The sequence below is a fragment of the Lynx rufus genome, unplaced genomic scaffold (assembly GCF_022079265.1).
Source record: "Lynx rufus isolate CCGP_SWC_20201006 ecotype Redwood Valley unplaced genomic scaffold, mLynRuf1.p SCAF_14, whole genome shotgun sequence".
NCBI lineage: Eukaryota > Metazoa > Chordata > Mammalia > Carnivora > Felidae > Lynx > Lynx rufus.
This window is the reverse complement of record NW_025814828.1, coordinates 32,453,198-32,597,376: the sequence shown is the minus strand read 5'-3', so window position 1 is coordinate 32,597,376 and position 144,179 is coordinate 32,453,198. Positions and strand designations below refer to the sequence as shown.

General features: G+C 38.0%; 3 protein-coding genes across 3 annotated transcripts; all 3 read right to left on the bottom strand.

Annotated features, from left to right (window-relative positions):
- Positions 1-4,348: 4,348 nt before the first annotated feature.
- On the bottom strand, positions 4,349-4,897 carry LOC124509677 (ferritin heavy chain-like). The gene has a single exon (XM_047076387.1). The coding sequence runs from the start codon at positions 4,895-4,897 to the stop codon at positions 4,349-4,351; it is 549 nt and encodes a 182-aa protein (XP_046932343.1).
- A 30,990-nt stretch (positions 4,898-35,887) lies between these two features.
- Positions 35,888-94,423, bottom strand: PRRG1 (proline rich and Gla domain 1; the record flags this gene model as incomplete). Its single annotated transcript, XM_047076386.1, has 2 exons — positions 35,888-36,373; positions 94,259-94,423. Coding segments are annotated over 2 exons (651 nt in total), but the record flags the coding sequence as incomplete, so codon positions are not given.
- Positions 68,145-68,693, bottom strand: LOC124509675 (ferritin heavy chain-like). Its single transcript, XM_047076385.1, has one exon. The coding sequence runs from the start codon at positions 68,691-68,693 to the stop codon at positions 68,145-68,147; it is 549 nt and encodes a 182-aa protein (XP_046932341.1).
- Positions 94,424-144,179: the final 49,756 nt, after the last annotated feature.

Sequence of the window (144,179 nt, the reverse complement as noted above, 5' to 3'; positions counted from 1 at the left end):
CCTGGGTGGCTCAGCTGGTTAAGTGTCTGACTCTTGATTTCGGCTGACGTGATCTCATGGTTTGTGGTATCTAGCCCTGCAGTGGGGCCTGTGCTGACAGTGAGAATCTGCCTGGGATCCTCTCTCTGTCTCTCTCTGCCCCTCTCAGCGCAAGCACTTTCTCTCTTTATCTCTCAAAAATAAATAAATAAAAAATTTAAAAAAAGAAATAACAACTGTTAGTGAAGATGTGGAGAAAAGGGAACCTCCGTGCATTTTTGGTGAGAATGTAAACTAATGCAAATTTCTTCAAAAAAAATAAAAATAGAACTACCATATGATCCAGCAATCCCATTTCTGGGTATTTATCCAAAGAAAAGGAAAGCAATAACTGGAAAAGATATTTATGCTCCCATGCTCATTGAAGAATTATTTATAATTGCAAGGACATGGAAGAAACCTAAGTGTCCGTTGATGGATGAATAAAGAAAATGTGATTTTATATGCACACACAACAGAATATTATTCAGCCATAAAAAGAAGGAAATCTTGGTATTTGTGACAAGATAGATGGACCTTGAGGGCATTTGGCTAAGTGAAATAAGTCAGGCAAAGACAAATACCATATGATTTCACTTATATGCAGAATCTAAAAACAAAACAAGCAAAAACACATCAAACTCATAGATACAGAGAACAGAGTGGTGATTGCCAAAGCAGAGGTGGAGATTAGGGGATGGGCAACATGGGGGAAGGCGTTCAAAAGGTCCAAACTTCCAGTTATAAATTAAATCAGTCAGAGACACAGTGAACAGCATGGTGACTGTAGTTAATAATGCAGTACTGTATATTTGAATGTTGCTAAAATTGTAAAATTTTAACGTTCTCGTCCCCCACCCAAAAATCTGTAACTGTGTGGTTTGGGATGTTAACCATACTTATCCTGGTGATTATTTCACAATGTATACAAATATTGAATCATTGTGTTGTACACCTGAAACTAATATAATGCTATGTCAATTATATCTGAATGAAAAAATATGGACACAGTAAAAATATTAGTGGCTGCCAGAGGTTTAGAGGGGAGAAGGAAAGAATAGATAGAACACAGAAGATCTTTATGGCAGTGAAAGTACTCTGTGATACTATAATACTGAATACGTGTCATTATACTTTTGTCCAGACCCACAGAATATACAACACCAAGGGTGAACCTGAATAGAAATTATGACCTTGGGTCAATATAATGTGTCAGTGTAGGTTCATCAATTGTAATAAATTCACCACTCTGGTATGGGATGGTATTAGTGGTGTAGGCTGTGTCTATGTAGGGGCAGGGCAAATCTCCGTGCCTTTCAATTTTGCTATGAACCTAAAACTGCTCCAAAATATGAAGTGTTTAAGAATATTAAAAAAAAAAATCCAGATGGTGGCTTGGATTTGTCTTGTAAGCCAGTTTGACAACTCATAGTCTAAGACAAACCGGTTTGTGATAAAACTAAATGGGTAAAATGGGGTGTGTGTGTGTGTGTGTGTGTGTGTGTGTGTGCGTGTGCGCGCGTGTGCACGCACGCATGTGCATGCACGCATACACGCAACAACAAAATGAGAGGTTTCCAATTCAATAATAGCTGTTGAAGATGCAGTAAGTTTTTATTATTTTTGGTTCAGTACTTAGGTGAGAGTATGATTGAGTTTAAAGCGAGGCATCAGGATTATTTTCTTGCTCCCCAGGTGATTTCAAGGCGCAGTCAGGTTTGACAACCAGGATGTTAAAAGTACCACTCAAAATTCAGTGTTCATATTGATCACCTGGGCTCTTGTTAAAGGGTAGATTCCAATTCATTTGCTCTGGGGTAGGGCTTAATACTGTTGCGGTTCTAATCAGCTCTCAGGTGAGGCTGATGCTGCTGGTTTACAACACATTTTGAGTAGCAAGGTGCTCATGCTGGTTTTAATTGCCTGGGATGTCTAGATCCTGTGCAAGAAATTGATGTATTTGGTCTGGGATGGGTCTGGGGCACTCAGATTTTTTAAAGCTCTGCAGGTGATACTTATGTACAGCAAAACTTGAGAATGTCCATGGCAACCTGCATGGAGATTTTATCAATTTTAATTATTTTATCAGTAGCCCCAAGGTGGTCTCCTCTTCCCATCCTGTCTCTCCCTGACACATTCCACTCCATTTCAGGTCCAAACATCCAGATCAGGAGTAGCACTTCGTCCTATCTTTTCCATCTCTGAAGAGTGGAATGTTAGTTAAGTTGGAAAGAGGAGGCTCAGGCAACCTGGGTTTGGGAAGAATACGCAAAAAATGTTCTAGGGGGCGATTTAAAGGGAAGGCTGATTGAAACAGCAACCCCCCCTCCAGGCTTGGGCCTGACTTTGGGGCCTGAAAACAGCAATCTACCCTCCTGACTCCTGGCGGCACCTGACAGCCAAGCAGCTACCAAGGATCTGTCCTTCTCGGTATTCAGAATGACACAGTTGGTTGAAATGCAAGAGCGACCCCCAGTGGCAAAGTACAGATGTGGAATCTTCTCCCCAAAGGAACACCACCAAGAACTTAGAGGTGGATGAAGGTGGTGGTGATAAATGATGGCTTATGTGTACTCTGTGTGCCAGCCACTGTTGGAAACATTTAAACATATTCACTCATTTAATCTCAGCAACCGATGGGGTTGATGCTTTTATTATCCCTCTTTTACATGGGAGGAAACGGAGGCACAGAAAAGTTAAATTACATGTCCACATTCACCCAATTTAGTAAGTGGCTAGGCCGGGATGTGAACCCAGGCAGTGTGAGGTTAAGAAACCACTATACCAACTGCTTCTCCAAAACCAGAAAGTAGAAAAGACCCCCAGTCAATTTCCAGTTTTGAAAACTCATATATTGATACTCACTCTATGCTTCCTCATATCTAGAGAACAGTCCCTTGACATCTATATCTATGATCTGAGATAAAGTCAGAAGAGTGTTCATCAAATCAGGCAGAGAAACAGTGAAAGGATCGAGTTTGACCAAGAAAAGGAAAGGGGCAAGAGCATTTTCTGGGAACTTACTCAGAGGGATACAATCCTCACTTTTAAGAAAGTATTAAAGTACAGTCCTGGTGAAATGTGAAAGGATATTATGATATAACTAAGCTTGTTCTTATTTTAGTAAATATTCAAAGCGATCTGCAAACTGTAACGAGACTCAAGCTAGCCATGTGTCCTTGATAAGGCATGACAATCTAAATTTTAACGTTTACCTTTGTAACCAACCTGGTACAGAAGAAACATGTTGTGAGTATTTTTCCTAGGCAGGGACAACCTTAGGGTTTACATGGATACAGATGTCATTTGGTCAAATTCCATGGACAGAGAGGCAGGCTGAATTTTTAAAGGGAAGCAGAAAAAAATCCATAGAGAAGTAGCATGGGGCTGGCTGTGCCACACTCTCTATACTCTGTTTCTGGTGAGCTTATCTGGTCCCATGACCTCAACACCATCTGTAGCTAATGTCACCTATGTGTGTATTTACAAACCTGACATCCCACCTGAGCTCCAGATTCATTCTTCTGACCCCCTGCATGGCAGTTCCACTTGCATATCTAATAGGCATCTCAGATTTTACGTGACATGCCTTCCCCACCCCTCATGTTCCCCAGCAAACATCCTCAGATTAATAAATAGCATTACCATCATCAAGTCAGGTGTTCAAGTACAAATAGCAGAACCTAGATAATTTCCCCCATTTCTCATTCATCACTTCTGATCCATGAGCAAATCTTTTTGTGTCATCCAGATGCAGCTAGAATTTGTCTCAGTCACCTTACCTTAAGCTTCCTCTCCTGTTCAATCACCAGTGTATCTCTCATCCGACCAGCTACAAATATCTCCGGACTGACTCTCCCCCACCCCCTACACATTCTTCAAAGCAGCCAGACTCACTGGCTTAACATTTAGGGGTATTTATTCTACCTCATATTCAGTATCACAAATTTGAGCTTCATCCATGATTTTGTATTTTATATGTTTCAACCCTTCTATTGAGGGGATTTTGGGATACCGTGTTGCTTTACTGCAAGATGATAAATTGCAGTAAAACTCTTATGTGGATATTTTGTACGGCCAGTGCTGCATGTGGCCTGGATACCTGGTTTAAAACTTAAAAGGTTAGGGGTTTTCACACATGAATCAACCATAAACCTTTATTTAGGAACCAAATAACTTTATTGAAACCAAATAACTTCATTTATTTATGGCAAAACTGGAAGAAAAAAACTGGAACGTTTTGCAAGTGCAATACTGCAAAATGCATGCTCGGCATGGTGACCAGGGGAAGTTACCATGCCCCCTGTGGCTATGGGAACGCAGTCCCAACTCAGTTCTTGTCACTGTTGCCCAGGGTGAGCTTGTCAAAGAGGTACTCTGCCAAGCCATCTTCCAGGGTCTCTACGTTGCGCAGGCTGGTGATGTAGCCCCCCAGCTCTTTGATGACCTTGACTTGCTCGGGTAGGTAGTTGGTCTCCAGGAAGCTGCACAGATGGGCATCGTTCTTGTCGGTGGCCAGCTGGTGCAGGTCGAGCAGGCTCTGGTTCAGGCTCTTCTCCAGGTGAAAGGCGCACTCCATGGCGTCGAGGCCGTTCTCCCAGTTGTCGCGGTCAGGCTTCATGATGTCGCGGAGGCGGATGCGGCCCCCACGCTGGTTCTGCAGCTGCATCAGCTTCTCGGCATGCTGGCTCTCCTCGTGGGACCGGCGCAGGAAGAACTTGGAGAAATTCTCCAGGGCCACGTCGGCGCGGTCGAAATAGAAGGCCATCGACAGGTACACGTAGGAGGCGTAGAGCTCCAGGTTGATCTGGCTGTTGATGGCGGCCTCGCACTGCGGGTGGTAGTTCTGGCGCACTTGAGAGAACGGCGGAGTGGCCATGGCTGGCGGCGCTGGCACCAAGGCGAAGATAGTGGTGGCAGGTCTTCCGCGAGTCTTCAGGGTTGGCACTGTCAGATTGGAAAGGTCGGCAATTCAGGGCGCTGTCAGAGTGGAAAGGAGGGTGCTCTCGAGTGGGTGCTGGGTTCAGACAGCAGCTCTGGATTGATATTGGAAATGGGGTCAGTTACGCAGGATGGGGACTAGTAGAGGGGGAGATCTGTTATGTTTCTGGCATGGGGGTGGTGGTACAAAGAGGGAAAGGCGGGCGGGGCATGAGCGCTGTGTTCCAGGTTCCATCAGAGTTTGGGTGGGGAGGGTGACTTTGCGTTGAGCACCTAACATCTATTAAGTTTTAATTTTGCAATGGTATTTCTATTTTCCAAGGACTGCCTCTTATTCTCTAATTACTCCCTTTTATAGCACCCTGTTGTCATTTTTTTTTTTAATTTTTTTTTCAACGTTTATTTATTTTTGGGACAGAGAGAGACAGAGCATGAACAGGGGAGGGGCAGAAAGAGAGGGAGACACAGAATCGGAAACAGGCTCCAGGCTCTGAGCCATCAGCCCAGAGCCTGACGCGGGGCTCGAACTCACGGACCGCGAGATCGTGACCTGGCTGAAGTCGGACGCTTAACCGACTGCGCCACCCAGGCGCCCCCCTGTTGTCATTTTAAAACCCCATTGTCCTCAAAATTCTGAAAACAAAAATTTGGATTTTTGGATAGAGTTCTCTCTTTCCTGTTTAAAATGTATGTATATATATATATATGTGTGTATATATATATATACATATTATATATATATATATATATATATATATATATATATATTGTATAGTTCATAATGATTTTCACTTTCCTGGAATACTTAAAACTTTGCGCATTTGTATTTAGTAATAAGGGGTTTGTTTGATTAGCCTAGGTAAGTACATAGATCTAACCTACAGTTGTGAAGTCCTTTTCATTAATAGGCTTCTTATCGAATGGGAGGGGAGAGTGTGTCGATTAAGGAGTGGTATTCTGTCTTTGGGATATATGCTTTGGGGCTTGCTTGTAGGTAGGCTAGGGGCTATCCCAAATGCCAAAAGCTTACCATTTTTCTTTTTTCTTTTTCTTTTTCAAGTTATTTAAATTCCAGTTAACATGCAGAGTAACATTACTTTCAGGTGTAGAATTTAGTGATTCATTGCTTACCGACAACACTCAGTGCTCATCACTAGTGCCCATCCCCCCACATCCCTTCTAGTAACCCTCAGTTTGTTCTCTATACTTTGTCCCTCTTTTTCCTTTTTTCCCCATGTTCATCTGTTTCTTAAATTCCACATATGAGTGAGATCATATGGTATTTGTCTTTATCTGACTGATTTTGCTTAGCATAATGTACTCTAGCTCCATCCAAGTAGTTGCAAATGGCAAGATTTCATTCCTTTTTATGGCTGAATAATATTCCATCGTGTGTGTGTGTGTGTGTGTGTGTGTGTGTGTGTGTGTATAAATATACATACATACATGCCACATCTTCTTTATCCACTCATCAGTCGATGGACATTTGGGTTGGTTCCATAATTTGGCCCTTGTTGATAATGATGCTATAACATCAGGATGCATGTATCCTTTGAATCAGTGTTTTTGTACCCTTTAGATAAATACCCAGTAGTGCACTTGATTGATTGTAGGATAGTTCTGTTTTTAACTTTTTGAGGAAACTCCATACTGTTTTCCAGAGTGGCTGCACCAGTTTGCATTCTCGCCAACAGCTGAAGAAGGTTCCTTTTCCTCACATCCTTGCCAATTCTTGTGTTTTCGATTTTAGCCATTCTGACACATGTGAAGTGATATCTCATTGTGGTTTTGATTTGCATTTCAGTAATGATTAGTGATGTTGAGCATCTTTCCATGTGTCTATTGGCCATCTGGATGTCTTTGGAGAAATGTCTATTCATGTCTTCTGCCCATTTTTTAATTGGCTTATTTTTTGGATGTTGAGTTGTATCAGTTCTTTATATATTTTGGATACTAACACTTTATTGTATCTGTCATTTGCAAATATCTTCTCCCATTGAGTAGGTTGTCTTTTCATTTTGTTGATTGTTTCCTTTGCTATGCAAAAGCTTTTTATCTTGATGAAGTCCCAATAGTTTATTTTTGCTTTTGTTTCCTTTGCCTCAGGACATGCATCTAGTAAGAAATTGCTAAGGGTAATGTCAAAGTGGTTACTGCCTGTGTTCTCCTCTAGGATTTTAATGGTTTCCTGTCTCACATTTAGGTGTTTAATCCATTTTGAATTTATTTTTGTGTATGGTGTAAGAAAGTGGTCCAGTTTCATTCTTCTACATGTTGCTGTCTAGTTTTCCCAACACCATTTGTTGACGAGAATGTCTTTTTTCCATTGGATATTCTCTACTGCTTTCTCAAAGATTAGTTGACCATATAGTTGTGGGTCCATTTCTGGGTTTTCTCTTTCATTAATCTATATGTCTGTTTTTGTGTCAGTACCATACTGTCTTGATCACTACAGCTTTGTAATATAACTTGAAGTCTGGAATTATGATGCCTACAGCTTTGCTTTGCTTTTTCAAGATTGCTTTGGCTATTCCAGGTCTTTTGTGGTTCCATACAAATTTTAGGGTTGTTTGTTCAAGCTCTGCAAAAAATGCTATTGGTATTTGGATAGGAATTGCATTAAATGTGTAGGTTGCTTTGGGTGATATAGACATTTTAACAATATTTGTTCTTCCAATCCATGAGCATGGAATGTCTTTCCATTTCTTTGTGTCATCTTCGATCTCTTTCATAAATGTTTTATAGTTTTAAGAGTACAGATCTTTTACCTGTTTTTTTTTAAAAGTTTAGTTATTTAGAGAGAGAGAGGGAGAAAGAGACAGAATCCCAGGCAAGCTCCACACCCTCAGCATGGAGCCCAATGTGGGACTCAAACTCATGGACCATGAGATCATGACCTGAGCAGAAACCAAGAGTTAGACGCTTAACTGAGCTGAAACCAAGAGTTAGATGCTTAACTGACTGAGCCACCCAGGTGCCCCAGATCTTTTACCTCTTTGGTTAGGTTTATTCCTAGGTGTCTTAGGATTTTTGGTACAGTTGTAAATGGGATTGATTCCTTGAATTCTCTTTCTGGAGCTTCATTGTTAGTGTATAGAAATGCAACAGATTTCTGTACATTGATTTTGTATCCTGTGACTTTACAGAGTTTGCGTATCTGTTCTACTAATTTTTGGTGGAGTTTTTTCATCTTTCTATGTAGAGTATCATATAATCTGCAAATAGTGAAAGTTTGACTTCTTCCTTGCTGATTAGATGCCTTTTATTTCTTTTTATTTATTGTCTGATTGCTGAGGCTAGGACTTCCAGTATTGTGTTAAATAACAATCATGAGAGTGGACATCCCTGACCATAGAGGAAAAGCTCTTTGTTTTTCCCCATTGATGGTGTTTTTAAATGTAGGGTTTTTTAATATAAGCTTGCCATTTTTCTGACACTGGGAGACTACAGTGGATTTCTCCTCCAGGTAAATGAGTCCTTCTGTTTGGTTTCCCTTCTGTTGTGTGGTCTGCCTTGTCTCAAAACTGCTCTAATATGCATTCCCTTCCTTAGTCTTTGAATGACAGAAGGAGAATATCCCCATATCACCTATACCACCAAGGTGCACTGATCTTGAACAAAAAATAAAAATTTCCTGTATTAAACCAGTGAGACTCAGAATGCTTGTTATACCAGTTAACCTACCCTAACTAATTACCCATTTATAGGAAGTTCTGGATAAACTATAGATTATACCTATTTGGACCCTGTAGACTTACAGCATTTCCTCTCAGTGGAAATGCAGATCCAAAAGAAGAAAAGTGTAGATAGCCAAAGCATCATGATCTATTTCTTTTGCTGAATTCACCAGATATATATATCAGCCCTGCTCCCTTTTTTCCTCATGGAGAATGGAAGGAAAAAAATCCTCCAAGGACACATGAAGATCAAGGAATAAGCTTTTTCTTCTCCTTCAATGCTGGGAAATAGAATCAGATTGGTCCGTAGGTGCCTGACCATAAGCCAACAACAGAAGGCACAAAAGGCAAGTACCGTGACTGGCTGACCCTTGAGCCTGTCACGCGTGGTGAGGGAGATGTGTGTCATGTAAGAACAGGGGGCACCACTGGAACCACATAGCTGGAATGTGTGTTTGTGTGGAGCAGTTCTCCAAAAGAGGAGGATGCTATTCTAGAACTGGAGGTAGGACTGAGAAGATCATTCAAGGGATAGTCCCATTTAGTCTTCCCTGCTGGACTGTGAGGTCCATAGAACTAGAGTGAGTCATGTATCTGTGTCCCCTACATCATACAGCATGCCAGGCACTTAGCACATAATTCCCTGAGCAATTTGCCATCTTTGGAAAAGAGTATAGAGGGAAAGGAGCAACAAAACTGGTCTTAGAAAACCCTGGAACAACCTGTTGGAGATATCTGTGGGAAATAGAAAAGGGCTTCAACTCCCAAATACAGGCATGAAATAACTTTGGGCAGAGTTGCCTGGCAGTGGCCTCCATGAAGCCCAGGGCTCAGGAGCCTGGCCCCAGTGAGCACTGGTTAATAAAGATGACCAGAGTGTCAGTCCTGCTGCTATGACCAGATAATAAATGGAAGATGTGATGAGTCCTTACCAGACTAGTTTATTTCCTGCATTATCACTAATCCTCACAATTCTGTGAGGTGGGAATTGCTTCTTTATGATTTTCCAGCATGAGGAAACTGAAACCTAGATTATAAATTACTTGCCCAAGATGACTTGGAAGCTGGATTAGAACCAGATCTGAGTTTCAACTGTACCCTTAGTGACCTGAGCCACCCCTTTCATAAATGGGGTATAAACAGGGCACTGGGCCATAGACTTCCGTGAGGCCTCTCCCAGCGTAAGTAATGTGAGAACAGACAGGTACAGACACAGGCAGGGAAAAGCTGCTGTGATTCCATAGAGTAGCGCAGGAACACCACACGCCCCCTGCCCCAGCTTTCTTGGGACTGTCCTAACCTTCAGCAGTGACACTACCCTTGAGATTCAGCACATCCTCCTTAGCTCCCCTTGGCCTCAAGGCATGAAGGACCCTCATGCACATTAATAGTCAATTAAGGCCTTTATAATTAATGGTCTGATTGTCTCATTAGACCATATGGCCTTGATCACGCTGCTCTGGGGAAGGTGTTGAATTATTACAGCAGCAGTAACATTTTAGGATGGATACCACAGGCAGCACATGGCAGAGGCAATATGTGAAAGCGCACAGCAGTGTGATAGACATCTAGGAAGCAGTGCTCCTTTTGCAGATGGTGTTACACACCTGGATTAGTCAGTAAGCCGCTTGTAGCTAAAGTGCTTTCCCTTCAGTTAATTGCAATAGCAAGCATGCAATTCTACCAATGACCCCAATTGTTTTGTGCCAGTCTCAGCCTATCAGCAGTGACGTTATTGGCTAGAAATGTCTAGGGGCACTTACCTGGGCTGGAGATGAACCCTCAGACGTTTCCCCTTTCTGAGCCAGTGTTGTAGCTGGACCAGCCCTTGTGGTTCTTCTTACGATTATAAGACATACGTAGGCAACGACCATCAGGGAACTTTGAGAAACAACACAGTTTATTACTCACAAATCCTGGAGAATACATGGTATAGCAGGGACCACACAATGGCATTGCAGTAGAGAGAGAGAGTGTGTGTATGAGTGAGAGAGCACACACATATGAAGATTTGGGGCTCTGCTTCTATTAGGGCCTAGGGTAGGGCGCCTAGAGTTTCTCAGGTTCTCTGTTTATTGGTGAATTTAAAATATAAGAGCAGCAATTAAAACGTGGGAAGGAAAAAAGCAAGTGTCAAATGGACTGTTAGGTAAGTCAACCAAAGACCTCTAAAACAAAGGAAACTTGAGGGGTGGGTGGCTTGGCTCTTCATCAGTGTGGCTGATAATGTGTTTATTCATGATAGTTGTCTTTGAAGCAGATGCCTCAGCAATCAAAAGCGTGATGTGAGGCACGTGCATTACAATAAGCAAAACTGGCTCTTACATTTTTTTCATTACATCTATATAAAGGTACTGCATCTTATTTTAATCCTCTAAGGCAAGGATTGGTCACAAAAATGGTTTGGTGTTGAGTTGTAGAAGTTCTTTATATATTCTAGGTATTAACCCCTTATTGGATATATATATGAAAGTGTCTTCTCCCATTCAGTCAGTTGCCTTTTAGTTTTGTTGATGGTTTCCACTGCTGTCCAGATGCTTTTTATTTTTATGTAGCCCCAGTAGTTCATTCTGCTTTGGCTTCCCTTGCCTTAAGAAACATATCTGGAAAAATGTTTCAAAGGCCAATGTCAAAGAAGTTACTGCCTGTATTCTAACAGTTTTATGGTTTCAGGTCTCACATTTAGATGGCTAATCCATTTTGAATTTGTGTGTATAGTTTTGGAAAGTGGTCTGGTTTCATTCTTTTGCATGTAGCTGTCTAGTTTTCCCAGCACCATTTATTAAAGAGACTGTCTTTTCCCCATTGTATATTCTTGCCTCCTTTGTCACAGACTATTTGGCCATAAAGGTGTGGGATTATTTCTGGAATCTCTATCCTGTCCTATTGATCTATGTGTCTGTTTTTGTGCCAGAACCATACTGTTTTGATTAGTACAGCTTGTACTGTATCTTGCAATCTGGGATTGTGTTACCTCCTGGTTTATTCTTGCTCAAGATTGCTTTGGCTATTTGGGGTCTTTTGTGGTTTCATATAAATTTTGGTATTATTTGTTCTAGTTCTGTGAAAAGTGCTGTTGGTATTTTGATAAGGATTGCATTGAATCTATAGATTTCTCTGGGTAGTATGGACATTTTAACAATGTTAATTCTTCCAGTCCATGACCATGGAATCTTTCCATTTGTGTCATCTTTAGTTTCTTTTTTTTTTTTAATGTTTATTTTATTTTTGAGAGAGAGAGAGTGAGCGAGCATGAGCAGGAGAGGGGTAGAGGGAGAGGGAAACACAGCATTGGAAGTAGGATCCAGGCTCTGAGCTTTCAGCACAGAGCCCAACACGGGGCTCGAACTCACGAACCATGAGCCAAAGTCAGCACTTAACTGACTGAGCCACCCAGGCCCCCTGTGTCATCTTCAATTTCTTTCATCAATGTTTTTTTAAAAAGTTTATTTTTGAGAGAGAGAGAGCAGGGGAGAGGCAGAGAGGGAGGGAAAGAGAGAATCCCAGGCAGGCTCTGCACTGTTAGCATGGAGCCCAATGCGGGGCTCAAACCCACAAACTGTGAGATTATGACCTGAGCCAAAACCAAGAGTTGGACACTTCACCAACTGAGCCACCCAGGCACCCCTTGTCAATGTTTTATAGTCATTAGAGTACAGGTCTTTCACCTCTTTGGTTAAGTTTTTTCCTAGGTATTTTACTATTTTGGGTGCAATTGTAAAGGGAATTGTTTTCTCAGGTTCTCTTCCTGCAACTTTGTAATTAGTATATAGAAATGCACTTGATTTCTCAGTGTTAATTTTGTATTCTTTACTTTACTGAACTAATATATTCTTACAGTTTTGGGCTGGGGTCTTCAGGGTTTTCTGTGTATGGTATCATATCATCTGCAAATAGTGACACTTTAACTTCTTCCTTTCCAGTATGGATGGCTTTTATTTCTTTTTCTTGTTTGATTGCTGTGGCTAGGACTTCCAGGACTGTGTGGAATAAATAATTGACATGCTTGTCATGTTCTTGATCTTAGAGGAAAAGTCTCAGTTTTTCAGCACTGAGTATGCCGTTAGCTGTGGGTTTTTCATATACGGCCTTCATTATGTTGCATTATGTTCCCTCTAAGCTCACTTTGTTGAGTTTTTATTATAAACAGATGTCGAATTCTGTCAAGTGTTTTTTTTTCTGCATCAATTGAGATGACTTTTATAATTGTTATTCTTTTATTTTTCTTAATTTTTATGTTTTTATTTTTGAGAGAGACAGAATGTGAGTGAGGGAGGGGTAGTGAGAGAGGGAGACAGGATCTGAAGTAGGCTCCAGGCTCTGAGCTGTCAGCGCAGAGCCTGACATGGGGCTTGAACTCACAGACTGTGAGATCATGACCTGAGCCAAAGGGACCCCAACCAGCTGAGCCATCCAGGCACCCCTCTTTGTTTTGTTAATGTGGTATATCATGTTGGTTGATTTAGGAATATTGAACCATTTTTACATCCCTGGAATAAATCCCACTTGACTGTGGTGAATGATCCTTATCTCATGTATTGTTGCATGCAGTTTACTAATACTTTGCTGAGGATTTTTGCACTTGTTTTCATCATGAATATTGGCCTATGGTTTTCTTTTGTGTGGTGTCTTTGTCTGCTTTTGTTAACAGGATAATGCTGCTCTTGTAGAATGTAGTTGGAAGCTTTCCTTGCTCTTCTATTTTTGGAATATTTTGAGGAATATAGATAACAACTCTTCTTTAAATGTTTGGTAGAATTACCTCTGAAGTCATCTGGTTCTGGACTTTTATTTTTTGGTAGATTTTGATTACCAATTCAATTGCATTACTAGTAATTGGTCTCTTCAGATTTTCTATGTCATCCTGATTCAGTTTTTTAAAATTTATGATCCTAAAATTTTATCTATTTCTTCTAGGCTGTTCACTTTGTTGGCATATACTTCATAAGATTTTCATATAATCCTTTGTATTTCTGTGGTGTCAGTTGTTACATCTCCTTTTTTGTTTCTGATTTTATTTAATGATGTCCTTTTTTGTTTTTTAATTAAGTTTTATATTTTAATTCTAGTATAGTTAACATACAGTGTTATTACTTTTAGGTGCACAGTATAGTGATTCAACTATAGTGCAATGTATAGTTCTATACATTACTCAGTGCTTATCATGAGAAGTGTAATCTTTATTCCCTATCACCTATTTCACCCATCCCCCCACTGTCCTACCCTCTGGTAACCATCAGTTTCTTGGTTTGTCTCTTTATTTTTCTTTTTTTCCTTTGCTTATTCTGTTTCTTAAATTCCACATATGAGTGAAATCATATGGTATTTCTCTTTCTCTGATGAATTTTGCTTAGCGTAGTGCACTCTAGTTCCATCCATGTTGTTGTGAATGGCAAGATTTCATTCTTTTTTATGGATGAATAATATTCTATTGTATATACATACCACTTCTTCTTTATCCATTCATCTACTGATAGACACTTGGGCTGCTTCCATAATTAGGCTATTGCAAATAATGTTGCAATAAAGATAGGGGCACATATAACCCTTTGAATTAGTGCTTTCTATTTTTCTAGTAAATACCCAGTTGTGTGATTAATGGATTGTAGGGTAATCCTATTTTTAACTTTTTGAGGAACCTCCATATTGTTTTCCACAGTGGCTGCACTTGTTTGCATACCCACCAGCAATGCAAGAAGGTTCCTTTTTCTCCACATCTTTGCCAACACTTGTTTCTTGTGTTTTTTATTTTAGCCATTTTGACACATGGGAGGTGATAGCTCATGGTAGTTTTGATTTGCATTTTCCTGATGACCAGTGATGCGGAACATGTTTTCATGTGTCTTTTCGCCATCTGTATGTCTTCTTTGGAGAGATGTCTGTTCATATCTTCTGCCCATTTTTTAATTGGCTTGTTTTTTCCATGCTGAGTTGTATTAGTTTTTTATATATTTTGGATACTAACCCTTTATCAGATATTTCCTTTGCAGATATCTTCTCCCATTCTGAATGTTGCCTTTTAGTTTTGCTGATACTTTCTTTCACTGTGCAGAAGCTTTTTATTTTGATATAGTTGAATGTTTATTTTGCTTTTGTTTCCCTGTCCCAGGAGAAATATCTAGAAAAATGTTTCTTTGGCCAATGTCAGAGAAATTACTGCCTGTGTTCTCTTCTAGGATTTTGATGGTTTCCTGTCTCACATTTAGGTATTTAATCCATCTTGTATTTATTTTTGTGTATGGTGTAAGAAAGTGATCCAGTTTCATTCTTTTACATGTAGCTGTCCAGTTTTCCCAACACTATTTATTGAAGAGACTGCATTTTTCCCATTGTATATTCTTTCCTCCTTTGTCAAAGATTAATTGACCATATGATTGGGGGTTTATTTCTGGGTTTTCTACTCTGTGTTTATTTTTCTGTCAGTACCATGCTGTTTTGATTAGTATAGAATTGTAATAAAGTCTGGAATTGTGATACATCCAGTTTTAGAATTGTTTGTTCTAGTTCTGTGGAAAATTCAGGTGGTATTTTGATAGGGATTGTAGTAAATCTGTAGATTGCTTTGGGTAGCGTAGACATTTTAACAATATTTATTCTTCCATTCCATGAGCATGAAATGTCTTTTCATTTGTTTCCTCCTCAGTTTTTTTCATCATTATTTTATGGTTCAGAGTGCAGGTCTTTAACCTCTTTTGTTACATTTGTTCCTAGGTACTTTATTATTTTTGGTGCATTGCAAGTGGGATTGTTTTCTTAATTTCTCTTTCTGCTGATTCATTACTAATATACAGATATGCAACAGATTTCTGTATATTGATTTTATATCCTGCCACATTACTGAATTCATTTATCAATTATAGTAGTTGTTTTGGTGGAGTCTTTCACCACCGAAAGTTTTCTATATATAGTATGGTGTCATCTGGAAATAGAGTTTTAATTCTTCCATGCCAATTTGGATGTCTTTTAAGTCTTTTTGTTGTCTGACTGCTGTGGCTAGGACTTCTAGTACTATGTTGAATAAAAGTGTGAGAGTGGACATCCTTGTCTTGTTCTTGACCTTAGGGGCAAGGCTCTTAGTTTTTCTCCATTGAGTATGATGTTGGCTGTGGGTTTCTCATATAAGTCCTTTATTATGTTGAGGTATATTCCCTTCAGACCTACCTTGTTGGGGGTTTTTATCATGAATGAATGTTGTACTTTGTCAAATGGTCTTACTGCATCTACTGACATAATCATATGTTATTTATCTTTTCTCTTATTGATGTGATATATCACGTTGATTGATCTGTGAGTATTAAACCACCCTTGCCTCCCAGGAATAGATCCCACTTGATCGTGGTGAATGAGTTTTTCTAATGTATTGTTGGACTCAGTTTGCTAATATTTTGTTGAAGATTTTTGCATCTATGTTCGTCAGAGATATTGGCCTGTAGTTCTCCTTTTTGTGGTATTTTATCTGCCTTTGGTATCAGGATAATACTGGTCTTATAGAGTGAATTTAGAAGTTGTCTTTCCTCTTCTATTATTTGGAATATTTTGGGAAGAATACATAATGACTTTTCTTTACATGTTTGATAGAATTCGCCTGTGAAGCCCTCTGATTCTGGACTTTTGTTTGTTGGAAGTTTTTTGATTACTGATTGAATTTCATTGCTGGTAATTAGTCTGTTAAGGTTTTCTATTTCTTTTGGATTCTGTTTTGGAAGGTTACATGTTTCTAGGAGTTTATCCACTTCTTCTAGGTTGTGTAATTTGTTGGCATATAATTTTTCATAATATTCTCTTTAAATCTTTTCTATTTCTGTGGTGTTGGTTGTTATTTCTCCTCTTTCATATCTTTTTTTTTCCACCTAAAATGTGATGCTCATCTTTTTAATTAATTTATTTATTTTGAGAGAGAGTGTGTGTGTGTGTAGCAGGGGAAGGGCGGGGGGGAAGAGAATCCCAAGCAGTCTGTATCCTGTCAGTGCAGAGCCCAATGTGGGGCTCAATCCCACAAACTGTGAAATCATGACCTGAGCCAAAATCAAGAGTCCGACATTCAACCAAGTGAGCTGCCTAGGCGCCCCTTCTCTTTCATTTCCAATTTTGTTTATTTGAGTTCTTTCTCATTCTCTCCTCTTTCTCTCAGTGAATCTGGTTAGAGGTTTATCAATTTTGTTGATAGAACCAGCTCCTGGTTTCATTGATCAGTTCTTTTTTTTTTTCTGTAAAATTTATTTTTGCTCTGATACTTATTATTTCCTTCCTTCTGCTCGTTTTGAGCTTTGTGGTTTTTTTTTTTTCCTACCTCCTTTAAGTATAAGGTTAGGTTGTTTCTTTGAGATTTTTCTTACTTCTTGAGGTAGGCCTGTATGCCTATGAACTTCCCTTTTAGACCCACCTTTGCTGCATCCCAAAGATTTTAGACCATTGTATTTTTATTTTCATTTGTTTTTATGTATTTTTTTTATTTCTTCTTTGATTTCTTGGGTGACCCATTCATTGTTTAGTAGCATGTTATTTAATCTCCATGTATTTGTGATCTTTCCAGATTTTGTCTTGTGGTTGATTTCTAGTTTCATAGCACCGTGATCAGAAAGGGTGCATGGTAGGACTTTGGTCTTTTTGAATTTGTTTAGACTTGTTTTGTGATCTAATTGTGGTCTGTTCTGGAGAATTTTCTGCATGCACTTGAAAAGAATGTGTATTCTGTTCTTTTAGGATGGAATGTTCTAAACATATTTGTTAATCCATCTGGTCCAGTGTGTCATTCCAAGCCACTGTTTCCTTGTTTATTTTCTGTTTGGATGGTCTGTCAGTTGATGTAAGTGGGATGTTAAAGTCCCCTACTATTACTGTATTATTGTCAATTAGTAACTTCATGTTTATTATTAACTCTTTTATGTATTTGGGTGCTTCCATGTTGGGTGCATGAATATTAACAATTTGTTTATATCTTCTTGTTGGATTGTCCCCTTTATTATTATATAATGTCTTTTTTTGTCTCTTGTTACACTCTTAGTTTAAAGTCTATTTTGTAATATATAAGTATTGCTAGTCTGGCTTTCTTTTGACATCCATTTACATGATGTCTCTTTTTTTTTTCTTTTTTTTAAATTTATTCTCAAGTTAGTTAACATACAGTGTAACCTTGGCTTTAGGAGTAGAATCCAGTTATTCATCCTCTTACATTTAACACCCAGTGCTCATCCCAAGTTCCCTCTGTAATGCCCATCACCCACTTTCAAAACCTCCCACTCCCATCAACCCTCAGTTTGTTCTCTGTATTTAAGACTTTGTTATGGTTTGCTCCCTCTCTGTTTTTATCTTATTTTTCCTTCCCTTCCCCTATGATCATCTGGTAAGTTTCTCACATTCCACGTATGAGTGAAATCATGTGATATCTTTCTCTTACTTATTTTGATTAGCATAATATCCTCCAGTTCCATCCACATTGTTACAAACGGCAACATTTCATTCTTTTTCATTGCTGAGTAGTAGTCCATGGTGTGTGTATGTGTGTGTATGTGTGTGTGTATATATGTGTATATGTGTTGGCTGTGTACATACCACATCTTCTTTATCCATTTATCAGTTGATGGACATTTGGGCTCTTTCCATAATTTGGCTATTGTTGAAAGCACTACTATAAACATTGGGGTACATATGCCCCTACAAATCATCACTCCTGTATCCTTTGGATAAATACCTAGTTGTGCAATTGCTGGGTCATAGGGTAGTTTTATTTTTAATTTTTTGAGGAACCTCCATGTTGTTTTCCAGAGTGGGTACACCAGTTTGCATTCCCACCAGCAATGCAAAAGTGTTCCTTTTTCTCAGGACATCCCTAGGAAATATTCTTTTTTTCTAAGTTTTTATTTAAATTCCAGTTAGTTAACATACAGTGTAATATTAGCTTCAGGTGTAGAACTTAGTGATTCATCACTCACATACAACACCCAGTGCTCATCACAAGTGCCCTCCTTAATACCCATCACCTATTTCACCCATACCCCCCCCACCTCCCCTCTAGCAACCTCAGTTTATTCTGTATAGATAGGAGGCTATTCTCTGGTTTGTCTCTCTCTTTTCCCCCACTATGTCCATCTGTTTTTTTTTTCTTAAATTCCACATATGAATGAAATCATATGGTATTTGTCTTTCTCTGACTTACTTTGTTTAGCATACTCTTTACCTCCATCCATGTCATTACAAATGACAAGATTTCATTCTTTTTATGGCTGAGTAATATGGAAATTTAAACCATTTTTGTTTAATTTTTTATTGTAGGGACTTACTTTTGCCTTATTATTAATTGCTTCTCTTTGGTAGATCAATTATTCCTTGTTTCTTACTCTGCTGCCTTTTTTGTGTATGTTTGATTTCTTTAGGTATCAGTATGCTTTGACTTTTTTTTATAATGTTTTTCTGTGTACCTCTATAGATTTTTCTTAGTGGTTACCATGAGGCTTAAACAAAGTATCTTAAAATTATAGCACTCTATTTTATACTGATAACTTCAGTTGAATACTTACTTACATTTTTATTTCTCCTTACCCTCACGTTTTAGGTTACTGATATTATAGTATGCATAACTTTTATATGGAGTAACTAGTAGCAGATTATGGTAGTTATTTTTATTATATTTGCTTTTTTTTTAAATATAGGAAATTTATTGTCAAATTGGTTTCCATACAACACCCAGTGCTCATCCCAAAAGGTGCCCTCCTCAATACCCATCACCCACCCTCCCCTCCCTCCCACCCCCCATCAACCCTCAGTTTGTTCTCAGTTTTTAACGGTCTCTTATGCTTTGGCTCTCTCCCACTCTAACCTCTTTTTTTTTTCCTTCCCCTCCCCCATGGGTTTCTGTTAAGTTTCTCAGGATCCACATAAGAGTGAAACCATATGGTATCTGTCTTTCTCTGTATGGCTTATTTCACTTAGCATCACACTCTCCAGTTCCATCCACGTTGCTACAAAGAGCCATATTTCATTCTTTCTCATTGCCACATAGTACTCCATTGTGTATATAAACCACAATTTCTTTATCCATTCATCAGTTGATGGACATTTAGGCTCTTTCCATCATTTGGCTATTGTTGAGAGTGCTGCTATAAACATTGGGGTACAAGTGCCCCTATGCATCAGTACTCCTGTATCCCTTGGGTAAATTCCTAGCAGTGCTATTGCTGGGTCATAGGGTAGGTCTATTTTTAATTTTCTGAGGAACCTCCACACTGCTTTCCAGAGCGGCTGCACCAATTTGCATTCCCACCAACAGTGCAAGAGGGTTCCCGTTTCTCCACATCCTCTCCGGCATCTATAGTCTCCTGATTTGTTCATTTTGGCCACTCTGACTGGCGTGAGGTGATATCTGAGTGTGGTTTTGTATTTCCCTGATGAGAAGCGACGTTGAACATCTTTTCATGTGCCTGTTGGCCATCCGGATGTCTTCTTTAGAGAAATGTCTATTCATGTTTTCTGCCCATTTCTTCACTGGGTTATTTGTTTTTTGGGTGTGGAGTTTGGTGAGCTCTTTATAGATTTTGGATACTAGCCCTTTGTCCGATATGTCATTTGCAAATATCTTTTCCCATTCCGTTGGTTGCCTTTTAGTTTTGTTGGTTGTTTCCTTTGCTGTGCAGAAGCTTTTTGTCTTCATAAGGTCCCAGTAATTCACTTTTGCTTTTAATTCCCTTGCCTTTGGGGATGTATATTTGCTTTTTAACTTTCAAGCTACAGTTTGTTGTTATAGATGGTCTTACTACCTTCATAAACCTATTCAAATTGTGAAGGGGGCAGGACTATAAGCTCTTTAAGGATAGGCACTACAACATTCATTTATTCATTTCTCTATTGTATAGTTGACACACAATGTTATATTAATTTCAGGTGTATAATTTATTGATTTAACAAATACATACATAATACTATGTTCACCACGACGATCTGTCCCATTACAGCACTACTAAAATATTTATTGTATTCTTTATGCTGTGCCCTTTATTCTCATGAATTGTTCATTTCATAATTGGAAGCACATATCTCCCTCTCCCCTTCACCCATTTTGTGCAAACTTCACCCCCTTCCCTGGCAACCATCAGTTTGTTTTCTGTATTTATAGGTCTGATTCTGCTTTTTGATTATTTATTCATTTTTTTAATACTACTCATGAGTAGAATTATATAGCATTTGTCTTTTTCAGTCTAATTTCACTTAGCGTAATACCTTCTAGGTCCACCCATGTTGTCTCAGATGATATAATCGCATCCTTTTTATGGCTACATAATATTCCACTGTGTGTGTGTGTGTGTGTGTGTGTGTGTGTGTGTGTATACACACCATGTTTTATTTGATGATTCATCTATTGGTGTACACTTATGTTGCTTCCATAATTTGGCTATTGTAAATAATGCTGCAATAAACATAGGGTTGCACATATCTCTTCAAATTACTGTTTTAGTTTTTTGGGGGTAAATAACCAATAGTGGAATTACTGGATCATGTTGTATTTTTTAAATTTTTTGAGGAACCTCCATGCTGTTTTCCACAGTTGCTATACCAGTTTGCATTTCCACCAACAGTGCACAAGGATTCCCTTACTCCACATCCTAGTCAACACTTATTTCTTGTCATTTTGATTTTAGCCATCCTAACTCATGTAACATGATACTTCATTGTGATTTTGATTTGCATTTCCCTAATTAGTGATGTTGAGCATCTTTTCATGTGTCTCTTAGTTATGTGTATATCTTCTTTAGAAAAATGTCTATTCAGATCTATTCATTTTTTTAATTGGATTGCTTGTTTTCTTGGTGTTGAGTTGTATAAATTCTTTTTTATTAATTTTTTTTAATGTTTATTTATTTTTGAGAGAGAGAGAGAGACAGAGCATGAGCGGGGGAGGGGCAGAGAGAGGGGGAGACACAGAATCTGAAGCAGGCTCCATGCTCTGAGCTGTCAGCACAGAGTCCAACTCGGGGCTTGAACCCACGAACCATGAGATCATGACCTGAGGCAAAGTCAGACGCTTAACCGGCTGAGCCACCCAGGTGCCCCTATAAATTATTTATATATTTGGATATTGACCCATTACCAGATATATTGCTGGCAAATATCTTCTCCCACTTAGTAGGTTAGGTTGCCTTTTTGTTATGTTGATTTGGTTTCCTTTGCTTTGCAGAAGCTTTTTATTTTGCTGTAATCCTAATGCTTTATTTTTGCATTTGTTTCCCTTGCCTTAGGAGACAGATGTAGAAGAATGTTGCTAAGGCTGATGTCAAATTACTGCCTGTGTTCTGTTCTAGGATTTTTATGGTTTCATGTCTCACATTTATGTCTTTAATCCATTTTGAGTTTGTTTTTGTGTATGGTGTTAGAAAGTGGTCCAGTGTCATTCTTTTACATGTACCTGTCCAGTTTCCCAGCAGTATTTGTTGAAAAGACTGTCTTTTCCCTTTGTATATTTTTGCCTTCTTTGTCATAGATCAATTGGCCATATAATTGTGGGTTTATTTCTGTGGTCTCTATTACTGTTCCATTGATCTATGTGTCTGTTTTTGTGCCAGTACCATACTGTTGTGATTAGTACAGCTTTGTAATATAACTTGAAGTATGGAATCTGGGATTGTAATACCAACAGCTTTGTTCTTCTTTTTCAGATTGCTTTGGCTATTTGGGGTCTTTTGTAGTTTCATACAAATTTTAGTATTATTCTAGTTTAGTTAAAAATGCTGTTGTATTTTGACAGGGATTGCATTGAATTTGTAGATTGCTTTGGATAATATGGACATTTTAACAGTATTAATTTGTCGGATCCATGAGCATGGGATTTCTTTCCCTTTGTTTGAGTCATTTTCAATTTCTCTCATCAGCATTTTATAGTTTTTGGAATACAAGTCTTTCACCTTTTTGGTTGTTTGTTCCTAGGTATTCTTTTTGGTGCATCTGTAAATTGTGTTGTTTTTAAAATTTCTCTTTATGTTATTTATTACTAGTATATAGAAATGGTACTGATTTGTGTGTATTAATTTTGTATCCTACCACTTTACCAAATTCATTACTTCTACTAGTTTCTGGTGGAGTCTTTAGGATTTCTATGTATATTATTATGTCTGTGAAGAGTGACAGTTAACTTCTTCTTTACCTATATAGATGCTCTTATTTTTCTCATCTGATTGCTGTGGCTAGGACCTCCACTAATATATAGAGTAACAATAGCAAGACTGGATACTATTCATGACCTTAAAGGGAAAATTACCTGTTTTTCACTATCAAGTATTATATTAGGTGTGGGTTTTTCATATATGGCCTTTATTATGTTGAGGTATGTTTCCTCTAAACCCACTTTTTTGAGAATTTTTATCATGAATGGATGCTATACTTTGTCAAATGCTTTTCCTGCATCTGTTGAGATGATCATGTGGTTTTATCCTTTGTTTTGTTGATGTGGTATATGACATTGATTTCTGAATGTTGAACAATCCTTGCATCCCTAGAATAAACCCCAGCTGATCATGGTGAAGAGTCTTTTTAAATGTATTGTTGAATGTGGTTTGCCACTATGTTGTTGAAGATTCTTCAATTTATGTTCATCAGAGATATTGGCCTGTAGTTTTCTTTTTTCTTTTCCTTTTTCTTTGCTTTGCTTGCTGTGTGTGTGTGTGTGTGTGTGTGTGTGTGTGTGTGTGTGTGTGTGTGTGGTGTCTTTGGTTTTGGTATCAGGATCATGCTGGCATCATAAAAAGAATTTGGAAGATTTCCTGATACTTCTACTTTTTGGAATAGTTTGAAGAGAATTGATTTTAACTCTTCTTTAAGTGTCTTTTAAAATTCACCTGTGAATCCATCTTGTCCTGGGCTTTTATTTTTGGTAGTTTTTGATTACCAATTCAATGTTGTTACTTGTAATCAGTTTGTGAGATTTTCTATTTCTTCCTGGTTCAGGTTTGGAATATTGTATGTTTCTAGGAACTTATCCATTTCTTTTAGATTGTCCAGTTTGTTGGCCTATAATATTTTGCAGTATTCTCTTATAAATTTCTGTGGTGTCAGTTGTTATTTTTCCTCTCACTTCTTATTTTATTTCTTTGGGTTCTTTATCTTTTTCTCTTGATGAGTCTGGTCAGGAGTGTCAATTCTGTTTTCCTTTTCCAAGAACCAGCTCTTGGTTTCATTGATTTTTTTTATATTGTTGTTTTAGTCTGTTATTTATTACTGCTCTGATCTTTATTATTTCTTTCCTTCTACCCACCTTGGGCTTTGTTTTTTTTTTTTTTTTCACCATATACTGCATTCTTATAACTGCTTTCACTGTGTTCCAAAGATTTTGGACTATTAATTTTCATTTGTCTCCATGTATTTTTTATTTTTCCTTTGATTGCTTTGTTGACTCACTAGTTGTTTAGTATCATGTTTGCCTCCACATATTTGATATTTTTAAAGTTTTTTTCTTCCAATTTATTTCTAGTTTCACACCATTGTGATCAGCAAAGATATATGGTGTGATTTCAGTATTCCTACATATATTGAGGCTTGCTTTATGGCCTAATATATGATCTGTTGTGGAGAATGTTCCATGTGCATTCTGTTGTTTTTGAAAGGAAAGTTCTTTATGTATCTGTTCATGTCCATCTGGTCCAATGTGTTCTTACATCCATTGATATAAGTGGAGTGTTAAAGTCCCCTACTATTATTACCATCACTTTCTCTCTTTATATCAACTAATATTTGCTTTATGTATTTAGGTGTTCCAGTGTTGAGTGCATAGATATTTACAATTGTTATATCCTGTTATTGGATTGATTCCTTTATCATTATGTAATCCCCCCCCTTTGTCTCTTATTACCATCTGTTTTAAAGTTTATTCTGTCTTATATAAGTATTGCTACCCAGCTTTTTTTTTCTCACTTCCATTTGTATGATAAATGTTTTTCTGTCCCTTTACTTTCAGTCTGTATGTGTCTTTAGGTATGCTCTTTTAGGCAGAATACAGATAGGTCTTGTTGTTTCTTTTTTTACCCATTCTGCCACTTTGTGTCTTTTGATTGGAGCATTTAAGCCATTTACATTTAAAGTAATTATCGATAAGTATGTACTTACTGCCTTTTTAAAATTTGTTTTCTTGTTTTCGTTTTTTGTTTTTTTAGTTCTCCCTTTCTTCTTTTCATGCTCTTTCTTTGTAATCAGTGAATTTCTATAGTGTTATGATTTGTTTTCTTTCTCTCTGTTTTTTGTTTATCTTTCATAGGTTTTGGGTTTGTGGTTATCATGAGATTCATATATATTCTAAATAAGTAGCTGTTTGTATTTATTTGGTGGTCATTTAAGTTCAAACACACTCTAAAAAAAAATCCCAAAAAACAAAACAACAAAAAAACAGAGAAAGAAGAAAACATACTTCTTTTTCTTCTTTGCCTTCTGTTCTTTTCTTTCTGCTCCATGTTTTATTAAATTCTGTCATATTTTATGTATTTGTACTCAGAATTTTCTTATATCTAATGTGGCCATTTCTTTTCCACATAAAGAGTGTCTTTGGCATTTCTTGTAAGGCTTATTTAATGATGATAAACTTATTTATCTTTTGTTTGCCTCACAACTCTATGTCTCCTTCAAATATGAATGATAACATTGCCGGGTAGAGTATTGTTGGTCATGGATTTTTTTTTTTCCTTTCAGCACTTTGAATATATCCTGCCATTCCCTTCTGGCCTGCAAAGTTTCTCCTAAAATATCATCTGTTGGCCTTACAGGTTTTCCCTTGTAGGTAACTTTTTGTTTCTCTCCTGCTGTTTTTAAGATCCTCTCTTTTTAATCTTTGACATTTTATTATGTGCCATGGTGTGGGCCTACTTGGGTTCATCTTGTTTGGAACTCTGTGATTCTTGGACCTAGATTCTATTTCCTTACTCAGGGTAGGGAGATTTTTAGTTATTATTTCTTCAAATAAGTTTTCTACACCTTTTTCTTTTTTTCTTCTGCACCTCCTATAATGTGAGTGTTCACTTGATGTTGTCCAAGAGACCTCTTAATCTATCCTCATTAAAAAAAAAAAAAAAGTTCTTTCCTCTTTTAGCTGTTCAGCTTCTGTGCTTTCTATTACCCTGTCTTCCAGATCATGGATACATTCTTCTGCATCCTCTAATCAACTGTTAATTCCTTCTAGTATGTTTTTTATTTCAGTTATTGTATTCTTCAACTCTGGTTCATTCTAATATTTACTTCCTCTTTATTAAAGGTCTCACTGAGTTCTTGAACTCCTCTCCAGCTTGGTGAGTATCTTTATTACTTTAAACTCTTTATCAGGCATATTGCTTATCTCTGTTTCATTTAGTTTTTTCCTAAGATTTTTTCCTTTTTTTTCCTTTTTGAATATATTCCTCTGTCTCCCCATTTTCCTTGATTTTGTTTCTATGGATGAGATGGCACAGCTACTTCTAAATTTGGAGGGGTGGTCTTGTGTATGGTTTTCCCTGTATAGACTGTATATGCTTAGTGACTTTTGCTGGCTGGCTGGAGCTGTGGCTGTATATGCTAGTTACTCTTTTAGATCATGGCTTTTTATAGAAAGAAGAAAATAATAACAAGTACAACAACATCAGAGAAAAAAACATGTTAAAAAAAAGACAAAATAATAAAGCCAAAAATATAAGGAAAAAAAAGAGGGAAAAGGAACCCAAATAGAACAAAAATAAAACAAGACACGTTTAAAATATGGCTTATTTTCTGTGCTCCAGCACCACAAGTGGTGGGTGTGGGCTTGCAGACACTGAGTGTGTGGAGGTTGCAAGCTTACTGTGATGACTGGATCCACTTGTTATGGCGTCAAGACCCTGCTTCAGTCCATGCTTTTAAGGTGGAGTAGGAATGTAAACCTATTGTTCTCCAGTCCCTTTGACCTAGTGTTCCTACAGTTCTTCTGCCTCTTTGCGGATTTCTGGTGTTGTCCCTTTTATATGCTAGTTGCTCTTCTATACTTTAGCTTTTTTTCTATGCCCAAGGACATAGGAAATTGTTCCTAGTCCTTCAGTACTATCCCCATTGCTATTTGCAGTGTTGGGGGTGGGGTTCCCTTTGTTACTGTGTCTCCATCTCTCTTGCTGTTCTCTCTTTCTTTGGTTGTTTAGAAGCTGTTCAGTCCTCAGTTTTTCTTCAGGAGGAATTATTCTGTTAATGGGTAGAATTTGGTGTTTTCTGTGGAGGAGGTGAGTTCAGGGTCTCCCTATGTTGCCATCTTGGACCTATACTAGAGTTTTAAGTGCCATTGGTTGTATATTTATCATAAGCAGTAAGTTTTACACTACCTTCTTATGTTTTTATGATGTTTATTACCATCCTTTTATTTCTACTCAAACAATTTTCTTTAGCATTTCTTGTAAGGCAGATCTAATGTTGATTAACTCTCTCAGCTTTTGTTTGAGAAAGTCTCTCTCTCTCCATTTCTGAAGGATAACCTTGCTGGGATAACTTGGTTGAAAGGTTTTTTTCTTCACATATTTTGAATATCTCATCTCATTTTCCATGGCCCAAAATGTTTCTTTTGAGAAATTCACCCATTGTCTTATATAGGATTCCCTTGTATGTGACTTCTCTCTTTGGCTGCTTTAGAAATTCTTTGACTTTTGACAATTTAATTATAATCTGTCTTGGTGTGGCCCCATTCATGTTGAACCTATTCAAGGATATTTAGGGCTTCATGGATCTGGATGTCCATTTCTGTCTCCAGGTTTGGGAAGATTGTAACCACTATTGCCTTAAATATCTTGTCTATTCCTTTCTCTTGTTTTTCTTGAATCCCCATAATACAGATACTGTTTCTTTTGATTGTGTTCCATAAGTCCCCTAGACTTTCTTCATTCTTTAATTTTCTTCTAATAAGTTGATAATTTCAAGTCTTCTAGGTCATTTGCTCTTCTTGGTTGAGCCTGCTTTTGAAGCTCTTTATTGAATAATCAGTTTCACTTATTATATTTTTTAGATGTAGGGTTTGTTTTTGATAGTTCCTATTTCTTTGAACTTCTGTTATCATGCATTGTTTTATTTCACTGAATTGTCTATGTGTACTTTTAGTTCACTAAACTTTAAAAAGATTATTCTGAATTCTTTGACAGTTCATAGATCTTCGTTTCTTTAGTCATTTGTTGGGGATTTATTAATTTCTTTTGGAGGTGTTCCATTTACCTTACTTTTATCCTTGATTCCTTAAGTTGGTGTCTGTGCATTTGAGTAAATGTTCTCCTTTTCCAGACTTGACAGGTTCAGTTTGACAGAGATCATTCTTCACTAGTCAGCTTAGTTTGGGTTTCTGGACATGTCCAGAAACCCATGTCTGCTGGTAACATCCTTGGGTAGGTGAGGCTTGCTGTTGGGTTCTGTTTTTGGGTGATGCCACTGCCCAAGCTCTGAGGTTGGCATGTAGGAATGGATGCCATGGGCTTAGAATAGTTGGACTGTCTTGGTTTCCTTCCTAAGCAAGGCTGTAGGATGGGCCCTGTGGTTTCCTAGGTTCTCTGGTCAGGCTTCCTAGATGTTCAGGGCTGGGTAGTATTCTCAGCAGTAATGGGACTAATGAATTAGTATTATAGAAGGGCAACTCTGGAAATCTGATTTTCCTCTGTCTTCAGGGTTTGTTTTGCCGTTTGTTCTAGTTGTTCGTTGGTTTAGTGATGTTTTTTAACTCATTTTGTAAAGTCTGTATTCCTTGTCACATGTGTTACTGTAGTCTTGTGTCTGTTATTATAGTGGTCAGCTAGTGATCTGAGAGTTTGTTAAACTCTCTCCCCAAAAGTATCCTGTTTTTAGCACATGGGCTCTCTTTGTGTGTTGGGGGAAACCTTCAACTTTTGGCCAGATGACATATAACTCTACCCTAACTTTCACTTTCTGCTTATGGAGAATCTGAGGTCAAAGTTGAGAGTTTAGAGCCTCTCAGATTTTTTTTTAGAGAATTCACTGAGCTCTTTATATGCATTTAGCCATCTAGATTCCTGTGTGGAAGTTTTTAAAAGTGCTTATTCTCGGGGCGCCTGGGTGGAGCAGTCGGTTAAGCGTCCGACTTCAGCCAGGTCATGATCTCGCGGTCCGTGAGTTCGAGCCCCGCGTCGGGCTCTGGGCTGATGGCTCAGAGCCTGGAGCCTGTTTCCGATTCTGTGTCTCCCTCTCTCTCTGCCCCTCCCCCGTTCATGCTCTGTCTCTCTCTGTCCCAAAAATAAATAAACGTTGAAAAAAAAAATTTTTTTTTTAAATTTTTTTTTTAAATTTTTTTTTTTTAAAATTTTTTTTTTAATTTTTTTTTAATTTTTCTTTTTTTAATTTTTTTTTTAATTTTTTTTTTAAATTTTTTTTTTAATTTTTTTTTTAATTTTTCTTTTTTTAATTTTTTTTTTAATTTTTTTTTTTAATTTTTTTTTTCAACGTTTATTTATTTTTGGAACAGAGAGAGACAGAGCATGAACGGGGGAGGGGCAGAGAGAGAGGGAGACACAGAATCAGAAACAGGCTCCAGGCTCCGAGCCATCAGCCCAGAGCCTGACGCGGGGCTCGAACTCACGGACCGCGAGATCATGACCTGGCTGAAGTCGGACGCTTAACCGACTGCGCCACCCAGGCGCCCCGAAAAAAAAAATTTTTTAAAAAGTGCTTATTCTCTTTATTCCCCAGCCTTTCTTCCCAAGGTTTTCAGTTTTCTGTTATTTTCCCCAAGTGTTATCCCTTGTCCAGGTGGTAGCACCTAATGCATTTACCTTTAAGTGTTTTTGAAAAATATCCCCCAGGTGGTTGCTTCCAATTTGGGAGAGTTCTAGGTTAGGCAAAATAAAGGCAAGCCTTTGAGCTGGTACTTCAGGAAGCCAAGATACAGGGCTGAACAATCAACCTCAGTTCTTTGAGAATAAGGTCCATTTTACTTCCTCTGGTACTAGGAACCTATACTTAGAATGTGGGCTATTGTCTTCCAAGATGCCACTGAGAAAGGAAGCAGGGGAAGGCCAAACGATTAAAGGTTTTTTCCTTTCCTGGTTGCTATAAATTATATACTTAGTTTCTAGAGTTCTGATGAAGTTGATGCCCAGAATTTTTGTCAGTTTATTTGATGCATTAAAAAAATTTGTTTATTTATTTATTTTGAGAGAGAGAGAGGCAGAGAGGGCAAATCCCAAGCAAGTTTTGCACTGTTAGCGCAGAGCCTGATACAGGGCTCAAACTCACAAAATGTGAGCTCATGACCTGAGCCGAAATCAAGAGTTGCACTCTCAACCGACTAAGCCACCTAGGTGCCCCTATTTGCTGCTTTTGTGGAAGAACATGCTTTTGGAATTCCCTACTCCATGCTATTTCATTGACATCACTGTATGCTTGTTTTGACTTATTTTTTTTATAACTTGTTTTATTTTTTATTTTTTAAAATTTACATCCAAATTAGCATATAGTGCAATGTTTGTTTTTAAATAGGATTTATGAATATATTCAAATCATTAACCACAAATGCAAAGGGACTTATTATTGAAAATGTAGCAAGAAATACGGTGATGTTGGAAGTGACATAAACACAGAATCAGAGCTATTAACATTCTTTGGCTCTCTCTTCAGTTTTTGTGGACAGTGTATGTTAGTGGTCAGTGCAGTTTGCTTAGGAGTTAGGAACTGGACTAAAAAGAGCATTTTAAACCCTAATCAGTCTGTTAGTGGAGGAGATTCTGTAAATTGTGTGTGAGGAGGTATGAAATCGGACATTGATAGATGTTATATTACAGTGGTTGTCTAATTATGTTCATGAAGTTCTAGTGTTTGCTGTGACTTGGACTGGAAGTAAGGTGAGGTTCCAAGCTTCCTATTTCTGTAGTGAACCACCAGCCTTATCAATTTAAATGCTTATTTATTTTTGAGACAGTGAGTGAGCGAGAAAGAGAGCACACAGGGGAGGGGCAGAGAGAGAGGGAGATACAGAATCTGAAGCAGGCTCAAGCCTCTGAGCTGTCAGCACAGAGCCCATTGTGGGGCTCGACCCCACAAACCATGAGATCATGACCTGAGCCAAAGTGGGATGCTCAACCGACTGAGCCACCCGGGTGCCCCCCCTTTTTTTAAATATTTATTTTTGAGAGAGTTATCAATTTAACATATTAGGGTTCTATGAATTTTTTTCAAAGTTAGCTGCCACTGCTAAAAACTTATAAAAATAACAACATAGACTAATATGCAGGACCATGATAAAAATGATTGATTATAAACACAGTGGGACTTTGTGGAAAAAGAATCTCTGTGAGCTGGAGTGGAATTAGGATTACACTAAATTAAATTATAAATTTATCCCAGACTTGGCCTGCTGCAAAATCCCAGAGATGACATCTTTAAGCACCATTATTTTCTTATGACCCTAGTTTCACACAAAGTAGGCACTTTGTAAATATCTATTACCTGAGCTATGGAAGGAAATAAAATCAGATAGGCCTGTGGGACCAGATCACAGATTTTGAAGTAAAAAAATATAGAGATATAGATATAGATTGGATATAGATATATAGATAAAATGAAAACAAAATGTCATCATACAAAGTTTAAGGAAATGGTAGGTGATAAGAACTACAGCAGAAACACAAGCATGAAGACAGAAAACTGATATTTTGATCAATACATAGGATTAAAAAAGCCCTCACTTTAAGGTATTTGATGTTTTGGAGGAAGAGAATTAAAGGGATTAAACATAATTCTTGCCCTCAAAGAGCTTCAGGTGTGTAGAAAAGGTTTAGAAGAGGAGTAGGTTCAAGGAGAAGGATGGAAGAGCAGCTCTGGAACTTCTACCTTGAAGTTTTCTGAAATAAGAATTTAAAAAAGGAAGAGAGCCAAGTCCATATGGCCACAGCCAAGTATGAAATTTAAAAACCTGATCTCTTATGATAGATGTGAGAATACTGTTATGTTTAAGGAGAGGTGTATGACGGAGCCTTCTAGGGTGCTAGAAATATCTTGATCTCGGTGTTGGGTTTCATGATGTATTATTAATCTGTAAGTTATATAATTTTTAGAAATTGCTATATAGTTTTTAAAAAGTACCCTGTTATGTTTTACACAACTCTTTGGGGATTTAGACTTACAAAATGGATACTCAGACTTACATTCAAGGAGAAATTGTAGGTATAGATGGTAAGTAAATCATTTTTATTTTTATACCATAAAGATCAAGTCATATTTACATTTGCTGGGTCAATGACCTATCACATCACCTTTTTAGTCTTTGAGGTAACTATACTTAGGAAGATGCCCTGTGGTCACAAATGTTTCCATCTTGTGCTTTCCTTTCTCATATTCTCAAATGTCAAATATAAGCTGTTAAAGAGGGAAAAAAAAACCCCAGCTCCTTGGTATCTGCAGACAACACAATACCCAAGACTTGACACACTACACTACAGCAGGGAGGGCCCTCTGGACCAAGTGTTCCCATTTTGCATCATGCCAACATCATTCAAAAGTTAGTATAGAAAGTTTTTTCTTCTGCTGAGAATACCCTGAGGTATTCTCCAATTTAGGATTACTGAACAATATTTCTTAAATATGTAAGAAAAAAGAAACAATAATCTTCCCTTGTTAAAAAGACCACAATTAATAAAAGCTTATGCAGCATGTTATCACCTTACCATAACAGAATTAATACACGGCAGAAAACAAATCTCTTGGGTTTAAAAATAGCTTTATTTAGCATACCAAAAACACAGAAACATAAGAAAAACCTTACCTAGTATAAACATAAAAATAGTTAAATATCATAATTTAATGTAAACCAAGTGTTTAAAAACGTGAATTATAATAAAACACATGCTATTTACACAGAACCAAGTTAAAGCTACCTCCACAGTTATTGTATCACATCATCAATCTTGAAGTCATCATTAACAATGAATCAAACACAACATTTGTATTTGTACTGGTCAATAAGAAAAAAAGAAATCCTTGAATTTACTTTAAACACATATAATTCATTGTGACATTCCAAGCAGAAAGGCAGAAAGTGCCAGTTCTGGGATCCCATACACAACCACTGCATCATGGAGGCCTGGAAATCATTCCATTGGAAGACTATGAAGCCCATTCTCTCGTTTAAATGCAAACTGGTTGATTCAACTTAATTACTGCTTAAGAAAGGTACTAAATATATCTGCAAAAATAAACCTTTATTAAAAACGACCAAAGGTGAATGTAATATCAATCATGTAAGAAAGGCAAAAGCATAAAAAATATTATTCCAGACAAGCCCCTTTAATTATAACAAATGTTAAGAAACTCAGTTTATAAAACCAGAAGGGGTAGCAAAAGGGTTTTGAAAAATGTAAAACCCAAATCAAAATCAAACAAAACGAACTAAGAAATGTTTCTTGAAGAAAGTGGTATTTTGTTATCCTGTCTTTATCACACAAATGCTGCCAGAGATCTGTGGCTGGTATCAGTATCACTACAGAGTAGTGTGCTGTCTTGGACCAACAGGCCAAAAAGCTGTATCAACTGATGAAGCGTTTGGCTTTTGCTTCAAGAATCAATATCCATTCTTATACTGCAATTCAGGTATCATTAAGAGGCAGCATTAAATCCAATATCAAGACTTTAAAATGTAAGATAAAGTTGCAAGTATATACATAGTAATAGAACATCCTGTTCCTTTGTCTGACCCTGTAATTCTAAAACTTTGGGTCTCCAGACCCCTTTATACTCGTTAAAATTTATTAGAGATCGGGATGCCAAAGAGCTTTTGTTTATAGAGTTTATATCCATCAATATTTGCCATATTAGAAAATAAAACTAAAAAAAACTGTAAGCATTTATTTAAAAATGAAAGTCTATTACATGCTAACATAAATAACATTTTTAAGAAAATACCTATATTTCCTAAAACAGAAAAAAGATTTGTGGGAAATAGCATTGTTTTGCATTTTCAACTTCTTTTTGAGAGAGTGAAAAGACAACTAATGCCTGTGTATTATTATGAAAATACTTTTGATCTCACAGATGTCCTAAAATTCTCTCAAGGGCTCCCAGGGGTTCATGGGCCAGCCACACTTTAAAAACTGCTGGTTTAATGTAAGGCCTAATGTTAATAATCAAAAAAAAAAAAGCCCATAAAAAAGGAACCTTAATTTTCCTTTAAAAAAGAGCCAAAATAGCCACACACACACACACACGTGTCACTGGATCAAACACTCCCACTTTCAGCTACAACTAGAAGCCAAAAGTTACCATGTGCTCATGGCCAAATTCAAATTAATATTGTCATTTCTACTGAGATGAGGGTCAAGACTTATGAAACCTATTAACTACATACATCTTAAACACATACATCTTAGTTTCCTTTCCAATATCTTCTTAATCCTGTTTGTGATAAGCTGGCTGTCGTCTCTTAAATTGGCACAGCACTGGGATAGACCAGAGTGACAGAAGTTTAATAGCAAGACACTCGGATCGGAACACGTTAGCCATTTATGGAGCAGTCTACTCTACTTCTCACTATGTGAAACCTCTGATAAATTTTAGGGCAACAGGGAGAAAATTCTCCCTTAAGCACAATAAGAGCAATGCTATGACCTTACACGCAGACAGCTCTTCACATCTAAAGAATTATTTTCATACACACCATCTCATTAGATCCTTTTAAAGCCCCTGGAGAAGGGCAGGATAAATGACATTATCCGTTTCAGAGTTCAAGAATCTGAGGTGTAGATATGAGTCTTTCCCACGGTACCAGGGCAAGTACCTTTTTTAGAGAACAGGATTAGAATTCGGGTCATCTGACTCCTGGTTCAGGGTTTCCCCCCAGCATTCCTCCTTCCTTGGGTTCCAGGGAAGGACTGGAGGGGGGCGGTCTGTAGGGATGGAGGCGGCAGGATATGACTGACACTTACAAAACCTATACTCCTTCTGCTTCATTAACCATTTTATCCAACACGAAGGAGGCTTGGGAGTGGCAGAGATATTTCCCTGACCAACAGAATGAATTTTCCATCAGTGCCTATATTAATGGAACAGCCCTCTTTTCCTTTCTGCGCCAGTTTCTGTTGGCAGTTCATTCATAGCCTGTTCCCTTTACTCCAAGAGCAAAGTAAATATCCTGTACTTTAAAAAATTTGATGAAAATACAAAATGAAATAGCAACAATGAAAATATGTGAAACTATGTGCACCTGGCACAACAGACTTTGCAATCTTCCTCCACCAATTGGAGAGCAATATAAAAATCATAGTTCTTAATTTAATGGAAAACGCCTCCTAATCATCTTGAAGCAAAGACTTCAGTCTATATAAAAACTAAGAAGATAATTTCAAGATTTTTACTAAATTCTTGGGTTCTTACAAATTCTGTGGTGGTAAGAGAAGGAGTAGACAGTAGAGTAAAAGGCACTGAAACAGCAAAAAGAAAATAATTATGGTCACAAATGAGCAAATGAGAAATCTGTATCTCTTCCCTGTCATTAATACATATAACTAGTTTAGAAACTATCCTGCTGCCAGGAGATCCTCTCTGTATTTAACCAAGATGTTAACACAAATAGCATGAGCTATTCAGACACTAAGCAAACAGTGTTTAATTTTAGGAGTTAAGGGGAAGGCAGTCAATAATAACAAAATCATTCCTCCAAACTACCCAAATGCCACTAATGACCAATGGTATTCTTGCTATATACTATAAGTAAATTATCATTTATTATGCCTTCCCTCTCTCCTTTTGAGATGTTTCTAAAATCAAGATGGATTACATGAATTTTTTAAGGTAGCTGAAGAAAAAGGAGGTTAACAAAAGCCAGTAAGAATTAGAAAACATACTTACTAAGTTCATCTTATTTTCAAAATTCAACAGCATGTGGCTGGCTATGGTACAAGTTGTTGCTGTTCCCCCCCCCCCCCTTATTTTGGTGAGTAATGTTCTCTTTATAGGTGATTTAGACAGAAGTTAATGGCTTTTTAAGACACTTGCACATATACTGGGCTGATGTGCATACACATATGTATGCATAGAAATACATACACACATATGTGTACCTCATCACATCACATAAAGACCTCCACTAATATGTTTTTCCCTCTTCACATATTTTGATTAGCAAAAATGAGCATGGATAATGATTTTATAGTCAGAAACAAATCTAATGAAAATCAAATCAGAAAATGTGAAGTGGTATGCTGTCAGAGTCCAATACAATAAGTCAATGCACATTTATGTAGTGGTAAAGTGCTAGAAAGTTCTTTCATTAGTATTTTAAAAATGATTATAGTAAAAAGGTTACAGTTTCATTTGATGGTGGTGACCACAGGCACCATGGCAATGGCACTGGCTGAGTTGGAATTGATGATGTCCTCATACTCTGGGGGTGGGTCTAAATGAGGTTCTGTTTCACTCCTCCGGAGGGTCACCTGGCCAGTGGCTTCCTCATAGGTGGGTGGAGGATCGCAGTTGGATAGGCGAGTGGAGACAGAATCTGAGCGCCCAACTACATATTCCAGGAAGCCTGGTGACAATCCACTGCTATCAAACACTTCATCTGGTGGGGGAGGCGGAGTGATAATATTAAGGTGCTGAGGGAAAGGAATGTGGCCTTCAGTTACTGTCTGTCTGCGAGTTTTGTTTCTGAGGAAGCATCTCCAAATTAGGAAAATGACAAGAAGGATAATGAAGAGGCCAAAGATTAATGGAAAGGTAAGGTAAAACTGAAACCAGTCACTTCCTCGGTTACTCTCTCCTTGTTGGGCTTTTGTGTAGGTGTTCCAAAACTCCTTCTGAAAATAAAAGACATATTAAAAATCAGTATGATCAAAAGATGGGAAATATCAAAAGAACCAATGTCTGGATGCTCTTAACATAATGACCCAAAAACCAAAACCAGATTTGTTGGTTCAAAGGACCTACAGCCTATATATTTCATGACAAGAAAATGAGAAATAAGTTACAGTGTTCATTCTGGATCCTCTGTAAAATGGTCAGTCAGAACCCAAGAATCTTTTCAAGCCTGGGGAGTTAGTTATGTTTTCAGCTATGACCTTTTCTTTTTTTTTTTTTCTAGCATTTATTTATTTTTGAGAGAGCAGGAGCAGGAGAGGGGCAGACAGAGAGGAAGACACTGAATCCGAAGCAGGCTCCAGGCTCTGAGCTGTCAGCACAGATCCCAATGTGGGGCTCAAACTCACAAACCGTGAGATCATGACCTGGGCTGAAGTCGAACACTTAACTGACTGAGCCACCCAGGAACCCCCAGCTATGACATTTTAGAAGGAAAAACAAAGCATGAGAGATTTCCTATTTCCCACTTAAACCAAATAATCTTCCCTTAAAAATGTCACATAACATTTTCCATGTCCAATTATGAAGTTTCTCAGTGAGATGTGAAACCCCATCATCATTAATGGTATGTGCTATGTTAGGCTATTATAGGCTTTCAGTAGTTAAACACTTTACAGATGAATGCTTTGTTTTCTCATGGTTGTGTTTGAGGTCTCTTTCCACCAGACCTTCAACTCCCTCTCCACCCCCAAAGTTTAGTACACAGATATTCACTGAATGTTGTAATTACACATTGCGCCTAGTAGAAAGCTCAGGCTAGTGAAGAAATTGTGTTAGGTTATTTCCTAACATAGACTATACTCCTGAAAGACACCAGGACTAGTAGTTCAAATCTTTACTATTTGTTTGGGGGAAAATACTGAAAACACAAAAAGGCAACCTGACCCAATTACTAGCTGTGAGACCTGGACAAGTTACTCTTTGTAAGCGTTAGGTTCCTCACCTGAAAAGCAGGATAATACTAACCTGTACTTTACAGGCTATCTAAGCATCATATGAGATAACATATATAACATGTCTAACTAAGTCCCAGACATATAAACAAATAGTAGTTATTACAATTTTTGTATATCAAATCTCCGCCTCAAATTCACTGGTTAATCTATCCCGTAAGGAGACTACCCCTAATCCTAATGCTATTGACTATTTTTTCAACGTTTACACTTAACCAGTAAGTGCTTTTCTCACAATCCTATTCATTTGCAGGCACTACAAGTCACTGATAGTAAATATATGACATCAAGGAAGGGAACCAGGCCATTATCCAAATAGGCAAATAGAGGGAGTTGGACTAGACTGGGGATTGTATTGCCAGATGTCCCATGATAGCATGGCATTAACATAAATCTATGAATCTGGTTAAAAATAAGACTCAGGGCACTAAAGCTGCTTGTTTTATAGTTATATACTTTACTTACTTACAAAGGCTTTTTAAAAAAAATTTAGCATTTACATTACCAATTCCTAGTCACTAGATCATCATCCACTCAGACTTAATTATACATACACTGCAAGATTCATTGCTCATTACTATTTTTTCTCCATCTTCCCTGATTTTGAAGTTGCTGTTCTGATTTATTTTGTAACTGAGTAGTCCTTTCTGAAAATTTTCCATACATGAGACACATGGGAAATAGTCTATAAAATTGTACAGCTCTGTGAATAGCTTTCCTTCACCCTGACTGGTAAATGTTACCATAATGATATTTCAGTCTCAGGTTGTAGCTATTTTTTTTCCACTTCATAAATCTAGGTAGTATTCCATGGTCCTACAGCTTCCAATGTGCAGCTAAGAAATCCCACACTTGTTCAGTGGACTTTATTAGTTCTTATTTGTGAGATTTTACTTTAATCCTTCACTTCATTTTACCAGGATATTTCTGACGCTTTTGGTTTTGTTTTCTATCACTCTTATTTTTTTTAGTAGATTATAATTGACATTAGTTTCAGGTGTACAATAGCGATTTGAAACTTTTGTACATTACAAAATGATCATGATAGGTCTAGTTACCGTCTTTCATGAAAGTCATTCTAATATTATTGACAATATTCCCTTATGCTATACACTACATCCTCATGGCTTATTTTATAACTGGAAGTTGTATCTATTAATCCCCTTCACCTGTTTCATCTGTCCTCCTGCCCTCTGGCAACTACCAGTTCTGTGTTTTTAGGAGTCTGTTTCTGTTGTCTTGTCTTGATTCCACATGTAAGTGAAATCATATGGCATTTGCCATTTGCTGTCTGACTTACTTCACTTAGCATAGTATCTTCTAGGTCCATCCATGTTGTCACAAATGGTGAAATTTCATTCTTTTCTATGATTAAAAGTCCACTGTGTATATATATACTACATCTTTATCCATTCACTTATGGATAGACACTTAGGTTGCTGTTGTAAAGCTGCAGTGAACATAGGGGTCCATATATCTTTTTGAATTCGTATTCTCATTTTCTTCAGATAAATACCCAGAAGTGGACTTGTTGGATGATATGGTAGTTCTATTTGTAATTTTTTTGAGGAACCTCCATATTGTTTTCTATAGTAGCTGCAACAATTTACATTCCCACCAACAGTGTACACCCTCACCAATACTTGTTATTCTTGTCTTTCTGATACTAGCCATCCAGGCAGGTGTGAAGTGGTATTGCATTTGTGGTTTTGATTTGCATTTCCCTGATGATAAGTGATGCTGAACATTTTTTCATGTATCTGTTGGCCATGTATAGGTCTTCTTTGGAAAAATGTCTACACAGGTCATCTGCCTATTTTTTAAATGGGTTTTTCTGTGTTGTTATTGAGTTGTATGAGTTGTTTATATATTTTAGATATCAACCCTTTATCAGATATATCATTTCCAGGGGTGCCTGGGTGGTTCAGTTCCTTGAGCATCCAACTTCTGCTCAGGTCATGATTGCACGGTTTGTGAGTTGGAGCCCTGTGTAGGGCTCTGTGCTGACAGCTCAGAGCCTATAGCCTGCTTCAGATTCTGTCTCTCCCTCTCCTTCTGCCCTTAGCCACTTACACACTCTCTCTCCCTCAAAAATAAAATGTTTTAATTAAAAAAAAAAAAAGATACATCATTTCCAAATATCTTCTCCCATTCAGTAGGTTGTCTTTTCGTTTTGTTGGGTTTATTTTGCTGTGCGAAAGCTTTTTAGCTTGATGTAGTCCCATTTGTTTATTTTGCTTTTTTTAAAGTAAGCTTCACACCCAGTGTGGAGTCCAATGAAGGGCCTGATACGGGGCTTGAATTCATGACTCTGAGATCAAGACATGAGCTGAGATCAAGAGTCAGATGCTTAACCAACTGAGGCACCCAGGTGCCCCTGTTAATTTTGCTTTCGTTGCCCTTGCCAGAGGAGACAGATCAAAAAAAAAAAATTGCTAAGACTGACATCACAGAGCTTACACTACCTAAGTTTTCTTGTAGTTTTATGGTTTTAGGTCTTACATTCTTTAATCCATTTTGAGTTTTTTGTATATGGTATAAGAATGTGCTCCAGCTTCTTTTGCATGTAGCTGTCCAGTATCCACAACACTATTTATTGAAGAGGCTGTCTTTTTGCCACTGTATGATCTTGTCTTCTTTGTCATAATTGACCATGTAGTGTGGGTTTATTTCTAGGCTATTCTGTTCTATTGATCTATGTGTCTTTGTGCCAATACCATACTGTTTTGATTACTATAGCTTTGTAGTATAGTTTGAAATCAGAGATCACGACACTCCAGCTTTGTTCTTCTTTCTTAAGGTTGATTTGGCTATCTGGGATCTTTTGTGGTTCATACAAATTTTAGGATTATTTGCGAACATTTCTTGAAAAATGCTATTGGTATTTTCGCTGTGGGTAGTATGGACATTTTAACAGTATTCTTCCACTCCATGAGCATAGTATATCTTTCTGTTTACTTTTGTTGTCTTCAATTTCTTTCAATGTCTTAAAGTTTTCAGAGTACAGGTCTTTTACTTCCTTGGTTAAGTTCATAGGTACAGTATTCTTTTTTGATTCAATTGTAAACGGGAATGTTTTCTTAATCCCTCTTTCTGCTTTCTTATTTAGTGTATAGAAATGTAATAGATTTCTGTATATTAATTTTGCATCCTGCAACTTTACTGAATTCATTTATTCTAATAGTTTTTTTGGTGGAGTCTTTATATATAGTATCACATCATCTGCAAGTAGTGAAAGCTTTAGTCCATTATAATTTAGATACCTTTAATTTCTTGTCTACTTGGTGTGGTTAGGACTTCCGATACCACATTGAATAAAAGTGGTAACAGTGGGCATCCTTGTCTTCTTCTTGATCAACAGGAAAAGGTTTCAGCTTTTCACCATTGAGTATTATGTTTGCTGTGGATTTTATCATATATGGCCTTTATTATGTTGAGGTACAGTCCCTCCATATCCCTTTTGCTGAGTTTTTAATCATAAATGAATGTTGAATTATGTCAAATGCTTTTTGTCTATTTTAATCATATGATTTTTATCCTTCAATTTATTAATATGGTGTATCACATTGATTTATTTGTGAGCATTAAATCATCCCTGCATGCCTGGAATGAATCCCACTTGGTTATGATGTTTGGTCTTTTTAGTGTATTGTTGAACTTTGCTCATATGTTGAGGATTTTTACATCTATGTTCATCAGAGATACTGGCATGTAATTTTGTGGTTTTTGTCTGATTTTGATATTACGGCAATGCTGGCCTCGTAAAATTAGTAAGTGTTCCTTCCTCTTTAGCTTGGAATACTTTAAGAAGGGTAGTTATTAATTCTACTATTTAGAGCATGAGCACCAAATATGATGACTGTCAGCTCCATCATAAGCAAGTTAGGATGAGATTGCAAAAATAGTGTCTTTGTGAGGATGAAGTGCTGGCTGGCAATGTCCCTATGGGTTCCTGCTTCTCCTGTAGCCACTTTAAAATTAGTAAGTGGGTCTGCCTCAGTGTGGTCTAAGTACGTTTCAGTCTGTTGCTTGGATGCTGGCTATCAGGGCAAGTGGGTTTAAGAGCAGAATCTCCATTTCCCACAGTTCTATGATTCTCCTGGTCTTAATCTCCATTGATTTTCAAAACTGGACATTTTAGGGGTTCACCTCTCCAGTGCTGGCCCTCAGGGTTGGGATTTCTGATGTGGGATATAATCCCTTCAACTCTTCAATGGAGAGTACTGGTTGTGGGGTTACTACATCAGGGGTGGGTTCCCAGGTGAGGCCATGTCTCCACTTCCCCTTCTTGATACATCTCTTTTGTCATGGAGGTGCAGTTCATCTAGTTCTCAGGTCCTTTACAAAACAAAACCCCAAAACTCTAGATCTGTAAATTTGTGGTATTCATGGGAAGAAGTGAGTTCTAGGTCTTCCTATGCTGCCATCATGAATCCCCTCACACACAGGCTTTGAAAGTATGGTGGGCATAAAAATGACTCAAAGCCATCTGTGTTCCACCCCTGAACTAGATCGTTTTTTTAAATTTTTTTTAATGTTTATTCATTTTTGAGAGGCAGAGAGAGCATGGGAGACACAGAATCCGAAGCAGGCTCTGAACTGTCAACATAGAGCCCCACGCAGGGACTTGAACCCACTAACTGTGACAGGGTGACCTGAGCCAAAGTTGGACGTTTAACCAACTGAGCCACCCAGGTGCCCCTGAACTAGGTCATTTAAAAGGTACATTACTCCAACATTCTGTGATTCTAAGATAAATTTGGGCATAATATTGTATGGTCTACTAAAGGCTATGTACAGATGAAAATATATAAGGTTCAATATTAAGCCGGAAGTAGAAATAGCACACCCCAAGAATACAGCATTTATTTTAGGACAGTACCAAAACCTTAAATTGTCAAGTGATTCATTTATTTCATGAATACAAATTAAGTCACAGGTCAAAATTTAGGACATTTAGGAAAAAAAAGTAAATGTGCTTCTGTATGTGTACACTATTAACTTTTTGTATAAAATTACCACTTTTAGGATGGCCAACTTTATTTCTGATTATAGGCTAATATATAAACATCTAAAAAAATATAAATCATATCACAAAGGTATAATCACTATGAATATTTTATATAATTAAGAAAATGTTGATAGTATCAACTAAAATTGTAATTTACTAATAATTTATTTTGGAGACCTATCAAATATCTTATTTGTGGTCAATTTTATCTGACAATGACAATTTTCTCTGTTTCCTCCTAATCTCTCAAATCATATGTATTTGGTTTTTGTGGATAATATTAAATGGGGGAGACGGTGATTTCAAACAATTATATAATGCTAACCTTAGATAAATACAATAAAAAGTGGCTCTTTTTATACTGTCCTACACTTTGGGATAATTAAGCATCAATAATGCGCATGAAAATGATTTTTTTTCATGCTTGTATAATTAAATTTCTCTGGTTTATGTGGCATCCTGGGAAATAACCTACAGCCTAAAATAACCAACTTATATTTTTAAGTGTTACAAAGCTTAGACAAAAAGTATAAAACCAGATTTTTTTTTTATCTATAGTAACTCAATCCACACCTAGCAATAAAGGTGTAACTATCATTCCCACTCGAAGATGAGGAAATGAAGGCAGAGAGAGGATACCTAATAATAAACCCGAGATCATTTAACACATAAGAGACCAGGCATGCACAGCAAGCCAAAAAGCAATCTGCCTTGATCCATAAGATATTCTGAACCCGTTTGGCCATTTTTCTAGAAAATTCAGTCTTCTCATATTGTGTAGTCAAAAGCAAGCTGGCTCATTTTACAGATCAAAGTAACATTATCTGAATAAAAAGGTAATGACATATTTATTTTTTGGGGAACTAGACTTAGAATCACATGAAAATTCACAGGAAGTAAGGACTAATATTATAATTGTTATTCAAACAAAAAGCCCCAGTTTATATCTCTGTAAGCTATATAAGTGGTCTTTTTAATGAAAGCAGCCAAAAGATGAGCATATGATTACAAGACATTGTAAAGCAGTGCTTTTAGAGAGAAGAGGAATTTTGTTTAATGAGTAATCATTAAAGGTCACAGTAGTTTTAGAGAAGGTTAAAATTATACAAATAATGAATGGAATCTGAAGAGAGGTCTGAACCATTTCAGAGGGAGGAGCCCCAAAAGGTAAATGTTTCATTACAGTAGGTAAGTTTCAGAACAAAATTTTGTATGTACAGTATTGTCATTTTATAAAATGTGTGCTTTTCTGTTGTGAATTTTCTCACTGCCATTTATGAATAGTCAAATTCTATTCCAGTTGCTCAGATTTCATAATTGGAAGGAGGAGGATAAACATGTCCTACAATCTGATTAACCAGCTTAGAACATAATAAAGTTTGGAACTGGGTTTGTATTGATGAAAGGGCCCAGAAGCATTTATACCCAGTGCTCACAAGGCTTCTCCCTTTCCTGAACAAGTACAGGCAATACTCCTGTATTATCACATTTCACAGCTATTGTGTTTCTTATAAATTGAAGATTTGTGGCAACACTGTGTTGAGTAAGCCTATCAGTGCTATCTTTTCAACAGCAATTGTGTCCCTGTCACATTTTGGTAACTCTCAGAATATTTCAAACTTCGTTATTGTATTTGTTACAGTAATCAATGATCTTTGATATCATTATTGTAATTGTTTTGGGCTGCCACAAAATGCACCTATAGAAAGGGGGGGTAAACTTAAACGTTAAATATGTTCTCCTAAAGTGTTCAAGTGAAAAGACTGACACATCTCTCACTTTAAATCAAACACAAATCCTGTCAAAAGCTAGGTTTTCTTGAAGGAAATTGAAAGTGCTTGTCCATTGAACACACAAATAACATAACATTCCCTTATGACAAAGCCTAATCCAGAACAAGGCCCCAACTCCAATTCTATGCAGGCTGAGAGAGATGAGGCAGCTGTAAAAAAAAAAAAAAAAAAAGTTGGGAGGCCAGCAGAGGTTGATCAAGGAGCCAACTTCCAATTCCATGAAAGTGCAAGGTGAAGCAGCAAGTGCTGATATGGGAGCTGCAGCAAATTACCCAGAAGCTCTAGCTAAGACAATGAAGAAGGCTACACTAAATAATAGACTTTCAATGGTGAAGAAACAGCCTTGCATTGAAAGGTGCCATCTAGGGCTTACCTAGCTAGAGTACAGAAGTCAATGCCTGACTTCATAGCTTCAAAATATACACTGGGACACTTGGGTGGCTTGGTCAGTGGAGCATCTGACTCTTGATTTCAGCTCAGGTCATGATCTAGCCATTGTGAGATTGAGCCCCATGTTGGGCTCCATGCTGGGCATGGAGCCTGCTTGGGATTCTCTCTTCCCCTCTCTCTCTCTGCCCCTCCCCAGCTTGCACTCTCTCTCTCAAAATAAATATTTAAAAATATATATAAGCTGACTCTCTTGTTAGAGGCTAATGCAGCTGGTGACCTTAAGTAACTAGAAGTTACAGAATTAAAGAATACAATAATTGAACTAAAAATACACTAGAGGGGTTCAATAACAGAATGGATGAAGCAGAATTGATGAGTGAGCTGAAATATAATGGACTTCATCCCATCATAACAAAATTATAAAAATGTAGTCTATCTCCATAGAATGTACTATTATGAACCTCATGGTTACCACAAACCAAAAACCTGTAACAGATATGCTTGGATTCCTTTCTTTATATTTTTTGTGTAACACTAAAGAAAGTCATCAAGTCACAAGGGAAGTGAGCAAGAGAAAAAGAAAGGAATAGAGAAGAACCACCAGAAAACAACAAGACGGCAATAAGGACATACCTACCAATAATTACCTTAAATGTAAATGGACTAAAAGCTCCAATCAAAAGACATAGGGTGAATGACTGGATTATAAAAAAGACCTATGTATATACTGTCTACCAGAGACTTCAGATGTAAGCACAAACACAGATCAAAGTGAAGGGATGGGTAAAGATATTCCTTGACACATTAGACCAGATGGACTTAACAGATATATACAGAACATTCCATCCCAAACAACAAAATGTACATTCTTCTCAAGCACACATGGAACATTCTCCAAGATCACATATTAGACCACAAAACAAGTCTTCTATTTTTTGTTGTTGCTTATTAATTCTTGAGAGAGAGAGAAAGCACAAGCAGGGGAGGGAGAGAGAGAGGGGAGACACAGAATCTGAAGCAGGCTCCAGGCTCCGAGTTGTCAGCACAGAACCCAACGCAGGGCTTGAACTCACAAACAGCAAGATCATGACCTGAGCCAAAGTCGGACACTCAACCGACTGAGCCACCCAGGCGCCCCCACAAAACAAGTGTTAAGACAAATCACATCAAGCATCTTTTCCAACCACAATGGTAAGAAACTAGAAATAAAGTGAGTAAATCACAAATATGTAGAGATTAAACAACATGCTCCTGAACAACCAATGGGTCAAAGAAGAAATCAAAAGAAATTTAAAAATACATCTAGACAAATGAAAATGGAAGCACAACATACCAAAAGTTACGGGATGTAGCAAAAACGGTTCTAAGAGGGAAGTTCCTGATAAATGTGTATAATAAGAAACAAGAAATCTACAGAACCTACCTTATACCTCAAGGAATGAAGAAGAAAAAGCCCAAAGTTAGTAGACAGAAGGAAGTAACAAAGATCAAATGAACCAAAAAATAAATAAAAGAGGCACTAAAGACAACTGAAAAGATCAATGAAACCTGGAGGTGGTTTTCTGAAAGGATAAAGAAAAGTTACAACTGATACCACAAAAATGCTAAAGATCATAAGAGAATACTAGGAACAATTATACATCAACAGATTGGACAACCTAGAAGAAATGGATAATTTCCTAGAAATATACAACCTACTAATACTGAATCATGAAAGAAAGATAAAGTCTGAACAGACCAGTTACTAGTCAGGAGACTGGATCAGTAATCAAAAACCTCTCAACAAACAAAAGTCCAGGACTAGATGGTTTCACTGGTGAATTATACCAAACACTTATAGAAAAATTAATACAAATCCTTCTCAAAACATTTCCAAACTCATATAAGACCAGCATTATCCTGCTATTAAAACCAGATGAGGACATCACATGAAAAGAAAATTACAGGCCAATATCCCTGATAAGCATAGATGTAAGACCCCCCCACACACACACACAATATTAGCAAATCGTATTAAACAGTAAATTAAATGGACCATACACTATTAATGAGTGGGAATTATTCCAGAGATGCAAGGATAGTTCAACATCTGCAAATCAATCAATATGATATACCACTTTAACAAAACGGATAAAAATCTTATGCCATCTCAAGAGCATTCAACAAAATTCAACATCCATTTAGGATAAAAACTCTTAATAAGTGACTATAGCAGAAACCTACCTCAACTTAATAAAGACTATATATAACAAGCACACAGCAAACATTATACTCAATAGTGAAAAGCTGAAAACTTTTCCTGTGAGATCAGGATAAGGATGCCCATTATCACCATTTTTACTCAAGATAATTTTGGAAGTCCTACACAATTAGACCAGAAAAAAAAAGCACTCAAAATGGAAAGGAAAAAGCAAAACTGTATTTGTAGATGCCATATTATGTATAGAAAACTCTAAAGACTATCAAAAAAACAGAACTAATGAACAAATTCACTATAGTTGCAGGATACAAAATCAATGTATAAAAATGTTGCATTTCTATATACTAATAACTATCAGAAAGTCAGGAAACAATCCCATTTACAATTTCCTCAAAAATAATAAAATTCCTAGGAGTAAGTTTAACCAAGGAGATAAACAACCTGTACTCTGAAGCCTATAAGATACTGTAGTGCAAGCTCTGACAGCTTTTCCTTTTTGTGATTCAAGCACCTGACTTAAGGTCTGATCGCAGAGGCATCCACCTTAAAGATGGCTATCTTGAATATATTGTCTGCTATCCAACTAGATAAAGAGCCAGCCCACTCCCATAACCCTACTCCTACTCCTTTGATTTAGAGAGAGAACTGAACATTGGGACTACTTGTTTTTCTCTTCCTGTGCTTTAAGTTCATGCTCTTATGTTTTAAATTCACAAAGAGTGAACACACAAAATCCTAATCCTGTACTCTCACTCTCTCTCACCATTGCTGTGTGCTTTCCACAACCTATAAGCACTAAATCTGGTCCGTTTCAAAGTTTCTTGATGATATTGCTGAGGGCATCTTGCAATCATAATAAAAACCATAAGGGCTGGTCCAGCCTCATCATTGGTTACTGATAGGCTGAGACCTGCACACAACTGAGGTAGTCAGCAGGACTGCATGTGTGCCCTTGCAGTTAACTGAATGCCATCTAGGTGCAACTTGCTTAAAACCACCTAACTCAGGTGGGTAACCCTCATCTGAGAAAAGAGCACTGCTTACTGGAGGTCTGCTGCACTGCTCTGTGCTTTCATATATTGCCTCTCTCGTGTGTTGCCTGTGGTATGAACCCCAAATATCACAGCTGCTATAATAATTCAATGTTCTTCCCAGAGCAGCCTGATGGAGGCCACAGGGTCTAATGAGATGATTAGACCATTAATTATAAGGACCTATTAATGTGTACAAGGGTCTTCTATGCCTCAAGTCCAAGGAGAGGTAAGTAGAGTGGAGTGAACTGCAAAGCTACTGCCACTGCCCAAGGAGAGGCTCTGGGCAGAAGAAAAGGATTCCTGCCTATAGTTGAGGAGGATGGGAAACCTCTGCCTGAAACAGTTGAGTCAGTGGGTTGTGCCTTGAGTGTAAGTCCTAACCCAGAGAGTGAAATAGCCTCGCAATAGGAAACCAAAGGCCCTGTGAAAAGGCAAACACAACAGAGGCCTATGGTCTCTGTGCCACCAGTTCACATAGTACTGTTGCTCTTTGTCCTCTGACTTGATGAGCTATCATGGGTCAATCTCTAGTTCAGAATTGCTAAAAATAATAATAATAATAATAATAATAGGCAAATATACACTTCCTGAACATCTATTGCCAGCACCCCCTAAGGACTCTGAGGAGGTGCACTAGCTCCTTGATAAATGTAGAACCCCATGGAAGGTTCCCGGGCATCGCTCACTGCTGCAGCATACCAACATACCAAGGCTCTGGTATTACACTCCAGAGGCCCAGGGGCTTTTCCCAAACACCTTGTACATATTGGGCTAGTGGACGCAGACCCAAATCCTGGAAAGGTCTATTGGGACATCCTAGAAAGCAAATGCCTATGAAGAGGGTGCACACTGACATCATCCAAAACTTTAAGGTAATGGGAGAAAATGAAGTGGAAACAGATCAGAAACTATTTTAACTGAAATTCAGACCTTTTTGAAAGATTTTATGCAGCAGGAAAGAGAGAGGGAGGCTAACTGGCAATTGCAGGGTTTTGTTCTGTTTTTAGAAGGGGCAATGAAATGTTACTCATGGTGGCTGAAATGGACTAAATGGTCAGCATCTCTAAAGACCTTAAAACCCATAATCTTCTTAATTAAGATCCATCTGAGCTATATGCTTGATTAGTCTGAGGTACCACAGATCCTGAGCCCCTCACCTTTCCCATGAACTGGGAAAAAACAAGAAATGTGCTTCATAAGGCATCCCTGCCACCAAGGAAAAGGTGACAGGGTTATCAAAGCCTCTACTGAGGAGGAAAAGAGAAAAGGGAAGGCAAAGGCCCTTGGAGCCAGATATTTGTACAGGGGCCTTCCCCTCCGCACGCAGATAATTTACTGCCTGGTACTGTGCCCATCCTTCCAACAGTGATCACTGCTAAGGATCACAGTGAAGGGAAAACATTAAGATGAGGCCTGTTTCCTGTTATACAAAACTGGCATCCAATTGGGCTTATATTTCCATGATTTTATTAACCCAAATGGCCCCCTCCCTCATTTCCAACCCTAAAGATGTCCCATTTGACCCTGAGTCCAGAGACTTCCTTTTACAAGACACCCCGCCCCCAAGTATGAGTCTTCACTATTACCTTACGACTGCTGAAGTCATCCAAAAGACACTATACTACAACTTCTAGTAGAAAACTTAGATTCTTTCTCTGCCCCTTGAAGAAGTAAGTTTTACACGTCTTTGAAGTGTAAATACCCAAGGAGGTAAGTAAGATACTGCCCTCAATTACCTAAGACTGAAGGAAAAACAGTAGGGGAGAGCAGCTTTTAAAAATACAAACTGCTAGGGGCGCCTGGGTGGCGCAGTCGGTTAAGCGTCCGACTTCAGCCAGGTCACGATCTCGCGGTCCGTGAGTTCGAGCCCCGCGTCAGGCTCTGGGCTGATGGCTCGGAGCCTGGAGCCTGTTTCCGATTCTGTGTCTCCCTCTCTCTCTGCCCCTCCCCCGTTCATGCTCTGTCTCTCTCTGTCCCAAAAATAAATAAACGTTGAAAAAAAAATTAAAAAAAAAAAAATACAAACTGCTAGGGGCGCCTGAGTGGATCAGTCTTCAGCTCAGGTCTGATCTCGCCATTTGTGAGTTCAAGCCCTGCATCAGGCTCTGTGCAGCCTGGAGCCCGCTTCTGATTCTGTGTCTTTGTCTCTGACACTCACGCTCTCTCTCTCTCTCTCTCAAAAAATACATAAACATTAAAAAAAATACAAACTGGTAGTCATGATCTCACTGTTTGTGAGTTCGAGCCCCGCATCCAGCTCTGTGGTGACAGCTCAGAGCCTGCTTCAGATTCTGTGTCTCCCTCTCTCTCTGCTCCTCCCTCACTTGCACTCTTTGTCTCTCTCTCTCTCAAAAGTAAATAAACATAAAACAAATTTAAATACAAACTGCTATAAAAGCTCCCTTGCCCAAATCTAGTCTATAGCCTCCATAAAGTTGCTTTTCAAGGACAAATACAAATCTTAATTTCCTCCACATATAATAGTAAAAAGGCTTAGCCACTGGAGCAGGTAACTTGAACTTATTCTGTCTGCCTGGAACACAATTTGGATTCAAGTGTTAATATTAACTAGTGGGGTTTATATTGTACCTGATTCACAGCTAAAATTCTGGAATGGAAGCTACAGAGTTTCTATGTGTCTGTCTATGGCACATTTTTCTGGCCCTGGATGGTATTGCCAAAATTAATTTGTAAAATCTGATTTAAGTGACTCAGAAAAATAAGCACTTATCAAATTTAATATTTCTAAACTCTCTAGAATACAGAAACTAACCGAAATGCTTTACAAATTCATGTGATCTGAGATAATATCTGGTAAATGAAAGCTAGTTTAGCTATATTGGTTTAATTAAAAGAGAGATGTATTCAGAGCTGTCAGCACTGAATATAATGTAGTCCTATATCTTTTATTCTACCTGAGTTAATTAGTCAAACTCACGCTGTAGGTTTTGCAAACTTTGTCGTGATGGCTAGCTGTTTTAATCTCTCGTGAAATTTTCCTAAGTGTTAATCTGAATATGACTGTTAAAAAATAAATGAAACAGATATAATTGGGATAAATGTTTATAAGCAAACTTTAAAAAATTTTTTTTAAATTTTTATTTTTGAGAGAAAGAGAGAGACAGAGCACAAGTGGGAGAGGGGCAGAGAGAAAGGGAGACACAGAATCCAAAGCAGACTTCAGGATCCGAACTGTCAACACAGAGCCAGATGCAGGGCTTGAACCTACCAACGGTGAGATCATGACCTGAGCCAAAGTTGGAAGCTCAAGTGACTGAGCCACCCAGGTGCCCCCTGCCTCCACCTTTTCAGACTTTTCAATAATAATATTTATGGTAGGTCTACTTAAAAGTAGTTACCCAAATATTTTTGATAATCTAAAACTTTGGAGTTTTTCTAGGTTAAATGATGGAAATTCACTGAATATCTAGATCATTTCCAAGTAAGATAAAATACTGAAACATTACCAACACAGATGTATCTACTTTTGGCTCTTGTTACCTAAAGATACTTGGATGTTTCAGCAAACATATCTTGTGCCACATTTTGTACTATGAGGAAGCATATGCTACCAGAAATTATGAAATCTATGCATAAATTTGCCAACCTACTAAATGTAGTATAACAATTCACAATTTCTTCTCAGTTTTTATCAGAAGTTAAGATTTCTAATGACTAAGGATTCCAGTATATATAAGTAAATCTACTAAAAATAATAAAAGAAACATCTCTATATGATGAGGGAACATAAGGCAAGCTGAAGGCCAAACACTAGCTAGTACAACTCCTCCCCCCCCACCCCCACCAAGGAAGGATATATGTGATATTCCTCAGGCACTCCTGGATTCCCAAGAACAAAGGAAAAGAAAGAAAACAAATGGTTAACAGAGATCACAGTCACACAGGACACCTGTCCATTTAGAAATGTCTTAGTCAATTACAAGAAAAAGGCAATCTTATCAATAGCCTAATCTCCAGAAACCTATGGACTCAGTTTCCTGGAGCTCTAAATCACCTTAACCTCCATAGTGATGTGGGGAAACAAAGGCAAGAAAGAAATGGCAGGTAAAATTAAATTTATAACCTGTAACCCATTGACAAATACTTGAGGCAAATACAGAGTATAACATTTCTCCAGGAACCCCCTACTGTCCTAATGTTAATGCCTTACTACAGGGAAAACAACCTTAGCTTGACAATAGCAAAGCCCCTGGACATCTTATGAGTCCTCTTTAGTATATCAAAGTCCTTCTGGAGGCCTCCCATCTGCCTTTACCTCCCCCAAGTCCATAGTATATAACGTCAGTCTTCACAACCCCAGTTCAACTCTTTCTACCCGTAGGTCCCATCCCCGTGCTTTAATAAAATCACCTTTTTGCACCAAAGACGTCTCAAGAATTCTTTCTGGGCCGTCGGTTCTGGACCCCCACCATTCCAAAACCCGATCACATACAAAGAAAGTAGGATGTGTATTAGGTAAGAAAAGGTATAAAGTATGGGATTATGGGGGGAAAATGGTGAAGTAGGAGGACCCTAAGCTCACCTCATCCAATGGATACAAATAGACAAGACTCACATCAGTGTAAATAACCCAGAAAATGACCCAAAAAGTGGCAGAACGAATTCCACAAAATATATAGAGAAGAGAACACATCAAAAAGGGTAGGAAGGGTAGAAATGTGTACAAGCTTGCAAGACTGCAAGTTGATCATGGGAGGGAAGGCTCCCTAGGTGCAGCAAAGGGAGAGAAATAAGACTACCACACCAGGAAGACCACACAGCAAAGATGATTCTCTGTAATATTTGACTTTGAAAAACAGAGGGGCTGAATTTTGTGAGTTCTTAACAATGAGCTGGACTTAAGGCCTAGAATTTTAAAAATCAGGGGGCTTGGCTCCATGAGAGCCTGGAGGGTGAGAGAAAGTGGAGTCCCTAACCCACAAAGAGCTAAAACAACAAACAGCCCTCTGAAATACAGCATAGAAGCAGTAGTTTGAAAAATACTTGGATCATACAGGAGGGAGAATTGTTTACTCTTCTCAATTGGAGGGGCAGGGATCCCTGAGGGTCTTCCCCAAGAACAAAGGAGCTGGAAGATACCATTTCCTTCTCCCCACCCAGTGAAGGAACCAGCAGGCAGCTGATATTTACTACCTTACTTACATCACAGCCCCAACTCTTGCAGATCTGCCCCTTTCTAGACAGGCCCAATTCAGTTGTCAGCTGGGGGTCTGCAAGGCCCCTCCTGCAGAGGGCCTCGGGCATGCAAATCTTGGTAAAAGGACTGGCCAACCACCCCACAGCTCGCATTGCAGATCTACCTCTTCCAATTGCTCATGGCCAGACACCAATCAAACCAGGCCAGAAGTCTGGCAGTGTGTAAGAAGCCCCAACAGGGGCCAATACCACTCCAAATTGATGCCTGCCCTAGGGAGAGGGAAAGGTAACCACACATTCCAGTCAGACTACAGACCCAGCAGTAGGCTAGGAGCAGAGAGCTGGTCTGATAAAAGCTTACAATGAAAGCTTCTCAGAGGACATGGCAGGGAAAGCACCCTGCAGTTTGGTGCTACTGCATCTCTGGCAAATGCTTGGTCTGACTCAACTCAAGCCCAAGGCAGCGCCAGACTGGTCCACTAACACCACAGGGCCAAAACATTGCCACAACAGTCAAAGAAAGCTCCTGCTGATCACTGGACTGAAGGAAAAAGCAGCTGACAACAGCAAGGTGCATGCTACACACATAAGAGGTACCCCTGAAGCATCAGACTTTAGTAAGCAGGGGACAGTACACTACAGGGTATTATAGGACCTTTTCTTTTTAAGACCACTACTTTCAAGAGGAGGAGGCATAGCTCACATTCCTAACACAGGAACAGACACAGATAGACAAAATGAGGAAACAGAGGAATATGTCTCAAATGAAAGAACAGGACAAAACCACAGCAAGAAACCTAAGTGAAATGGAGATAAGTAATATGTCTGATAGATTAAAGTAATGCTCACGGGCACCTGCGTGGCTTAGTCTGTTAAGTGTCCAGCTCTTGACTTAACTTGGGTCATGATCTGATGGTTCATGAGTTTGAGCCCCACATCGGGCTCTGCACTGACAGTGCGGAGCCCACCTGGCATTCCTTCTCCCTGCCTCTCTCTCTGCCCCTCCCCAACTCTCTCACTCTCAAAATAATAATTAAAAAAATAATGATCATAAAGATAATACTTGATTTGAGAAAAGAGTGGAGAACATTTGTGAGACCCTTAACAAAGAGATGCATAAGAATCTATCAGAAATAACACAATAAATACAATGTAAAATACATTCGATGGAATAAACAGTAGAACAAGCAGAAGAACAAATCAGCAACCTGGAGAACAGGGTAATGGAAAGTAATCAAGCTGAGCAGGTGAGGGGGAAAAAAACTAGGCAAAATGAGAACAGACTTAAGGAACTGAGTGATTCCATCAAGGATAGTAACATTCACATTATAGGGATGAGAGAAAAAGAGGCAAAAAATTTATTTGAAGAAATAATATCTGAAAACTTCACAAATTGGGAAGGAAACAGAAATTCAGATGCAGGAGGAACAGAGAAACTCCAAAAAAATCAACCCAAGGAAGTCCACACCAAGACACAGAAATTGAAATGGCAACAAGTTGTGATAAAGAGAGAATTCTGAAAGCAGCAAGAGAAAATAAAATAGTTAATTAAATAGAGGGGAAAGCCTATAAGGCTATTAGCTGATTTTTCAGCAAAAACCTTGCAGGCCAGAATCAAGTGGCATGATATATTCATAATATTGAAAGGGAAAAATCTGCAGCTAAGAATATCCAGCAAGACTATCATTCAGAATATAAGAAGAGACAAGAGTTTCCCAAACAAACTAAAGTTAAAGGAATTCATGACCAGTAAACCAGCCATATAAGAAATGATAAAGGGGATGCTCTGACTGAAAAGGAAAGACTATGAGAATAAGTAGGACACACAAGAGCAGTAAAAATAAGTACATCTATAAAAATTAGCCAAGTGACTCACAAAAAAAAAGGATATAAACTAGGATACTGTATACCTAAAATGTGGCGGGGATGGGGGTAAAGCAGTAAAAAATGGGCTCAAACTTAAAAAACCACAAACTTAATATAGACTGCTATATGTAGCAGATGTTATATACGAATGGTAGCCACAAATCAAAAAATCAGTAACAGAAATGCAAAAAATAAAGACAAAGGAATCCAAATATATCACTAAAGAAAGCCAACTAATCATGAAAGAAGTGAGCAAGGGAAGAATCAGAGAGAGAACTACAAAACAACCATAAAACGAGTAACAAAATGGCAAAAAATACATACCTATCGGTAATTACTTTGAATATAAATGTACTGAATGCTTAAAGTAAAAGACATAGCGAGATGAAATGGATTAAAAAAAAGATGCATCTATATGCAGCCTACAAAAGACTCATTTCAGACCTAAAGACACATGCAAATTAGAAGTGAAAGGATGAAGAAACATTATCATGCAAATGGATATGAAAAGAAAGCTTGGGTAGCAACAGCAATACTTATACTGGACAAAACTGACTTTAAAATAAGAGCTGTGATGAGATAAAGAGGCGTGCCTGGGTGGTTCAGTCAGTTGAGCATCTGACTCCTGATTTTGGCTCAGGTCATGATCCCAGGATTGTGGGATCAAGCCTAGATTCTCTCCATGTCTCCCTCTCTGCCCCTCTCCCCCTACTCAGTCTCTCTAAAATTAAAAAGAGAGAGAGAGAGAAAGAACACTACATACTCATTAAGGGGACGATCCAGCAAGAAGATACAACATTTTAAGATATTTATGCACCCAACACAGCGGCACGCAAATACATAAAACAGTTAAACATAAAGGAACTAATTGATAATAATACAATAGTAGGGGACTACAGCACCTAACTTACATCAATGGACAGATGATCCAAACAGAAAATCAACAAGGAAACAGTGCCTGTGAATGACACATTGGACTAGATGGATTTAATGGATATATTCAGAACATTTTTCATCCTTAAACAGAATACATATTCTTTTTAAGTATACACAGAACATTTTCCAGAACAGATCATGTAATAGCCCATAAAACAAGTCTCAACAAACTCAAAAAGATCCAAGTCATACCATGTAACTTTTATGACCACAATGCTATGAAACTAGAAATCAACCACAAGAAAAAATCTGGTAAGAGCACAAATACATGGAGGTTAAATAACATGCTACTTGACAATCAATGGGTCAGATGTGAAATCAAAGAGTACATGGAAACAAATGAAAATGAAAACACAATGGTCCAAACTCTTTCAGATGCAGCAAAAACAGTAATAAGAGGGAAGCTTGTAATAATACAGGCCTACTTCAAAAACCTAGAAAAAGCTAAAAAAAAAAAAAAACCCCAAAACCCTAAATTTACGCCTATAGGAACAGAAAAACAAGAAAAAACAAAACCCAAAACCAGTACAAAGAAGGAAATAATAACGATGAGAGCAGAAATAAATGATATAGGAACTAGGGGAGAAGTTAAAATGGCGGAATAGTAGGGGGATCCTATGCTTGCCCTCTGCCTCAAACACAACAAAGTAAATACCAAATAATTCTGAACACCCAAGAAATTGATCTGAGGGCTCAAAGAACAAACTGCACATCTACAGGGAGAAAAAAATGGCTACAACAGGGAAGGTAGGAGCTGTGGAGAGTTGATTTAGGGGAGAAAAGAACTGTGGGTGCTGCAGAGGGAAGAGAGCCCTGATCACGGAGAGAAGAGTGAGAAACAAAGAGTGAAAGCACATAGGGGGTTGCACAACAAAAACTCTTCCCAAAACCACTGACTGAGAAAGAGAGAGGGGCTGTCCTTATAAGCAGCAGAGTTCAAAGTCTGCAGTTTTACAAATGTGTGCCATCACCAGGGTCATGCCTGACAGGCTTAGTGGTGATCCTGTGGGGAGGGAGGACAGAGGCCCATTAAGCAGACAGCGTGGTCTGAGGATCCTGTGGGTTGCACGAAGAGTAATAGTTCCTCTTCTTGAAGTGCATTTGGGAGAGGCAGCACTGTCTCTCAAGGGACAGGAGAGAAGGCGGATGCCATTGAGCTGACCCATTAATTAGCATAGCATCAGAGGCACCTGCTGACCTGGAAGCCAGCTATTGGATGCACTCTACTGTAAACTCCTAGCCTCACATGGCTGTGCGACTGCTTTTCTGGAAGAAACCAGCATGACCCAGTGTGGCAAGATCCTCCCCCAGAGGATCAATGAGTATTTGTGCCATGCCAGGTCCCTAAGATTTGGAACTTTGAAACCCAGCAACACAGTACACACAGGAGTATGTGTACACGCACATGGACAACTCAGACATAGAATGAAGACAGGGTTCTGATGGAAGGCTGGGACAAAAGAGGGGAGATTGTTTGTACTTCTGTGAGGGCTTCCTGAACAGCAGCACGGGCAATCACCTCTCTCCAGCGTTGAGAGAAGAGGGTGATGCCATTTTCCTATTGCCCATCAGCACAGACTTCAGTGAGGAACACAGCACCCCCAGTGAAGGCTGGAGCAGTTTACATCAAGCCCTGTTCCACTGACTGCATCATGCAGGGCAAGTCTCCCTGAGAAGCAACACACAGGCCCCTCCCACAGAACACCAGCAAAAACTCCCCACATGCACTAAGTCTACTGATCATAAGAGTGCTGCAAAGCTTCAACTCTAGGGGAAATAGGATCTAGACTTTTCTAATTAGCAGACCAAAACACACCTAGTTAAAACTTGCCACAAACCAGACTAGGTCCAAATACTCCACACTGCAAGCAAGGAGAGGACTGCAGAGGACTGATAGGGAAAGAGCAACCTAAACACAACAGAGTGCACACAGCACAAACTTCTTGAAGTGCCAAGTCCTGGACAGTATATGACCTCTTCTTCATAAAGCCAGTACTCTCAAGAGCAGGAAACCTAAGAGGTTTTCCTAACACAGAGAAGACAGAGATCTGGGCAAAATGCCAATATGGAGGAATTCATTCCAAAAGAGCTGGAAGAGGTCATGGCCAGATATAAGTAACATGTAAGTAATATATCTGAACCAGGATTTAAAACAAAAATCATAAGGATACTAGCTGGGCTTGAGAAAAGCATAGAAGACACTACAAAATCCCTTTCTGCAGAGATAAAAGAAATAAAAACCAGCCTGGCAAAAATAAAAAATGGTATAACCAAGATGCAAAACCAACTAAATGCAATGACAATGAGGATGGTGCAGCAGAGGAACAAATCAGAGGTACAGATCGTAAAATTATGGAAAATAATGAAGCTGAAAAGAAGAGGGAAAGAAAAGTACTGGATCATGAATGTAGACGTAGGGAACTCAGCAACTCCATAAAGCATAATAACATTCATATCATAGGAGTCCCTGAAGAAGAGAGAGAGAAAAGGGGGGAGAAGGTTTATTTGAACAAATTAAAGCTGAAAACTTCCCTAATCTGGAGAAGGTAACAGTCACCCAAATCCAGGAAACAGAGAACTCCCATCAAATTCAACAAAAGCCGGCCAAAACCAATATACTGTAGTATACTCTGCAAAATATAGAGGTAAGGAAAGAATCCTGAAAGCAGAAAGGGAGAAGAAATCCCTAACCTACAAGGTAAGACAACTCAGGTTAGCAGTAGATCTCTCCACAGAAACATGGCAGGCCAGAAGGGACTGGCATGATATATTCAATGTGCTAAACGGGAAAAATATGCAGCCAAGAATACTTTATCCAGCAAGGCTATCATTTAGAACAGGAGAGATAAATAACATCCCAGACAAACAAAACCTAAAGGAGTTTGTGACCACTAAACCAGCCATGCAAACATATTAAAGGGGACCCTTTAAGTGGCAAAGACAAAAAGCAACAAAGACTAGAAAGGAAAAGAAAAAACCTCCAGAAACAGCAACTTTGCAAGTAACACAATGGCACTAATTTGTTATCTGTCAATAATTACTCTGAATGTAAATGAACTTAATGCTCCAGTCAAAATATACAAGGGTATCAGAATGGGTGAGAAAACAAGACCCATCTACATGCTACCTACAAGAGATACATAGGAGACCTCAAGACACCTCTAGATTGAAAGTGAGGGGATGGAGAACCATCTATCATGCTAATGGACTCCTAAAAAAGGATAGAGAAGCCACACTTATATCAGACAAACTAGACAAAACTACAATGAGATATCACCTCACACCTGTTGGAATGGCTAAAATTAAAAACACAAGAAACACTGTTGGCAAGATGTGGAGAAACAGGAACCCTTGTGCACTGTTGGGAATGCAAACTACTGCAGTTACTGCAGAAAACAGTATGGAGGCTCTTCAAAAATTAAAAAGACAATTACCATGTGATCCAGTAATTCCATAATTGAGTATTTACCCCCCCAAAAAACCCCACTAATTCAAAGAGATAAATGCACCCCTATGTTTATTGCAGCATTATTTACAATAATCAAGATATGGTAAAAACCGAAGTGTCCATGGATAAAGAAGATATAGTACATCTATAAAAGAATATTACTCAGCCATAAAAAAGAATGAAATCTTGCCATTTGCAACGTCAGTGGAACTAAAGGGTGTAATGCTAAGTGAAAGAAGTTAGAGAAAGACAAATACCACATGACTTCACTCATATGTGGAATTTAAGAAACAAATTAACAAAGAAAAAGGAGACAAACAAAAAACCAGACTCTTAACTATAGAGAACGCATGGTTACCAGTGGTAGGGAGGAGGGTGGGAGTATGGGTAAAATAGATGAAGGGGATTAAAAGTACACTTATCATAAAAATAAATTATAATCTTATCATGAGCACTTAGTAATGTATAAACATGTTGAATCACTATATTAAACACGTGAAAATAACATAACATTGTATGTTAAGTATAGTGGAATTAAAAAAAAATTTTTGAGCGTGTATGCACATATCCAACATCAGTGGAAATTAGATAGGGTTTTCAAATCTTTTTAAATATTTGCCAATTGAATAATTGTTGAAGTTATACTAAGTTTTTAGTGTGTTTGTTCCAGTATATTCATAAAGATATAATGGGATAAATTGTTTAAGTCTGAGTATGAGTATTATTTTCCAGCATTCCAGTTTATCCCAATGTATATAGCCATGGTTGAAATCTAGGATGATAAATCAGTGCTTCACAAATGTCAGGGTACACATATTCATCACCTGGGATCTTATTAAAATGTAGATTCTGATACTGTAGGTCTGGGATGGGGCTTGGGATTTTGAATTTTAGCAGGCTCTCAGGTGAGGTTGCTGCTGCTTGCCATAGAGTACACTTTGAGGAGCAAGGTGCTCACATTGGTTTGAGTGCCTGGAATGCCTAGCTCCTGCCCCCTGAGACTGATATAATTGGCCTAGGATGTAGTCTGGTGCTAATTCTAATGTGTAAGAAAGCTTGAGAGTCTCAATGGCAAAGTGCATGATGATTTATCAATTTTAGCTATAATTTTATCAGTAGCTCTAATGTGATTCCCTTTGCCTGCTGCCTACCCTTCCTCTTATGTCAAAGTCTTTAATCCATTTTGAGTTGATTTTTGTGTCTGGTGTAATATAGGTTTCAATTTTCATTCTTATGCATGTGCATATCCAGTTTTCCCAACGGTACTTATTGAGTATACTATACCTTCCCCATTATGGATTTTTGGCATCCTTGTTGAAGAGTATTTGACCATATATATGTGGGTTTATTTCTGGGCTTTCTGTTTAGTTCTATTGGTCTATATGTCTGTCTTTATGCCAGTACCATATAGTTTTTATTACTGTAAGTCTGTAATATGTTTTGAATTCAGGAAGTGTGAGGCCTCCAGCTTTGTTTTTTCTCAAGACTGTTTGGTTATTTGGGTCTTTTGTGGTTCTAAATGAATTTAAGAGGAATTAATACCAATCTTTCTCAAACTCTTCCAAGAAAATGAAGAAGCAGGGACACTTCCAGACCCATTTTATGAGGCCAGTATTACTCTGATTCCAAAGCCAAAAAAAGACACTACAATAAAACTATATGCCAATATTTCTAATGAATATAAATGCAACAAATCTCAACAAACTGAATTCAACAGCACATTAAAATGATCATACATCATGACCAAGTGGGATTTATCCTTGGGGCATGAGGATAGTTGAACATATGATAATCAATGAATGTGACACAAAACTTTGCTGAAAGAAATTAAAGAAACAAGTAAATGTAAAGATATATCTTGTTTGTGGAATAGAAGACTTAATACTGTCAAAACACCTGTGGTACCCAAAACAACCTACGGATTCAATGTTATCCCTAAAAATCCCAATGCCATTTTTTACAGAAATAAAATCATCTATCTTTAAAAAGAGAAGAGACTCAGATAATTTTTTCAATGTTTATTTATTTTTGTGAGAGAGGTTTCCGGAAGATGGCGGCGTAGGAGGACGCTGGGCTCACCGCGCGTCCTGCTGATCACTTAGATTCCCACACCTGCCTAAATAACCCAGAAAACCGCCAGAGGATTAGCAGAACGGAGTCGCCGGAGCCAAGCGCAGACGAGAGGCCCACGGAAGAGGGTAGGAAGGGCGGCGAGGCGGTGCGCGCTCCACGGACTGGCGGGAGGGAGCCGGGGCGGCTCGCCGGCCAAGCAGAGTCCCTGAGTCTGGCTTGCAAAAGCGGAGGGGCCTGACGGACTGTGTTCCGACAGCAAGCGCGACTTAGCGTCTGGGAGGTCATAAGTTAACAGCTCTGCTCGGAAGCGGGAAGGCTGGAGGACAAAGGGAGGGAGAGCTGCTGAGCCCCTGGACCACAGAGCTCAGTTTGGTGGGGAACAAAGGCGCTCGCCAGCGCCATCTTCCCCGCCCATCCCCAGCCAAAATCCCAAAGAGAACCAGTTCCTGCCTGGGAACTTGCTCGCTCCGCGCAAACACCCAACTCTGCGCTTCTGCGGAGCCAAACCTCCTGCAGCGGATCTGACTCCCTCCTGCTGCCACAGGGCCCCTCCTGAAGTGGATCACCTAAGGAGAAGCGAGCTAAGCCTGCCCCTCCTGCCCCTGTGCACCTTGCCTACCCACCCCAGCTAATACGCCAGATCCCCAGCATCACAAGCCTGGCAGTGTGCAAGTAGCCCAGACAGGCCACGCCACCCCACAGTGAATCCCGCCCCTAGGAGAGGGGAAGAGAAGGCACACACCAGTCTGACTGTGGCCCCAGCGGTAGGCTGGGAGCAGACATCAGGTCTGACTGCGGCCCCACCCACCAACTCCAGTTATACACCACAGCACAGGGGAAGTGCCCTGCAGGTCCTCACCACGCCAGGGACTATCCAAAATGACCAAGCGGAAGAATTCCCCTCAGAAGAATCTCCAGGAAATAACAACAGCTAATGAGCTGATCAAAAAGGATTTAAATAATATAACAGAAAGTGAATTTAGAATAATAGTCATAAAATTAATCGCTGGGCTTGAAAACAGTATACAGGACAGCAGAGAATCTCTTGCTACAGAGATCAAGGGACTAAGGAGCAGTCACGAGGAGCTGAAAAACGCTTTAAACGAAATGCATAACAAAATGGAAACCACCACAGCTCGGATTGACGAGGCAGAGGAGAGAATAGGTGAACTAGAAGATAAAGTTATGGAAAAAGAGGAAGCTGAGAAAAAGAGAGATAAAAAAATCCAGGAGTATGAGGGGAAAATTAGAGAACTAAGTGATACACTAAAAAGAAATAATATACGCATAATTGGTATCCCAGAGGAGGAAGAGAGAGGGAAAGGTGCTGAAGGGGTACTTGAAGAAATAATAGCTGAGAACTTCCCTGAACTGGGGAAGGAAAAAGGCATTGAAATCCAAGAGGCACAGAGAACTCCCTTCAGACGTAACTTGAATCGATCTTCTGCACGACATATCATAGTGAAACTGGCAAAATACAAGGATAAAGAGAAAATTCTGAAAGCAGCAAGGGGTAAACGTGCCCTCACATATAAAGGGAGACCTATAAGACTCGTGACTGATCTCTCTTTTGAAACTTGGCAGGCCAGAAAGAATTGGCACGAGATTTTCAGGGTGCTAGACAGCAAAAATATTTTTGTGAGAGAAAGAGATGGGGGGAGGGTCAGAGAGAGGGAGACAGAGGATTTGAAGTGGGTTCTGCACTGACAGCAGAAAACTCATGAACCAAGAGATCATGAGCTGAGCTGAAGTCAGACACTTAACAGACTGAGCCACCCAGGCACCCCAAGACTCAAATAATTTTAATGTGAATTCTACTAAATATTCTTAGAACAAAAAAAACCCACACCTATAATATGAAAACTATTCCAGAGCATATAAAAATGAAAATTATTTCTCAATTTATTTTACAAGGCCAGAGTAATCAATCCTAATACCAAAACAGGACAAAGATGGTACTTACACACCTGAAAGAAAACTACATGTTAAGGTAGAGAGATACAAAATCCTAAATAGAAGTATTAGCAAGAGTGATGTCAGCAGCATGGTGTAATAAGACATCTGTTGTTTTTGCACCCCCTACCCCAAGAATCATTTAGCATCCATCCCACAGACAAAAGTGGCTTTGTGGGAGCTGTAGGATGATCCAGCTCCATATGCCAAGTGACTCAGGAAGAGTCTAAACCACTCGTGCATTGGGTAAAGGGCATATAGACTTTGTTCCCAGGTATGAACCCTATAGTGGCCTGTCAACTGGCTCCCGTTCATCTTGGCCACAGTTCAGGAGTCCTTGGAAAACAATGATTTAGACAAGATCATGACCCGAGCCAAAGTGCGATGCTTAACTGATTGAGCCACTCAAGTGCCCGAGCATCTGGCAAAATTTAACATTTATGATTAAAAATTCTCAACAGATTGAGTATAGAAAAGATACATCAACATAATAAAGGTCACAAAGGGCAAGCTATGACAACATCCACAATGGTGAAAGGTTGAAAGCTTTTCTACTAAGATCAGGAATGAGACAAAGGTGCTGACTCTCACCACTCATATTCATCATAATACTGGAAGTCCTAGCCAGAGCATTTAGACAAGAAAAAGAAATAAAAGGCATCCACATTGGAAAGGAAAAAAGTCAAATTATCTTTGCAGGTGATATGCTTTTATATCTAGAAAGTCTTAAATACTCCACCAAAACCTATTAGAGATAATCAACGAATCCAGAAAAGTTGCAGGATATAAAAACAAAACAGGGGTGCCTGGGTGGCCCAGTTGGTTAAGCGTCCAGCTTTGGCTCAGGTCATGATTTCGTGGTTCATGAGTTTGAGCCCTATGTCGTGCTCTGTGCTGACAGCTCGGAGCCTGGAGCCTGCTCTGGATTATGTCTCCCTCTTCTCTCTGTCCCTTCCTTGCTCATGCTCTCTTTCTCAAAAATAAATAAACATTAAAAAATAAAATAAAATAAAATAAACACAAACAGTTGCATTTCTATATACTAACAACAAGAAAAAGAAATAAAGAAAACTATCCCATTTACATTAGCATCAAAAACAATAAAATACATAGGAATAAATTTACCAAGCAGGTGAAAGATCTGTACACTGAAAACTTTAAGAATTGCATGGAAAAAAACTGAAGACACAGATAAATGGAAAGATATCCTGTGTTCACTGATCAGAAGAACTGATATGGTTAAAATGTCCATACTACTCAAAGCCATCTATAGATTCACTGCAACACCTATCAAAATTCCAATGACATGTTTTACAGAAATAGAAAAACAATCCTAAAATTCCTATGGAGTCACAAAATACCCCGACTAGTCAAAGCAATCTCAAGAAAGAACTTAGCTGGAGGCATCATACTTCCTGAATTCAAACAATAATATAAAAGTATATAATTAAAAACAGCATGATGCCAGCATTAAAAAACAGACATGCAGTCCAATGGAACATAATCAAAAGGTCAGAAATAAGCCCATGCATAAAGGGTCAACTAATATTTGACAAGGGTGCCAAGAATACTCAATGGGGAAATGACAGTGTCTTTGATAAACTGTGGTGGGAAAACTGGATAACCACATGCGCAAGAATAAAATTGGACCCCTGTCTTACACCATGCACAAAAATTAACTTGAAAAGGATTAAAGACTTAAACTAAGACGGAAGCCAAAAAACTCCAAGGAGAGAACATAGGAAAAAAGTTCTTTCATATTGGTCCTGGAGATGATTTTCTGGATATTATACCAAAAGCACAAGCATATAAAAATGAAAAAATTTTTTCTCAATTTATTTTACAAGGCCAGAGTAATCTTAATACCTAAACAGGACAAAGATGGTACTTACACACCCGAAAGAAAACTACTTATTAAGGTAGAGAGATACAAAATCCTAAATAAAAATATTAGCAAGAGTGATGTCAGCAAAAATAAGTGGGACTATACTACTTTTAAAAACTACTGGGGCACCTGGGTGGCTCAGTCAGTTAAGTGGTGACTTTGGCTCAGGTCATGATCTCATGTTTTGTGAGTCTGAGCCCTGCATTGGGCTCTGTGCTGACAGCACGGAGCCTGGAGCCTGCTTCAGATTCTGTGTCTCCTCTCTCTGCACCTCCCTGCTTGACTCTGTCTCTGTCTCTCTCAAACATAAAACATTAAAAAATTAAAAAAAAAAAACCTTCTGCACAGCAAAAGACACAAACAGTAAAACAAACAAAAAGAAACTATGGAATAGAAGACAATATCTGCAAATCATATATCTGATAAGGGGCTAATTTCCATAATATATAAAGAACTCATACAACCCAACAGTAAAAAACCAAACAACCCAATTAAAAAATGGGCAGAGAAAAGGTGCTCAACATCACATGTCATCAGGAAAATAAAAATCAAAGCCACAATGCAATATACCTCACATGTGTTAGAATGGCTATCATTAAAAAGACAAGAAATACCAAGTGTTGGCAAGGATGTGGAGAAAAGGAAGCCCTTGTGCGCCGTTGGTGGGAGTGCAAATTGATATAGCCAGTAAAGAAAACAGTATCGACATTCCTCAATAGATTAAAAATGGAACTACCATATGATCCAGCCATTTCTTTTCTGGGTATTCATGCCTTTCTCTATGAGAAAGAAGGAAAAGCTGCCATTTACAACAACTTAGATGAAACTTGAGGACACTATGTTATGTGAAATAAGAAAAACACAAATACTGTATTCTATCAATTATATATGGAACCAAAAAAGCCAAACTCAGAAACACAGATTAGAATGTTGATTACCACAAGCTGAAGGATTGGAGAAAATGGAGAGATGTTGATCAAATAGTACAAACTTTGGAGATCTAACGTACAGAAGGGTCATTATAGTTAACAATATAATATCCTTAAGTATTGCTAAGGGAATAAATCTTAAGAAATCTCACCACCGAAAAGAAATGGTAATTACATGAATTGATAGAGGTTTTTGCTAAGGCTTTGGTGGCAATCATTTCCCAATATATCAGTGTATCACGGTACACCTTAAAATTACACAATGCTACATACATCTCAATCATATCTCAAAAAATTATAGTAAAACAAATCAACAGTGATCAAATAAGTTTCATTCCAGGAATAAAAAATAATTCCACACAGGAAAATCTGTTAATGTAATTCAGAACACTAGTAGATTAAAGGAGGAAATATACATGGTAATAGTATTTGGATTATAGTATTTTTTTTGACATTTATTCTGAGAGACAGAGTACACGCATGTACGTGAGCAGAAGGGCAGAGAAAGAGAGGGAGAGAGAGAATCCTAAGCAGGCCCCATGCTGTCAGTACAGAGCCTGATGTGGGGCTAGATCTCACAAGCCATGAAATCATGACCTGAGTCAAAATCAAGAGTTGGACACTTAACTGACCAAGCCACCCAGGCGCCCCGAGATTATAGTATTTTGAAAAATTATTTCCTGATTATTGTCTACCACTCTACACAAACTGTTGTTTTCTCCTTCTGGAATTTCTACTGAGTGCTTGTTATTATAGAAGGTTCTTCTATGACTATGAATTATTATTATTATGAATTATTTCTTTCTAGAAGATTCAATTTACCTCAGTCATTCTCAAATATTTTGATGTTCAGCATCTTTGTTAAATTTTCAACCCTTATACTGAACAGGGTTTATTACAAAGTGTACATAAACCCCCAAAACTAGAGGTTTTCTGATGGCAGCATGCATGCCTGGTACTGGTGGCCATTTGAAGTTGCACCTGTGTCTCCAGAGAAGCAAACCTAAAACACAGTTCCCATAGTCACTGACAACAAGGGTGAACCTGCCAATCAGTTACTCCACTCTGCCAGTTTCCAGGGTCCCCAGATTGTTACTGACAAACAATAAACATTAACATTTGTATGACTTAATCAGCTAAAAACTTCAGATGAAGTCGAAGGCTCCATTTATTTTAATCCCTGTCCAATCCCATTTTTCAATTCTTTCCCAGAAGCAACCACTATTATAAATTCTAGACCATGTTTTTTGTATACCTTTACCATATACATCCATCTACAGCAACCAGTGCTCCAAACCACCCATCTTACCCCAAACCACATAACCACACTATTCATAAGGGGAAGTGAAAGTTTTCTAATGACAATATGCATGTCCTGCACAGGGGACCAAAGGCAAATCACTCTCATATCCAGTAGGAAGCCAGCCTAAGATTAAGTTTCTCTTACCACTATTGCCCACAGTGAGCTTGTTAAAGAGGTACTCTGCCATAATGGCTTCTGGGGTCCCTTTCTTGCTATCTAGAATCAAAAAATATTAGTATTTACTTATTTTGATAAAGTAAAAGTTTTCAGGGTAAAGTAGAAGACCTCCTTTATTTTAATCCCTGCCCAATCCCATTTCCTTCACTCTTTCCCCAGATCAACCTCAGTCATAACTTTCAGGCAATGTTTTTATACTTTTACTATGCATAGGTTACCACATTCTTCAGGGCTCTAAACCACCACCACCCACACTGCTTATGAGGGGAAGATTAATTTTGTGTTTTCCAGGGTCCCATGGAATACCTTCTCCCTCCATTTCTGGAGATCCTCAGCTGCATATGGATAGGGTTGGGTGGGTGGAGAGACTCCTGGATACCTACTATAAAACTTAAAAGGTGAAAGATGTGCATACAAATCAACCAGAGACCTTTATTTATTTTCGAACAAAATAACTTTATTGCAACCAAGTAACTTTATGGCAAAACTGGAAGGAAAAAAACTGGAACGTTTTGCAAGTGCAATACTGCAAAATGCATGCTCGGCATGGTGACCAGGGGAAGTTACCATGCACCCTGTGGCTATGGGAAGGCAGTCCCAACTCAGTTCTTGTCGCTGTTGCCCAGGGTGAGCTTGTCAAAGAGGTACTCTGCCAAGCCATCTTCCGGGGCCCCCATCTTGCGCAGGCTGGTGATGTAGCCCCCCAGCTCTTTGATGACCTTGACTTGCTCGTGCAGGTAGTTGGTCTCCAGGAAGCTGCACAGATGGGCGTCGTTCTTGTCAGTGGCCAGCTGGTGCAGGTCGAGCAGGCTCTGGTTCACGGTCTTCCCCAGATGAAAGGCGCACTCCATGGCCTTCAGGCCGCTCTCCCAGTTGTCGCGGTCAGGCTTCATGATGTCGTGGAGGCGGAGGCGGCCCCCACGCTGGTTCTGCAGCTGCATCAGCTTCTCGGCACGCTCCTTCTCCTCATGGGACTGGCGCAGGAAGAACTTGGAGACATTCTCCAGGGCCACATCGTCATGGTCGAAATAGAAAGCCATGGACAGGTACACGTAGGAGGCGTAGAGCTCCAGGTTGATCTGGCTGTTGATGGCGGCCTCGCATTCAGGGTGGTAGTTCTGGCGCACTTGAGAGAACGGAGCGGTGGCCATGGCTGGCGGCGCTGGCACCAAGGTCAAGGCAACTCTGAAGCGAGGGCCCCGGAACAGGCAGTGGCGAGGCCGAAGGCGGCGGCGACCCCGAAGATTGCCCAGCTTGAATGGCGAGAGGAGCCAGAGGCACTCAGTGGCAATGGAGACCTCTAGGCAGCGTCCGTTGGGCTCGGACGCGGCAACAGCTCTGGGATAGAACCGGAACTGGGGTCCGTTACAGGAAACGGGGGCGAGTTTCCGGTTTGGGGGAAGGGGGATAAGGGGTGGGGCGGGGCCGCGCATGCTCTGTACCAGGTTCGGGTGGAGCCTAAGTGAGGCAGGGAGACCCAGCGCTGAGCACCGTTTAAGAATTTTTTTTTTAATGTTTATTTATTTTTGAGAAACGGAGTGAGTGAGCAAGCAAGGGAAAGATGGAGGGGCAGAGAGGGAGACACAGATTCTGAAGCAGACCCCAGGCTCTGGGCTGTCAGCACACAGCCTAATGCAGGGCTTGAACCCAAGAACTCTGAGATCATGATGCTTAACCGACTGAGACACCCAGGCGCCCCCTGGGGTTTAAGATTTTAATTTTGCAATAATGTGTCCATTTTACAATTACTTAATTTTATTGGTATAAAAAAGGGATCTTGAATGGATCCCTTTTATTACAGCCTGCTCCTATTCAAATATTCTCAGCCTTCTTATTCAAATTCATATTCCTATTCAAACTCATAGTTTTATTCAATTCACATTCTTATTCAAATTCTCAAAATTCTGAGTATGAATTTGGCTTTTTTGGTAACTCTGTTTCCTGTATTTTTTTTAACCTCAGAAATTGCTCTGTTTATGATCTTCTCTTTCACCTTCCTCAAATATTTCCCAAACTTTGTCCTTTCATATTTAGGAATAAAGGGCACATTTGATTAGCCTACATAATCAGCATGTATCTGATGTACAGTTGTGATGTCCATTTCACTAACAGGCTTTTCCTTGGAACGGGATTGCACAGTATGTCAATATAAAGAAGTAGTCTCCTCTTTGGGGGTACACGGCAGGGTGCTTGTAGGTAGGGTAGGGACCCTTCCTCTTGCCAAAACAAAAATGGCATTTCTGATGATGGAAAAGTAGTTATTTGTCCCTTCTAGGTAGATGTGTGCTTCTGTTTTATCCCTTCTTTTGTGCAGGTCTGCATTTGTCTCAACCTCATTCACTGTCTTTGGAGTGTAGTTTGGGGAGCCTAAAGGTCCAATACTACAAGTGCTTACTTCTAATTTAAGTAGGGTTTGGGGACATTTCAGAGCAGGGCAGATAAAACATCTGCTGTTCATAGTAGCTCTTTAATCACATCGTTGACCTGGGGACCTTCTGCAGTGTAACTGTTCAAGTTTCTATGCACATGCTTGGTTTTCTATTGCAGGTGTTTTGAGTTATCTGAATTAACTAATCTGATAGCACCTGCTTTTCCTGTCTTTCAAGAATTCCTCATAATTTCTGGTCTGCTACTCATAATCCTTTTGTTTGTGTGTGTAGATTTTGTGCGTGTTTTTAGCCACCACTATGATTCAATTATCATTCTTTACTAAAAATTAAGTAATTGTCTGAAAAGGTAATACATTCCCATGGGTCAAAACCACACAGCTGTCCTCTCTGCAGGCAACCAGTGTGGTATTACTTGTCACAATTAGGAGGAGGAAGAGGAAGAAAAGAAAGAAAGAATGCTGGAAACAGAAGAGAAGAAACTTTAAAATATATTCTTTAGAAGCGCCTTCTTCTCAAGTGCACATGGATCATTTACCAAGAAAAATCATATTCTGGGCCATAACCAAGTCTCAATAAATTTCAAATGATTCAAACCCTATAACATTAAAAAAGGAAAACAAATATCTGAAATTGAAAATCTAAAGTTCTACCTTAAGGAACTAGAGAAAGAAGAGCAATATACACACAAACCAATCAGAAGGCAGGAAATTATAAAGGAACAAAAAATTCAGTGAAACACAAAACAAAAATATGTAAAACTAAATAAAGCCAAACAGAGATTCTTTGAGATTAAAAAAAAAAAAGATAAATCTCTAGACAGACTGATCAGTAAAAAAAGAGAGAAGACAGAAATTACCAATATCAAGAATGAGAGAGAAGACATTACTACCAGTTACGAAAAGGGAACAATATTGCTATGACTGACTTAGGCTAATTATGATTTATCTCTAGCAACTAGATATGTTATTACTCCCCTAAACTGGGGTTCTCTTAGCAAGAAAGAAGGAGGTGAAATAGTTTTTATATCAGTAATCAACAGTTTCTGCCTCATTTCTATTCATTAGTAACTTAGAATACATTAATTCAAGCAATTACTTTCTTTTCTCTCCAATTATGTTGGTGGTAGGGCAAATCATAATCAAACTGCCATTGAGCACAGGATTTCTAAGATAATGGAAGTGAGTAATACAAGAGCTGGCAGAGAAGGCAAAAAGAATGGTGTATATTGGAATAAATTATCTTTTTATGCTAAGTTGAAGAGATACTAAAATCCTTAGTAGATAATTATTTATCTCTGCTTTTGTCTAGAGTTTGCCCTGAGTTTTAACATTTTAAAATAGAAAATAAAGTGGGAGAGAACGGTTTTAATGAAAAACTAATATAAATTCTAGGTTAATGGGTAATTATTATTTTTGCTAGTTTATCTCATTTTAGTTATTAGTATGCACCTGAATCTTTACAATGTAATGTCTTTCAAAGTAATAAAAATGAATACCTGTAGAACTGAAAAGTTTCATTAACTTTAAATAGAACTAATTCTTTATCATCTCCTCTACCTCTTCAGACATCACTCTAGAATCATAATTAAACCTCATCAGTTTATTTAGCTTCAAGACAGCTCCCTTGAAAATGATCTTACCGTCAAACCAAACAAGTTCAGAATTGTCTAGAAGTTCAAGATGCCACTTCTCAGATAATAACTGGAAACATCAGACTACGTCTATATTCATTCTTAACTGGCCCTATTATATTGCAAGTTTTATTAGGTTTTCTTCTCTTCAAGACATCCTGCCTTATGCTCCGGGTATATCGGCTACATGGTATGGTGCTTATAAGTACTAGATTAGTAATCAAAAGCTACAAGTTCCAATTCCAATCAGAAGTTGCATGCATCATTCGTCTTTTTGGCATTCACAATATTGGTCCAAAGATGAAAAGAATATTACCTTTGCCTGTCCCAAATGGTATTGTTTCCAAGCATTTTAAAACAATAAAATTAAAAATCTAGCTAAAAGTAGTTGCCAGCCACCAATTTTTCCATTTCAATCATATCTGAACTTGAAAAAACTAAGTTGTTTCATTGGAAAACCCCTGGCATAACCATCAATTAAATTAGGAGAGAATTATGTTCAATGCAGAAGGAGGGGATGGGAAGGGAGGGAAGACACTGAATTCGGAGACCTGGGTCCTATTTTCGGCTGCACCAATCAGTATCTCGCTATGGAAAAAGGAGTAAAATGACTTCTGTGGGGCTATTTTAAAAATGAAGAGCTTAACCTATTTGGTTTTCATGGACCCTATCGATTATAAATATAATTGGTCTATTCCATGAATCTTTCTTCAACAGTGGAATGGAAAGAAAAATCAGCTTTTAGTCTATTCATGATAAGCAGTGACTGGTAGCAAATATTAGCTTTGGGAATGGGATGATACCTTAATGTTCAAATAATCATGCTGTTCTAAGTTATGGCATTAGTGCCACTCTCTAAAATATACAATTCAAGAAAAGACAGAGCCCTCTTTTCTCAGTTGGTTGTTGTATGTACAGTGGAGGAGCAGATCCTCTGTTTCAGCTTGATGGTACCCAGGCTCCCAATGCAAAGGTATATGAGGTAAACAAAATTAGGCATGCAGGGCAAAAATGCCCCCCAATTTAGTACTGTACCAGAAAACCTACTTTCACAGGAAGAAAGGGCCAAGTTAGGTAAACAGATAAATTGAGCTATAGACCACTGCGTTGCAGGTGAAGCAGCCCAGAGCGGAGATGGTTAACAAAAGAAAAGGTGCCTTGTTAACCCTGAGGTTATTCCGCCTGACTGTCTCATCCCCTAGGCTAGCTAAGTTAGACACGGCACCTCCTGTCTGCCATTAACAACCATCTGCCCATCTGCCCAGCGCCAGGATTTTGTTTTATATTGACCCAAACCCCAAACACTGTATATCTTCCAAATACCCCTCTTCCCTCACATCCCCAAGTTAATGTTCACAGTTTGTCTCTTTGTGCCGCCAATCACGTTTGTAAGCCTTCTGATCTTAATAAATACAGGGCAAAGACCCTTATTCGGGGCTCCTGTCTTTTCCCAGACATGCGCCATCTCTCACCTTAATCCTGTGTCCTGCTCTTTTGTTGGCCAAAAGGGAACTTTAGACTTAGAGTCTATGACACCAATTTCCTTTGCCACTGATTTGATTGTATCTTGGAAGTGGCTAAATGGAATTTTATTTCTACAGTTACTGATATTCAAACTATGAGGGCCACTGTCAGCCTTGTCCTGGGGAGACTATACCCTAACACCCATGTGGGAAGAAACCAAGGACAACCCCAAATATTAAAGGAATCAGCAGCTACCTACTATAACAGAAACTGATTTACAGTAGTGACCACACCCAGATGGGAATTTCTGAGGAGTGGGCACGAGAGGTGATTAGCTGCTGTATTTTATTAAACATACCATGAATCGAAAAGCACATTATTTTTTTATGTATTAAAAAAGGAAAAAAGGAAGGAGCGCCTGGGTGCCTCAGTCGGTTAAGCGTCCGCCTTTGGCTCAGGTCATGATCTCATGGTTCATGGGTTTGAGTCCCACATCAGGCTCCGTGCTGACAGCTCAGAGCCTGGAGCCTGTTCTGTGTCTCCCTCTCTCTATGCCCCTCCCCTGCTCATGCTTTGTCTCTCAAAAATGAATGACCATTAAAAAAAAAAAAAAAAGGAAAAACGGGGCACCTGGGTGGCTCAGTCAGTTAAGCATCCCATTCTTGATCTCAGCTCAGGTCATGATCTGGCTGTTGGTGAGTTCGAGCAGTGTGGAGCCTGCTTGAGATTCTGTTTCTCCTTCTCTCTGCCCATCCCCTGCTTGTGCTCTCTCTCTCTCAAAATAAACAAACAAACAAACAAAAAACCTTTAAAAAAGGGGAAAAAAACATGCTTTAAACTAATCCATGATGTCACTGATAAGCTGAACTTCAATTTCAGAGAAAATGTGAATAAATGATCAGAGAATCAATGAAATATGGTAATATTTTTTTACTCACTTGTCTGAATACATCTATCAAAGTAGACACTTTTAAAATACTGTTTAAACTTTTTGGTAATTTATTTGTGGCCTTAATAGTCTACAGTATTATGTAGACACAAAACATTAATAAAGAAAAAAATTGTCATTTTCTGTTGGATATTGTGTCATTTTACATTTCGGTCTCATCCTAAAATGGGTGGTTTCCAACTTTTTTTCTTTCCCTTTTTGGAGTGGGAGGTTTAGTGTATTAGACTAAGGAATATAGGGGCGCCTGGGTGGCGCAGTCGGTTAAGCGTCCGACTTCAGCCAGGTCACGATCTCGCGGTCCGTGAGTTCGAGCCCCGTGTCAGGCTCTGGGCTGATGGCTCGGAGCCTGGAGCCTGTTTCCGATTCTGTGTCTCCCTCTCTCTCTGCCCCTCCCCCGTTCATGCTCTGTCTCTCTCTGTCCCAAAAATAAATAAACGTTGAAAAAAAAAAATTTAGACTAAGGAATATAATTGCTTGAGAAACAGGTAAACCCCACTTCTGAATTCATAGCTAACCTCCTCCTAACATGCTATGGGAGGCATGTGACATCATCTTTCAAATGAAGAGATGCATAACCATTTATACCAAGCAAAGTTGCTGATCTAGGTTTCTACTCACATCCCAATTTGAATGTGAAAGTTTTATTCTCATCAATTACACTGACTGATTGCAGCTCACTGTTAGATAATGTGAGTCATTTCTAACAAGGACAGTACTGTCTACCAAGTAGTTAAGCATCCCAAAGCAGCAGCACAGTGGCTGACAGGGCCACTAGAATCACTACTACACATGCTAGGCTAGTGTGTCACATTTCATGGATTCACAGTTCTTGTTTAGACCGTAAGACTTTGAACAACTGAGGGGAGCTCAGTTATTCCAAGAAAGTCAGTTACAGGATACATGTATGAAGAGAACACTAATATTTCATTCCCTGAGTGGACATCTGCTTAAGCTGTGGAATAGTTGATGTACCCCCAATACTGCACTCTATGCCCATATGAAGGGCAGGGTATATTTGAGGAAAAGCAACAGAGTCAGCGATGGTATAGATCTTTCCCGAGGTGGAAAACAAGGGTGTTCAAGGGGCACCTGGTGGCTCAATCAGTTAAGCATCCGACTTTGGCTCAGGTCATGATCTCACGATCCGTGACTTAGAGCTCTGTGCTGACAACTCAGAGCCTGGAGCCTGCTTCAGATTCTGTGTCTCCGTCTTTCTTCATGCCCTTCCCCCACTCACACTCTGTATCTCTCTCTCAAAAAATAAATAAACATTAAAAAAAAAAAACAGAAAAAAACAAGGGTGTAGGAATTTTCCACCGGTTCAGTGGATACTGTGGAAAACCTGAGCCATGTTGCAGCTACTCTGCACCAGAGGGCTGTTTGCCAGGCAAAAGGCCCCAACAAGGATATGAAGCATGCATACTAGGATAGAAGCCATCTGGGGAAGGGGTTGGTAGAGGCCAACACAGGACCATAACTCCTATTTCTGGAACTGTGTTGTACAGAGGTTTCTTTTAGGACCCCCTGAAGAACACCATGCACCTCCCACCCAACTTATAATTAGGCCCACCAAAGATTTAGTGACAGACAAAAAGAGGATACAGCAATACCAGCTAACTTAGAGACCTCTGTCCCCTTCCACCTCATTCCCCCCAAAATACTAAAGGAAAGAAAATGGGAAGGGTAACGTTAAAGGGCAAATCATGCTCCTCTCTTTGCTTCATGATCTTAAGGTCAAGGTCTAGCAGGAGCTGAAGGAGCAAAGGAGAAAAAGGTGGGCATAAAGCAAACCTAACAGGAAGTTTTAAATGGGAGAGAATGGGGCACATGGGTGGCCTAGTTGGTTAAGTGTCCAACTTTGGCTCAGGTCATGATCTCACAGTCTGTGGGTTCAAGCCCCGCATCAGGCTCTGTGCTGACAGCTCAGAGCCTGGAGCCTACTTCAGATTCTGTGTCTCCCTCTCTCTCTGCCCCTCCCCTGCTTGCACTCTTCTCTTCTCTTCTCTTCTCTCTCAAAAGTAAACATTAAAAAATTTTAAAAAAAACAAATGGGAGAAAAGGTATGAGTTTTTATGCCCAAAAGTGCCCAGAAAGGTAGATCATATCTCCCTATCTCTAAGGAATAGGAGTTTAGACTGTCAAACTAGGGTGGCTACACAAAGCAGGGTCTCTTTAGACACCTGAATCATCATTTATGTGACCTCAAATTCTGGTGCAATATTGCCATGGAACTCTTGGATGTCCACCAGATCCATTAGAAGAATATCTTCTGCCAAATTAATTCTGATGAGGTATACTGATGAGTTCTGAAATTCTATGTGTCTTTAGTGTAACCATGGGTAAACAGCATATATGGAAGTTAAACAGGGCATCATTAACTAGATATTGTTGCTTGTAATATGCAGAGTTACATTAACTATATGGTGGAGATGACTGTACAAGTGACAAAAATGGGCCCAGTATTCCTGCCAGTACTCAGTCTATGAGAACAGGTTTGAAAAAGATTAACTGGCAGTAGGAGAGGAAATGAGGTAACTTCAGGTCAAGGTTAACAAACTGCTTGCATGTCCACTGCTTTGGTAATATACAGTCTGAAACCCTCCAAATTAAGTTCGGACCATAACCTGAAAGGAATAACTGAGACTAGATAAGATTCATAATCTATAAAAGGGCCTGAATGCCAGAGAATAAAACACCACTAATTTTAAAAGAGCAACTAGAATATAAAGGAACCAGTCCTAGAACCTTTGGGTTGAAGGGACTAGTGAGCCCCACTATTTACATTCCCTCTCCACCTTGACTGTACAGATGGGAGTAGAGTCTGGGCGCCCCAGCCCACACCAGCCCCAGCGTTCCCAATAAGGTGACCCCAGCAATGCACACACCAGGACAGCCCTGGACAGTGTCCACTATAGCTCTAGTCATCTCACCAAGGCAACACGGGTACAAAACATCCCAGGACACCCCAGCATTACACCCACTTGATCTCCAGGGGACTCACTGTGGCACCCCCTATGCAGAGTGCCCCATGATATCCTAGACCATACTGGTTTCAAGTCTACTGTGTTTCCAGGGTACCCTCTGCCCAGAAAGCCCCAGGACACCCCAGCTTGTGCCCACTTCAGTTCCAGCTGTCCAACCTGGGTGGTCACAGCTTGGAGTGCCTTGGGACTGCCAGCCCATGCCCATTAAAACTCCAGCCAACCAGCCAAAGCTGCCAGGGACACACAGCCTAAAAAGGGGATGTCCCTACACAAGGCCATTCTTCAAGTTTAGGAGACGTAGATATTCTGCCTAATTCATAGACACAAACACAGAAAGTCAAACAAAGTGAGGAGACAGAGAAATATGCTCCAAATGAAAGAATGAGACAAAACCCCAGAAAAAGAATGAAATGAAACAGAGGTAAGCAATCTACCTCATAAAAAGTTCAAAGTAATAGTCATAAAGATGCTCACCAGACTAGAGAAGAGTAGGTGAACTCAATGACAACTTCAACAAAGAGATAGAAAATATTAAAAAAAAAAAAGAATCAGAGTTGAAGAATACAGTAAATAAAATGTAAAATACACTAAAAGGAATCAACAGATTAGAGGATGCAGAAAACAGAACAGCAATCTGGAAGATAGTGTAATGTTAAGCACACTGCTGAACAACAAAATGAAAACAGAATTCTAAAAAGTAAGAATAGAGTAAAGGGCTCTTTAGGGCAATATCCAGCATATTAACATTTACATGAGAGAGATCCCAGAAGAAGAAAGAGAGAAAGCAGCAGAAAATAACGTGAAGAAATAAAAGCTGAAAATTTTCCCAACCTAGGGAAGAAAATGGACATCCAAGTCCAGGAATAAAAGAGACCCCCAAATAAGATGAACTCAAGGAGGTCTACACCAAGACATATAATAATTAGAATGTCAAAGATTAAAGATGAGCAGGGAATCTTAAAAGCACCAAGAAAAAAGCAACCAGTTATATACAAGGGAAACCCCATATGGCTTTTCAGCTGATTTTTCAGCAGATACTTTACAGGCTAGGAGTGGCATGATATGTTCAAAGTGCTAAAAGGAAAAAACCCACAACCAAGAATACTCTACCCAGCAAGGTTACCATGTAGAACCGTGGAGAGGAAGAGTTTCCCAGACAAACAAGTTAAAGGAGTTCAACACCACTAAAATGGCCTTAGAAGAAACGTTAAAGGGACTTTTTTCAGCAGAAAAGGACATAATTAGAAGATAATTATGAAAGGAAAAAAATTTCACAAGTAAAAGCAAACATACAGTAAAGGCAGTAGATCACTTATAATGCTAGTATGAAGGTTAAAGACAAAAATAGTAAAATCAGTTATATCTAAAAAATAGTTAAGGTGATTCACAAAATAAAAATATATAAAATGTGACAACATATGCATAAAATGGGAGTAAAAATAAAGTTATTTTTTAGAATGTGTTCAAATTTAAACAATTATCAAATTAATACGGACTCCTATATACTTAGGATATATGAACCTCATGGTAACATCAAACCCAAAACCTATAATAGATACACTAAAAATAAAGAGAAAGGAATCCAAGCATAACACTAAATTAAGTCATCAATTACAAAGAAAGAGAGCAAGAAAAGAAGGAATAGAGAAGTAGTACAAAAACAACTAAAAAAATTAACAAATGGCAATAAGTTTATATCTACCAATAATTACTTTAAATATAAAAGTCTAAATGCTCCAATCAAAAGACACAGGGTAGGGGAGCCTGGGTGGCTCAGTAGGTTAAGTGTCCAACTCTTGATTTCGACTCAAGTCATGATCTCATGGTCCATGGGATCAAGCCCCGCACTGACAGCATGGAGCCTACTGGGATTGTCTCTCTCTCCCTCTGCCCCTCCCCCAGACACACTCTCTCTCTCAAAAATAAACATTAAAAAAAAGCCATAGGGTAAATGAGTGGATAAAAAAAGTAAAAAGACCCATCTATATACTGCCTATAAGTGACTCACTTCAGACCTAAAGACACATACAGACTGAAAGTGAAGGGATGGAAAAAAATTTTCCACAGAAGTGGAAGCAAAAAAAAAAAAGCCATACTTATATCAGACAAAACATATGGCATTACTAATTACAAAAAAGGCATTACTAATGATAAAGGGATCAATCCAACAAGAGGATATAACAATTGTAAATATGTATGCACCCAACATTAAAGCATCTGAATACATGAAAGCACCTAAATATTAAGACAGAAAGGGAGAAATTGACAGTAAAACAGTAATATTAGGGGACTTTAACACCCCACTTACATCAATGGATAGATCATCCAGTCAGAAAATTAACAAGGAAATAGTGACTCTGAATGACACATTAGAGACCAGATGGTCCTAACGGATATATACAGAACATTCCATCCAAAACCAGCAGAATATACACTCTTTTCAAGTTCAAATGGAGAATTCTCCAGGACAGGTCATAGCTTAGGCCATAAAACAAGTTTCAATAAATTTAACAAAACTGAAATAATATCAATAATATCAAGCATCTGTTTTGATCATAACAGTATGAAACCAGAAATCAAGTACAAGAAGAAAAGTGGAAAAACACAAATATGTGGAGGCTAAGCCAAATGCTACTAAACAACCAATGGGCCAATGAAGAAATCAAAAAGCAAATAAAAAAACACATGGAGACTAATGAAAATAAAAACATAACAGTCCAAAATATTTGGGACACAGTGAAAGTAGTTCTAAGAGTAAAGTTAATAGTGATATAGGCCTACCTGAAGAAACAAGAAAAATCTTAAATAAATAATCTAACTTTATGCCTAAAGGAACTAGAATAACAACGAAGCCCAAAGTTAGTAGAATAAAGGAAATAATAAAGATCAGAGTGGAAGTAAATGCCATAGAGACTAAAAAAAAAAAAAAACAAAAAAAACAAAAAAAAAAACACAAAACAACAACAACATAAGAAAAGATCAATGAAACCAAGAGCTGGCTCTTTGAAAAAATAAAATTGATAAACTTTCAGCCAGACTCATCAAGAAAAAAAAGAGGACACAAATAAACAAAATCAGAAATGAAAGAGAAGTTGACACCACAGAAGTGCAAAGGATTATAAGAGACTGCTGTGAAAAATTATATGCCAACAAATTGAACACCATGAAAGAAATGGATAAATATCTAGAAGTACACAATCTTCCAAAACTTAATCAGGAAGAAAGAGAAAATGTGAACAGACTGATTACTAGTGACGAAACTGAATTTTATAATAAAAAAAAAAAACTACCAACAAACAAAAGTCCAGGACCAGATGGCTTCATAGGTCAATTTTACCAAACATTTAAAGAGTTCATCCTTATTCTCCTCAAACTATTCCAAAAATTGAAGAGTACCTAACACTTCCAAATTCATTCCATGAGGCCATCAAAGACACTAAACGAAGATACACAAACCACTAAACAAAAAGAAAACTACAGGCTAATATCCCTGGTGAAACATAGATACAAAAATCTTCAATAAAATATTAGTAAACTGAATTCAATAATCCATTAAAAGAATCATTCACCATGATCAAGGGGTATTCTTACTGCAGGGATGCAAGGATGATTGAATATTCGCAAATCAACCAATGTGATACACCACATTCACAAAATAAAGGATAAAAATTATATGATCATCTCAACAGATACAGAAAAGCCATCTGGCAATATCTGATATCCATTCATGATAAAAACTCTCAACAAAGTGGGTATAGAGGGAATATACCTCAACATATTAAAGGCCACAAACGATAAACCCACAGCTAAAATCATACTCAATGGTGAAAAACTGACACTTTTCCTCTATGATCAGGAACAAGACAGGGAATTTCAAAATACACACAAAATAACATACTTTGGCCCTGCCTAATTTACTCTCTCAGGAAATCCCAAAAGAAGTAGTGAGGAAGCCCCACTAGGAAGCCCCAGGATGGGCCTAAGGAAGATGTGGATGAAAATGCAGAATATGGCTAGGAGATGGTGGCAGCAATGCCCCACATTTGCCTATGTGTCTATGCCCAAACTTGATTCCTACCTCCTTTCTTTACTGAAGTCCATCATCCCTCAAAGGGCAAAGTTCTGAATCAGTGGCTCGAGTGCCATCAGAGGCTAAGTGAAATAGGAATTTCCCTGATGATGCCAAAGTATCTGAGTTTGGGCCTGAAAGTGTGATGAGAAATCTCTGGGCAACTAGCGACTAACTCTAAAATACCTCAGACACTGAACACTTCTTGTAATTGCTATTCCCACCCAAAAGTGTTTACATGCTATCTCCTGCCATAGGCTCTAAATTGAGATCTCCGGTGTAACTTTTGTAACAAAACCTAGTATTAAGGGGCGCTGCATAGTTTTTTCTTCAACTTCTCTTTCAACAATTTTCACACAAAACAAATTTATTTTTATTTTTTTTTTTTAATTTTTTTTTTCAACGTTTATTTTTTATTTTATTTTTGGGACAGAGAGAGACAGAGCATGAACAGGGGAGGGGCAGAGAGAGAGGAAGACACAGAATCGGAAACAGGCTCCAGGCTCCGAGCCATCAGCCCAGAGCCTGACGCGGGGCTCGAACTCACGGACCGCGAGATCGTGACCTGGCTGAAGTCGGACGCTTAACCGACTGCGCCACCCAGGGGCCCCACACACAAAACAAATTTAAATAGCAACACTTTGGAATGACAGGTATTATCGAAAAAGCAATAGTTGGACTTAAGGTCTAAAACGCCTGGATATGGGGCGCCTGGGTGGCTCAGTCGGTTAAGCGGCCGACTTCGGCTCAGGTCATGATCTCACAGTCCGTGAGTTCGAGCCCCGCGTCGGGCTCTGTGCTGACAGCTCAGAGCCTGGAGCCTGTTTCAGATTCTGTGTCTCCCTCTCTCTGACCCTCCCCTGTTCATGCTCTGTCTCTCCCTGTCTCAAAAATAAATAAAAATGTTAAAAAAAAATTAAAAAAAAAAATAAATAAAACGCCTGGATATTACTGACTCAGTTTCTAAAATGCAACCACAGCTTGGGGTGGAGTAGAGCATGGAGCACCCAGGGAATAGGAATAAAGACTCGCAATGATGCACTCAGGCAGGACAATCATCCACACCCGTGGGTATATCACACACTGCAAAGCTTTTTGAGTATTCCAACTAAGAGGTTTTAGTTGAACCACTTGCTTCACAATGTTATAAAATGTTATCTGCTGATCACCCACCTTAGAATCCCTAAGACTGCTCATGAAAGGAAGTTCCCTGGCCCCCTGGAGACCTACGGACCCTAAAATGTGCTTTTTTAAAATAAATTTTATTTTGTAGTAATTCTAGATTTATAGCAAAATTGCAATGACAGTACAAAGTACTTTCCTATACTCCTCAGCCAGTATCCACTAACATTAGCATCTTACATTGGAATGGTATATTTGTTAGAAATAGTGAACTAGGGGCGCCTGGGTGGCTCAGCTGGTTAGGCATCCAACTTCGTTCAGGTCATGATATCACAGTTTTTGAGTTTGAGCCCTGCATGGGGCTCTGTGCTAACAGCTCAGAACATGGAGCCTGCTTTGGATTTTGTGTCTCCCTCTCTCTCTGCACCTCCCCCACTTGCACTCTGTTTCTCTCTCAAAAATAAATAAACACTGGGGTGCCTGCCTGGGTGGCTCAGTCAGTTGAGCATCCAACTTCAGCTCAGGTCATGATTTCACAGCTCACAAGTTCGAGCCCCGCGTCGGGCTCTGTGTTGACAGCTCAGAGCCTGGAGCCTGCTTCGGATTCTGTGTCTCCCTCTCTCTCTGCCCCTAACCCACTTGCATTCTGTCTCTGTCTCTCTCAAAAATAAATAAACATTAAAAAAATAAAATAATAAAATAAAATAAATAAATATTTTTTAAAAATTTTTAAAAAGAAATAGTGATCCAAAACTGGTCCATTATTATTAACAGCTGATTTGGATTTCAGTAGTTTTCCCACTAATGACTGTGATCCACAATCCAATGCATACTGTGTTTATTTTTTTTTAATTTTGTTTAATGTTTATTTATTTTTGAAAGAGACAGCATGAGTTGGGGAAGGGCAGAGAGAGAGGGAGACACAGAATCCAAAGCAGGCTCGAGGTTCTGAGTCAGCACAGAGCCCTATGCGGGGCTCAAACCCACAGACTGTGAGATCATGGACTGAGACACCCAGGTACCCCAAATCCACACTGCATTTAATCATCATGTCTACTTAGTCTCCTCTGGTCTGAGACAGCCTTTTCCTCTTTTTCATGATCTTGCCAGTTTTGAGGAGTCAAGTATTTTAGAGAATGTCTCTCAATTTGGATGTCTTTGGTAATTTTCTCATGATCCCATTGAGGTTATGGGTTTGTGGGGAAAATACCACAGAAGTGAATTCCCTTCTCATCACATGATATACATCATGACTTATCACTGATGATACTAACCTTGATCACCTGCTCAAGGGAGTATCTGCCAGGTTTGTCCACTGTAAGTTCTTTCCCAGCACTTTCCATACTCTATTTCTTGGGAACGGATCCTTAAACCCAAGCTACACACAAGAAAGGCAGAGAATTAAGTTCTGCCTCCTAGAGATGGGAGTATTTGTATACATAATTTGGAATTATTGTGTACTATGTATTTTTCTCACCTATTTATTTTTTCACTCATTTATATCATTGGGGACTCTGATGCATTTACTATATGCTTTGGTTTATAACCCAATACTACATTACTTGTTACTCAAATTGTTCCAGCTTTGGCCACTGGGAGCTCCTTCAAGTTGGCTCCTGTGTCCCCCTGACATCCTCCCACTCTTTTTTTTTCTTTTTTAGCACTTTCTTACTTTCTAGTAATACAATATACTCCAATTCATCGTGTATTCTCATTGCCTCAGCCCTAGAATCAGCCATTCCCCTCAAAGAGTCGTGGTTTTTTCTTTTACTGGTGGAATAGTATTAGAAACCCGGATCAAGATGCTAGGTAGAACTATGCAGTTTTGACAAGCAGCCAACCTGATTCTTGTGCACTCTAGTCAACTCTAAGGACAACTATTTTGAAAAGTCAAGCACAAATAAACTAGAAATAATTTGTGAAGAAAAGTTCTGAAATAGATGTTTTAAAGAATCACTAATACTTTATTCATGTTAGCTCAAAATTTAAAGTTCTAACATGCAAAGCACCCTGATGGGCTAAGAGAAAGGAAAAAACAAAATAATGGAAGAGATCAAATAATGATTCCTAAATAAAGTGACTGCAATTGAGCACCTAAAAACTAGAATAGAATTTATTTACTGGGAGCATTCTCTGTGCCAAGCACTAAGCTAAGTGCACAGCCACAAACCTAAAGCTGTAGGTATAATTTCTCCTTTTTAAAAGATACGGAAAATGATGCCTAGAAAGGTATAATGTTTGCACAAAGCAATACCAGTCAGTAGGTGGCAGAGTTGAGACACCAAATCAGGTCCGTGTCATTCTGAAGGCCAAGGATTTTGGCACAGAATTCTGATAACTACTGCTTATGTGAGATTCTGTGTGTACACAGGCTGTCTCTATCACATCTCAAATGCCATGATGGAAGGTCAGCTTAATCATTGTTTTATGTCCTGTTATACAGCAGGTACTCAGCAGATAAATCTGATTAAATCTGGCCAAATCTCTACATGGTGAAAATGAGAACCACAAAGTACATTTGCTTCCATTGTATGTTATAATTAGACTTGTTTTCCAAATTAGATAAAATATGACGAAAAAAACCCCACCCCATCCTACTGAAAGAATACTTCTAAATTAACACACTTCAGATTTGGGGATGATGAAAATAGGTATGAATAAACCTGTTCTGAGTAATAAATTTTAGTAAACAAAAAGATAGTTATTTAATAAGTAGTCTAACAGTAAGCAAATCACAAAAGTCAATCATTTTCTTCACTGTCGTAATTAATCAATCATGAACTTCAAAGATGAAACTGTGTTGTTCAGTATTTCTTAATACAGAGCAGATCCTTCTTAACATATAACAAACACTGAAACAGATTAAGGATTAGAAACCATTTCTATTACACTATTATATAAAGAAGGAAAGGAACCTAACACCAATAAAAAAAAAACTTTTAAAATTAAGTCCACATGTATCAGCTAATTTGTGAATAAGTTTTAGATCACTACTTCCTATGAAATAAATGTATCTCATAATATGCCAATCCAGTTGTTCCTTCTTTCATTCATCAAATATTTAATTAATTCCTATTACGTGCCAGCACTGTTTTATATTGTAAGGACCATATCTATGACCAAAACAGACAAGAAATGCTGCTGTTATAAAGCTAACAGTTCTCAAGGGAGGGTAACAATAAATAAAAACAACAAATGTCAGATGGTGATAGGTGCTAGAAAGGAAAATTCACAGAAGGGGCAAGAGGTTGCAATTTAAGGTAAGATATGTCCTCATTGAGAATGTGAACTTGACCTGAGAGTGGTGAGCGAGCTCAGACATATCTATCAGGAAGAGGAAAATACAAGTGCCAAAGTCATGAGGCAGGACATGTTCTGTGTATATGTAAGGAGCCACAAGAAAGCCAGAGCAAAGTGAGTGAAGAGTGGAGTGTCACAGGAGATGTGGTAAAGAAGAAACTGCAGCCACAGTGAATGAGTGGAGTGGAGCAAGATGGGGACTGCTAGCATAGTGCCTTCTGGGTGATTCTGAGCACTTCGACTTTTACTAACATGGAACACCATTACAGACAAGGTACTTTAAAAGATCACTCTGCCTTGCTGTTTTGAGAATCAACAACAAAAGAGGGGGCAAGAAATCATACAGATGAGAGAGTGATGGCTGGGATGTAAAGTGGTAACAAGTAAAAAGAGCTAAAATGTGGTTAGGTTCTGAATATATTTTCATGTTAGAACCAACACTATCAGCAGATGAGATGTGAATATGAAATAGAAGAGTCAGGAATAACAACAAGGTTTGGGGGCTTAGTAAAGAGATGGCTGGAAAGACAGTTACCACTTACTGAGATCAGAAAGGCTGTGGTAGAAGCAGATTGTTTTGGAAGGGACATGAATTTGTTTATGTAGAGTTTAAGGATTCCAAGAGGAGATGCTTAGTAAGCAGTCACATAGTTTTGAAGTGCAGGGTGGCCCTCCAGGATATAAATTTTGGAATCATTACCCTTTCAAGCCATGAGACTAGGAAACCCCATCAGGGGAGTGAATACAGACAGAACAGAGTTTCAAGACAGAAGGTAGTTGCTGGAGGGGGATGTGGGGTGAAGAGAGGTTTTTTTTTAAAGGCGTGTAGACTAATGAGAATGAATCTATCAGAGGGGGAAAGATGATGCTGGAAAGTGCAGAGAATTGCTTGAGCAATTGCTGAAAGAGTTTCGTCTATTTGCTTCAAAGAGTGCTGAAATGCAGCATCCTACCTCTATGCAGAGGAAAGGACACATAGAAGCACTGAGATGCATAATGGCCAGAAAGCTAAGCATTAAAAATACTGTTCACCTTGAAAGCAATACAAGGGGTCAGAGGGGTAAGTAAGATATACAATTAACACATAAAAATCAATAGCCTACTAAACACGTATCTGACAATGGATTTGTATCTAGAATATATAAAGAATTCTCAAATCCAATAATAAAGGAAAACAATCCAACTAGAAAATAAGCAAAAGACATGAAGGGAGATTTCACAAAAGAGAATATATCAATAGAAAATAAATATATGAAAAAATGTTTGACATCATTAGCCATTAAGGAAATGGAAATTAAAACCACAATGTGACATCACTATACACCTATCAGAATGACTAAAATAACCACCACCAAGTGCTGGTGAGTATGCAGAGAAACTGGATCACTCAAATATTGCTGGGGGAAATGTAAAATGGTAATCTGTATAATGACAAATTAGTTTGTCCGTGCCCTTAAGAGTTATATATATACTTACCACACAACCCAACAACTATATTCCTGGGGATTTACCAAAGAGAAATAAAAAGGTATACAAAAAAACCTACAAACAAATATTTACAGCAGCTTTCTAAGTAATAGACAATATTGCAAACAACCCAGATGTCCTTCAATGAATGAATGCTTCAACAAACTATGGTACATCCATACCAATGGACTACTACTCAGAAATAAAAAGGAATGCACTACTGATACATACAACTTGGATGAATCTCAGAAGCATTATACTGAGTGTAAAAAGCCAATATCAAAAGATTCCATATCATATTATATAATTCCATTTATATAACATTCTTGCAATGACAGAATTATAGAGGTGGGGAACAGATCAGTGATTACCAAAGGTTAGGGATGGTGGTGGGAGAGGAGGTATGTGACTATCAAGGGAAGATTTTGTGATGATGACAGAATTCTGAATCTTAACTGAGGTGGTGATGACAAGAATCTACCCAAGTGACAAGATGGCACAGAACTATATACACAGAGGGTACCAATGTCAGTTTCCTAGTTTTGATACTGTACTACACTTATAGATATAACCACTGGAGAAAACTGGGTTAAAGTCTACAATGGGACCACTCTGTATTATCTTTGTAATTTTCTGTGACTCTATAATTATCTCAAAATAAAAAGTTTAAAAAACAGAATGCATCTGTGGAAGTATAACTTTGACCATGAGAATTCTTAGGTCTCATATCAAAGTAAATATATGGTTTGTTAATTTAAAAAAGTCAATACCTATTCGGGGTCTTTTGTGGTTCCATACAAATTTTAGGATGGTTTGTTCTAGCTCTGTGAAGAATGCTGGTGTTATTTTGATACAGATTGCATTGAATGTGTAGATTGCTTTGGGCAGTAGAGACATTCTAACAATATTTGTCCTGCCAATCCATGAGCATTAAATGTTTTTCCATTTCTTTGTGTCTTCTTCTATTTCTTTCATAAGCCTTCTATAGTTTTCAGAGTACAAATCTTTTACCTCTTTGGTTAGGTTTATTCCTAGCTATCTTACAGGTTTTGGTGCGATTGTAAATATGGAAGTTCCTCGAAAAAATTAAAAACAAAGCTACCTACGACCCAGCAATTGCATACTACCAGGTATTTACCCAAAGAATATAAATGCTGATTTGAAGGGGCACATGCACCCCAAAGTTTATAGCAGCGCCATCAACAACAGCCAAATTATGGCAAGAACCCAAATGTCCACTGACTGACGAATGGATAAAGAAGATGTGGTATGTGTGTGTACACACACACACACACACACACACACACACTACATGGCGATCAAAAAGAATGAAATCTTGCCATTTGCAACAATGTGGATAGAACTAGAGTGTTATTATGCTAAGTGAAATAAGTCTGTCAGAGAAAGCCAAATATCATATGATTTCACTCATATGTGGAATTTAAGAAACACAACAGATGAATATAGGGGAAGGGAAGGAAAAATAAGATAAAAACAAAAAGGGAGGCAAATCATAAGAGACTCTTAAAGACAGACAACAAAATGAGGGTTGCTGGAGGGGATGTAGGGGAAGGATGGGCTAGATGGGTGATGGGAATTAAGAAAGGCACTGGCTGGGATGGGCACTTGGTGTTATATGTAAGTGTTGAATCACTGGGCTCCACTCCGGAAACCAATACTACACTGTATGTTAACAAACTTGAATTTAAATAAATATATTTTTGAAAAAAGTCAATAGCCTAGCACATGAGTCTTCACAGCAGTTTTATTTGTAACAGCCCCAAATGGAAACAACCCAAATGTCCATATACATACAATAATGTACTACTCAGCAATAAAAATGAATGAACTATTGATATGTGCAATATGGATGCATCTGAACATAATCAATGCCAACTAAAAGAAGTCAATGCATGATTTCACTCATAGAAAACTCTAGAAAATTTAAACTACAGTAACAGAAATCAGATCAATCACTGCCTGGGGTGGTGGTGATCGTGGGGAGAGGAAGAAGGAATTATAATGAGGCAAGAAGGAACTTTTGAGAATGATGCATTTGTTTACTATGTTAGTTGCAGTGATTCACAGTGTGGTTTCACAGGTGTGTGCATATGTTAAAACTTACCAAATTGTACACTTTAAATATTTGTGGCTAATCATAAGCGAATTTAACTCAGCAAGGTTTAAAACAATTGGTAGCTTACACATACACAAATAATAACCAGTTAGAATATACCATGGAAAAGAACACCCCATGTATAATAGCAACAGAGTAGTAATACTTAGGGGCCCACCCAAAAAATGTGCACAATTTGTATGATGCAAACTACAAAACATTCCTGCAAGACAGAAATGTTGATTTCAACCAAAAGAAAGAAATTTCCTCTTGGAGAAGGTGATTTAATATCTTCAAGATGTTAGTTCCCCTTAAGTTAATTTACAGACTAAAAGAAATCCCAATAAAAATACTGACAAATTATTTTTTCTGGAGCTAGACAAATTAATGCTAAAATTTATATGAAAAAGCAGGCATGCAAGAATAGCTCACAAAACACTGGAAAAGAGGAGCATATAAGGGGAACTGGTTCTAATTTATACTAAAATACACTGAAAATCCTCTCTAATTAAAGCAGTGTGGTAATGGCATTTTAGCAGAATGATGGACCAATGAACTAGAATATAAAATCTAGAAATCAATTAAGTATATATTGAAATTAGGAATAGGATAAAGGGTAACTAAAATCACTGAAGCAAAGAAGGACTGTATAAAAAATGGTCTTTGGACAACTGAATAGCATGTGAAAAAGATTATATTCATAATTCATGCCATACTCAAGAATAAACAGTGAGTGAAACAGAGATCTCAATGTCAAAACTCAAGTATATTTGTAAGAAGCAACTGTGAATTCCTCTATCCCTAGGGTATAAATAAAGATTGTTGACTATGATCAAAAATCTATATTCAATAAAATATGTGTTTAACTTATGGCTATAATGAAAATGAAAAAAATGCATTAAAAACCCATAAGCAAAGTCAAAATATAAATGACAATTGCAAGCAAATATATGAAATACACATCACCAATAAAAACAAATATCTCTAAAATACTTTTTAGAAACTGAGGGGAAAAAAAGATCAGAAGCCGGATAGAAAAGTGGGCAAAAGACAAAGACAATTCACAAGATAGATATAAAAATGGCCCGTAAAACACATGGCAAAATATGCCACTTCACTCATAAGCAGAAACAACATCAAAATATCACATCTCACCCAATGACTTGACAAACATGTCAAAATTTTCTAGATACTCTCTGCTGTTAAGACTGTCATAAAATATATATATTTCATTCTCAAATATCTGGTGGGAATACAAAATAGTACAACCCTTATTGAGGGCATTCTGGCAATATCTAACAAAACTACATATGCATTAACCCTTTGACCACCAATCCACTTGTAATTCACCCTGAAGATCCACTTCCAATAATGCAAAAATACAGAAGCAAAAATTATATATTACAGCATTATCTGTAAAGTACAAAAATACTCAAAACTAGTTAATACCCAAATACAGTTGACTGGTTGAATACACTGGCACATCCTTATAAGAAAGTAGTTAGTATACAGCTTCTAAAAAACAGAATAATCTCTGAATACATATGGAATGATATGGATGAATGAATGAATATAAAAGTTGTCCCTCTCCCCACTATGGTATTAGTATTATAATTCTGAAACCACTCTGTGTGTGCTGTAGGACTGAGTAAATGAGATAATATATTGATGTTATTGGGAGCCACGGTTCTCACTGTCAAAAAAACAGAGAATATCTCCATCTCATCTACAAATACAGAAAGGGGAAACAAGTAAGTACCCTGAGGGGCACTGGAATTGGAGAGCAGCAGGATGAATCTGTAAGTTCACATTTTTGTACATATACATGTGTTTGTGATTTTTTCCCCCAAGTTCTGGTGCTGGAAGGCCCAGAAGCAATGGTACATTCATAGCAATGAGAATATACTAGCTACTGCATCTTGATTTCTAAATACTATTTCTAATAAAAGTAACCAAGGCTCCTCACAGAAAAAGCCAATTCCAAGGCGGGGGCAGGGAAGTACATGATGATCCTGGAACATTTTGCTCACCCAAAAAGTAAAAAAGTGCTTTAAAAAAATGATAATGTCAAAGAAGCAGAGAACCAGTCTGAAGAAACTTCCATTAGCCAAATATGGGACAATGTGACCAAAACATTGACAATAATGGATTATAGCTCTTGAATAAAGTAATCTTTAGGTCTGTAGAGCTAGCTAGCTAGATTGTTCCTGCCCATAGTGGAATGTCAACTAACAAATGTACACAGGATGGAGTTAGAAATCACCACTGGAAACTATAATTGATTCAGTCAAAAATCATCAATAGCAGATATTAAAACTAGTGGGCAGAAATCTGATGAAGAACAGAAGACTTACATAGTTTCAAAGTATCTTCCCACTAAAGTTCTTACCTTTCCTTTAAAGGAGAATGACAGAGCAGGATGAAAACTCTGGCTTTATGAAAATGATAGAATAGCTAAAATTTGCATTTTTTGATAAAAGATAATATCAAAAACTAAGTTTTGCTTGTTTTAAAAACATGAGCCAGTTTTTATTAAAAACTGCATGCTACAAAGCACTATTTATACTACAATACTACTGTTCTTTAAAAATTACCTGTGTATGGGGAACCTGGGTGGTTCAGCTGGTTAAGCGTCTGACTTCAGCTCAGGTCATGACCTCGCGGTTCGTGGGTTCAAGCCCCACGCTGGGCTCTGTGCTGACAGCTCAGTTTTCGATTCTCTGTCTCCCTCTCTCTCTGCCCCACCCCTGTCTGCACTCTGTCTCTGTCTCTCAAAAATGAATAAACATTAAAAAAATGTTTAATTATCTATTTATTAAAAATAGGCCAGAATATATACCAAAATTACAAAACTGATGATGCTAAATATTGAAATGATTTATTCATTTCATGTTTTACTATATTTTCAATTTCCCTACAATGAACATATATTAATTTTATAAGAAGAAAAAAATAAATATGTAAAATAAAACAAATAAGGACTAAGCAGATGCAGGGGGAAAAAAGGCAAAAAGAAATTAAAAGCCCAATAACAGTGCTTTTGTGAGTGCATGATGGGATTTTGGATGATGATTTTTTTGTTTGTTTTTGATTGTGGGATTTAAGTAAGATTTAAAAACTACTTTAAACAAATAGACAATCAAATTTAAAAATGGGCAGAGAATGTGAAAAGGCATTTTGCCAAAGATGACATATGGATGGCCAACAGACACATAAAAAGATGCTCAACATAACTCATCATCAGGAAAATGCAAATTAAACCACAACGAGATAACACTTCACACCTTTCAGATTGGCTACTGTCAAAAAGACAAGAAATAATGTGTTGACAAGGATGTGGAGAGAAGGAAGCCTTGTGCACTGTTGGTGGAAATGTAAATTAGTACACCAACTGTGGAAAACAGTATGGAGGTTTCTCAAAAAAAAAACAAAAAAATAGAAATATAACCCAGTAACTTCCACTACTGGGTATTTACCCAAAGAACATAAAAACACTAGTTTGAAAAGATATATGCATCCCGATGTTTGCTACAGCATTATTTACAATAGCCAAGATATAAAAGCAACCTAAGTGTCCAATGATAGGCAAACAGATAAAGAAGATGTGGTACATACACACACACACACAATGGAACACTACTCAGCCATAAAAAAAGAATGAGGTCTTGTCATTTACAATAACATGGACGGAGAGGGTATTAAGCCAAGTGAAATAAGCCAGACTGAGAAAGACAAATACTCTATGATTTCACTTACATGTGGAATCTAAAAAACAAAACAAATGAATATACCCTTAAATACAGAGAACAGGCTGGTGGTTGCCAGATAGGAGGTGGGTGAAGGGATGGGCAAAATAGATAACTGTATTAACAGATAAAAACTTCCAATGATAAAATAAGTTAAGTCACAGTCATGAAAAGTACACCATAGGGAACATAGCCAATAATATTGTAATAACAATAACTTTGTATGGTGGCAAAAGATGACCACACTCATGGTGGTAAGCATTAAATAATGCATACAATTGCCCAATCAATATGTTGCATACCTGAAACTAATTAGTACTGTATGCTAATTATACTTCAGTAAAAAAATAAAAACATAAAAACTGATGCTCACAGTTTATCAATTTATACACTCTGTTTTTGCTATGCACACTGGAATACAACAATGATGCTTCCCTGATCCTCTCTCCTGGAGCTCCTTCGTCTTACCTCCTGGGTCCTTTTCTACATAACAAAAGATCAAAACCCCTTTCATTAAAACTTCTGTATCTGCTGCTTCTAGGGACATGCTGTCCCTCTAAGCACATCTGACATCACTTACTTAGCGCCCAGTGTTATTTTCAAGGTCGGTGCACGGGAATGGATCTTTATATGCTGGCTACCTCTGGTAATGTAATTTCCAAGTGCAGAGCAGTTCCACAGAATTTACACCACTGCCGTTTGCATTTCCAGCCCTGCTCTCCTGGAAGAGCATGCCCTCTAGAGTAAAGAGTGGTAAAGAGGGGTTTTTCTTAAAGTGGGGAAGGGAGTTGAGTTCAAAAATAGGTATGTCTTTTCTTTTGTACTACAAGTAAAAGATTTTTATTATTTGTAAAAAATGTTTTTTAATGTTTATTTACTTTTGAGAGGGACAGAGAGAGAGAGAGACAGAGCGAGAGCAGGGGAGGGGCAGAGAGAGAGGGAGACACAGAATCTGAAGCAGGCTCCAGGTTCTGAGCTGTCAGCACAGAGCCCGACGTGGGGCTCAAACCCACGAACCGTAAGATCATGACCTGAGCCGAAGTCAGACGCTCAACCGACTGAGCCACCCAGGCGCCCCAGGAGTAAAAGATTTTTAAAACCGTGTCAGCCTCTACTAGGTTCTTCCACTCTTTCTCACTGATTAAGCAGAGTCAGGTGATGATATCTATATTCTTCCCCAACAGAGCCTTGTGTGAAACAAGTGCTTCCCCCCTGCCAGGATGATCCATCTGAGCTCAGCAGAGTCCTGTGGAAACAGGGCCCTGGAAGACAGACCAACACACGGGGAAGTGAACCTGGCTCTGCTATCCACAGAGTATTCTTAGTTAGATGCCACTTGCAGAGTTCTTCACAAAGTCAGTGTGGGATCGATTTGTAATTGGTAGCAATGCATGCCATTTGGGAATGCAGACTGTAGACATCCATCCAAAAGGTAGGCAAAGCTTGTGAACGGCTCTTAAAAATTGCCAGTGTACTTACAGTTTTCTCATTATTTTCAAAAGCTTCTCTTGCTTCTTCAAATGTGCAGATTTCTTCTTTGCATTCACGCTCAATGTTGCCCTGTCTTATTTCTTCAAAAAGTCCATTAGCTCTTGGGTAGCGTTTCAATACTGAATTGGCTTTTTCTCCTGTGAGGAAAACTAAGGAGAGAGAAAATAATAAGCATAAAATTATAATTTAAAAAAACACGTGGAAACTTCATACACAAGGTGAAAACGGCTGGGTGCTCTTTAGAAACCACAGCCAACATCCTAAACCTCTTCCCCTGAGTCAGCAACAAAGTAACATTTAGCTCCAAACCACCACCTCTGCTGTCTTCCTCATCACATGAGCATGTCCTTTCAGTAGCAGTTGCCCTCGGCAGGGACAGTGACATAATTAGCTGTTAGATTCAGACTTTAGCACATTCCTGCCAACCATCGGCGTTTAAATATAGTAATAGCGATTCCACTGCTTATACTCACTGTTGTAAGTAGATTACCTCCTAGGCATTCTGCTGTTGCACAGCAGCAACCAAATCAAAATCCAGTCTCCAGACTACCAGTCTTTGTCCCTCTAAATAAACCTAAATAAAGCTGCAACTGACCTAGCAACATAAACCCAGAGAACCCCTGCTTGTATGAAGGGAAGGGATGACAAAATAGCATCAAGAAATTAAGATAAATTTGGCCATAATTCATTCCAAGGAACACTAATTATTTTGTTCTAAGTACACTTAAAGTAAATATATTGTGATATTTTAACATATTTAACCCAATTTCACTGTCCTACAGAAAAAAAAAGAAAATTCTTCTGCATAAACACTAGAGAGATTTCATATAAACACTCAAAATGCACATTTATGATACCCAGTAAAATAAATAAGGCACTAGTTATATGTATACTTATGGGGAATTATTTCTATTTTAACATACAGATTCATTTTATTTTTTTAATTTTTACATTTATTCATTTTTGACAGACAGAGAGAGACAGAGTGTGAGTGGGGAGGGACAGAAAGAGAGGGAGACAGAGAATCGGAAGCAAGCTCCAGTCTCTGAGCTGTCAGCACAGAGCCCGACGCGGGGCCAGAACTCACAAACCGCGAGATCAAGACTTGAGCCAAAGTCAGATGCCTAACCAACTGAGCCACCCAGGTGCCCCATACAGATTCATTTTAAACTATACTTCAATTTCACTTTTCTAAAAGTGTCATACTTGTTCATATAAATAAAATGCTACAAGAATTTAATCTCTGCTAATGCAAAGAAATCAGAAAACTCTCTAATCTTACTGACTTCTAACATAAGAGAAGGCATATTACAGATAATTTTGAGATATTAAAGAAAAGTCTATATTTTACAAAGCACATTTTGAAGTAAATGAAAAATGAAAAACAGTTAAGTGCTCCTTTAAAGATGGCAACAATAGGGGTTCCCAGGGTGGCTCAGTCGGTTGAGCATCCAACTCTTGATTTCAGTTCAGGTCATGATCTTGCAGTGTGAGTTCGAGCTCTGCATCAGGCTCTGTACTGACAGTGAGGAGCCTGCATGGATTCTCTCTCTCCTCCTCTCTCTCTACCCCTACCCCGCTCACTCTATCTCTCTCAAAATAAATACATAAACTTAAAAAAATTGTTTTTAAATGGCAACAATAGCAATGAATTTAAGGTTTACCTCATTATAGAAATGTGTATTTCACTTTACAGAAGATATGGATTCATTACTTAGGATTCTTCAAAGTATCCAAATTGATACCAGATCGAAAACTATGAGCGGGCTTTCATAAGACTTTCCTTCCTTCTACACCTCAGAAAGATAACTATCTATAACAATGAAATATAGAGTCCTAGAATATCATTAAGAAGAAACTGTAAAAAATAAAAGTTGTGGCAAGTGCTAGAAATGAAACTAAAAGGGTGCTCTGAGTTGGAAAATAGCAGTGAAATTTTTTAGCACTACTTCTCACAGTGGCAGCATGACAATTCCCTGCACGAATTAAGTCATACAGATTGCTGGGCCCACCTCCCAAAGTTTCTGATTCCGCAGGTCTGGGGTGGGGCTAAGAAGCTGTATTTCTCGTAAGTTGCCAGGTAATGCTGATGCTGCTGGTCTCACTACCATAGTCTGAGAACCACTACCGAAATGTGAGCTTCTTAGAAAACTAGTTCTGAGGAAGGTGTTTATGGAATGTTGGGATTAACAAATTTAACAAATCTGTTACTGTGTGACTTTTGAGGGTCCTTAATATATATTTAATCTGTATCTGCAAATCTCCAAAAAAGGAATACATTTGTCATATTTCTTTGAATATGGGCTCCTCTGAGCCCTTTATCAAAGGACATTTCACTGAATTAATAACTTCCTAGCCATTGGTTATGCCCTCTGAAATGACATACAATTCTCTTCCATGTAACAGGTCACCTAATACATGAAGATGGTAAATGATTTCCCCTGAAGTTTCTCTTTTCCAGGATAAACAGGTCTAGTTTCTTCATGTGTTGGGCACATAAAATGGACAGGAGTCTCTGCACTATCTTTATCTCATAAAATACAGTGTCCTACACTCAGTGCAATACTCCATAACATTCCTTGTTTTTAAACACAATGTATTAATACAGTCTAAGATATCCCTGGCTTTTAGGACAGTTTTCTTTAAAATAAGCCAATCAACCAACAACAATGTATTTTAAGATTTTTAAGAGAAAAAACTAAATTCTGCTCAGAGAAAACTTTCTTTTATGCTATCTACATGGAAAAGGGGGTCAAGGAAAGCAGGTAACTCTTGTAGCCAGAAAGCAGGCTAATTCAGAAGGTTAAACAACTAACTGTAAGTAAACCTATAGTAGGACACAGCTCTTCTAACCCCAGTCTAATCAAATTACCAAGAACATTCCACAAACACATTCTGTGTATTTCTTGTACTGAGAGGCAAAGTAATATAATACTGAGAACTCTAGAATAAGCTGGCGAGTAAATTTTATGTTACTTGCCAAATCTGGTCAATTAGAAGATACTACCTGGAATAAGAATCTGACCCATAGGAAAGACACTTATAGATTAGTTACGTCTGCCATATGCTAGGGAACAGAAAATTGTGGTAGGGCCTCATCAAAGCAATTTGGAAATCTAATGAACGATACCAGAATTAAGATTTTTTTCAATGTGGAAACAAAATAAAGGAGAAGGTGGCAGCTTGGACCTATAGGAGAAGATCAGACTATCTTTTCCGAAAATACCGGGCATTTCCTGTGATGCAAGGGATTGTATTTGGACTTCAAAAACTAAGGCAGTGATGTTTAAAACTAAAGTTGATCACTTCCCTCTGCCTCCTTCTCATCAAAGGGTGTGAGTCAGCCCACAGCTGTCCAGAATCATGTGTATGCCTGTATCAGAGGTTAAATAATGTGACAAGTATACAGAATGAGAACACAACACTGAGGTGTTATTCAAACATGTAATTTTCTCATTAAAGGAAATAAAGAAAAACCTAAAATGTATTCTTTAGGTTCAGCTGGGAAAAAGCCTTACTAAAGAAAACATTTAAATGTAAGACTGACACATTCACACCCACCAAATAAGTATATTTATCTTAAAAATGTAACTACTTTTTCATGATTTCAAAACTAATAGCTCTCACCTGTGCTTTCTCTTCAAAAGAAAAGAATAAAAATAAATGAGAATGGCTCATGTAACTACCTATATTACTGCCTTAAATAAAAGAGGTAGTTGTAGAATATATTTCTTAATGCATTGTAGGATACTAAAACTGATATTTTAATGCCAAAAATCTTTAGCCAAGTGCAGTCACGTACAAAGATTTCCTGAAAAACAGCAGATGATAAGGCCTGAAAATTAAGAACCACCTTTGAAAAATCTCTACTCCAATTATCTAATCAGTTCTTTCACCTTGGGTCTGATTTTGCTAAAGGAACCACTATTTAACATTACAAATGTTGACATTTTTCTCTTAGGTGAACAAAATTCTTTTTCTTAGGAAATATTTACTGAATACAGACTATGTACAAGGAGATCATAGCAAGTTACAAAAATGACTAGCAGAGGCCTCTGCCCACAAGGTTCTTCAGTGTAAACGATAATGAAGATAAAAGAGATATACCAAGAACTCTAATACAAGACTAACCATGGTGGATGCTCCTCAAGGTGAGAAAGCAGGCATAGTTCTATTGGGTAGGTATGTTTAGATGACCTAAAGGACCCCTGCAAAGCTTTTTTGGTCTGGCCTTTTAAGGACTGGTAAGATTAGGATGTGCAAAGATGGTGAGGAAAGACATCCTAGGAAAACAAAACAGTGCGAGGGCTTGGAACTGAATAAAACAAGGGACATAAATAAGGAACAGTGAGTGGTCAATAGGTGCAGAGTGTAAGAATCAAAATGGGAAGTGAAAAATAAAATTGGAAATGGGGGCCAATAGCCATATCATGGAGGCACTTAATATTAAGCTAAAATATTCAAACTATTTGATGGCATTCAAGATTTTAGACCAATACTTCATTACTTAGTAAAATGTATAAATACAACAGATTTATGGGTAGGTTGAAGAGAAAATTCAAGGGAGAGAGGCTAGGTAAGAGGCTGCTGACAAGAGACCAGACTGAGAAATAATGAGGCCATGTGTTAGAACGGTGGCAACAGGAATGGAAAGAAGGGGAAAGATAGGAAAGATATGGCTATTGGGCAATTTCTTCAGCCACTACACCTACCATGCACCTTATCCCTCCATTCAAACCAAATCTTACCATTCTCCATTTGTTTCATGCCTAATTGTGTACTAATATTTCATCTGCTTAATGAACTCCTATTCTATTCAGATGTAACAGCCTCTAAAAACTTTCTCCAGGTTCTACTATCTGCGTCATTAGACAGAGGTGCTACAGACTCTAGGTATCTGCATATAACTCAATTACAGCAAGTAATTAAACTATATTATTATTTTTGATATGCCTATCAAAACTCAAGACTGTAAGCTTCCTGAGGGCAGAGTCTGTGTATTATTAGTATTTTGATCCAACCAGTCTTTCATAATACCTGGTAAAGAACTTGGTAAGAATAGAATTTGATAAGCGTCGAATAAATGAAAACGCACAATGGGAGGAGCTTTAAGACTAAGTCACTAGAAGCTGAGAAACCATGGACTGTGTCTCTAATTATGAAGCAGCACTGCAAACGTAATATATGATTGTGAAATAAATACATTTAGGGCAAAGTTTCTAATGAGACAGCACTTGAACATCCTTTTTTAGCAAGAGAAACTATCGTTTGAAATGTATAGGATACTTCTATTTATGCTCCCCTTGGAGCAACATTTTTTGTTCTGAAATAATCATATGATTTCCCCTAATAGTTATGTAGAAGTGGAGTAGCTAGACACATACTGTTTGGGGAAGAGGGCAAAGCCAGATGCTTCTTGGTTTGGCAAGGAACTAGCATACTGGTACCCAAACTATGCACCAAGGGCCCCGAGGGTGCTGCAGCAAATTCATGGAGAATGAGCAGATATTTTGTATTTCTGAAGGAAATGCATTGATATTCGAGATCTGTTGCACACCACACAAACTACCAGCTTAAGGTAGTTAACATTTTCATCATTAGATAGTTCCAATATTCATTTCCTTTGTGAAGATGGATTTTCAGCTGTGGTTAAAAAAACATACTGTATGAAAAATCAATATGGAATAGGAAATGGAGGTGACCGTATCCAATACGATTCCAATGGTTAGGGAAATTGGACAGTGCCCAAGAGGCACACACATCCTATAAGTAACTGCATGCCTATTTAAAGTTGAAATAAAAATATTCCTTTCTTTCAATTTAGGTTTATTACTTTTCCAAATGGCTACTAAGCTGACAGGATATAAATACTTATTAAGTTGTGTGGACCTAATTACTTAATAAATGGAATTATTAGGCATTTATTTCAACCTATGGCTGCTATGAAAAAAATCACTCTGACAATTAAAGGCACCATAAATTCAGAAAGTTTGGGAAATTCCAGCCTGGAGACACATGGAATCTTGCCATTGGTCTCCCAAATCTATTAGGCACTCCAAGCTTAAATGGGTGGGGAAGTTCCTTCTCTGAAGAAGGAAACAAAGATCCTTTGGAAGATTCAATGTTACAGAACCTCTCATATAAATTACTCATAAGATTAACATCACTAGCCACATCACTCAGTCATAGATTATACTAAGTTAGCTCTTCCTCAGTTAGCCACCCTGGTTCTAGGAGTCTGCCTATAGAAGAGACCAGAGATATAAAAACTGAAACAACAAGGTCACTAAATGGCTGAAACACTGGGAAATCAGGCCTACTGTATTATGGAGTGGGCACAGGTAAGTGAAATGCTACATAAAAAGGTTCACTTTTCATTTTCTAGCACTGCTAGAAATTACTGCCAGCCCAGCTAGGGCAACTTATGTCTCAATTACTGTGGTGATTCCTTTAGTGTCCCTGGAACTGTTCTGGGTACCAGAAAGCCTGGTTTAGGTGCTGGGGTTTTGATGTACTAGCAACAGTAGCAAGAAGATCAAGAGTAACAGAAAATGGGGACTTTGCACAAACTAATCTAGCATTCCATTATCTTTTCTTCAATGCAAGAGTCAAGACCTACTCTTCTAGACCTAATGTGTAATCCTAGAGTTCTTAAATTTCCCGTGGGAATGGGGTTTGACAGGGAAAGAAGAAAGACATTCTTGTATTACCAGGGGCTGTGGTTGTTTGAGTAACAAATGTGATCTCACTGGTATCCCAAGCTTGTTCAGTGGTGGACATCAGTTCCACATTTATAAAGTTAAGAAAAAGTTGTTAGAGTAGACAGCTATGTGAGAAAAGCAAAAACCCTAAGCTTGCTTTCTTCATCTGTGAGACTGAAATAATAGCACCAATCTCATAGTTATAAATGAAGTCATGTACATAAGATACTTTGCTCATGGCTTGGCAAAGAATGAATGCTCAATAAACAGTAGTATGACTTGTCACTGTCACAGTGGCAGTTAATCCATAAAAGGAAAAACAAGAGATCTGCCAAACTGATAACAAAAATACAGTCAGAAAATACACAATAAATGAATAAGGATAGGGTTAACTTGCAGGGAATCCGAATGCTTAACACTAGGGATGCCTGGGAGTTTGGTCTCCTAGGTCAAGTTTGAAATGAAATGTACTAGCTTTATAAAGTGCTGTTTTAAGTCTGAAACTCTCTTGGAGGCACTCAGCACTAGTCTGGACTGTTTATTAAAAATGTACAGATTGATGGTTTGCATCTGACTTAACTAATTATGCAGCCTACTCTCAGCTCTATGATCAGTAGAGTAGCAAAGATTTTCAGTAAACGTGTGCCTTGGCTCCCCAGAAACCAAGGTTATCTTAGACATATCCTGGTGGTTCACAATTGAAGACAAAGCATGTCCTCTGTGACTAAAGATGGCCTTAGGAGCCATTTTTCTCCTTCTGCACCATACCTTTAGCCACTATTAAAGCCTTATGAGAATTTCATAGGTTCTTCCAATTACCTAATGTTGCCTAGTGGCTACAATATACTTTGATGATTAATAAATATTTGGGAAATATCATGAGATTTTAAAATTTCAGAAATTCAGGGCACCTGGGTAGCTAAGTCGGTTAAACATCCAACTCTTGGTTTCAATTCAGGTCATGATCTCATGGTTTAAGAGTTCGAGTCCCGTGTTGGGCTCTGTGCTGACAGCGTGGGGCCTGCTTGGGATTCTCTCTCCCTCTCTCTTTGCCTTTCCCCTGTGAGCACACACACACATGCACATACTCTCTCTCAAAATAAATAAACTTTAAACAATTTTTTCAGAAATTCTTCAGAACATAAATTAAGGTCTATTTCTAGTCCTTATTTATAAGGATCTAACACTTGTAACAAAATCATAAGGAAGCACCCTTTACAATAAGTTATATGCTTACTTTTATTAACTTCAAGTTTGATCAAGTGTACGCGGATAGCCTATCATTATTAGAATTTTAACAACAGAGGTGTGTGGGGGGCTCAGTCGGTTAAACTTCTGACATTGGCTCAGGTCATGATCTCATGGTTCATGGGTTCAAGCCCCACGTCACACTTTGTGCTGATAGCTCAGAGCCTGGAGCCTGCTTCGGATTCTGTGTCTCCCTCTCTCTCTCTCTTTGCCACCCCTCTCCTGCTCGTGCTTTGTCTGTCTGTCTCTCTCAAAATTGGATAAACATTTAAAAAAAATTTTTTTTGAGAATTTTAACAGTAGACCACAATGAAGCTCTTAAGGCTAGAATAAGAAATGAAAATTAAACACAAGGGGCACCTGGGTGGCTCAGTCAGTTAAGCGTCTGACTCTAGGTTTCGACTCAGGTCATGATCTCAGTTTGGTGAGTTTGAGCCCTGTGTCAGGCTCTGTGCCAACAGCGTAGAGCCTGCTTGAGAGTTTCTCTCTCCCTCTCTCTCTGTCCCTCCCCTGGCTCACGCTATCTCTGTCTCTCTCAAAAATAAATAAATAAACTTAAAAAAAAGAAAATTACACACATGACATATATATGACATATATATGTCATATATATATATAAGGAGTATAAAGAGTACATAAAGAGTATATATATAAAGAGTATATATATATATATTATATGTATATATTTATATATATATATATATAAAGAGTATCAGGAATAGCTATAACAAAATATACTGAATAATTATTTTCTATTCATTTTGAGGTTTTCTGACAGTTCAGGTAGCTATTCAATATTTTACATAATCCTTGTGATAGTAATATATCATTTATGCAGAAAACACTCAAATAAACTTAGTCTCATGAACTCAGAAACAAGAGATGACCCCTTAAGGTCTTACATTATACTTTATCTTATGCTTTACCTACAGGAAGCCCCAGCTCCCTTAGACTCATCAAGGATCAAATTATTCAACCTTCATCCATAAGCCTGACTATGAGACTTGAAAGCCTCACTGCACATTACAGCTAAAAGGTAGAAGGGGCAGAGGTGAGCTGAACTAGATCAACACACAGACAGCAACAAGAAGTGAAAGCTGATTAATCTGAAGGCAGAGGAAAAGAGAGAAGACCCGTTGAGGGTTAGAGTAGGTTCTAACCACCTCCCATATTAACAACTCCCAAAGCTGTGAGCATCAGTGATTATGTTTATAATGAATCTGAGTTACTAAGAAAGGGCCATATGATGTTCATATTGTTTAGGAAGGAAGTAGATTATAGGGTCTGTTTTAGAACTAGTTCCATAAAAAATGTTTAGAAAGTTTTTTTTAACACTTATTAAAAAGGTAAGCAACAGAGATCTGCAAAGCCTATTTATTCTAATGGAAAGTTTGTTCCTAGACCATGTCTGTAAATGTTGGCACACCAACGACTGAGTCTCTAATAGATCCACACACTAACCAGGAAGCTGTTTTTCTTTTCTGAATGAATCTCTAATATCCTGTTTAGTTGTGAATTTCTCATAAAAGACAGAATATGCTAAACCATCCACTTATTTGAGCTTTTCTGTTTGTCACATAAAAATTGTCTTTTGAGACAAACTTTTTGAAGCCAATATCCATTTACCACTTTCAGCAACCGTGTACTGAGACCAATGAAACTGCAGCAAATGATAGGAGTGTGATATGGTGAAAAGGTCCTTAATTTGTACTCAGAATATGCAGATTCCTGTTTCAGGTCCAGCACTAAACTGGCTACATGATTCTGAATTTTCTTGCTTAATTTATCTGGGCCTTTCTCCTAATTAGTGAAGCTAAGGTGTTGTATATGATTTCTTAGGCTCTTTCAGTTGTAACTCTGAAGAATTTTATAACTGGAAAGGTTTTTGTTGAGTAGGAATAGTGTATCTTATCCAAATCCTTTTGAGATATTAATACGCTATTTACAGCCAAGCAAACACCATCCCCCCCAAACCATAAGTATGTAGGTAAGTAAATAAATAAATAATAAGAGAAAATCAACAAGGCATGCTCCCCAGCTAACCCCGTGCTCAGGTTTATATAAAAAAATAATCAAGTGTCATACTCATAATTCCTTGTTTTCTTGTTTGTAAGCCATTTTGTACTATTATTTACTCAGTTGGGCATGCATACAATGCCTTCAAGGTTTTTTCTGGCTGAAAAAGGTATTAAATGGTATTTCTTATCACAGACTGATGGAAATAACTTTCCCTAGGAAAACAAATTCCCACATTCCAAAGTGACATTTCACTTACTAAAAAACAAAATTATGCAAACTAAAAAGATGCCAGACCATCTTCCTATTTCTTGATAAGGTGAAAAAAATAAAGTGTTTCCCAATTGTACTTCACCTCTGTAACCTATCTGTAGAATTTAAAGGTTAATTTTTTTCATAGCAGGTAGGTTTATAATTCAAAATTTGTCGTATGGTGGTGTTCATGTACCCAATAAAGATATCACAAATGTACAGCTTAGTTAGAATGGTATGTAGAATATACATGTTTTCATGGAAATTAGGGAGCTGAAACCCATATAAGAAATCAGATATTTAAAAAATAATTTGAAGTGACAGGACTGAGCTAGTCAAAGTGGGAAGTCTCAGGGTTTGAGAGAAGAAATAATTGTTGCTAGTATCTTTAATATCCCGAAGCTGCTTCTTAAGGACAATGTGGTGGTTATAATCTGTACCTAAGACTTGAAAAAATATGTATTTTTGTGCTTCCGGAGGTATGCAACAAAATGCCAGATGATAACAGGCAGGTTTCCGGGAATAAGTGTGGAGCAAATGCCAGAAATGGATTTCTATAAAAGAGAAAACAACAGAGGTAATGTATGTCTATAAAGTCAATATTCTTTAAAAACAAAATAAACATGGTTCTCCCCAGAGTGAGTCTTACTAACTCAATATGGTTTTCTTAAAAGCCAAATTTTACATCATATATTCAGATGTCTCTAGTCCAATGATTTTATGTATTTTCCTTAGTGTTTTATTTATTTTTTAAGAGAGAGAAATAGAGTGGGAGTAGGGAAGGGGCAGAGAGAGGGAGACACAGAATCTAAAGCGGGCTCCAGACTCCAGGCTGTCAGCACAGAGCCCAACGCAGGGCTCAAACCCACGAACCATGAGATCATGACCTGAGCTGAAGTCGGACACTTAACCGACTGAGCCACCCAAGCACCCCAATGATTTTATGCTTAATAAGGAATAATGAGATACAGAGAAATGGTAAAACAGATTCTCTCACAAAGAAATGTAGAAGGCCAAGTTTTCTTTGAAGGAATTTTATAATTTATAGCTCCTTCTTATTAAAAAATTCTTCATGAAATGGTAGATGGCAGCACTCAAGTCAAAATTAAGCACACAATCAGGTGAAATCATCAAAACAGAAGAATTCCAAAGATAGGTATTTCTCCTATCACTAACGTCTTGATTGTATCAGCAAGAAGATCATTGGTTTTAGTGTTTACACTTCTTACAACCATAAAAATTTCTTTTTAGTTTATGGATTCTATCTACATTGATTACAGTTCTGTCCCATATGGAAGAATATGGAAATAACTATAACTTATAATCACCATTTAATGGGAAAAAGAGATGCAGACAGAACTCACCAAATATGAAATATGGTATTAAATACCTGTGTTATAGTGAATGCTTTACAACTTGTCAACAGACAGTGTAATACCACCCATGTGATAGTCGGCTGTAATCTAGACTGTAGGAGTGGATAAGTGTCCTAATAGAATACATTCTACAGTTAATCAAAAAGTCACATTTCAGACGGCAAAGATTGCATTCAGCTACCTTTTTCTTCTGCCAACAACAGCAGAGCATGATGGATTTAAGAAACAGACTCTCAATGACAAATTAGTGCCTTTGTTAATTAGCACATAGATTTCAGAAATGAGTTTTTACTGGTGAAATTAATACTGTTTGTATGTGAATTTTCTCTAGAAATGAAAGCAGAATGCAAACTTTTGCTTTCTCTATCTGAAGGGGAGGTGCTACATACCAGGAGCACTTTGTTTTCTTCCTTTCCTGTAAGGTGGCTCCTCAGGGACCCTTTAGAAAAGTCGGTGCTTCACTGAGCATACTGGAAACCACGGACCCATTTCAAACCCTTCATTTTACTGACAAGAAAACTGAAGTCCAGAGGTTAAGCAACTTACCCAAGGATACAGCTGCTTCATTATAGAACCAGGGCTATACCTTGGTTTCTAGAACCATACAATGCTCTCCTTTAGACTCAAGTTACTTCTATGAAAAACATCATAATATGTGAGTTATGGCTTATCTCTAAAGATTTACTTTCCTTTATTCTAAACCAGTGGTTCTCAGCCCAGGGCAATTTTGCACCCCCAGGGAACATTTAGCAACGTTTGGATACATTTTTGGTTGTCACAACTTGGAGAGGAAGGAACCACTGGCATCTAGTATGGAGATGCCAGTGATGCTGCTAAACATCACTAAACCGCTGCTAAGTGTCACTGAGTTGTACACTTTAAAAAGGTCACTTCTGTGTTACGTGAATTTTGCCTCAAATGAAAAAAATGTCAATAGTGAAGCCTAACTTATGTACCAAAGGTTATTTTCTTGTTAAATAGGTAAAAGGCATCAAAGACAAAAAGCATCAAGCATTACAATGAGATGTTCTGTTTTGTTTTGTTTTTTAAGTAGCTTGACCCTTCGATAGTTAACTCATTTTCCTAGTGGGAAAGACTTGCCAGGAAAAAATAATGGCTGTTGTCAACCCCAAGCAGATCTGTATTACTGTTATAAAATTATGAAGATAAGGGTTTACGATAAATTGGTGACATCATCTAAACTGCAGAGGCATGAATATGCTACCATAATAAAAGAGACTCTGAAATTTAATATAGGCCAGAAAATGAAATAATTAATTGTCTTTAAATGTGTGCCTTTACTTGAACTATAAACCAGGGAGCTGTGAAATAAAATTAGACACTACATTAAGAGACAGTCACTTTACAAGGCTTGTCAGTTTGAATGTTCATTCTCTGTTTGACAATATAGAGCTGTATGCTCAGAGTTAAAGTTTAGGATTGGCCTCAACTGAACAGTAGTTCAGCACTGAATCCAAGAGCTTAGAGACAGATATACTGTGGTAGCTGTAAACCATCTTTCCGTCCACTAAGTCTTGATAAGTGGGGGAACATCTCTGGGTTTCTTGGGGTAAAAGGAGCCAAGCACATCCAGGGACCCAATGAAATTATGCTGCTACATTTTAATAAAAAAAACAGAGACTGTAACTGGCACATTTGCCACTTTTTTTTATAGCACAATGATATGTTCATGTATACTAGAACATCAAGGACATTAAGCTACCATTAGGTATAGAATATGATGACACAAACTGACTTTTTCAGATTAAGATTTTACAGACCCTGAGCAGGATAAGAGCTATTTTCACAGACTAAATAATGAAAGAGGAGAAACAAAAAGTGCTAAGCTATCTTCATATTCTTATTTTAATTATTCTCCACAAATAAGACCTCTTTGCCATCATTCAGCTCTTCCAGACATTGTTCTCTATACAACAAAGCAAAATTAACCCTTTTGAAAATTTATGGCTAAATATTATTCCTATTTTGTAAAACAGGTTTGCTATTATTGAGACAGCATAATGAATTTCTACCATAAGCACTGTTCCTAACGTAAAGACAGTAAATTTAACAATCAATAACTATATATTAGACTAATAAATACCATGAACTGCTGCTAGAGCACTTAGAACATACAGTAAGAGAACTACGTTCTAACAAAAAAAGTTCAGATGCAAAACAGGTATGACTTAAAAAACCACATTTGGGGCACCTGGGTGGCTCAGCTGGTTGAACGTCCAACTTCGGCCTAGGTCATGAACTCGCCCTTCCCAAGAGTTCGAACCCTGCGTTGGGCTCTGTGCTGACAGCTCAGAATCTGGAGCCTGTTTCAGATTGTGTCTCTCTCTCTCCCTCTCTCTCTCTCTCTGCCCCTCTCCCACTCATGCTCTGTCTCTCTCTCTCTCTCTCAAAAATAAACATTTAAAAAAATCAAATTCTACTCAAACATTGTACAAAACAATAACCTCCAAAATTTTTAGCAAGAAAAATCCCAAGAAATTGCTTTGTGGAGTACTGAGACTTCTCATTTTGTCATGAATATACCAGTTGCTCAGGGGGTGGGAGGTAGAAAAGGTAGAATAAAGTTTTAATTTCCATCTGAAAATAATAAGTACTCGATCATTATGTACATAGTATTTTGTGAGCCTATTATACACATTTGTAAAATATTCACATTCTCTTCTTTGTGCAAATAGTAATTCTCCACTAAAATCTTATGATTTTATTCATACATGCTGTTCCTTTTTGTAACAGCATCTCCCCTTGTTGTCTCATACTATTCTGGTGTTCCATAATGTATTATATTCTTCCTGTTAAAAACCACAACGACAAAAACCTATCAATCAAGAAGGATGGCTTTTACCAGGTAAGTGGTGTCTAAGCCTCTAACTTTAGGCACCTCACACTGTAGGCTGTGTGCCCCGCTGCTCAGAAGACTTTGATATTTGAGGCACTCCACCATCTGATACACATGTTTTAACTGTTATCATAAATGGTGAGCCAAGTTCTCTTTGCCCATCTGTCCAGTCCCCCATGCTTCAAGAAATATATGAACGTCACTGTAGATCTTTGAAAATATTTTCTTCCAAACTTTTCAAATCAACAGATAGCTCCTAAGTTTTTAATTGACTTTATACACTACTAATGACTAGGGCATTCAGAACATGGTTTATTGAAAGAAAAGAAAAACTGCATAGGACATAGGGACACCTAGGTTTGCATTATGGCTCTTCATTTTATAGAATGTGGACTTCAGATGCGACTTTCTCTCATGACCCTCAGTTTTATAATATATAAACTAAAGATAATATCCCTATTTACATCACAGAGTTCTCTTACAACTCAAGTAAGATAACATATGAGAAATATCTAAGAGTTATGAAGTGTTCCACAGATACTTGTTAATATCAAAATAATTATATATTCTTAAAAGTCCTAAATACAGGGGTGCCTGGATTGCTCAGTCGGTTAAGCACCTGACTCTTGATTTCGGCTCAAGTCATGATCTCACAGTTCGTGGGATTGAGCCCCATGTCGGGCTCTGCGCTGACAGTGCAGAGCCTGCTTGAGATTCTCTCTCTCCTTCTCTCTCTGCCCCACCCCGCTTGCACTCTCACTCTCTCAAAATAAATAAACATTAAAAAAAGTCCTAAGTACAAAGCCCTAGCTCAGAACTCATATATATATATTTAAATATAAATATATATTTTTTTATATATATTTATATATAAATATATTTACTATATATATACTATAAATATTATACTATATACTATATATAGGATAATGTAATATACATACCATACATTAAATATAGTATATAATAGATAATTTACTGTGCTATACTATATGAAATTACTATCAATATATATTTAAATATAGCATATTTAAATACCATGTACTATTATATAGAATATAAATATATAGTATATTATTATATATAGTATATATATCCCATATACATATTTACTACATATATATATAGTAAATCCCATTTTACTATATATGTGTGTGTGTGTGTGTGTATATATAGATCCCATAAATACATATATATAACATATATGGGATATATGTAAATGGGATTTCAAGGATATAAAATGGACAGTGATGGTGGTCTCATAAGAAATTAAATACAAAAGTGTGTTCTTAGCCTTCCATCACCATTTGTAAGACATGGCTTACAGTTTTTTTCATGTCACATAAAAGAATGATTCATTAACATATTTATAAATAATTTCTTCATCCAGTATCAAAGGATACTAAAAGAAATTCACCTCAATATTAATTTTAATTTTTTACCTACACTGTTTGGTTTTCCAGCTGTGTTCTTTGTTTCCAAGCCTCCTCATTAATGAGGCTAGTGCCATGTCTTTGTGATATTTTCCTCTGCTGCCCCTTTGTATGACACATTGAGCTATGTTTGTCAGAAATCTTTGCCAAATCCAGTAAAAAATTCATTGTATGATGCCAGAAAAGAAAAAAAAAAATTACCACACAGTACCATCTTTTTTCTCCCACTAACAGTGACAGCAATTAGCAAGTGAAATCAGGCAAGCTAAGTAAAGCTTAGAGAGTAAAGGATGGAGAGGCTTCAAGACTCAGGATGTTAAGAATGCTTTTACAGTGGACAACACAAACAGTCAAAATGCTGCTATTATAAGTTTCCAGGTGTTTGTAAAGTAGCATTTTTGGAAGCACTTCTCTTACTTCATCTCCAGGTTGGAAATATGCCCATCTTTGCAAATAACAGTACCATGCCCTATCCTTTATCAAGAACTCTTATTAGTTGCCTGACCATTTAAATAAACACCTGCTGAAGCACCTTTAACGTAAGCTCCTAAAGATCTCCTTGCTAATGACCCGAGGATCATTCTGAAAAGGAAGAGATGAGACAAGGAATGTGTTGCTCTCAGTGCAGCTTTCTTCTTCATGTGGTCATGATGAAATCCAACAATCCAAACATTATCAAAATCCACCTGAAGCCTAAGATTAGGTAAGGACCAAGCCACAATGAGTTACTCCAGAAACTTGTGCTGACAGCTGACTTAGGGTTAGAACATGGCATGGATTAGTCCCAGAATTTTCAACAGTTCTTTTTAAATGTATTCATTTTCTTATATTTCTAAACTAAATTTATTCAATTTTTTTACACTTCTAAACTATCAGGAGATTGACATATTTTGTGGAGGTTGGGAAAAAACCAAAATCCCTGGGGCTAATCAATCCCTAAAGAAATCACTGGAGAAAAGAGGGAAAATGTGACTCAACAAGGTTCAGGAAGAAACTTTCCATCACTGATCCATAGTCCCTGGGGCTACCTTCCAGGGCCCATACTAAGGTGGGGCAGGCAAAGTGCTTAGAGCACAAAATATTAAGGAGGTACTCTCTATCACTTGCATAACCCTAGTCCCATTCCTGCTGCCTACAAAAACATCTGATCAAAAAACTTCATTTTAACTGTTAAGAGACAAAACCAATGAAAATACACTTATTCAATAAAGACAAGAATGAGCAGATACCACTGCTCTCTTCTATTATACTTCAGAGTTCCCAACACACTTTTATATGTATCATTACATTATGCCAACCACAACTTCCTGAAGCTGGAAGTACAGAATATACGAACCCCACTTGAGGTGGACAAGCAAATATAGGGAAACTCTAGGAATAGATCAAAGTACTAGAAGTAGAATTTTTTTCAGGCTTCTGACTCTATGCCCAGTATTCTTCTCACTATACTACACAACACCAAGTCTCCCTCTGAGGTCTTTTATGCATCTGCTTTTATGGTCTATGTTGATTAGGATTATTTATGAAGTCACTGGTGGTTGGTTACTATTAACAATAAAATGACTTTGAATTTGTCTATTGTCTACTGCCCATAAATAGTCTCATGAGAAAGGAAAAATCAGAGGAATTCACCTAATGGTTCTTAATGCCAGGCTTTAACATTTTAGGGGAAATCAAAACCATTTATAAATCAACCTAACAATGAATTTTTTAATACTGTCATTGGTTGCATAGCAGAATCATTTTTTTATTTAATTATCAACAAGGTTTAGGAACCAATGGAAGCAAATGAGTAACTTTCCCAAGAGTTGCAAAGAAGCTCGGATTAAGGCAGGTCTATAGATATCAAGCTTGAGCCATCTCTCCCTGTACTGAGAGATGTTCAGAAAAGAGGAAAAACAAAAAAAAAAACCTTGCCAATGAGCAGCATGTGGTCTGTTGGTGTTTCTCTGCATAGCCCTGCTTCAGACAAAAACTTTCTAACACTAACCAGAAATACAATTTAGATGTTCACAAAAAAAACACATTAAGTTGCAAATTTGATTTCCTGTATATATAGATTAATATGGAGAAAGTCTAAATTATTTAAAAGCAAGAGAAACTTACTCCTCCCCATGTTTTCTTGTGGTCTCTGGCAGGTCCCTGGATGATGATTCCCTGTATAAAACACAGCGCATACACACAGTCAGATTCACAGAGACTGAGTCACTATATCAAATAAGTTCCATTAAAGCTAATGTGGTCAACATGAGCATTTCATTTTAGTGCATTCCAATCTTGCCCCCTTACACAAATGTTTTCTTCATCACAAATAGATATCTAACTTTAGAGAAACACAGCATTCTGGAGGCATGGACTCTATCTGTTATCAACTTACTATGTCCTTATTTGTCTACCATTAGTTTCTGCCCTTGCCATATGAAAGTCATCAAATTGGTCACATGCTTATTTCTTAGGAAGGCAGTGATATAAACAAAAAATATTGGATAAAAAAGCCAAAAAACCCAATTATAATAGCCAAGCTAGGATGTTATTAGTTTGCCTATCCCTGGCTTCTCTTCAGTGTCATTCTGTGACAAATCCAATACCCTTTAGGGTATAACACTATCTTGAATAGTGTCAAACAGCAATACCCTACTTAAATAATCCCTGAGGAAAAGCAGCCCACAGAGTTATTACCAATAAAGACTATGAATCAATAACCATGAATTACTGACAACAGAGATTTTGAAGGAAAAAACACACAATCCAAATGCAGGTATGCATGGAGGAACAGCAATTCTGTATTTAAAAGTTGAAAATGTACACACAGAAGCCAATTCATACCTTAATGCTTCATTTTCTTACAGGGCTCAATAATAGAATTACCACACATTTATTGTTCACCTGCCACATTCCCAACATGGAGCTAAGCACCAGAGAGGCAAAATTATAAGACGTAATCTATCTGTCCCATTAAGGAATGTATAGCCTACTTGAAGTTAAGCATATAGGAGAATGGTATCATCAAGATGGCCATACAGGTCATTCCCAACTATAGTCTCCCTCACAAGAAGACCAACAGTCAACTATCCATAGAAAAAACATCATTGTCAAAATCCCACATTAGAAGGGTAAGAGGACTGGACACACTCTGACACCACTGCCCTTCCCCTACAGTGGCACAGTGACACAATGAGAGCCCCCCACCAGGGTCTACAGTTTCTATACTGGGAAAAGAGAGCCCGGGGCAGACATTTAGCTCCCCCAGCACATGGGACACTTCCCAGGAAGCCCATTCATGTCTTGCCTCACAGGGGTCACTGGAATAATGTGCAGGGCTTGACTACTGGGGACAGAGATGGAGAAGGGGGTGGGGCTTACAGCAAATTGTGTTCAGGTCTTGGCTGATGGCTTTCCTGCTTGCAGCAGCACTCCTAAAAAGAGATCCCAATCAGCAGCTCTGGCCATCCACAGAGCTGAGCCAGGGGCCCCCTCTGGCTTACAGAACTTGGTTGGGAGTTTTGCCTGATTTGGATCCCCAGTCAGTGGGCCATACTGACAGGGGGGGCCTGTTCTACCACCTTGCCCAAGAAGGGAGGCAAATTCCCAGTCCTGCCCTAGCACTGAGTGTAACCTCCAGCTCCACCCATCCAGGAAGCCCAGCCAGGTAACTAGAGCGGCCACAGAGCTCATCCTATAGCTCTGCTCCCCCAGGGAGTCAAACCAGCAGCCATGCCCAACTGTTCACCAAAGCCTCTGACCCCACATAACCAAGGAGCCTGAAGAGTGGCCTGGGAAACATGGGGGCACAGCCTATTGTACTGTGAGACACAGCCTAGCCTACAATCCCATCCAGTTGAGAAGCTTGGCCTACAACCCCGATAAGCAGAGGAGCCTAGACTACTCACCTTGTCTAATTGTTGAACACAACCTGTGGCGTTACCCAGACAGGAAACCAAGCTGTTAACCCTACCCAATCAAGGAGCATAGACTGTGGTCCCAAGGGACAAGGAAGCCTAGCCAATGACCTTGCCCACCACCTGAGCATAGCCAATGGCTTACATGATAATGAAGACAAACATGCAGCCTCACTCAACTTTAGGGCACGAACTTGCAAGTCCCATATAAACACAAGAGTTTAGACAGTGGCACCATATGGTTCTAGAGCCCAGTCTGAGACCCCATACAACCAGGGATGATTGCAGAGACCAGCCTACAGTCCTGCCCAATCAAGGAGTTCAACCAGTGGCACCATACTGCCAGGGAACACAGCCTGGGACTTCACAGAACCCAGCTAGTGGCCCCACCTGACTGCAGAGCACAATTAATAGCCCCATGCAGATGCATGATATTATACATGGAAAACCCGACAGACTCCACCAAAAGTCTGCTAGAACTGATACATGAATTCAGCAAAGTTGCAGGATACAAAATTAATGTACAGAAATCAGTTGCATTCTTATACACTAATAACGAAGCAACAGAAAGACAAAGAAACTGATCCCGTTCACAACTGCACCAGGAATCATAAAATACCTAAGAATAAATCTAACCAAAGATGTAAAATATCTGTGTGCTGAAAACTATAGATAGCTTATGAAGGAAACTGAAGAAGATACAAAGAAATGGAAAAACATTCCATGCTCATGGATTGGAAGAATAAATATTGTTAAAACGTCAATACTACCCAAGCTATCTACACATTCAATGCAATCCCAATCAAAATTGCACCAGCATTCTTCTCAAAGCTAAAATAAGCAATTGTAAAATTTGTATGGAACCACAAAAGACCCCGGATAGCCAAAGTAATATTGAAGAAGAAAACGAAAGTAGGAGGCATCACAATCCCAGACTTTAGCCTCTACTACAAAGCTGTCTGTAATCATCAAGACAGCATGGTATTGGCACAAAAACAGACACATAGACCAATGGAATAGAATAGAGACTCCAGAATTAGACCCACAAACGTATGGCCAACTAATCTTTGACAAAGCAGGAAAGAATATCCAATGGAAAAAAGTCTCTTTAACAAATGGTGCTGAGAGAACTGGACAGCAACATGCAGAAGAATTAAACTGGACCACTTTTGTACACCATTCACAAAAATAAACTCAAAATGGATGAAGTACCTGGATGTGAGACAGGAAACCATCAAAACCCTAGAGGAGAAAGCAGGAAAAAAACCTCTCTGACCTCAGCCGCAGCAATTTCTTACTTGACACATCCCCAAAGGCAAGGGAATTCAAAGCAAAAATGAACTATTGGGACCTCATGAAGATAAAAAGCTTCTGCACAGCAAAGGAAACAATCAACAAAACTAAAAGGCATCCAACGGAATGGGAAAAGATATTTGCAAATGACGTATCAAAGGGCTAGTATCCAAAATCTATAAAGAGCTCACCAAACTCCACACCCAAAAAACAAATAATCCAGTGAAGAAATGGGCAGAAAACATGAATAGACACTTCTCTAAAGAAAACATCCAGATGGCCAACAGGCACATGAAAAGATGCTCAACGTCGCTTCTCATCAGGGAAATACAAATCAAAACCACACTCAGATACCACCTCATGCCAGTCAGAGTGGCCAAAATGAACAAATCAGGAGACTATAGATGCTGGCGAGGATGTGGAGAAATGGGAACCCTCTTGCACTGTTAGTGGGAAGGCAAACTGGTGCAGCTACTCTGGAAAACAGTGTGGAAATTCCTCAAAAAATTAAAAATAAATCTACCCTGTGACCAAGCAATAGCACTGCTAGGAATTTACCCAAGGGATACGGGAGTGCTGATGCATAGGGGCACTTGCACCCCAATATTTATAGCAGCACTCTCAACAATAGCCAAATTATGGAAAGAGCCTAAATGTCCATCAAGTGACAAATGGATAAAGAAATTGTGGTTTATATACACAATGGAATACTACTTGGCAATGAGAAAGAATCAAATCTGGCCTTTTGTAGCAACGTGGATAGAACTGGAGAGTGTTATGCTAAGTGAAATAAGTCACACAGAGAAAGACAGATACCATATGTTTTCACTCTTATGTGGATCCTGAGGAACTTAACAGAAGACCATGGGGGAGGGGAAGGAAAAAAAAAGTTAGAGAGGGAGAAAGCCAAACCATAAGAGACTCTTATAAACTGAGAATAAACTGAGGGTTGATGGGAGGTGGGAGGGAGAGGAGGGTAGGTGATAGGCATTGAGGAGGGCACCTGTTGGGATGAGCACTGGGTGCTGTATGGAAACCAATTTAACAATAAATTTAATATTAAATAAATAAACAAATAAATAAATAAGTAAAAGCCCCATCCAAACAAGAAGATAATTGCCCAGTCATCCTGCTTGAACATGGAGCCCCAACCTCAGAGCATGGGCAATGGCCGCACCAAACAAGAGACCCCAACAGCAAACCCTGCCTTCCCACAGAGGCTACCAGAAGACCTGTCCAGTACCCCCAAGCTGTAGTGACAGGTCTTTCCCTGCTAAAGTGAACCTGTAAAGTCTGAAAAAGGAGACTGCTTAAACAAATGCAGAGATACCAATGCAAAGAACCAAGAATCATGAAGAAACAGGTAAACATGACACCACAAAAAGAAACTAACAAAGCTTCAATAACTGACCCTAATAAAATGGTGATCTATGGATTGTCTGAAAAAGAATTCAGAATGATCTTCTTAAAGAATGTCAGTAAACTACAAGAAAACAGATAGCTAAATTAAATTAGGAAAACAGTGGCATGAACAAAATGAGAAATGTAAGAAAGAGAAACCATCAAATCTTAGAGCAAAAAAAATATGACTGCAGAATTCAATAGAACAAAACGGCATTAGTAAGTGCTTACCCGTCAATAATTACTTTAAATGGATTAAATTTCCCAATAAAAAAAATCCACACAGAATGACTGAATGGATTAAAAACAGGATCCAAATGACACACTGTCTACAAAAGACTCACTTGAACTTTAAGGACACATATAAAATGAAGTAAAGGGATAGAAACAGACATTCCAAGTAAATGATAACCAAAAGAAAGTAGGGACAGCTATACTTTTATCAGACAAGATAAGCTTTAAGCTGTAGTCACAAGAATGAAGGTCATTATATAATGAAAAAAGAGTCAATTCATTAAAAAGATATAACAATTATAAATATTTATTCACCCAACATGGGAGCATGTAAATACATTAAAAAAATGCTACCACAACTAGAAGGAGAAATAAACAGCAATACAATAATAGTTGAAGACTTTAATACCCACTCTCAGTGATGGATAGACCATACAGACAGAGAATCAATCAGGAAAGAACAGATTTATACACTATAGACCAAATGGACCAGACAGACATAAACAGAACATTCCATCCAACAGCAGAACACACATTCTTCTCAAGTACACATGGAATGCTTTCTATGATAGATCATATGGTAGGCCACAAGTCTCAACAAATTCAAGATGACAGAAACTATATCAACTATCTTATATAACCACAGTGGTATGAAACTACAAATCAATAAAGTTAGAAACTTCTCAAATACATGGGAATTAAACAACACACTCTTGTCCAATCAATGGACAAAAAAAGAAAGCAAAGGGGAAATTAAAACAAAACCTTAAGACATAAAAATATAGAAACACAACATAAGAAAACCAATGGGATGTAGCAAAAGCAGTTCTAGGAGGGAAGTTTACAGCGATGAAGTTTCAAGAAAAAAAAAAATCTCAAAAAGGCAACCTAACTTTACACCTCAAGGAATAGTAAAACAAGAATAAACGAAGCCCACAGTTAGAAGAAATAAATACTAAATATTAGAGCAGAAATAAATAAAATATAAGATAGGAAAACAATAGAAAAAATTAACAAAATAAAAGTTGGTTCATTAGAAAGATGAACAAAATGGACAAATCTTTAGCTAGACCAATAAAAAATAAAATCAGAAATAGGACACATTACAAGTAACACCAGAAATATGAAGGGTAAGACTACTATGAACAATTATACACCAACAAATTAGACAACCCAGAAAAAACTGACACGTTCCTAGAAACCTATAACCCACCAAGGCTAAATCATAAGGAAATAGAAAATCTGAACATACTAATAATGAGTAGATAGAATCAGTAATCAAAAACTTCCCAACAAAGAAGTCCTGGACTAGGTGGTTTCCCTGATGAATTCTACCAAACATTTAAAGACAAATTAATGCTAATCCTGCTCGAACTCTTCAAAAATAAAACAGAAGGATAAAAATCATACAATCATCTCAACAGATGCAGAAAAAGCATTTGATAAAAATTCAACATCCATTCATGGTAATTTAAAAAAGAAAACTCTCATTGAATTGGGTATGAAAGAAACATGCCTCAACATAATAAAGGCCATATAAGAGAAGCCCAAAGCTAACATTATACTCAATGATCAAAGACTGAATGCTATTCTTCTAAGATCAGGAACAAGACAAGAATGCACATTCACCACTCCTACCCAACATAATACTAAAGACCCAGCCAGAGCAATCAGGCAAGAAAAAGAAATAAAAGGCATTTAACTTAGAAAGGAGTAAGTAAAATTATCTCTGTTTGCAGAGGATATGATCCTGTATACAGAAAATCCTAATGATTCTTCAAAAAAAAAAAAAAAACCCTGTTAGAATAAAATAATTCAGTAAAATTACAGGACACAAAATCAACATACAAAAATAAGTTGTTTCCATAGCCTAACAATGAACTGTCTGAAATATAAAGAATAACTCCACTTATAATAGCATCAAAAAAAAAAAAATACTCCCAGCAATTGCACTACTAGGAAGTTATTCAAAGGATACAAAAATGCTGATTCAAAGGGGCACATGCACCCCAATGTTTATAGCAGTCTTATCAACAATAGCCAAATTATGGAAAGAGCCCAAGTGTCCATTGATATTGAATGGATAAAGTAGATGTGGTGTATATATATACAATGGAATACTACTCAGTGATGAAAAAGAACAAAATCTTGCCATTTGCAACAACATGGGATGGAACTAGAGGGTATTATGCTAAGTGAAATAAGTCAGCCAGAAAAAGACAGATACCATATGATTTCACTCATATCAGGAATTTGAGAAACTCGCCAGATAAACATAAGGGAAGGGAAGGAAAGATAAGATAAAAACAGAGAAGGAGGCAAACCATAAAAGACTCTAAAACACAGAGAACAAATAAGGTTGCTGGAAAACGGGGTGGGGGGGTATATGGGTGATGGGCATTAAGGAGGGCACTTTTTGGGGTGAGCACTGGGTGTCATATGTAAGACACGAATCACTGGGTTCTACCCCTGAAGCCAAGACTACACTGTATGTTAACTAACTTCGAATTTAAATTAAAAAAAATGCTAATTAGCAATGTGATCAAAGTATAGTCTCTCAGTATATTTGGCTACATAATCCTTTTTATAAGTAGTCAATATTTCTCAGGAGTCCTTTTCTTTGGAGCTGAATTTGGGAAACTGGACAAGGTAACTATGAAAGCCTCTTGCACCTCTGAAATTTCATTATTTTCTAACAAGGTATTAATTGTATAGAGCAAACTAACATAAAGTGAATCAAGAAAAAAGTCAGGGGGGCTGTTCTCAGAGAATTTTGGAACCAAAAGGAACTTTAGAAAACATCTAATGGTTTCTCTCATTACTCTCCCACCTTTAAAGCTGCAGACCAGTCTCAAAAAATCTTATGCAGAACACCAACTTATAAAATGGGTTAGGGTCAAACTCTTCAGGTTGACTTGAGGTAGACAGCTGTAGTCTCACCCACTGGGATTTCCCCCTGAGACAAACTAGATATACCTCATCAGAAAGCCAGCACCACAGGAAGCAGGGTCTGAAATATAGTGACCCCTGACCCTTCAGATGAAGCTATTCAGGGAAGGATCTAGCAAAGAGCTGGAACTCTCATACATATTCACAGGAAGGTTTACCCTTCCCAAGTATCATCTTAATTTTAACTGTAATTCCTCCAAGTCAGATAAATAAGTACTGTGTAAAGAATCCCTGTATAAATGAGAAATCATGAAAGAGTTAAGCAGACAAGTCATATGGCAAAATTTGGAATTTGAGAAAGTATCTCTGATGGCAACAGGGAAAGGAGATTTGACTGATGAGAGTACAGTGCTATCAGAGATGCTAGGTAAATCTGATAAGACTTTTTATATTTTATTTCTTCTTTCTTCCTTAATATTTAATAAAGCCTTTTTGAAAAGAATCAAGCCTATTTGCATTTGTGTCAGAGGACCTACAAAGGAAAGGGTTGCCAGGCATGGGCCAGGACTTTCAAAGAGGACTTGCCTCTCCAGAGGTCAACATAATGGAGGGAACAGGTATTGGAAGCAGCTCTCTTCCAGGGGAAGATGAAACTAAGGAAGCAAAAATCAGTATTACCTGTCAGCTGCCTCACCAAGTATTCTAGTGGTAAACTTCCAAAGATCAGAACTTGTTTTAAAGAAAACTTCCTCACAGAGATATGAGGTTCAAGGCCTATAGTCCACATTACTCCCAAACCCTGAACTCCCCCAGTTGCAGGTTACCAACATGCTTTTTCTGATGGCCAGGATTTAGCTTGCTCTTACTGCTCTGATCCCCTGTTGCACTGTTCTCTTTTGTCAGGTGTGTGTGTTGTGTGTGTGTGTGTGTGTGTGTGTGTTCTAGTTTTTATACCTCTCTGACTTTCTGAGTAGGAGCATTTGTTAATCTTGATTCTCAGGTCTCCATCCAAGCTAAATATTTACTTCTATAGGAATGGTAACACACTTAAAAAACACACACACAGGGGCACCTGGGTGGCTCAGTCAGTTAAGCATCTGACTTCAGCTCAGGTCATGATCTCACAGTGAGTTCAAGCCCCACATCTGGCTCTGTGTTGACAGCTCAGAGCCTGGAGCCTGCTTCATACTGTGTCTCCCTCTCTCTCTCTGCCCCTCTCCCACTCATGCCCTGTCTCTCTCTCTCTCAAAAATAAACATTAAAAAAATTAAACACACACACACACACACGAACAACAGAGCAACTGTTGGCCAGACTTTAGGAAATAAAAATCACTGTTCCATGGATTTAACCAGCCTGGCATTAAACACTCTTTATAACCAGGTTCCACCTTTCTTAACAGTTAAACCACACTCCAGCCAAAATGGTCTCCGCTCATCCCTTAAATATGCTTTAAACTCTATGCCTCTGCTCTTTTCCTCTGCATTATCTACACCTGCTAAAATTCCATTCATCCTTCAAATTCAGTGAAGCCCTTCCTCATTACTTGAACAGGAAGTAATCTCTTTTTCCTCTGAACTCTCATACAATATGAAATTTAGGTGCTATCTCATACAGATGTGCATACCTTACAGTATCTCTCAGACTGTCCAATTCTCAGAGGGTAAGCAATTTGTCTTCTACATCTTGTTTAGTATGTGCAGGGCACTAGATCATTCCCAATGAGGGTTCTAATGGCCTATACAAACCAGACTTAGGAGAAGTTGTCATACCAGGTATATTTAGGACACACTATGTTTGTGTAAATTTCCCTTAGTACAGATCACTGCTTCAAATTACAGTCATTTACATACCACCTTAAGCAATCTCATGATTTTTGCTGAATGTATTTATCATCTGTGCTTATTTAACTTCGTGTTTTTACTTCAGTATCCACTTTAGCCCTGTCCTGTAAAATAGTACATGAAAGCATGGGTTTGATATGTTTTTTTTTCTGATGCATATAAAATGTGTAACTATTAAAACTCTCAAACTTTTTCAGGGTTTCCTCCAGTTATTTCGAACATCACAAGCAGTACACTTTGTAGAACAATGTTTATTCCTGTCGTCAATTACAAAATATTTACGCAGTGTCTTTTACTTGCCAGGCACTGCTCTATTCTTTAGGACAGCTATTCTCAACTAGGGGCAATCTTCTCACCAAAGGACATTTGGCAATATCTAGAGATATTTTTGTTTGTCACAACCAGGGAGGAGTGCTACTAGCATCTAGTGGGCTGAGGCCAAGGATACTGCTAAATATCCTACAATGCACAGAACAGCCCTCCCAGAACAAAGACTTATTCAGTCCAAAATGTTAAAAACATCAAGGATGAGAAACTTTGCTTTAGAGAAACCACAGCAAACAAAAGAGACAAATTCTCTTTTTTGGAACCTACAATCTAGTAAGAGAATGTTATATATACTCTTCCAGTATAATCAGATTCCACAGTCTACAGTTTAGAGGATTTCTTCTCTGTGTGGACTTCTTATATATATGGAAGGCATGCTGGAACAAAGCTGATTTCTAGTACCACCGCCTTTCAAATAGTGGTAGGTTATACGCATCCTGACACAAGTTCCACCAACAGGTCAGAGTATAGGCTTTGCCACCACACACACCGGGGGTTTGAGGTGTGCCCTCCCAATTGCTAACTATCTGACCTTGGGCAACTTATTTAACCTCTTTAAGCCTCAGTTTCTTCATCTAGAATGGGGCTATTAATGGTAACTCTAATTCCATAGGCTTGGTAGGAGCATTAAATGATAACACAACAGTTCTTAATAATAAATGCACATTAAGCAGGACTTATGACAATGATAACAATTTTCTTTTCCCAAAATGTCTTGGTTCAATCTAGTTCTGGTGGTTCATTTTCTAGTTTATCAATCTGGTTCAATACATTAAGCATTACTATTGCTACTTAAGACAGAGGATAAAATAATATATATTTTATGAGCTAAATTTTTAAGAATAAAATCTTATTTTAAGGTTCTAGCTTCGGATGCATGTACTATTTAAATTTGGAACGTGTACCATCAGTTCCTTAAGAGCTTCCCCTCTCACTTTTCATGCCCCTTACATGTACTTGCCCCTCTTTTCCCAGCCTTCCAGTGACCATCATAGTCTGGAAACTCCTAATCTTGGTAATGATTCCTCTTCCAGCAATCCTGAGATTCAATTATATCCAGCTCTTTATTGGTTTTGAAACACTACAAGCTACATTTTAATTTGTAGAGAAGCAGCACGTCAAAGCTGGCTTTATTTTTCAGCTACATGTCTCTCTCATAACTGGTTAGGTAGGTCAATCACTTCACTGTCCTCCACTGTACTCAGACACACCATTACATTAAGTTCTGGCCATCTTAGTAAGGGCTCTGCCAAGTCCTAGTCTCCTGCTCTCCCCTAAGCCCCAAAGCTCCGTCTTACTTTCAAGGCTAAGAGGGCCTAAGGGTCCTCCTGCATATGCTAGAGATGAGATGGAGTCCATTCTTTCCTCATAGTGTCTCTTAAAGCCCCAGGTCTGGTCAGCTGCGTAAAGGGCTCTTCTGTAAGAGATGGGTTTATTCTAACTAGGTTTCTCAGGGCTTCCCCTCTGCATCTTCTCTGCTTCAAATAATAATGACTCAACGAGTACATGTTTTATATCTACAACAATAAGGCAGTTTCACATGTCATCTTATCAGTGCTTACAACAACCTAATGAGGCAGGTACAATAAGATGTATTAATAAATGATAAAACTAAACTTCAATGAAATTGATTCACTCATGTTCACATAATTAGTAAGTAGGGGCACCCCAGGATCGTTGTCTCTGACTTATCAACATATTCACATCTGAAGTGCTCAGGCTGGGGCACCTGAGTGGCTGAGTCAGTTAGTGTTCAATTCTTGATTTGGGCTCAGGTCATAATCTCACAGTTCATGAGATGGAGCCCCACCATCATGTTCTGCACTGACAGTGAGGAGGAGCCTGTTTGGGATTCTCTCTCCCTCTCTCTCTGCCCCTCCCCCACTTGTGCACCTGTGCTTGCTCTCTCTCAAAACAAATTTTTTAAAAAGTGCTCACATTATAACTGAATATCTCAATGACTTCACAAATACACCTGCATTAAGTGGCATCTAGATCAAGACTGAGAACACATGCCAGGATTTTAATCCAGAGTTTCTGACACCAAGTCCAGTGCTCTGTCAACCATGTATGTAGTCATTCCACACATATTTACTTACCACTTACTACATTTCAGCAATTTTGCTAAGCACTGGGGATTTGAGGGTGAGTAAAACAGATGTGATTCCTGTCCTAATAAAGCTTAGAGGCTCTGGGGAAGTCATAATTTTTTTTTAACTATACATAAAGGAACATAAGGTATTAGAGGAATGAAATAAGTTTAGTCTGGCTTCACCATCACCAGCAAGAGAGAAGAGGTTGGAGTCAGAGACAAATGGTCAAATTGTGCAAAGCTTTACTGGGGGAAAAGTTTGGATTTTATTCTAAATGTAGTGGGAAACCACTAAATAATACCTCTACATTTATAAAGAAACCTATTCCCAAAAAGGCTGTTTAATTAATTCTTCAATTACCCTAACTTTTAGGTACTTATTATGTGCCATTCACTTTGCTAGCCCATTATCCTCAATGTATAATAACTGACATAAAGGCTTGAGAAACAAATACTTACAACAAATAAGTAGTATGTATTGAATGTATTATAAAATAAATTATAAAATCATAATATATAAAATAAATTTTTAAATTAACATATGCAATGCATTAATATTTTTAAGTTTATTTTTTAAGAAATAGAGCATGAGTGGGGGAGGGGCAGAGAGAGAGGGAGAGAGGATCCCAAGCAGGCACCACACTGTCAGTGCAGAACCCAATGTGGGGCTTTAACTCACAGTGAGATCATGACCTGATCCAAAATCATGAGTCCAAGGCTAACCAAATGAGCCACCGAGGTGCCCCTGCAATGTATTAATATTTATAGATGCTGTTCCTTCCAGTGATATACACAAGGCAGCAACATCAAAAGTGCAGTCAGGTATTACCGAATTCCTTGGATACTTAACCTTTTAAAATCTAGAAAGCAAAATTAGGCAAATTATGCAAATGAAGAAAATAACACTTTGTTTCCATCTGCTTGTCAGTTATCCTCAGATTTGGGTAAAGTAGTATGTAGCAGATTCAGCAAAGTCATCTTTTCAATTCAACATATACTGTGTGACTACTCTAATACATTGTGTTTCTACTACTTGCCTAGGTGCTGGGGAGACAGCAGAAAACAAAAGAGGAAAAAAAATCCCTGCTCTCATGAAAGTTACAATATACATGTGAAGAAAGACTGTGCTTGTTTATTTCAACAAGCAAAATGTCTACATGTTAAATCATGACAAGTAATGGTACATACCAAAGGGAAAAAGCAGAGGAGGGCAGAAATTATTTAAAGATGATTTAAGAAACAAAAGAGATGAATACAGGGGAAGGAAAAAAAAGAGGGAGGTAAAACACAACAGACTCTTATCTATAGAGAACTGAGGGTTGCTGGAGGGGACGTGGGGGGGGGTGCTAAATGTGTGATGGGGATTAAGGAGGGCACTTGTAATGAGCACTGGGTTTTAAAGGTAAGTGATGAATCACTAAATTCTACTCCTAAAACCAATATCACACTATATGTTAACTAGAATTTAAGTAAAAATTTGAAAAAAATAAAGATGATTGTGTAAAATAATCACTTTTTAAAATACTATTCTTTCAGTAGCTGTAGTAACTAGTAGCTTTCAGTAACTAGTCAACACAGCTGCTGATGTATACCAGAGGTCAGCAAACTTGTTCTATAAAGGGCCAGTGAGTAAATATTTCAAGCTTTCTGGGCCATACAGTCTCTGTCGCAACTACTCAACTCTGCTATTGTAGCACAAAAGCAGCCACAGAAATGAATTTGTGTGTGGCTATTTCTAATAAAACTTTATTTATGGATACTAAAATTGGATTTTTATATAATTTTCATGTGTCATGAAATTTTCTTTTAAAAATTTTCAACCATTTAAAAATGTGAAATCCAGGGGCGCCTGGGTGGCGCAGTCGGTTAAGCGTCCGACTTCAGCCAGGTCACGATCTCGCGGTCCGTGAGTTCGAGCCCCGCGTCGGGCTCTGGGCTGATGGCTCAGAGCCTGGAGCCTGTTTCCAATTCTGTGTCTCCATCTCTCTCTGCCCCTCCCCCGTTCATGCTCTGTCTCTCTCTGTCCCAAAAATAAACACTGAAAAAAAAAATTAAAAAAAAAAATGTGAAATCCATTCTCAGTTCATAGGCCACACAAAAACATGCAGCAACCATTATTTGCCAACTCCTGGAGTGTACAATGAAACAGCTTATGAGATTTTCATAAATCAGTAAGTCAAAAGAAATTCAAGAAAGACCAGGATAAATATTATTGAAACATAAAGATCCAGTGCTATCAGTAACAGCAGTTAGAAAATTCCCTATATAACTTTTAAGTTAGAGATATTAATTTTATATGACAGTGGGGCTTACATTTCAAGTACACAATAAAATATTAATGATAATGGTGTAACTATGTAAATAGATCATGCTAAAACTATAGAAATACCTCAGAGAATAAAAAGTCATCACAGACTACATCAAATAATCTAGATGCCCCATAAATCATTTGATGAAGTCATTTAGATTTCCTAACAAAAATTATTTCATCCACAGTGATGTTTCAATTATCACTTCCACCTCAATAAAATACAAAGCTATATATCCAGCCTTGACCTTTCTCCTAACTTCCACAGTTCCAAATGCCAGAGAAATCTACACCTGGGTATTTGATTTGTAGAATCAAATTTTAAGATATTTAAAGTTTTATTTATCTCAAGAGTTCACTTTTTTTTTTTAACTCCTTACCTGCCACCTCCCCCACAAATAGCTAACCCATTCTGTTCTCATTGTTTCAAATGAAAAACTTTGGTCAGAAAAAAGGCAAAAAGCAAATTTTCCTAACTTTGTAATCCAAGGTACCTGGGGGAAATGAGAGGTCTTCTAGCAAAATCAATAAGATTGAAGAAAATAATGAGAGCAAGGGTTCTCCCTTCAACCCCATTTACTCATTTCCCTCTCCCAGTCCAGAAAGGCTCCCTTGGACTAAAGGGAGGAGAGAAGTCAGTGGGGCCCAGTATAGGCCATACCTGAAGGTACCAAACAGATTTAAAACAACGGGCCATTTTTAGTGAAGGGCACTGCTTGAATGCCAAGGAGTCCCTTGGGAGTAGATTTAGCATCAAAAGACCATAAGAGCAAACACATGGACAGAATCTTTCCTGATGATATATGGTGAAGGCTTCTCTCAGACAGTAGTCATCGCCTTGCTGATGTCTCCCTGCTAGAAGGATGTCTATTCACGCTTGAAGCTTTATTCAGTACTCATCCAATTTGCCCCATGCAGGTAGCCCTCTCTGTAACTTCCCTGGACCATATGCCCTGAAGAACAGAGCCCTGGATACTCCATGGTGGTGATGGTGGTAATGGCAGTTATAGTGATAAAGGCAAGTCTCATACTTGGAATACACAAGGTGAAGAAAAAGGTAGGTAGGCTTGAGGTGGGTGTGTGGGTGTGTGTGTGTGTAGGCACTAGCAACCACTGGCCTGATTTCTTACACTATATATGGGTTTCGCACGGTTTTTTGATCTTTGTATAAATGGAATCATAGTGTATACTCCTTTGGAGCTGGCTTCTTTCACTAAACTTCATGTTTGTAAATTTCATTTATATTGTTACATGTGGTTATGGTGTATTTATTCTGACTACTGACTCCTTGTTACGTATATTTGCTTTGTATTCATTCATTTTACCACTGGTAGACATTTGGGTTGTAGTCCAGTTTAGAAAAAGTAGTAAAATGCACCCCTATAACATGGGTTTACAAGAGTGGCGCTAACATAATCAATCCGTAAGACCTACTCAGTCTTCCATTGCCGTATCTCTAATACCTGATGCCCGTCTTTCCACACTCACTACTACAAAATCTAATCATATTTCTTCAAGTTGACAGTAAACTTCCCAAGGACAAGAAATATCTTAATTCTTTGAATCTTTCATACAATATATACTTAGTATATGTAAAAGGAATAGCTATTATACATGCATAATCACTAGTATCTAAGAGACCACTAATGACTTTCAATGATGAAATGTAAGTGGCATTTTGACATAAAGTCTTGGGATTTTTTTTTAAAGTATCCTATTTTAGGTATCTCTCAGCATACGAAATGTCCCAAAGATATTACCTAAATACTAAAAGATCCTAACATTAAGTACATACCTCTCCTCACTTTTAGTAAAGACCTCGCAGGGATGTGATACAGAAGTGGTAGCGAAAGGAAGAGGTAAGTGCTGGTAGGATATTAGAATGTAGGGCCCTATCAACTCATAGCTTTGATATTATCAGGAGAAGCTTGACAACCTAGGCTCTTAGCATAACAACCCATCAGAATAATAACAGCAGACAATAATGTAGTGCTTGGTTATCAGATCAGCAGATACATTAATTACTTTAATCTTTGCAATCTTGTAAGTTAGGTATAGTACCATCATTAGTACTGGTGTATAGATAAAAAAATATATCATGCAGAGTATTTAAGCAATTTGCTCAAAGTCATATGTGGTTTGTAAAGTGGCAGAGCTAAGATTCTAACTCAGGCAATATGGCTTGCATGTTCTTAACTGGGAAGGGGGAGATTTCTTCCTCAAAATGGAGTGGAAGTTCTACAATTCAAACAAAAAATTAGACCTACTTGTGAGAAATATTTAAGTATGGATTTTAAAGACACTTTACATACGTAAATAAAGCTTTTCAGCCATTAAAAAGGATGAGAGGGGGGATTATAATAAAGAGACATGAGGAAACTTTTTAGAGTGATAGATTACTCATTACTTCAACTGTGATAACAATTTCATGGGTGTATACATACTCAAAAATTCATCCAATTGTACACTTTAAATATGTGCATGTATGTCAATTTTGTATGTCAATTATACTTCAATAAAGCTATATGCAAAAAAGATGAAACAGAACTATAGATGACCCAATCATTTAAAAAAGATGCCCTCAATGTATTGAGCAGAGAAAAAATTATGAGAATGTGCGCAATTTGCTAAATACATACAAACACATGTAAAAACATATTTTATACACTCACATACCCACAATGTTACCTGTGGGTTTTGTTTTCTTTTTTTAGTCTGTGGTAAAAAGAGCTTTCACTGAGGCCTCTGTCAAAAGATAGGTGACAGGGCCACCTTGAAATAGATCCTCCAGCCCCATTCAAGCCTTCACATGACTGCAGGCCTGTAGGCCGTCTAATAGCAACTTCATGAGAGACCCTGACTCAAAACGACCCAACTTATCTGCTCCTGGATTGCTGACTCCCAAAAACTATGTGAGACAGTATAGGTTCATAATTTTAAGCTGCCAGGTTTGAGTGTAATTTGTTATGTAGCAGTAGATAATATAGTATTTATTAATCTTTTATATAAAATACTATTAAAATACAGTATGCATACAAAAAAGTGCACAAATCATAGGTACACTCCTTGTTGAATTTCCATAAAGTAAGCACACCTATGTAACTAGTACCCAGATCAGGACACCAAGCAGAACATTACCAGCACCCCAAAGTAGCCCCCCTTATGCCCCCTGCCTGGTTACTATCTCCCAACTAGCCTAATTTCTTGTATCACAAATGAGGTTTGCATGTCTGTGAACTTCGTGTGAATGCAATCATAATATATACTCTTGGATCTAACTCCCTTTGTTCAACATGATGTTTGTAAGATTCAACCATGTTGCTGCCTATAGTTTTAGTTCATTCATTCTCACTACTGATCCCATATTAAGTACCTATCCCCATTAATGTACTCATTTTATCATTTGATGGACATTTATATTATTCTCAGGTTTAGGTTTATTAGAAACAATGCTGTGAACATTCTTGTACATGTCTTTTTATGAACCTATATCCCCATTTCTGTCAGGTATATTCCTAGAAGAGGAATTACTGGGCCATAGGGATGCCTGTATTCAGCTCTACTCATTACCTGATAAACACTTTTCCAAGGTGGTTGTACCAATATTCATTCTCAACAACAGTACAGTGTACTTCCAGTTGCTCCACATTCTTACAGACTCTTAGTATATTCTTTTTCATCTTCGCTATTCTGGTGGGTGGTAATGGTATTACACTGTGCATTTTCCTAATGAGTGATGAAGTTGAACACCTTTTTGTACGTTAACCAGCCACTGGATATCTTTTGTGAAATGCCTCTTTCAAGTCTTTTGCTCGTTTAGAGAAATACTACCTTTAAGATCAACAAAATGCCATAATATTCTAAAATAATGAGTTCTTTGTATTGTTGTGAAAGTAAGTGCCTTTGAGCCAGCAGAACAAAGTCATCAAAAAGAAAAAGAAAAACAAACCTAATATAACAGGAATATGGTTGGGTATCTCTTCTAAATCTAGAAATGTTTTGAGAAGAGCAATAAGAAAAGCAGTAAGACAGAAGGAACCCTTTAAGAATGAAACAAAAAGGGAGAGGCCATTATGAAGATGATGCATGTGGGTAGGGTTTGCTTCACTTTGGTGAATGGGAAGGAAGTGCAGAACAGAGCTCAAGAATCATGTGAGCCATAGTCATTACCTACAAAAGCTTTTCTGTGAAAAAAAAGGGGGCGAGATAGGCTTTAAGCCTATTGTGTAATGCCATATAATTCAGGACAGTTCAGTGTTAGTATAGGGAAAACAGTAGGTATTCAGCAAATGAAAAAGTGTATTACCTGTAAGTGTGTTCCCATTACATACTTCTCAAGAGAGGAAAATTGGTAACTTATATATACCCTTCAATAGCCAATAAAATATATACTCACCTTCCTTTAACCTCACACAATCTACATTAGGCTTTACTTTTTTTTTTCTTGTCTTGTGAGTTACCAGAATGCACTATGGCATTAGCTGCTTATTTTTAGTTTACTGATTAAATTTTAATAAGAGTCTTCAGATAGCAGAACAATCAGTTAAAGAAAGTTAATATTACTGGACAAGATCAATGCATAATGGACACCATGTGTGAGTGAAAAAGTAAAATAAACAATGTGGCTTTGGTTGTATTATCTTAGGCATACCAAAGCACCAAATCTCAGCCCTAAATGTAACAAACTGGTGCTTTAAATGGGATCACAGAAGAAGTTTCACTATTACAGTTTTTTTAAATAAATGGGATCAGATATACTAAATCACTTCAAGAGCTCAACATTCACAATTCAACCAGAAAAAAAAGGTTCTCACACCTTCAATAATCCCATTGTTCTACTTTATACGCACATCACAAAAAAATGGCACTGAAAACTAATCATAAATACTATATGGAATAAATTTGATATCGCTCTAGGCTTTAGAAGAAGAGGTCTTTCTATAACATGTAATACTGTTGCATCACTAACAAAATACATCACTGTGGCGAATATGTTCAAGGATATTATATTAAAGGTGCTGGGAGAAACAAAATTAATGGTTTAACACAACTAGAATATTAACCTCAATTCTGAAGAAGGTATTATTTTGTAGGATGAAGTTCTTAAACAAGATTTATAGCTTTCTTCTACAAAAACTATTCCTGAATAAAGGTCCAGTCCCAGTAAGTATCAAAGTTTTTAAAGGAAAATTGTCTCAAGAACAAAATTAAGTTGATAATGCCTCACAATAAGAATTACATTCTATAAAAGCTTAAGTATGGGTTTGTTGTAAGGTAAAATAAGAAGGCCCATGCAGAAATGCTTTTTTTTTTCCCCTGTATTAATTAGTACTTTCTCCTGCAGGAGCAGCCCAGATAAAATCTCAAGAATGGATTCCTAGGAAAAACTATTACACTGATGTTGTCGGGCAACAGTGACCACATAGGTTTAAAAAAAAAAAAAAACTAGAGATGATGGGGAATGCTAGGCTTGAATTGTCTGTTGCTACTGTTTTTAAACTCCACTGCTCAATCTAATTGAACTGGAGAGCTCTGAATTCTCAGACAAAAAGCAGAAGAGAAATGAAAACAAGGTCCTGGAGAGTCCACAAACCAGAAAATGAGCTTAATCACATTTAACTAGAAGTCATCAAGCCCCAAAGGGAGATTTAATTTTATAATGATGTCCTATTTTGTTTAATGCTGGGCAGGGATCATGTATATCTTGTTTGATGCTATATTCCCATACTCCTCACTACACCTGACATACTAGACATGCAAAATTTATTGAATAAAATATTGTATTTTAACAAGGTGAGCTCCTATGATACTCCATTTCATGTCAACTTGTTTTATTCATACATTGTAATAATCTTTCTATAAAAGTAAATACTTCATGAACAGGATTCTTAATAACTGAATTATATTCATGCACCATAATTTAACTATTTCCTAAATATTCTATCATTCAGAAATAAACTGTTACATCCAATAAAAATTATGCATACATTAAGAATTTATTCTATTTTTGCTGCCATAAAGTAGCCATGTATTTTTTAAATATAAACTGTTATTTTCATTTTTTATATTTCCTTGGGACAGATAGTGAGAGAACCTGGACATAGACATCTAGAGATAGAGCTATCTTATCCTTTGGGGGCAACCAAGTATATGTTACTGGGAAAATTAGGGAGTGGTTATTAGCTCTTCACACATATGTAAATTAATTTAATCAGCTTCCTTCTTAATACCTAGCTGAAATAGACTACAAAAACTGGAGTTTTCCTATTGTAGCAACAGTCTGGCAGTGAAAGAGTTGGATTATATAGGGTACATATGGAAGAATTTATCCTGACCAGGGAATAGGCACGGGGCTTATCTTTTGTTCTGTTACTTAATCAGTTGTGAGACATTTCTGGGACTTTGTTTAGTTTCCTGTAAAAGGCTTCCTGGTGAAATGAAATAAGACTTGGAGAAGCTTGAGAGGAAAGGGCCAAGATACAACTTGTACAAACCTTGAGGTGTTCTCAGTGGTTACTGAGGCATATGATCACTTCTTGCTTTACCCCTCACACTAAATTGTCTAAATGTTCAACTGTTATATACTTTTGGACATCACCTAATTAGGCACCCTAGGTCATCACCAAAGCACGATAAACAAAAAAAGCAAAAACAGATACCAATTCAACACATTAAACTTAACATTTCAGTATCAAATTCATTTTATTTACTTATATCCTATTATGTCATAAAAGATAAAAATTAAAAAAGCATGAGAAAAATGTGACAAAGAGAAAAATCAAGAAGATTCAGAATAATAAAACCTGAATAGACAGGACTCAAGTTTGTATATAAAAGTCTTGCTGAAAGGTGGAATTTTTGCTAAAGAGATAAACCTCTTAGGAGCCAATGCCAAAAGAAAAACACAATTAGTTACATGAGCCACAGTATCCCTAAGATAAAAAGAAAGTAGTTACCCAGAAGCCTCATTACTTATGATTTTAAGATTAGAGAGAAAACTTATTCCTAGTGTCTTTAAAAGAAGAAATGTAATGAGTAACTTCAACATCCATATTATAAATACAATATGGTATTTTATAGCACAATTTCTTATAGCTTCTTTGTCATAAGTAGACCAATGACAAGATAGCAGAGAGGCAAGGTACCCTATGTATGTGTAATATATTTAGAAACTGACCCATCCACAGGCACCTGGGTGGCTTACTCAGTTAAGTGTCCGACTTCGGCTCAGGTCGTGATCTCATGGTTCGTGAACTTGAGCCCCGCATCAGGCTCTGTGCTGACAGCTCAGAGCCTGGAGCTTGCTTCAGATTCTGTGTCTCCCTCTCTCTCTCTGCCTCCCCTGCTCATGTGCATTCACGCGTGCGCACTCTCTCTCTCTCTGCCCCTGCTCGTGCTGTGTCTCTCTCTCAAAAATAAACAAACATTAAAAAATTAAAAAAAAAAAAGAAAGAAAGAAATTGACCCATTCAAATGGCTTCCTGAAACTGCGTAGATACAACTGAAAACACACCAGGCCCAGTGGAATGCCTATGCCAAAGGAAACTCATTGCACCTTGCTGATCCAGACAAATATCCTGACGGCCACTCTACAAACAAAACCTAAATGATCTGACTCACTGTGCTGGCCCTTCTCCAAAACACAGCAGCAGTCCTGAAAGAAATGCTGATAAGGAACCCCAGTGGCCAAGAGAATTCAGAATATCATTCTATTCTAAATAATTAGAATAGAGGGACTGTAGTTCATCTGTGGGTAGCCTTAGATCCCTAAGAATTACTACTCCCTGCAGGTACATTGTGGAAAGCTTGCCAAGTTGGTTTACCAAATAATCAGTCAGCCCAAACAAAAGATGTTATGATACAGTAATGGCTGAAAAGTAACCCCAAAAACTTATACTGGAGTCCAATTGTCTGGGGACAATGCACTAGAGCTTCTGGTACTGGGTGAGGGGAATACTGTTCTGGACTATCGCCACTTCAGTACTCAATTTTAAATCAAGCCTTGGTTTGGTTACAGAATCACTACTTGGTAGATCCTGTAGCACATCCCAGGTCTGATTCTCACTCTAATACTGTCCCCACTGTAGTAATGAACCAAGAATGTAAATTTTACAGTTATCAGCTTTATTTCATATGTCCTACAATGGATTTTCTAATACTAAAATGGCTGTTTCTGTGACTTAAAATTAAAAGCAACAAATACAAATGCATGAAAACCTGAATCAGAGGTCCTAAGACAAACAAGGTTGACATCTTAGGTTGAGTTGTAGTCACTTTTATTTGCTTTTCCACTCCAACAGGAATCCTACAAATCAAGTCAAGCTAGCTCTCTACAAACACTATACACTTTCTCACTTCCAATCCTTTGTTCACATCATTCCCTTTAATTGAAATGTGATGGCCCCATGGGGTGCCTGGATGGCTCAAAGGAGGATGCAATTCTTGACCTTGTGAGTTCCAGCCCCACGTTGGGTAGGGAGATGGAAGGAAGGAAGGAAGGAAGGAAGGAAGGGAGGGAAGGAAAGAAAGATGTCCCTTCCTTTTGGCTTATTTTTATTCTAAAGCCATTATTAATGACAGTATAATTCCCCCACCTGCTTAGAAAAATATCTCTATCAGTTTAGGAGGATAGAATCTGTCTGTCCTCTGAATTTTTATAGCATTCAAATCTGTAGTACTCATTTACCAACCATTACTCTTGCTTGTTTACTCACCAGTTTTTTGCATGTGTATTATTTCCTCCCCAGACTGTAAGCCGCTTGAGGGATGAGGCCATCACTTGGCCTTTCTGCAGTGATGAGAGTATCTAGCACTCAGCTGACACAGAGAAACTCAGTAACTGATGGCTAAGACATCAAGTCTCCTGAAGAGCCCAAACAACCAGCTGCCTACTTAACTATCTTTCATTATCAACTCAACCAGTCTTTTAATTTCCCATTTTCACTTTTACCTTTTTCTAATTTTAACTGTCTGAAACACAAAACCAAATTACAGGTTTTAACATAGGATTGACTACAGATTCTTGCATGACATGTATGGGGAATATTTTCTATTCACCAAACTGAAGTATACTTAAAGCAAACAACTTGGAACATGCATAAATTGTCATTGCTGTTTTGTAATCCACCATGTTTTTTCATTGACTTAACTAATCCTCGACTGATGTTCATTTAGGATGGGTTCATTTTTTTTATTATAAGTAACACTGATAAATGTACCTACCTGTACTTGTATGGGTATCTCTTATCATTTTCTGAAATTAAATTCCTAGGGCGATATGTATTGCTAACTTGCTCTCCAGAAAACTGGAAGCAATTTCATTTTTACCACTGATGTTTGAGCATGCTTGTTTGCAGAGAGTGGTTGCCTGATGTTGCTATCAGGGGGACAGTGAAGGAATGAGGAAGAATCAGATTAGGGAGGGTCAGGTCTTTTTTAAAAAGATCCAAAAAAAAATGGTGGACACAAAAGTTATTATTATATTGGCCTATTTTTGTATGTTTAATCTTTCATAATTACAAAAAAACTTAAAAACTGCCTATTCCCCATACTTGTCAACAATGGGGAGTATGAGCATTTTGTTTTTTTCAAATCTGTGAATTCAATGAATGAAAAATGGTATGTCATTGCTTTAGTTTACAATTCCTTGATTGATAACCTGTCAGGTTGAATAAGTATGTATGTGTATGTGTATGTATGTATCTATCTGTTCTTCTATAAACCTGTAACTTTTAGTTAAAATTCTGTGTTGTCTCTTCTTTATGGGTGTATGCACTCTCTGTTTTTAATTTCAGAAGAATGCATGAGGAACATTTTCTCTCAAAAATTAAACTTCTACTTAAAAGAACTATCCTCTAAGTTAAGATCTTTCTTTACATGTGAGGCCCTCGTTTGAGCTCTTCCTCTTTTATATATGTGGCTCTCAAAGGAAAAAAAAAACTTCTCCACTACCAAATTGGACATACATTTCCTAGACATAATTCAAAAATAGAGAAACCTGCAGAAAAGTTCCTGCCTTTCCCAGAACAATTAAATGGAAGGACTGTGGAGGAAAGCTTGGTCTCTGAGGAAAAAGATCTAATATATATGACTGTAGGGTTTTCCTATGTTGTGGTAAGTAGGAAGAGAATTTATGGCTGCAAATGTTTTGTATTTAGATCAAGAGACATTAAAATTCACAACTACCTAGAGAACACAGTAAGGAACACATGTAAACTCATGAATCACAGGGAGGGAGGGCCCTAAGATGGCAACAGAGAATAAGAGCAAGGGGAAGCAGCAGGTATTAGAGGGTCCTAAGAGTTCCCAGTTGCCCTCAACTTCATTCTTAAAGCTTAAAGAAGAGGACACCCAGAGACTCTTTGTTGATACAGAAATTACATAAGCTCACACTACAAGTAAGGGGGCACAACAAGTGCTGCAGCCTCTCCCTCTATCAAATGCAATTGACAGGAGGAGGAAGAAATTGAGAGCTAAAGGACATCTAAAAATCACAGAATCCTAGGAAGCAGACAGATTATTTCTAGAGTCCATCACTTACAGGATTAAATGGTTTCCATGCTGCTGGAGCCAAGTTCCTGGAACCACATTCTCTTGTACTGCTGCTTATTTCCATCCCTGACCATATCCTCCATTTTGGAAATGACCAAAGTAAGTTTAACTTGAAACCACAAGCCAGGCCATACTTCTAAAACAGATAACAAAGAGTCTGAAGCAATAGCAAAGGAACAGATTTTCTTCTTGATATTTAATATGGTAAGCTTACTGTTCAATGTGTGACATAACTGCCTGGATATGTACCAGAACATTTTTGAGGGAGATCCCAATCATGAACACGGCATTGTAGACTACCTACACAAATGCCATCAACAATGCCTTTGCCCCCTGCCTTTCTCTAGTATAAGTACCAGAAAAGCTCTCAGACTCCCTTGAAGTAAGGGTGGCCATGTAACTCAGTTCTAGCCAATATGATACAAGGGGAAAGTCTTCATTTCAAGAGGACATACTGCTGGCAAACCCTTCTGCCATTTGCCCTATTTCTTCTGCATGGGATAGTGATATGAGATGTGGAGCATAGCTGTTATACGATCATGAGAATGAGAACCATATGTTAAACTTGGTGGGCTAAAAAAAAAAAACAAAAAAAAAAACAGAAATATTTGTGCCCTTGAAGACACCTACCCTTGAATTTCCTACCTCCAAAACTTATTCTGTAAGATAAATATACCCTTCTCTAAACTTCTATTAATTGCATTTCCTGCTAATTGCAGCCAAACTCATTCCCACTAATATACTAGGAATAGACAAATAGTAATTGAGTTCTCCACTATGACAGAGACAGATACACATCAAAAATACAGTAAAAGGGGGCACCTTGGTGGTTCAGTCAGTTAAGCATCTGACTCAGTTTTGGCTCAGGTCATGATCTCACAGCTTCATGGGTTCGAACCCCACATCAGGCTCTGCACTGGCAGCACAGAGCCTGCTTGTGATTTATTCTCTCTCTCTCTCTCTCTCTCTCTCTCTGGCCCTCCCCTACTCACATGGTCTCTGTCTCTCTCAAAATAAATAAATAAATAAACTTTTTTTTTTAATGCAATAAAAATGTCATCAATGCTGTAAAAAAGGTAAAGGATACATTAAGGGAAAAGTGGTCAGGTCAATTAGACCCAGGAATGATATGAAGGCTTCACAGACAAGGCAACATTTGAGTCTTGAAATATGAGACTACGAACAGAAGAGACAGAATACCTTGTCTTCTGTCCAACATGGTTACCTCTATTCCTATGCTAAAACAAGTAAAGAAATCTAGGACACTGTATACTTCTCATTCTTCCCTACCACAGCCAAGCATTGTGCCAGGACTCAATGATGACCAAAATGACATAAAACCTACCCTCACATTGCTTACAGTCTAATGGACATTTTCAAGTTTATCTCAATAAAACAAGAAGTAACAACTCTGTGGCTGCATGACTACAGCTTAGATATACCACTGTGTTTGGCCAATAAGAAGTCTGATATTCCAAGTGTTCCAAACTAAAACTTACTCTTGTTTCCTTATCATCTAGGAATCATCTGTCTCCTGGAGTAAAAGGAAGAATACTGTGTTGCCATCTGCGAGTATTAACAATCTCAGTGTAACTACTAACCTGGCAAAAACCCTAAGAGATCAAATCAGCCTATTTTGTAACTCACAGCTTCAAAGCCTCTGGAGACAACCAGGATCCAAGAGTTTAAGAAAATTACCTTACCATCTATTCACCACCTTGGAACCTGTTTCTGAAATGTCTAGCTGCAGTTTTAGTTACCAAGGAAAGTCAATGTTAGGGAAGGTCCCTTCCATAAACCAATTTGAAGAGAAAATTCTCTTTGGAAAAGCATTTCACCAAATTTCATATAAGCATTATAGGATGCTATTACCTCATGTAGCTTATTCTAAAACAGACTTTCTCCCTGTCCTTATCACACAGACACCAAGAAACATGAGAAATAATTTCTTGAAAATATACCTCCTCGGTGAGCCTGAGTGGTTCAGTTGGTTGAGCGTTCGTCCAACTCTTGATTTTGGCTCAGGTCATGATCTCATGGTTCATGGGTTTGGGTCCCATGTCAGGCTATACACTGGCAGTGCGGAGCCTGGCTTGGGATTTTCTCTCCCTCTCTCTCCCTGCCCCTCCCCTGCTTGCACACATGCACTCTCTCTCTCTCAAAATAAATAAACTTAGAAAAAAAAAGAAAAGAAAAAGAAAATACACCTCCTTACATCTCATTCAACTGAAGCATTCATCTACCTCAGATACGTGAGAGTAAGATGAAGGGTAGTAATGAAGGTGGTCTGGTACAGAACTAACAGAAATGGAACAGGATGCTCAGAAGAATCAAACGTAAATTTGTTAAATTATAAATGATCTCTGAGAATCGTTTGAAGAAAAATTAAATTCTGCTGGCAACATGCATGAGTATCCATAAAAATATTCTTTGATCTCACTTACCTTGTTATTCTGGTCTATGATTATTTTCACATTTTTAGTGCTCACTCATGCAATTAGGGCCTCAAAGAAGCTTGGGGGCACTGGATTTCAACCCAGGTTATCTGAGAAAGAAAGAGGCTGCATACAGGGGGATCTGTAGTTATGGGTCACTAAAACCAAAAGTAAAACAGCTACCACAGCCCCTTAGAAGTCCTAAGCCTTCTCAGGATTCACTAGTCTGCCTACAGCACTGAGTAAACAGAAACCAAGGACAGAGAACTGAAGGGAGTTTCTGAGTTATGATGCTGAATACTTGGATTAATTTCCCTGAAATAGCTCCATACTATATCTCTTTTACAATAATCACACTAACAGGTCAATGCTAACACCAGCCTCTAACTTTAATAACAGACCAACGTGGCTGCTTTGGTTTCATTCCCATTATATAGAGAGTAGCACGTATGAAACAGACTGTGATTTACTATAATGATATAAAGACCCTACATAATCTCTTACATATAAATTAACAAGAAGGTATTGAGCTGTAAGTGTTGCAAGTTGCATTTTGATGAATTCTATACTTTGTATGTGTGTAGACATATGCTCCAGAACACTTCAGCCCCAAGATTAGAGAAACTTTAATCCTTAGCTATTCTATAACCTAAATTCTTTCATTATTTCTATAAGCCTACTTGCTGTATACATTCTTAAGGTGTTCAATAATCTCATTTCCTGTGGTGTCATATTAGGTGGAAACTAGAAAACGAACTTTAATTACTTAGCTCACTTTTCCCTACAGTCCTTCTACAAATGAGTTAGAAGAAATAACCATTACAGGATTTTCCTCCAAACAATTCATATACATAGCACTAGATAACAAACTATATCATAGACAAATTAATCTTTTATTTTAAATGACTTTATATATACTAGCCATGTATCTACATTAGAAGAAACATACACAAATATTTTCTTTCATCATCATATTTCTGAGATAATCAAAATACTCTTAAGCTAATTTATTAATGGTGAGTGATTTATTATGGTGAATCCATACATAATTAATGGATTCAAATAACATTTACGGAATACCTACAGCAGGCACTGTACTAAGCAAAGGAGAATCTAGCATTTAGCTCAAAACAGCAATAGGTTTTTAAAACTTACCAAATTTTATGAAAATTTATTCTATTTTCAAAACAACTTAGTGAGGTGGAATCACATAGGTTGCTCACAGTCCCCAAAGAATTCTGCTTAACTCTAAAATGTCTTCCTCTCCTATTCCTTTTTTGTCATTAGATACAGTGTTCAATTTTTTTTCTTTTCATATTATTTTTTTAAGTTTTTATTTAAATTCCAGCTAGTTAACATATAGTGTAATATTAGTTTCAGGTGATTCAGCACTTCCACACACACACACCAGGGCTCATCACAACAAGTGTACTCCTTAATCCCCATCACCTATTTCACCCATCCACCATTCACCCACTCACTCCCCACCTACCTCCCTTCTGGTAACCATCAATTTGTTCTCTACAGTTAAGTTCTTGGTTTGCCTATCTCTTTTTTTTCCCTTTGCTCGTTTGTTTTCTTTCTTAAATTCCACATATATGAATGAAATCATATGGTATTTGTCTTTCTCTGATTGGCTTAATTCACTTAGCATAATAGTCTCTAGCTCCATCCATGTCATTGCAAATTACAAGATTTCATTCCTTTTTATGGTTGAGTAATATTCCATTGTATGTCTGTGTGTGTATGTGTATAAATTCATTTTTATCTATTCATTAGTCAATGGACACTTGGGCGGTTTCCACAATTTGGCTACTGTAGATAATGCTGCTATAAACATCAGGATGCACACATCCCTGTGAACTAGTATTTTAGTATTCTTTAGAAAATATCTAGTAGTGCAATTGCTAGATTGGAAAGTAGTTCTATTTTTAACTTTCTGAGGAACTTCCATACTGTTTTCCACAGTGGGTGCACAAGTTTTCATTCCCACCAACAGTGCAAAGGGGTTCCCCTTTCTCCACATCCTCACCAACACCTATTGTTTCTTGTGTTCACTTCGGCCATTCTGACAGGTGTGAGATGATATCTCATTATAGTTATGATTTGCATTTCCCTGATGATCAGTAATGTTGAGCATCTTTTCATTTATCTGTTGGTCATCTGGATGTCTTCTCTGGAAAAATGTCTATTCATGTCTTCTGCCCATTTTTCAATTGCATTATTCATTTTGGGGAGTGCTGAGTTTCATAAGTTCTTTATATATTTTGGATACTAAGCCTTCACTGGATAGGTCATTTGCAAATATCTTCTCCCATTCCACAGGTGGCCTTTTAGTTTTGTTGATTGTTTCCTTTGCTCTGCAGAAGCTTTCTATTTTGACATAGTCCTAATAGTCTATTTTGCTTTTGTTTCCCCTTCCTCAGGAGACAAATCTAGAAAGAAGTTGCTACAGCCAATGTCAAAGAAGTTATTGCCTGTGTTGTCTTCTAGGATTTTTATGGTTTCAGGTCTCACATTTAGGTCTTCCATCCATTTTGAATTTATGTTTCCCAATGGTACAAAAAAGTGGCCCAGTTTCATTCTTCTGCATGTTGCTGTCCAGTTTTCCCAACACCATTTGTTCAAGAGACAGTCTTTCTTGCATTGGATATTTTTTCTTTCCTGTTCTGTTGGAAGATTAATTGGCCATATAGTTGTGGGTTCAGTTCTGAGTTTTCTATTCTGTTCCATTGGTCTATGTGCCTATTTTTGTGCCAGGACCATACTGTTTAGATTACTACAGCTTTGAAATGTAACTTGAAGCCCAGAATTGTGAGGCCTCCAGCTTTGCTTTTCTTTTTCAAGGTTGCTTTGGCTATTCAAGGGTCTTCTGTGGTTCCATACAAATTTTAGGATTGTTTGTTCTAGCTCTGTGAACAATGCTGTTGGTATTTGGATAGAGATTGCATTAAATGTGTAGATTGCTTTGGGAAGTATAGACATTTTAACAATATTTGTTCTTCCAATCCATGAGCATGGAATACCTTCCCATTTGTTTGTGCCATCATCAATTTCTCTCATCAGTGTTTTATAGTTTTCAGAGTACAGGTCTTTTACCTCTTTGATTAGGTTTATTCCTAGATATCTTGTTTTTGGTGCAATTGTAAATGGGAGTGATTCTTTAATTTCCCTTTCTGCTGCTTTATTATTGGTGTATAGAAATGCAACAGATTTCTGTATGTTGATTTTGTATCCTGGGACTTTACTGAACTCATTTATTAGTTCTAGCAGTTCTTTGGTAGAATCTTTTGGGTTTTCTATATATATCCTACTCCCTTTTGTGTGGAAAACAAGAGGCTAGGACATCACAAGATTCAGTCTTACCAACACTCATTAAAGGAACACATGGTCTTGGTTTCTAAGAGATGATTTGGTAAAAATTTTTTTTTGCCCTGAAGAAAATATGATAGGTATGATAAACACAGAATCTATAGGATTCTCTCCATCCCCTGCACATATACACACAGAAAACAACTACAAAACCTGGTTATAGTAGAAAGAAAAACAATCTTAAGGTACTGGGAAGTGAACAAAAGCATACAGGCTCTCACAGGGAACTCATACTTGCTAGGAGGAATAGAGACAGGGAGCTAAACAAATAAATTTTCATCACCATGACTTTTAGCCTAGGGCTTAGTGCAGCACTTGGGGTGAGCAGCAGTTAGAGGGGGCACACATGGGGGGTAAAAGTCATTATTCAGGCCTAGGGAACCAGAAAAGTTGAGCTGGGAAAATGCTCAAGAAGTGGAGGAATCCCAGAATGAAGAGAGCTAGAGAGGGAACCCCCCAATTTTGTCTATCCACATCTTTAAACCGAACCTTGGACCATACTGGTGTAAAACAAATGCAAAGCAAAAGAACAAATTCTGAACCAAGACTACAGTTGCCACCCAGAAGGTGCAAGTGAATGAAAAGAAGCAGACAGACACTGGCTGACTGTGCACTCACTTAGAGGGGAGATGGTATGCCTGTTAGTCTGGGACCAGGTGCAGCCCACAGCAGAAGTGAGTGAACACGTATTAAAACAAAACAAAACAAAACAAACAAACAAAAAGTCATTCAGGCATTGATAACCAAATAGAAGGAATCCAAAAAATCATGAGCATTGAAGAGAAACAGCCAAAGAGTAGATCCCTAAGTACTGATTACCCACATCTCTGACTAAACCCTGAACAATGCTTGCACAGACTAGATTCTTAGCAGCCCATCCCAAAACAACAGATCTGAACAAAGACAAGAGCTACTGCACAAGAAAAAGTTAGCTGTTCAAACCTAGCCAGAAAAAAAAAAAAAAGACTAGCTGCTAAAACAAAGGAAATAATACTTATTTCAGGGAAAAAAAACACGGTCCAGAATCTCATCACTTTAACATTCAATAATGAAGATATAATCCCAAAGTTCTCAGTATACAAAGAATCAAGAAAATATGCTATCAGGAGGAAAGAAAATCATTCTTGGCCAACTCAAAGATGAACTAGATGCTGGAATTAAAAGAGGAGAATGTTAAAGTGGCTATCATCTATGAAATACGAGGCGTATTTTTAATTCATAAAAACTTTACTTCCAGTTTCTGCTCTAGTAAAAACCTTAGAAGTCATAATTCCCATTCTTACAGCAAGAAAAAAGGTGAAAAAATGAAAATCAACAATTTCTCCTAGATCCATCAGGAGATTGAGGTCACAGGGCAAACCACTGCCCCCCAAATTATAGA

Bases quoted from the DNA above. Each gene is read 5' to 3' on its own strand.
- LOC124509677 (XM_047076387.1), bottom strand. From the start codon at position 4,897: ATGGCCACTCCGCCGTTCTCTCAAGTGCGCCAGAACTACCACCCGCAG.
- LOC124509675 (XM_047076385.1), bottom strand. From the start codon at position 68,693: ATGGCCACCGCTCCGTTCTCTCAAGTGCGCCAGAACTACCACCCTGAA.